At 40.3% G+C, this 144179-nt stretch overlaps 1 protein-coding gene and 1 long non-coding RNA gene across 5 annotated transcripts; one reads left to right on the top strand and one right to left on the bottom strand.

Annotated features, from left to right (window-relative positions):
- Positions 1 to 7076: 7076 nt before the first annotated feature.
- LOC135734287 (uncharacterized) lies at positions 7077 to 10459 on the top strand. 2 transcript variants are annotated; one of them, XR_010527246.2, is made up of 4 exons: positions 7077 to 7353; positions 8273 to 8350; positions 9211 to 9288; positions 9722 to 10459. It is a non-coding gene; the product is annotated as an uncharacterized lncRNA (long non-coding RNA). The 2 variants fall into 2 exon arrangements; XR_010527247.2 differs by lacking the exon at positions 7077 to 7353 and adding an exon at positions 7931 to 8014.
- An 18672-nt stretch (positions 10460 to 29131) lies between these two features.
- LOC135734288 (uncharacterized) lies at positions 29132 to 142204 on the bottom strand. 3 transcript variants are annotated; one of them, XM_065253216.1, is made up of 20 exons: positions 142023 to 142204; positions 141479 to 141823; positions 141043 to 141399; positions 138914 to 139015; positions 130750 to 131091; positions 130066 to 130401; positions 124855 to 125196; positions 123827 to 123913; positions 123619 to 123711; positions 122592 to 122666; positions 120146 to 120259; positions 109648 to 109782; positions 109279 to 109362; positions 107072 to 107170; positions 62595 to 62678; positions 61847 to 61942; positions 47975 to 48073; positions 47624 to 47652; positions 34763 to 34816; positions 29132 to 29850 (listed from the first exon to the last, which is right to left on the bottom strand). In XM_065253216.1, the coding sequence occupies exons 1-20, from the start codon at positions 142072 to 142074 to the stop codon at positions 29704 to 29706; spliced, it is 3072 nt and encodes a 1023-aa protein (XP_065109288.1). In that variant the 5' UTR covers positions 142075 to 142204; the 3' UTR covers positions 29132 to 29703. The 3 variants fall into 3 exon arrangements, with proteins under 3 accessions (XP_065109288.1, XP_065109289.1, XP_065109290.1); XM_065253217.1 differs by lacking the exon at positions 34763 to 34816; XM_065253218.2 differs by lacking the exons at positions 29132 to 29850; positions 34763 to 34816; positions 47624 to 47652; ... (1 more) ...; positions 61847 to 61942; positions 62595 to 62678 and adding an exon at positions 97721 to 98366.
- Positions 142205 to 144179: the final 1975 nt, after the last annotated feature.

Here is a 144179-nt window from a genome sequence, read left to right as displayed (position 1 = left end):
GCATAGCCCGGTGGCAGAAGTAAAAGTGTGTGGCAAATGGATTCAGTGCCTGGTAGACACGGGCTCACAGGTAACGATGTTTGCGGAAAGCCTCTCCAAGGAGATATTCGGACAGGAAGGAACGCAAGGAACGGAGGCCCCCTGGCTGACATTGAAGGGCGCTAACGGCCTAGAAATCCCCTACATTGGCTATCGCCTGACGGATCTTGAAGTGCATGGGGTAGTCGTCCCCCAAAAAGGTGTGATCATTGTTGAGGATAGGTGTTTGGGCGCCCACCGAGCCCTATTGGGCATGAATGTCCTCTCCGAATGCTGGGAGGAGATATTCCAGGCTAGGCCTGGTCCGAGGATTTCACCCACCGAGAGACCCAAGTGGGAGCGTGTAGTGGCCAACTGCCGTCGGGTCCAAATGAACCAGGTGCGTAGAGATCGGGAGGAAGTGGGAAGAGTAATGTGTAGTTTTGCTTTGTCTATTCCCCCTAGGAGTGAGGCTATCGTATGGGCAAGAGTGCCCCTTCGAGAAGCGAGCCCAGAGGAGTGGGTGTTGGTAGAGCCACATACAGACTGCCCACAAGTGGAGGTAGCACGGGGACTAGCGGCGGTCCACCGGGGGAGAATCCCGGTAAGGGTACGAAACGAGCACCCCTATGCAGTACAGCTATACCGGCATCAACGACTGGCCCGGCTGACGATGGTCACACCCCACCAGGTGAGGGAAGAGAGGGACGTCAGTTTTCGTCAGGTGTGCCCCACTGTGATCGAGGTGGCCCTGACCCAATTGGATGCCCCGGCGAGTAACCAGGAGAGAGGTGTGCCAAAACACCTAGCAGGTGAGTCACTGCAAGGGGACGACCTGGGACAGGTACAGACACAGAAACTGCAGGCACTCCTTCGGAAGTGGCAACATGTGTTTGCGAGGCACGATGAGGACTACGGGTGCACCAGGGTGGTGGAACACCACATCCCCACTGGGGATGCAGGGCCAAGTAGGGAGAGATATCGACCGATCCCACCTACCTTGTATGCGGAAGTACGTACACTCCTGCAGGGCATGTTGGGCCGGGGCATTGTCCGAGAGAGTAGCAGTCCCTGGGCGGCCCCCATCGTGCTCGTACAAAAGAAGACGGGAGCCTGGAGGTTCTGTGTGGACTATCGCAAGCTGAACCTGGTAACCAAGAAAGACGCCTTCCCCTTACCACGAATCGAAGACTCCCTTGCTAGCCTCACGCAGTCAGCCTGGTACTCCACCTTAGATCTGGCCAGTGGATATTGGCAGGTGCAAGTAGCCGAGGCCGACCGGGAGAAGACCGCCTTCACGACCCCGTTCGGACTATTTGAATGGGACCGGATGCCCTTCGGGCTCTGCAACGCTCCGGCCACCTTCCAACGCTTGATGCAACGCTGTCTTGGAGGTCAGTTGATGGAGTCAGTCTTGGTATATTTGGATGATGTGATTGTGTATTCCCCAGATTTCGATTCCCACCTCCGGCACCTAGAGGAAGTCTTCCGGGCCATGGAAAGGTACGGGCTGAAGCTGCAGCCGGACAAATGCCACCTGCTGCGGCGAGAAGTGAAGTTCCTGGGCCATGTGGTCAGCGCAGCGGGGGTGGCCGTGGACCCCGAGAAAGTCTTGGCAGTGAAGGATTGGGACGCGCCTAAGACTGTGAGGCAAGTACGATCCTTTCTGGGGTTCGTGGGATATTATAGGCGATTTATTAAGGATTTCTCGAAGATTGCCAAGCCCCTTAACCAGTTGCTGGTTGGCACGGGACGAAGCCGGGGCCGTGGGTCGCCCTCTATTGACTGGGACAATGATTGTGAGATGGCTTTTCGGAGGCTGAAGCAGGAGTTGTTACAGGCCCCCATCTTGGCGTATGCTGATTTTTCTGAACCTTTTGTCTTATATACAGACGCGAGCAACCTGGGATTGGGGGCAGTATTGGCCCAACGGCAAGAAGGAACAGAGCGGGTGATCGCTTATGCGAGCCGGAGTCTCCATCCGGCAGAGAGGAACGACGCAAATTACAGCTCCTTCAAGCTGGAACTGCTGGCCCTGAAGTGGGCCCTGAGCGAAAAGTTCAAGGACTACCTTTGGGGAGCTAAGGTAACAGTCATCACAGATAATAACCCTCTAGTACATTTACAGACGGCGAAGCTGGGGGCCGTGGAACAGCGATGGGTGGCTCAGCTGGCTAACTTCGATTACAAGCTGCAGTATCGGCCTGGACGAGAGCATACGAACGCGGACGTCCTCTCAAGACTGCCCGAGGGAAAGAGCCCCAGACGCCAGGGGTATCGAAGGGAGAATAGCCGTGAGGAGGGCTACATGATAGGGGCCGTGGAGGCGCCAGGAGGCCAGCGGGAAGCTGCACCAGGGAATTGGGGGTGGGACCCCCGCCGGTGGATAGAGAGGCAGGCCCAGGACCGGGACGTGTGTCAGGTGAAGACGTGGGTAGAGCAGGGCCGACGGCCCACGCCGGCGGAAAGGCTAGCCCAGACAGAGACTGGGAAGAAGTTACTGGGACAGTGGGAGAAGCTGGAGCTACAGGAGGGGGTGCTCTGTAGGAAGACCCGCGATCCGAAAGTGGGCGAGGAAGTGTGCCAGATCGTGGTACCTGCCAACCAGGTAAACGCATTGGTCTCAGCCTATCATGACCAGTTGGGACACCAAGGACAGGAGAGGACCGTATCCCTACTGCGTAGATTCTTCTACTGGCCGAGATTGGAGGCGTCTGTGCACAACTTAATTCAAGCTTGCCCCCGGTGCATGCTGTTTAAATCTAGACGAGAGGCCCGAGCACCGATGGTACCCATCCACGCGAAAGCCCCCCTCCACATAATGGCAATGGACTTCCTGACGCTGGGCCGCCCTCAGGACCGTTATCAAAATATTCTGGTAATCACTGACCTATTTACCAAATACGCCTGGGCAGTCCCGACGCTCGATCAGACAGCCAACACCACCGCCACAGCTCTATGGCGGAATGTGTTCCAGACATTTGGATGTCCCGAGTTTCTGCACTCCGACCAGGGGGCAAATTTTGAATCCAAGGTAATCCGTGAGTTATGCCAGTTGTATGGATGTACCAAAACCCACACCACGTCGTACCATCCCCAGGGGAACGGAAGCTGTGAGAGGTTCAATCAGACCCTATTGGGGCTACTGGGGACCTTAGATCAACGACAGCAGAGCGATTGGGTGAGTGCTTTACCAAACCTTTTGCAAGCATATAACAACAGTGTTCATAGCACGACGGGGTATGCCCCTACTTACCTGATGTTCGGCAGGCACGTACGGATGCCCACTGACCTGGTCCTGGGAGTAGCAGCAGACCGGGAAGAAGTGAGTGTGACGGAGTGGGTGGGGCGCCATCACCAGCGCTTACACTTTGCGTATGAACAAGTTTCTAGGAAGATACAGATGGCAGGAGAAAGGAACAAGCGATTGTATGATCGGACTGCTCGAGATGCCCCCCTGTTACCAGGTGAGAGGGTCCTGGCGAGGGATAACCGGCGGCAAGGAAAGGGAAAGCTGAGCGACCGCTGGGAGGCTATCCCGTATGTGGTTTGCAAGCAGCAGAGACCGGGACAGCCGGTGTACACCATCCGGCCCGAGGGAAAACCTGGCCCCGAACGTGTAGTACATCGGAACATGCTTCGCCCCTGTCCGAATTACCCCGAGGCTGTGATAGAGGGGCCCACAGAGCCAGTGCCAGCGGCCCCCTGGATGGAAGGATGGGCTGTGGTACCAGGTCGACCCGTGGCGGCGCTACCCCCGGCCGCCCAGATACAGCCAGAGATAGCACCCGAGCCAGCTGAACCCCCAGTAGCCCAGATACTGCCTGAGTTGGCACCTGAGCCGGTTGAACCTCCGGCGGCCCAGATGCAACCAGAGGTAGTACCCGAGCCAGTCGAATCCGATTCACCCGTGAGACGCTCCCAACGGGAGAGCCGAGGACGCCCCCCTGCCCGGTACGGTGAGTGGACAACGCCGAGGCATTCCAGGGACTAGAATGCATTGGCGGGGGAGGATGTCACAGGAGTGACGATCTTTTAGGCGGAACCAAAAATTGGGAAAGTTTGGTTCTGCCCGGATGTTTCCGCCCGGACCGGTAAGAGAAAACACCGGACATCCGGTAGCGTCGCGAACGCTGTAATCAGCCAAATTACATACAGCTGAGAGTCATTAAGAGGAGCGCCGGGTGATTGGACGATGGCAACACTCAGGAGAGTATTTTAGAGCAGTTTAAACCACAGTTGGGTGTGCTTATTGTTCCTGTTGGTGGTGTGTATCGTAGCGCTGAGTTGGGCTCACCGGGTACGCTATTTTGGATTGCTGTATTTGCTCTCTCTCTCGTTTGGATTATAGACTTACATTGATGAAGATACCGAAGACCTTATAGGTAGAAGAATTAAACGAATACTGACCTTGGATGAAAGAAACGAAGAAAGGAAAGACGCACCATTGTGAGTATACGTTTGTGGAAAAGTGGTGTTGGTGGCTGAAAACCACCCTGTCTATGCATCTGGAGTCCTAGCAGTGTGAGATCAATCTTGGGGAACGTGGGACGAAGAAAGTACAGCAGTTGTGAGTAACGGAGTCTCCTTATGGAAGTGTTGTGCATGTATTTGACCTGTATATCTCTTTGAGGGTTTCCGAAAGAGAGTGGGTGGCCCTACCCCTGAACCAGCGCGGTGGGTGAGCCAAAGGGTCTTTGTGCTGAAACAGCTCCAGTGACGAAAACGAACACTAGGCCGAGTTACCATCTCCATATTTTCGTCCAGAGCGAAGTAAAGGAAGACGGGCGTCTATTTGTGTGCACTGAGTGTGGAGGGTGAGTCGTGGATGTAGAAATTTTCACTTGAAGTGGTGCTGTGTAATGCTGTGTATTGCAGTGAGATTGCTGTTGTCTTGTCTGACGTACCCCCGCCTCCAGTCACTCGTTCTTGAGACGACGAAGAGGAAGAACGGTCCTAGAGTAAGACCTGTACATGAATATGCTGTGAGTGTGTTTCAGTCTTAAAATCACGGAGTGGCGTCTCGAAGTATTTTCCCAGCCAAACGCTCGGCGGACTCGAGTTTAGGAGTGGCGGTGAAGAACTGTGCTATTGACGGTGTGTGAGTATTACCTATAATATTGCTACCTTACCTGTGTCCTTTTATCATCACAGAGCTTGAGGCGAAGGAGATCCGCCGCCCCGAGGTCTCGACGAAAGGGCGCCCCGGTCCAGTTTTCGATTGACCAACGGGTCTCGAGGAAAGGGCAGCGCTCGACCCGGTGTGCCGGCGTGACGTTCTCGCCCCTCTGTAGACCAACGAGCTCGCCGAGAGGGTTTTGGCCCCCGGCGTCACATAGGAAACCACTGTCCAGCTGACGCATCGCGTAGCCAGCTATCGTAAGTCCGCCACCCTGTTAAGTAATATATGACCTGCTAAAACTGCCAAATCAACAGGGAAGAGGAGTGTGTTGTGAGAGCTGTGCAGAGAGCCATACCTACCTCGAAGCGGTAGTCAGCAGACATCTGTGGAGAGAGAGAGAGCCAGCGTGAACGCTGAGATACCGAACTGTGAAGAGAGCCATACCTACCCAAAGCTGTAGTCAGCGCAGAGGTGAGAGAACCATTGGAAACCGATTCATTGCGCCTTTGTGTCCCAGCAGTCATCTGTGGAGAGAGAGAGAGAGAGAGCCAGCGTGAACGCTGAGATACCGAACTGTGAAGAGAGCCATACCTACCCAAAGCTGTAGTCAGCGCAGAGGTGAGAGAACCATTGGAAACCGATTCATTGTGCCTTTGTGTCCCAGCAGTCCTCTGTGGAGAGAGAGAGAGAGAGTCAGCGTGACCGCTGAGATATCAAGCCGTTCAGGAAAGCCCAACGTACCAGAAGCTGTAGTCAGCGACGAGGTGAGAGAAACCATTGGAAACCGATTCACAGTGCCTTTGTGTCCCAGCAGTCATCGGTGGAGGAGTAGAGAGAACCCGTGTGAGTGTTAAAGGAACGGGCAAGGAAGGAAACCCATACTTACCAAAAGCCGCCGTCGGTGAAGAGGTGAGAGAACCCTTTGAGGTCGATCCACCGTGTCCGCGTGTCCCGGCTGTAGTCTGTGGAGAAAGAGAGAACAGGGAAGGAGAGTGAGTCGACAAGCAAGGAGCTGTGTGAGATAGCTACAGGTACACGGATAAGAAAAAGTCTATACCAACACTGATTTTGATCTATTCTGCCTCCAGGAAGGAAGAGGAGCGCGCCACGGGCAGAGGGAACCAGAGGCGGGAGCCCGTTCCCCGACGCAACTCCCACCCCCCTGTCACTCACTTGTTCGTGGCCCCTTGGAGGGCAGATCCGGACATTAGTTTTTTAATTCCCCTTTCCCCAATTCCCAGTACCTTTTAAATATTTAAGCAAATAAAGAATATTTTTTTATACTTACCTGTTCCTCGTTGTTGTTTGGTCATTGGGTTGGTTTTGGGGACCTCCTCGAGGTGGGAATTGAGAAGGGGCGTGGCTTAACCACTAGCAGCCAGCCCCTGGCTTGTGACATCAGTACAAGGCCTTAACCGTCGGCCTGTCTCTCTCTCCCCGTATCTTTACCAAAGTAGCAGAAGGGGCTCTCACCCCCCCCCCCCCTGAGAGAAAGCGGTGTTCGCATCCTTGCGTATCTAGATGACTGGCTTATAATAGCACAGTCTCATCAGATGCTTTGGGAACACAGCCCGTCTGGGTCTTCGGGTCAACTGGGAGAAGAGCAAGCTCTGCCCCATGAAAAACATCTCTGCAGTTACACGGCTGATGTGTTATCCTCAGACATGTTTGCGAATAATTTTTTTCAAACTTACAACGTGCTTCTCCCTCAGACTTTTAACGAAGCTCAGGCACAAAAAAAGCTGGGGCGCACCAGATAACACGTCAGACGCGTTGTACGTCAGCCGCTTCACTGCAGTCATGTGACTTTAGTCTTTTGCATGCAGTTCACAACACAACCGGACATTTTTTTGGACCAAAATGTATTTTTCATGCTTCAACACATTCTAACTGACCCACTGATGTCACACACTCTAAAAACTCCTGGGTTATTTCTTCAACCCATATTCTGGGTTATTTGTGTTGGGTTAAAATTATGGGTTATTTTTTCAGAGAGTAACCATTTTCTGGGTTATAGGGCTAATATTTTGACCCAATTCCTGGGTTGTTTGGGTTTCTGGGTTATTTTTCAAAGGTTAACCCATGTTCTGGGTTAACGCCCCGCCCCCCGCTGTTCTGGAATTTTCTCACAACAGTCGATTGAAATAACTGCCACCGGAGTTCGCGGCGAGCTCGATCCGTTTTGGCCTGGGCTTCTTCGTTGTGTATTCAAGGTAAGCAAGTATTTTAAGTGTCAATGTAACGTAAACTTTCTGTGTCCATGTCCCCGTTGCTTATCTCATTGTTATAATACCGGTAAAAATACGATAAGTACAGGGCAGCTATGACTTCGTGCGACGTTAAGGGGGTTAGGGGAACACCGGACGGGGAACACCGGACGAGAAGCGCCGCGCCGTATATAAGACCACTCGAGGTATCCCGCACTTTCTCAGATTATGGCCAGCAATATTGTTATGTTTAAGGACATTATGGAATTAAGATATATCAGCACTATGTTATGATTGTACTGTATAATTAAATACAATCGTTGCTGAGTCTGCAGTCTGAACACTTTACCTCAGAGCGTCCGTAAACTGAATGAATTTAGGATATCACATGAAAATCCAATATCAACCAATTTTCATGAAAGTAGCTCATTTCTGTAAATGAATGTAAAATTTAATGTACATTACAGCACATGGTGAAGTCTGTATATACATTAACGACGAATTTGAGACAAATAAGTGTAAATTTAAAACTATGTACTTGGCGCTCGGCGCCGCAGACAGACGCAAAATGGCGCCGCCGGTACACACACATACTGTACCCTGTCTCTTCGTTCCCTAGCTCCCGAGGTCGTGAATCAGTTTATCATGTACACAGGTTCGGGCACTGGTAAGGACTTTAGCTCAATTGACATTGGGACACTGTTCACTTATTATCCTGTGATGTGGCTGCTTAAGCGTGTTGTGATCACTCACAGCTGTTACTCATCAACAACCGGCAAAACCAACCGTTGCGTTGCTTTGAGTTATGTTTACCAGCTGCACCATGCTTATAATATTATACAGTGCTCTACTGGCTGAAGTAGTGAGATTTAAAGAAGCAGGTCAAGTCTTCAAATTGTTGCTAACCTCTATATGTTTTCTCCAGGTCTGTTTAAATGGACAGCTTTGTCACTGATAAGTTAACTGAGTGGTGGCTGTTTGAGCTGACAGAGACATTTTTGAGGTGAGCTTTTTACTCTTATTGCCCTCATATCATCTCTCTATACCTAAACATTTTAAACATTTTTCTTTAAAGGAAAACTACACCGTTTTTCAATATTTTACTATGTTTTTACATCAACTTAGACAAAATAATACATCCCTGTCTTTTTAATGCGTGCAGTACATCGTGTACAGCATGTCGTGAATGTGTTAGCATTTAGTCTAGCCCCATTCATTCCTTAGGATCCAAACAGGAATGAATTTAGAAGCAACAAAACACTTCCATGTTTTCCCTATTTAAAGACTGTTACATGAGTATTTACACGAGTATGGTGGCACAAAATAAGAGGTGACGATATTTTAAGCGGTTAAAAAAATGAGAACTATATTGTATGGCAGAAGAGCACTTAGTTTGCAGCACTTTGACCTCTGGTGCAGTAACATCACTCCTGTGAACTCTCTCATCTTTTTCAAAATCAGTGTGATGAGTGATGATGTTACTGCACCAGAGGTCAAAGTGCTGCAAACTAAGTGATCTTCCGCCATACAATATAGTTCTCATTTTTATCAGCTTAAAAAATTATTTAGTGCCACTAGATTTACTGGTGTAACTACTCATGTAACAGTCTTTAAATAGGGAACACATGGAAGTGCTTGGTGGCTTCTAAATTCACCCCTGTTTGGATCCTAAGGAATGAATGGGGCTAGACTAAATGCATTAATAACGCGCTGTACAAAGATGAACTGCATGCATAGAAAAAAAGGATGTATTATTTCGTCTAAGTTAAGGTAAGAACATAGTAAAATATTGAAATACTTTTTATTTAATAGGGCTTAAAGGGATAGTTCACCCAAAAATGAAAATTCTGTCATCATTTACAGGCCATCTACAGGGTTGAGAAGAAGACTATCCAGCATTCCACTGAAGAGTCCCTGACAGCGTTCATACACCAAATGTCTGTAAGTACAATGGACCAGTTTCTCAGCACTACTCTGAGAGAGAATATTCTTAATTCTATAACTATACTGTTCATGTGAAAGAAGGCTATACAAGGGACATGTTTCATGTGGAAGCTAAAGGGTGAATCCTGGTTTAAAAAACAACTTCAAGGTTCCTCGCAGTTGTATTTCAGTTTTGGGCGATGCCATCTAGGGTAGCAATCTGACTAAAAAGTTAAGTTAAAGATGTTAAGTTTTATTACTCAGTGGTTCTCAACCCACATTTTCTTGTACCCACTCAAAATGAAGACACCAATTAAGAACCACAGCTCATTTGGCTTCCTTGTACAGTTAGTATCAGCATTATAACACAAACTGGTAGTCTATTATCTTGCTTACAATTTACGTTCTACACAATATTCACTTTATATCTTTCTGTCTCTGTATGTTTTAGGTTGGAACAAATATGGTGGAATACAGTGGCGGCTCGTGACTGCTCATCAGAGGATGCGCTAATTCAAAATAAGTGTTCAGATTGTCACGTGTGTGGTTCCCTTTTCCAAAATATGTGTCCTGCGTGTCGAGAGATCCTGTGTGCATCACGTGTTTTGTCAAAATAAGTGCCTGCTGCACACGCGTCAAAACCGTTTATGATAAAAGAGACGCTCATGTTTCTAAAATACACGCCAGACACTTCCTTAACAGTAAACTCTTACTACGCATGAGATTATGCGAGTATCTGGCAAACGTGAGCATCCGTTTTATCATAAACCCTTTAAACGCGTCTGCAGCAGGAACTTATTTTGACATGACACGTGATGCACACAGGATCTCTCGATGGGCAGAACACATATTTTAAAATTACAAACCACACACATGACAAGCTACATACATGTTGTGACGAACTTTGCATCGAGCATCCTCGAATAAAGAAGTCACCGGCCAGCACTGGTGGAATACCTTCAGCAATCCCAGCCGTTCCCCTCTGGGAGATCTCAAGCTGCACACAACCAATGTTTGAAGACTTAAAGCCTCAAGTTCAATCCAATTATTGAATGTTGTCAAATGTTTGAGAGTTGTTTATTATTCTATTTTTCCTTTCTAATGTTATTACAGTGTGACCTAAAATAAATAGGTCCATGTGTGCATTTTTATATAGAATTTAATTGAATCCAATAAAAATTTAAAACTGCTTGAAGTGTGTAAGTGTCTGAATTTTTCTTTTCTGAAATAAGGCATAGTTACACAATTTAGGTTATCTTTGACCTTTGGTTAAAAAGGATCTACTAATTTCTGGGTTTTTCCACCCAGATATTCGGGTTGTTCTTTTGACCCAGAAGTTGGGTTATATTAACTACAATTTTGGGTTATTTTAACCCAGAAGTTGGGTCAGGTATTTAACCCAGAAGTTGGGTCAAAAAGAATAACCCATTTTTCTGGGTTGAAATAACCCAGAAATTAGTTGGTCCCTTTTTAACCCAGGAGTTGGGTCAAAAATAACCCATTATGGGTTGTTTTTGACCCAGGAGTTTTTAGTGTGCATGGACTACTTTTTGATGTTTTTTTATTACCTTTCTGGACATGGACAGTATACCATACATAGATTTTTAATGAACGGTCAACAAGCTCTTGGACTAAATCTAAAACATCTTAAACTGAAGAAGATGAAGGGAGGTCTTACGAGTTTGGAACGACATCTGGGTGAGTAATATATGAAATTATTTTCATTTTTGGGTGAACTATCGCTTCAAACCGTAAAGATTCACTTAAGTCAGGGTGCCCAACCCTGCTCCTGGAGGGCCACTGTCCTGCAGACCTCTGTTCCAACCAAAGCTCCAACACACCTGTCTGTAATTATCGAGCAACCCTGAACACCTTGCTGCTTCAGCTGTGTTTGATTGGGGTTGGAGCTAAAATCTGCAGGACGGTAGCCCTCAGGGTTGGGCACCCCTGACTTAAGTAATAAAACTGTATTTGAAGATCTCAGATGCAAAACCCGCTAAGTGCGTTTGGCATGATTTCTTGTTAACCCAGCATTTTTGATGCAGATGGTGTTTAGCAGATTTGGAATCTGAGCTCTTCATTTACATATTGATCACAAAGAACTAAAAGCGGTCAGCCCTTAGGATAGAAGAGAAAATTCAGGACATACTTACATTTATGTCCTTCGCAATCATAGCAGAGAGTTGACAGATAAAAAAAAACAGTGGGAAAAATACAACAACAGTAAAAAGCCCTAAAAAGAGAAGAACAACATTTAAGTAAACTATAAGATTTACATAGGACATTTATTGCTCCTGAATACAGTAAGTGTCAGTTCTGTTGAAGTAAATGGATACTGTGTCCAGAACATCAGCTGCTATAGGTATTACTGTTTTGCTTTAATTGTGATTATTTCAACTTGATTTATATTTACCATTAAAGAACAAAGCTAAAGAGTCACTAACCTCCTCTGCCAGCAGCTTCAAAAGCAAAGAACAGGAGGATGAATTGTAATGAAGGCATAGCATGAAGACTGTAAAAACCTACATCGTCAAATTTATTCAGTATCCATTTACTGAGCTCTCCATCGCTCATCTGTCCAGAAAAGGAACTTTCCAGTGCTTCTGTCAATTCAATTATAAGAGTTTTTAGGAAGTAAATCAAATGATTCAGTTTTACATTAGATGTGAGTTGTACAATTATAATGTAATGCTTGTGTTCATTAAAAGGGTGGGGGTAAATTGAGGAATCAAATGAGTTTTTGACATGTGTGACCCTCTCTGTGAACTCCAGACTTAATTCTCATGATCTAATGATAAGATGAGGAGCATCAAAGTTGGATTTTCCTCACTGATTTAAACCTTAGACAAGAATTTATGATATCAAGGTTACATTTTCACAGGTGTTCTTTACAATAATTAGGATGATTTTATGTAGAAAACCATCGTTACTTTAACGTCACATGAGAACTGCAGATATTTAAAATACATGTGACGAGCACATCCATGCACATTTGTAAGAAAACCATATCCAAAAATCATCCAACAGTCTATATTGTTATCCCGATTTCCATGATCCATGTAAAAGACTACTAGCATGAAAAATTAATATATTCCATGTATAGGTTTGACAGTGGTGACGTTGCTTAGTGCTATTAGTCTTTATCTGGTGATATGTTATATCAACCAGGAATCTACTTGTAGAGGGAAGAATTACAGGTCCGTGGATTCCAATTCAGTCGGTTGATTCGGAAGAATATCACTTCAGATTGGGCTTTCTAAACTTATTAGAGATGCAGAATGCCACACGACAACTTTTTGTGGGCATTCATAAACATGCTGACTGAGCCTAATTGAGAAGCTGATGGCTATGCATTGTGCACTGTGTTAATAAAACTGTAGATTTTCTTCAATAGGCAAGTTATAAATCAAAGAAGTGGGTGTTGTTTACACCACAGACAACCAAAAGTTCTTAAAGTGGAAACACACAAATCAGCCATAAATTACTCAGTATATATTTGAACAAAAAATTTAGTTATATTACAATTACACATCAGGGAACATAAAAAAAAAAAAAACGCCATAACCTTTTAAAAATTACAATATTAAACAAAATAAACATCATTATACACAGCACATACATTAAACACATTATCCAGCATATTTATACCATGTTTATTCATTCACTCATTGCAAAATCTTATTCTGTCATTCTGTTAGTCTTTAATTCTGAGCGTTATTCCTGTTTTGTTCATTGTCATGTTTTGATCATATCCTGTATCTCGTGTTACCTCTGTATGACCATGCCTGTCTTTGGATTGATGTTTATGTAAGTTCTTTCTAATAAACTGCATTATCCTAACTCTCTCAAACCTTAAAGCAGATCATTACAGAATTACTGACTCTATCATACATGCTGCTGCAGCAATCATGCTAAAATATCAAAACAAAGTACAACACTTTAAATAATCTATATTGAAACATCATTAAAAGCAATTGACATCCCTGCAAAAAAAATGAATGTCTTGGTATTTTTGTGAAAATTCTTAAATAGAGATACAGTTACTTGATAAGCAAAGTGGCTTAAGATATTAAGTCTTGTTTTTTCAAAATAAATGATGAAAATCAAGGGGTTTATACTCATAACAAGTAAAAATATCTGCCAGTGCAGTAAGAAATATAAACTTAATTCCAGTTTCAATTTAATTCAATACACTCAATTTAAGTTTATTTACACTCTTAAAATTGATGTGTTAAAATTTTACACAAAATATGTGCAAAAGGATTCCAACACATTTTTGTGTTAGAACTGACATATAATGTGTAAATATTATGCTTAACTGCTTACACAATGTATGTGTAAAACACGTTTACCAGTACACCATAAAATAAAATGCATAATTATTGTAATTTAATGACGATTTATATTTAAACGAAGTAACAAAATAAAATATATCTACTGTTAACCAAAATATATCTATTGTTAACCACTACTACCACATAACAGCCAGCGGGGATTTTCATAAGGACTTGCCAAGATCAAGCTGCGTTGGGTGGTGTACATGAGCGCTGAGTATCCGGTGGTTGTTTGGATCAGAACTCCGAAAGAGTCGGAGCAGATTTTTTAATAAACGCTATCTTTATTAACCGACCGCACAGTTGATCTTTTTATACATACATTCTCGCCTAAAAAGCTTTTGAACATACATTTTGTGACACAATAAGAATAATATTTCAAACATTATGCAGGCGTGCGTTCTCTTCCATTGGTGGCTGTCGTAAGTTCACACGCGAGTCAGCTGATGACGTTTCACATGGACAGATAACTACGCATTATTGTATATTTTATTTGTTTGCGTGTGTTATTATTATTTTATTATTATGAAATTCATGAACATTATTATTGAGCCTTGGCAGTCTATTTTGTATTTGTTTTATTGAGGAGAAAAAACAGACAAGAACGCATATTGTGTTGCGCCTGCGCTGTGACGTTCTTTATTCAACCGCATTTCCAGTCGAGAGGTCAAGAATGTTTCTGTCTGCATCAGGTAAGAATTTAAATTAAAAATTACAGTTATAATATAAGATCTATTTATCATAAAGTGTAAGAAACTTTCGCATTAATTGCGCAGGAGACTGTTCATTTAAACTTTATTGTGGTAACGTTAAATGCTAGCTCGTTTTGCAAAGTTACGTTTGGAGATTCATGTTAACAGTCATTGTTTAATGAAAGGCACATTGGACTACGGGTTAGTATGTGTGACACTTGCAGCACTTTAACGTAAATCTTAAACACAGTGTCGTAAATAGACGTGACACGCGGTAACGGGTTTCTTTTCAGTTTATGTCCTGACGTTAATAGGACGGGATATTATAAATTATGCCTTTCGATTATCGCGATGCCTCGTCGCGTTTGGTTAAGCACATTGTGGAACAGTATGCACGTCACTGTACCCAGAGCCATAGAAGGATAGAGTTACGTCAAGTCCGTTCACTCCAATGGAACGTTTTTTTTTACAGCAATGGCGGACCACGGAGTCTCTCAAGAGTTCCCGGAAGTCACAGTCAGCTCCATAGAGTTGCATTAGAAAGATTGAATGTGTTGAACTTAATACACGTTTTAAGACTTAATACGCTTGACAAATAAGATTGTATGTTAGCAATAAATGTGAATCGAACGACTTTATGCATCAGTGTGTTTGAAGTGCATTATTTCTCATTTAATAAGTACATTTAGGGGGTGTTAGTAGAAAACCGGTCAGGCTAGGACAAGCTGTGGATAACTTTACCAACACACAACAAACGACGAACAGCCTTTTATTGGTAAATTTCGTTTTCTTAATGCAGATTCATCCATTATTGTAAATATTGTGTAATTAGAGAGGCTAAATAAAGTGATGGTGGTATAAAGTGCATATTTATGCATCAACGTATGGGTGTAGTGTTTTTAACACTGTGGTTTCGCTGGTTAATAAATAAAATAAAATAAATGTATTTATTAATAACTTGTCAAATGTATACTTACATAGTTAAGAGATTAGTAATCATTTAAAGTGATGATTATGTTATTTCCCATCAGATGTTTATATTTACAACAGAAAGAAAACTACACTAAGCAAGAAATATTATTATAATTTATAATAAATTAAACAAAGTGCTTTGTAAGTCTTTTTTAATGTTGTGCTTTGTATATTTATAAATTAAACCAGTATGAGTTACATTCACAGCACATTCACTTTGTACATTATAAACAAGCATAACATTATAAACTTACATTAGTACAGTGTGATGCATTTTAAAGTGGCTAAAGTCAGCGTAAAACATGTTAACAAGCCACATACCAGCAGATGACCATACAAATGTTCCTATATTGGTGGATTTAATTTGTCAAAAAACATTGTTTATATAACTACATAACAATACTACATTCACATTTTGATGTGATATATAGATATTGTAAATAAAATGCGTTTCTTGACTATAAATTAAGAAAAATCACAGCTCTTTGCCTCTAACTCAATGTATTTCAATGGCTCACAATGGGCTTCTAGGAACTAACTGAAGTCTCCGTGAATCACGTGACGGCCGAGCTTCTGGACTTCCGTTGGCACAACTCTGTTTTTCTATGGCTCTGACTGTACCTAACGTACTGTACACCTGTGAGCAGGGCCGCATTAACACTGTAAGGGGCCCCTGGGCTTTACCTTTTTGTGTGGCCCTTCATTCACCAGAATTGCAGCCTACATTCACACAATCTTTATAACAACCCTGCTGAAAAAACAGCATCAAACCAGCATGGGAATTATGCTGGTCTATGCTGGTTTAACTGGTGGTCACCAGCATACCAGCACCAAAACACAACATATGCTGGTCTTGCTGGTATGACCAGCATGGGATGCTGGTGCTAATGCTGGTTTGGTGTTGGTATAGCTGGTGCTAATGCTGGTTTGGTGCTGGTTTAGCTGGTGCTAATGCTGGTGCTGATGCTGGTTTAGCTGGTATTCGCTAGCAAACCAACACCAAAACACAACATATGCTGGACTTGCTGGTATGCTGTTTTTTTAGCAGGGCACTAAGTGCAAGCTGTTAGACTTTTATTTTGCTGGAATAAATGCAATAACAAAATATTAAAACCATATCAGAAAGCCCACAATATACACAAATATCACTGCATAACATATGTGCATACTCTTAGCTAGGCGTGACCCGAATAGTCCAAGATTCGATGCTTTGAAAGGAGAAGCCTGATTCGACTACTGCACAGTCAATCGTCGCAGATGTGTTATAAAATGAGGATAATTTAATTTTGGCTGTATAAGAGTGCACATTATCTGATTTCACATTTAACAGCTTTCTCCCAATATAAAAAATATACAGCCTATTATGATAATACTAAGTAAATAATAGGTGAAAATGTAGCTTTAAATAAATATTTTTAAATCCCGTGACAGGGCTACACGTCCATATCCAGAAACCATTGCAAAGTCTCTTTGTTTCTGCAATTAAAAAGACAAAACAGGCAATTCTAAACTTTCGTTATTTTAAAATTAATTTTAATATTTCTTTTTTTTTATTTAATTTATAGATTATTTAGTGCTATCTGATTAAACTATTTGTGGCTTGTGTTTTATTCCCCTGCGCATTTAGGCATTTTGCACCCATGTTCTGCACCTTATTGATTCTGACTTAATTTTGTTTTAATTTTTTATTAATTATAAAGGTAAATTCTGATCTAATTTAAGTTCTGTAAGTTTTGGATTGCTTTCCGTTGTGTCGATGTTGCGCTGTTGCATGCTGTCACATTCAATTTAGCCGAACGTGCTAGGTGTTCTGCGTGATCATATTTAGGCGTTCATCAAACTAAACATAAAAAAACTGATTTTTTCGACAAGTATACGTTTTAAAATGTATTTAAAAAGGTTGCTACAAAACAGGTTAAGCCGTTTTTTTATTTATTTCGGTGATGACACAGAATATAAATATCTCTACCGAATCTGACACAATTGTCTCTCTTGTGATTTAACATATTATGGTCGGTGTTAACTTTCAAATGATAGAAAAGAGATTCCTGAAACAAATGTTATAAGAATCATCAGGTTTTTCAAGTGAATACAGAGATGATCAAAGTAAAAGTAAGCAATCAGATATTTCTGTGCAAAATAATAAAGCATATATAGTGTCTATAAAATCATTAATTTCAGTGTTTTCTGCTTATAAATGAACCCTTTAACTCTCAATCGGTCGGTATGGTGGCCCTGAAGTGCAAACCACAACAACAAATTACTAAACAACAACAACAAATTAAAAAACAACAACAAATAAAAAAAACACTACAAAAAATAAAAAAACACCACTACAAATTAAAAAACCACTACAGCAAATTAAAAACCACTACAGCAAATTAAAAAGCATTACAACAAAATAAAAAACAAGTACAAAATAAACAACACAACAGCAAGTTAAAAAAACACTACAGCAAATTAAAAAACACAACTACAAATTAAAAAAACACTACAACAAATTAAAAACACAACTGCAAATTAAAAAACACTACAACAAAATAAAAAACAACTACAAAATAAAAAACACTACAATAAATTAAAAAACACAACTACAAGTTAAAAAACACAACAACAAATTAAAAACACAACTACAAATTAAAAAACACAACTACATTAACCTACCGGAAGAGATAGGTACCAGTGGGCAAAATGAGACATTGCTGATTGGACAACACTGCAGTTCCGCTTTTGAACCGGAAGCTATTCTTCCTGTTGCGCAGTTTTTCAAACATGGGTGTTACAGATGACCCAAACGTAGCAGCTGCTGGGGCCGGCTAAGGGTATGGTCTGGAAACCGCTAACGATAGTAGTAAGCTAACGTTACATCCACAAGCAACGTAAGCATTACACTATTCTTATTAACTTACCCGAAGGTTGTTGGGTGTCTCCGATGGTAGATATTTCTTTAAGCCTTTTGCCACAGCCGCTGCAAAAGTTCGGGGATGGCTCAACCAGTTCTTTTCCGCAGTTTGGGCAAAACATTTTGCTGTCCTTCCTCCTCTCCAAACCACGCGCTACAGGAAGAATAACTTCTGGTTCAAAAGCCGAACTGCAGTGTCGTCCAATCAGCGATGTCTCATGTTGCCCACTGGTACCTACCTCTGTACGTTAATGTAGTTGTGTTTTTTATTTGTAGGTGTGTTTTTAATTTGTTGTTGTGTTTTTTAATTTGTTGTAGTGTTTTTTATTTTGTAGTTGTTTTTTATTTTGTTGTAGTGTTTTTGAATTTGTTGTAGTGTTTTTTTAACTTGCTGTTGTGTTTTTTATTTTGTTATGGTTTTTTATTTTGTTGTAGTGTTTTTTAATTTGTTGTAGTGTTTTTTAACTTGCTGTTGTGCTTTTTATTTTGTTATGGTTTTTTATTTTGTTGTAGTGTTTTTTTAATTTGTAGTTGTGTTTTTAATTTATTGTAGTGTTTTTAATTTTTAGATGTGTTTTTTTAATTTGCTCTAGTGTTTTTTTTAACTTGCTGTTGTGTTTTTTATTTTGTATTTGTTTTTTATTTTGTTGTATTGTTTTTTAATTTGCTGTAGCGGTTTTTAATTTGCTGTAGTGTTTTTTTAATTTGTTGTTGTTTTTTAATTTGTTGCAGTGCTTTTTGATTTGTTGTGCTGTTTTTTAATTTGATGTTGTTGTTTAGTAATTTGTTGTTGTGGTTTGCACTTCAGGGCCACCGTATTGAGGTCTATATGACCCCAAACGACATTTCATTGGTTAACAAAAAAAGGTTCCCTTCATCTCAGAGATGTAAAACTTTGTGACTTTTCCTAAATAATCTATCTTTACATATACAAAAAACTGGGCTTGATTCGGTTGTTCTAAAGGTATGTAAAAAGATTTTTTATCAATCTGTCCCTTGGGGTCAATATGACCCCAATTGAAAGTGAATGGGAAATGCAAAAAAATGTACTTTTTTTCCATTTGTCCAAAAATTAATATCAATAAATCCAGCATAAATCTGAAAATTTTGACACAGAAGTGAAGGCCTGGTACTTGTGCACAAATGCAATGCAAAAACCACATGCTCACACAAACACACACAAATACACACACACACACAAACACACACAGGTATGACTGCCACAGAGAGCATTTGTGTGGAATTTGGCAAATAAAATCAGTCACAAATGCAGAAAATAACACATAAAGGGGTGTGACCTAATGCACACACATGTACACTCACAAACACCCTCACACAAACACACGCACACAAACGCACACACGCATGACTACCACAGAGAGCATTTTTATAAAATTTGGCAAATAAAGTCAGTCACAAATGTAGAAAAAATATATAAAGGGGAGCATAACTCTGAAAATTTTGACACAGAAGTGAAGGCCTGGTACTTGTGCACAGATGCAATGCAAAAAACACATGCTCACACAAACACACACAAATACACACACACACAAACACACACAGGTATGACTGCCACAGAGAGCATTTGTGTGGAATTTGGCAAATAAAATCAGTCACAAATGCAGAAAATAACACAAAGGGGTGTGACCTAATGCACGCACATGTACACTCACAAACACCCACACACACACACATGCACGCACGCACGCACACACAAACACACACACACACACACACACACACACACACACACACACACACAAACACAGACACACACACACACATGCGCTATAGCATTAATTGTCAAATATTTGTTCTTTTACAAATAAATTGTTTGTGAACAATATTTAATACAGATGTGGCCTTTAAAAATGCGCGTTTTCTCCCGCGGCATTCGCCAATTCGTCTCGCAGAGTCTCGCAGCATTCTGCAAGTGCTTTCGGGGGGGCTACTTTCCATTTTCCCTTAATGTGTTTTGCTTCACAGAATATCCACCAGGTGGCGCATAAAAACATTGCATTGCGTTGTTTCCAGAAGTTAATAAGGGCATTGCTGAATATTTTACATTGCTACTGTATTAAAACAGCAAAGTGATATGTCAACCCATTCTTGCCAGCATAACAGCGCATACAACTATTAAGATACGTGCAATCCGAACTTATAGGAAGTGCAACAGAGAATTTAGTGTGAGCCTAATAAACGCGACTCTATTTACAATGAATATCTTAATTATTTGTGTTGTCGAATTTTGACACCGTTTCATTGTTTGTTCATAATATTTATAATTGTCAGTTTTTCTAAAAGTATCAATATTTTAAACAGATTAATGTGGTATAAAAAAAGACATGTTTTAAAGTTAAAAATGTTGTAAAAAATATAGTAGTATTCTTATATTTTAAGAATAACAATATGATACATTTATACTGCGCTAAAATGCTTCACATATGGAAAGAGGAATTCTTCTCAACCACCACCAATAAAGTTTACAAATTATTCTTTAGAAAAAAGGCGTTTAAACCCATGCGGGGTGTACAGTTGGCATATGATATCTTTTTTATTTCGTTTTTACATATTTATATTTATAAAATCTTTAATAATAGGCTACCTTTCTTGCGCATATGCAGTCAGTGTTTCTACGTAATTCATAATTGTAAAAAATATTATTGTAAAATAGAATATCACTAAAATAATTTATTAAAGTAACTTAATAAAATGTCTTAATGTCACTTATGTGTTTTTTTAGTTGGTCAAACCAAAATAATTGACGCGAACAGAGAAACTGTGCCTTTTGCGGACGAAAAACACCTCCGAAATGTTGAGTTTATGAATATTTACAATATGTACTTTGTGAAATATGTGTGTGTAAAATAATCAATTTTATATCATGTGGCTGTAGAGACAAACACGCCGCATCGCCTTCCAGATATCTTACACGTTCGCATTCAACACTTTTCAAAACTTATTTATATTAAATCTAATTAATAATTATAAATTATGACATGAGAAAATTAGAATTGTGCAAAGAGCCAATTCAGATATTGTTAATTAAAGCTGTTTTATACACCTTTCTGTTATAAATGTTTTAAAAAATATATTAGTATTCTTATATATTAAGAATATAACAATATGATACATTTATATTGCGCTAAAATGCGTTACATATGGAAAGAGGAATTAAAGAGGAAAGAGGAAAATAATATTATTTGAGTAAATGTAGGCAAAAAAATAAATTAATAATAAGTAGAACAAATGTTAATTTTAAAAAATCCCATATAGCCAACAGGTTTTAATCAGCAACAGAGAAACTGCGCCTTTTGCCGATGAAAAACACCTCAGAAACTCCTCGAATTTATGAATTATTACACTCACAATATGATTTAATTTACTTACTACAAAAATATAACTCATTATACAAATTTATTCAACACCATTGCACACTTTATATCGAGTTTCATACCATGTAAAGGAAAACATGATAATATAAAAAGTACAGTAATGCAGAAAAGCGCATTACAACCATGTCCAAGCTATTAAAAACGTTCAGATGCAAAAATGAACTAAATGTACAATTAGATAAACTAGTTAATGATATTGCGCAAATGCTCTCGGTCTCTTCAAGGTCTACGCGAATAGAGGTTTGTTATAAGACTCAGTTATACGTCACGTCTCTTCTAATTGCACAGAAAAAATGAATCAAGTGATCCGCATTTTAGTCGGATTTTTATGGAGAATAGGCTATGTGACCGTTTAACCCACGTGGACCGAACAAGAAAACGTATGCTTTCATGGAGTCCGTGTATGACATCTCTTTTAATTAGTTTTACATATTTTATTTTTATGCATTTAATAATACCGTAAGATCACAATGTATACACTGTAAAAAATGATTCAGTGGCTTTGTAAATGTAGGCTATCTAAAATAAATGATTAAAGTAACTTAATAAAATCTTTTAATGTCAGTTATGTGTTTTTTTTAGTTAGACAAACCAAAATTAATGACTAGAAATAGATATTTTGTTTAAAATGTACATATTTTATTTGATGTATACGCCTTAATAATATAAGTATTTAATTTACAGATTATTTTAATCAATATATTTGATAATTTCAGAATTATATATTTAAGTTTTTAAACCTGTAATAATTGCTTTCTTCAAATTAATATTATTTGTATTTAACAACAACTTAAAAAAAATGTACGTTTTACGCCTAACTTGAACTATGATTTACTTACTATTTTTACATTGATATTATTTGAGTAAATGTAGGCAAATAAATAAAAAAATAAGTAGAACAAATGTTAATTTTAAAAAATCCCATATAGCCAACGGGTTTTAATCAGCAACAGAGAAACTGCGCCTTTTGCCGATGACAAACACCTCAGAAACTCCTCGAATTGAATATTTACACTTACAACATGATTTTATTTACTTACTACAAAATATAACACATTATAGAAATGTATTCAACATCATTGCACACTTTATATCGAGTTTCATACCATGTAAAGGAAAACATGATAATATAAAAAGTACAATAATGCGGAAAAGCGCATTACAACCATGTTCCAGCTATTAAAAACGTTCAGATGCAAAGATAAACTAAATGTACAATTAGATAAACTAGTTAATGATATTGCGCAAATGCTCTCGGTTTCTTCAAAGGTCTTTGCGAATTATTTTGTTATAAGACTCCGTTATCATCACGTCTCTTCTACTGTAAGTGTACACAAAAAAATAAGACGAATGATCCGCGTTTAAGTCAGATTTTTATGAAGAATATTTGACTGTTTATGTAACTGGCAAAAGAAAACTTCGCCAACCAAATGTTTGTTAAAAAGCTTGCATGTGACATCAAAGTACTGCCAATGCACCAAGAATCCCTGTCATGTTACTTCGATATCATATAGTATGCTTAAAGCATAAAGTCGAGCACACATGTCGTCAGTATGCCCTACTGTACTTGAAACACGACTGCCCTCTACAGGTTTTTTATTTCCTGCGTCCCCCACCGAATCACCCCTCTGCGGGATCTCGCAGAATTTCGGAAGTGCTCGCGGCATTCTGCTTTCAGAGACGCGCATTTTTAAAGGCCACATCTGTAGTTGTCTGCTTGATTTCATTATTTAAAGTTTACAAATCGTATGTTTTTTTCTCTTTTATATTAAAACTAAACAATTACTGGGTAACACACAGTTGTGTTACAGTTTTTTTCGATTGCTAAACGCCAGTGGGCACAACTGGAGTCACATGTGCAAAACTCTAACTACAGTCTGCACAGCAGCAGTTCATGTGGACCAAACTCTAGTTCGTTTTTCATTGCTTGAACACAGTTTTCAAAACTTTACACACTTATTCCATGACTTTAATCACAACCTGCACAACACTGTGGATTTACAGCACTTTGTTCAAATGCTAACACACTGCTGTCAAAACTGTGAATCACACATTCAAAACACAATTGATTTCAGCATTGTGCCTTTCAAACACTGCTGATTGCAATTTCATATAAATATACAGTTTTTTTCGATTGCTAAACGCCAGTGGGCACAACTGGAGTCGCATGTGCAAAACTCTAACTACAGTCTGCACAGCAGCAGTTCATGTGGACCAAACTCTAGTTCGTTTTTCATTGCTTGAACACAGTTTTCAAAACTTTACACACTTATCCCATGACTTTAACCACAACCTGCACAACACTGTGGATTTACAGCACTTTGTTCAAATGCTAACACACTGCTGTCAAAACTGTCAACCACACATTCAAAACAGAATTGATTTCAGCATTGTGCCTTTTTGAAACACTGCTGATTGCAATTTCATATATATATTTTATATATATAAAATATTACCTTTCATGTACTTTTAGTTTCTACCTTTAATTTCTCATTACTGTAATTCCGTAAATTACTGCGGACTACTGAAGCAAACTGCTAATTTTCATTTACCTTAAAGAATTATGATGTTCTGAAAAAAAATTACAGTTTTTTTCGATTGCTAAACGACAGTGGGCACAACTGGAGTCACATGTGCAAAACTCTAACTACAGTCTGCACAGCAGCAGTTCATGTGGACCAAACTCTAGTTCGTTTTTCATTGGTTAAACACAGTTTTCAAAACTTTACACACTTATCCCATGACTTTAACCACAACCTGCACAACACTGTGGATTTACAGCACTTTGTTCAAATGCTAACACACTGCTGTCAAAACTGTGAACCACACATTCAAAACAGAATTGATTTCAGCCTTGTGCCTTTCAAACACTGCTGATTGCAATTTCATATAAATATAAATTCCAATTTCATTTATATATTTCATTTATATATAATATTACTTTTTATATAAATATGATAGGTAGAGCTTAGAAAGACAAATTTTGGAAATGGAACAAGGAAGACGGGTTCGTGGAGGGAGAAGGGTGGCAGGTAGTGGCCTGATGCTAGAGAAAGGCAGGATTAGCTCCTCAATTATTTGTTTGAATTACAGTATGTACTTTTAGTTTCTACCTTTTTTCCTCATTACTATAATTCCATAAACTACTACAGACTATTGAAGCAAACTGCAAATTTCATTTACCTTAAAGAATTGTTCTGGTCAAAAAATTTCAATAAATCATGTGATAAATCAATCAATAAATACATCATTATTTGAAGAAAATATTACTTTGTATGAAGTCACTGAAATTGTTGAAACTGTAAAGATAAAAATTAGTAATTTCTGTATTGGTGTTTGATGTTAGTGTTTTTCCTCTCAGTGTGTTGTGAGTGACAGTGTGTGTTATCTCAGTGAGGGTTGTGTTTATTGTTTGGCTGAACTGAGCTGTTTTGAGTCATGTGTTAAGAGTTGTGCTCAGGTGACTTTTGGTATTGCAGGTTGTAGTTAGAGTTTTGCACATGTAGCTCCAGTTGTGCCCACTGACGTTTAGCAATCGAAAAAAACTGTATAAATCATGTGATAAATCAATAAATAAATCATTATTTGAAGAAAACATTACTTTGTGTGACATCACTGAAATTGTTGAAACTGTAAAGATAAAAAGTTTGTATTTTGTGTATTGGTGTTTGCTGTTAGTGTTTTTCCTCTCAGTGTGTTGTGAGTGACAGTGTGTGTTATCTCAGTGAGGGTTATGTTTAGTGTTTGGCTGCAATGAGCTGTTTTGAGCCATGTGTTAAAAGTTGTGCTCAGGTGACTTTTGGTAGTGCAGACTGTAGTTAGAGTTTTGCACATGTCGCTGCAGTTGTGCTCACTGTTGTTTAGCAATTGAAAAAAACTGTAAATTCCAATTTCATATATATATTTCATTTATATATAATATTACCTTTCATGTACTTTAAGTTTCTACCTTTTTTCTCATTACTGTAATTCCGTAAATTACTACAGACAACTGAAGCAAACTGCTAATTTTCATTTACCCTAAAAAATTATGATGTTCTAAAAAAATATTGTGATAAATCAATAAATAAATCATTCTTTAAAGAAAACATTACTTGGTGTGACATCACTGAAATTGTTAAAACTGTAAAGATATAAAGTTAGTATTTTGTGTATTGGTGTTTGATGTTAGTGTTTTTCCTCTCAGTGTGTTGTGAGTGACAGTGTGTGTTATCTCAGTGAGGGTTGTGTTTAGTGTTTGGCTGCACGGAGCTGTTTTGAGCCATATGTTAAGAGTTGTGCTCAGGTGACTTTTGGTAGTGCAGACTGTAGTTAGAGTTTTGCACATGTAGCTCCAGTTGTGCCCACTGTCGTTTAGCAATCGAAAAAAAACTGTAAATTAATAGAAAGTTACACATTAATGTGTTTACTGAAGCAACACATTTTTTGTGTTGCATTTTATAACACATATTCTGTGTTAAATTTAACTCAACATGTGTTGTCCCTGCGCACACTCAGAACATGTGTAAAAAATAACTTTTTGTGTTGTTTTTAACACATTTGTTTTAAGAGTGTAGTTTGTAAAGCTTGTAATCACAGGGGAACCATTTTAGTGCCACCGAGCAACTACAGTATATATATAGCATCTCAGTATAACTATAAGCAGTGCTAAAGCATGATTGTAGCACGACAATATGGTTTTACACAGGATATATGGTGATGTTTACCACTAAAAATGGTTCCCCACTCTAAAAAATGATGTGTTAATTTTTTACACATAGTTTGTGTCATGCCATTTAACACATGTTAAAATAAATGAAAGGGACAACACAAGTTGTGTTAAAAATTACACAAAATGTGTTGTTCCAATAATAACACAAAGATGTGTGAGTTAGTGACAACACATTTAATGTGTTGTCCCTAAACTAACACAGAATGTGTTGTTTTTAACACACCTGTTTTAAGAGTGTATTAAGAGCCAGTACTTTAATCTTATAAGATAGTCACATGTGAATCTTGATTCTGGTTCTGCTGTGATCTTCTGGCTGAATTTAGTTTAGATCCTTTTGTCTTCTATTTAAAGAGCAAAACATGTTTATATATTTGTATTTTGTAATATGATGCAATGGGGCGGTTTCCCGGACAGGGATTAGCTTAATCCAGGACTAGGCCTTAGTTTAATTAGAAAATATAACTAGTTTTAACAAACATGCCTTACTAAAACCATTACCTGTGTGCATTTTGAGGCAAAGCAAAGGGCACTGATGTATTTTAAGATATGTCAGTTCAAGTTGTTTTCAGTTTGGACAGCTCTTAAAAGTGTTTTAGTGTAGGACTAGTCTAATCCATGTCTGGGAAACCGCCCCTAAATGTCTCAGATCAATGAAGCTTTATAAATTATACTAACCTGACAAGACTTGAGACACTTTTAATCTCTGTATGGACTATAAAAAGATATTGGGCCCTATTTTAACGATCTGAAACGCAAGTCCGAAGCACAAAGCGCAAGTGACTTTGTGGGCGGGTCTTGGGCGCTGTTGCTATTTTCCCGGCGGGAGAAATAACTCTTGCGCCAGGCGCAAATCAATAAGGGGTTGGTCTGAAGTAGGTTCATTATTCATAGGTGTGGTTTGGGCAACCTGGTCTCATGGGAAAACGGGCATAACGTCAAATAAACCAATCAGAACGCTATCCAACATTCCCTTTAAACGCAAGGGCGCAAGTTCCATGGCGGGTTGCTATTATTATGACGGATTTACCAGACGCACGCCAGGAGAGGTTCACAGCCGAGGAGACCGACGTTCTTGTAAGAGCAGTCAAAGACAGAGAAGTTGTTTTGTATGGGGAGGGGAGATACCCGCCCAAATCAGCGTCGGTTAAACAGGCGTGAGAGGAAATAGCCACAATTGTCTCATCAGCTGCGCCAAGCACTACAATGATGTCAGGAGACGGGGGGCTCCCAAGCTTGCCAGCATACATCGGGCACGCCGGGCACACAGGAGGACATCGCTGCGTCCACCCTCACCGCTGAAAGGGTTTGGAGGATTTGAAATCGGACACAAGAAACGCAAGCAAGGTCCAACCCCAAAGTACACTTACAAATCAAGTTCACATACATGAAGGTTTCTTATGAAAACATTTTAATTATTATTTAGATAAAATAAACGTAATACAGCCACACAACAAACTTATGAAAATATTTTAATCGTTATTTGCATGATAATTGTTTAACGCTGCCACACAAAATAAATAAAAATTATCACCACAATGCTCACCACAATGATTTCCCTTATCTCATGTGTTAATATTTTTTATTGTAACAATTTATGATTTGCAAAAATAACTTTTGCATCTGTGTAGATTAGATAAGCAATGCGCGTTGTGCACGCTATACATTATGGTCAAGCATGCGCCCTTAAAATAGCATAATGAACCACGCGCAACGCGCCACTGACTTTAGACTAGTTTTTTTTGGTTAGTAGCGCAATTGTTTTTTTGAAACTGCAAAATAGCATAAGAGATGGTTTGCGCCGGAGCACGCCTCCTTTTTTGTGCTGAACCGCCCAGGGAGCGCAAGTTCATTCCCTAGTTTGCCGACGTGCGTCTGTGGAGGGAAAAACCCGCTGTGCGCCAGTGCAAAATACGAACATGCGTCACTGACAAAGTCAGTTGCGCTGGGTGCAAGATAGGGCCCATAAAGTCAAATCTGGAGGGAAACTCATTAATATGTCAGGTATCTCTAACAGGTAGTGTGTGTAAGGTAATAATCATTGCCCTTTAATTAGTATTAGTATGATAATTACTATTGGATATTGGGAGGATTCAGATAATAACCCTGATATTTTACTGCAGACATCAACACAGATAAAAAAAATAGGCTAATCAACATGTTTTATGTGAAATGAGATCTGTTTAACTCACTGTCAATCAAACAAAAGCTTTACAACAAATTAACAAAAACAGATACACAACACAATTCATATGTGAGATACATACATTAGGTAACACTTTACAATAAGGTTTTATTTATTAACATTAATTAATGCATGATGAGCTTGTCATGTCCCAGTTTCTTTCCACTCTCTCTCTCCACCTGTTCCTCATCTTCTCTCATTAATCTAGGCTTTATCTATCGTGCCCTGTCTTTGTCTTTTGTCAGATTGTTATGCAATGCAGACGTGTTCATCTCTGTACTGGATTTATATCCGCTATCCCCTGTCCTGTCTCGTGTGTGAGGATTACATTGTTGCTGTTGGAATTACCCCCTGCGTTTATTTGTCGTACACAGAACTGTGGCTCGAGAGAGACTTGTACTATACCTGTGTGGTGCTGCTGGCTGGCATCGGCCTCCTCTCGCTCTCTCCGGATGCCTTGTGAATCCCGCTGCCCTTTTTGTTCTGCTCTGCCACAGAGGACTATTGAGTTGTCATTTACCAGCCATCTGGATATTTTTCTGTTCATCTGTGTTTTTGTTGGTGCCATTATTTTTGCCTGTGGTCAGCTTTATTAAACTGTGACATTTTTGCTATCCCTGCATTTGAGTCCTTCATTCCCATAACAGAGCTAATATGAACACTAACAATGAACAATGATTCAACAGCATTTATTAATCTTTATTACATTTACATTTAGTCATTTAGCAGACGCTTTTGTCCAAAGCACCTTACAAAAGAGGTAAACAATAGAAGCAATTACAGCAACACAAGAACGGATTTACACATTTTCGATTCGCAAAAAGAAAAAAATGAATCTTAAAGCGATACTCCAGCCAGATATATGAAAAATACCCCATGATTTACTCAACCTTAAGCAATGCACGATACATATCCATCTTCTTTCAGAAGAAATATGGTAATTACTTCCTCTTATAGGGTGGTCAATGTTTCTCGTGGGGACGAAAGGTATTTTCAACATTTATAGGGAGTAGTCAGTCTTATTGCCATCCGATCCAGAATGTCCTTGTTTTTCTCTTACCACCCATGTAAAAATTCCTGGCCGAATTACCTACTGTTTTTTGACAAACACCAACGTCGTTTGGTAATTAATTGGCATCCAAATCCACATCTCATACAAAAAAAAAGGATTAATCCAAAAGTCATTCGGTACATCCATTTAGCCCACTGACAAGCACCTTCATGGTGAATCTTAATGATCTTCTCTCATGTTTGTGATTTCACTGAATCAAGCTCAGTTTCTGCTGTACTTCCAGCTCCTCCAGCATCTTGACCTTCAGTCTTCAGTAGAGATTTCATTTCATTAGATTCTGCTGTGTTCTGGTTTGATCCACTAGCTTGAGCTGCTGCAGTCTGAGTTTGGAACAAGAAATGTTTTCATACATTCAAAATATATATCACAATATATTCAATATATTCACAATATATCCACACTGTATCTTAGTTATGGTCCTGGAGTCCCCAGCATTGCACATTTTTGATGTCCCCCTTTACCCAACACACCTTCAGCTCATCAACAGAGACATCATAAACAGGGATAATGGTTTGGTTTGAATGGTCCTATTTTTACCCTGTGCCTCTATACCATTATGAAGGCAAATTACCTAAATTATTTAGTGCTGTACTTATCATAGTCCACTGATGCTTCACTATATACTTATATTTCACATTACCGTACTTAACTTTATTTGATTCTGTGTACTTGTATATTACTGTGTATATTACTGTCTCCATTTTTTTTCATTGGCATGTTGTTTTTTAGCCCTCATGAAAGTCCACTTCCTGTGTACTGTAATCTCCTTAAGGAACAGTTGCATTAGTAGATTAGTAGTAATACAGATTACTATATCCATCATTGACAAGCACACATACTGTGCGAAAACACTTGCGCTTCTGAGTAGTAAAAATGCTATTTGCTGTTTTTAATAAGAGAAATCCCAAACCATTTGAAATGTTCGAAATAAAACTTACTGTGGATGAGTTACAGTAAGTAAAAGTCACTTGTCTTGCAACAGTCAGCACTTAATCATTTCAAATTTATTTACAAGACTGACTCTCTTGTTAGGTTTAATTTAAAGTTTTATTTGAATTGTGCATCGAAATCATTTCATCATTCTTCCAACACAATACATTAGTCATGAGAATTTATTAGCACAAGTCTTTCCATTTTGCTTTAATGTGTAATTGTCACAGGTCGGAGCAGACCACAGATGTCGTGAGTCTCGCCCCTCCTTAATTTCCACCACTTTAGGTTCCGCCATTCAAAAGTCACTCCGTGACATAATGCTGTAAACAGTATGTATTTTTATATAAATATAATTAGTTCTTGACATGTACATTATCCGTAGCTTGGTGTATTCATAAACCAACTGGATTTGTAATGTAAACCTTAAATAAAAGTAAATATTTTAATTTAATTTGAAAATATTTTCAGCTCCCGCCAGTAAAATGTCTCTGCAGTATTCTTCAGGCTTTGCTAGAAATTTCCATCAGAAATAGCAAAGAAATCCACAGATTCTATCAGGCCCTACTCATAGAGGCTGTTTACACTTGGCATTAACATGTGTTTTCGTCGATCGGATCACAAGTGGACGACGTTAATGCCAGGTGTAAACGGTGTTCAAAACGTTTTGAGCTCGTCCACTTTCGACCACTTTCAACCACATCCAGAGGTGGTCGAAACCACTTTCGATCGGATCGCTTTGGAGTTGCGGAACGCATATGTGGTTGAATGCGTTCGAACAGCCACACGCGACCGCCTTCTCTCCGCCCATTTATCTAATCTGAGGTATTAAACACAAGTTTTACGTCTTTTTTGACTTCTGGGGTGAACATTCGGTGAACAGCGCTATTTTTAGCCTTTCATTGATAAAACTAAGCGGCTGATCTCCGTAGTTTCGTTTTGAAAGCGTGAAAGTTGCGCGATCCTATTTCATCAATTGCGCTGAAGATTCAAAGAAAGCTCTTACATACTCATGTACAAAACACTGTGCAGCATGTTTACTTGCTAAACAAGCAGTGCACTCCGACATATTATTAGTTTGCGTCCATATAAACTCATAATTACTCCCGCTCGGGTTTGAATGACAGCAGAGAGACTCGCCCACCGTCTCACAGACCACCCCCTCACAGTATTCAGCACAGAAGCGGTCGAAAGTGGACAAAAGAGACAGATTTAAATACCAGGTGTAAACGTAATGTGTCTCTCTCGTCCACTTGTGATCCGATCGATGAAAACACATCTTAATACCAAGTGTAAACAGCCCCATAGGGTAGTATACTGGACCTCACACCAGGGGTCACCTGTACCCAACCCGAAATAACCCAAATCACTTTATTCTTTAAACAAAGACCCGACCCAAGACAAACCAGAGAAAAATTAGACCCGAGTCCGACCCGAACCAATGGCATTTTTTTTCCGACTGGACCCGAATGTAAACGCCAGCGACGTGTGTGCAGTCTGCAGCTCCGCACGCAGCAGTCAGACAGAAAGAAACCTCGCTGGTCTCGCAACCAATTTGTCGAGCTGCTCCATTTGTTTTATTTTGTTATCTGATGATGACACCAAGGTAACCGGTAAAATGTATATTTAACATTGACTGACATGTCTGTCTCAATGAAAATTAACCTACCACCATCATCACAATGTTGCAAGCGTTCTTGACAAACAGCGGAAAGGTTTGAAAAGGACATTGACGCACACACGAGAGAGTTCAGGTCTTTGGGTTCATTCGGTAAAAACACGTTCATTTTAAATTACCCGACATCCAATGCCTCTATTATTATATCCAACTCGTGTCCGAGGCAAACATGAAACTTTTAGAACTGAACCCAATTGGGTCTTGGGTCAGACCTCGGGTTTTCGGATCTAAGTGGACCCGTGAAGACCTCTACCTCACACAGTTTGAGAAGGAAATAAAGCATATCATTGCAATATTTTCAGCCATTTTCTCCTCTCATTGTTCTTGTCTTGTTCTCTTAAATGCAATAAAAAATGCAACAGACTATTTTTGTAAAAGTGTGCCCTGAGGATCTTTTGCACTCCTCACTGTTGCTGGTGGCAGAGTCTGTCTTACTGTAGTAAGCTTAAAATGATAGAGTTGTCCGAGATCAGCCTGGTTTAGGAAAGGCTGAACAGCCTCGCCATACGTTCCTTTGAAAGCCAGTTGGCTTTAAGACTCGATATTTAAGGATTTGTTTGAGGATTTAGCCAACAAAAACTTTGCCTATTAGCATTTATAATCACTTGCAGATTAAAGTTCCAGACAGATCCAAAATCGAAAATGACCTGAATTGCAATGTATCATGTAGCTTTCCATCAATGTAAACAATGTGCGAAGTAGTTAAACCAAAAAGTGCAGATTAATAAAGTTATTGGCTTCTAAGTAGGCAGTCAACTTTGAATCACTGAAACGAGTTGTCATATGTAATGAATTTCCTGCCTGTCTCTATCTACGTAGATACAAACACTTTGCATAATAATCTCCGCCTACAGTACTGCCCGGGAGAAACTAAAACTCTAACCTGCCCACAGAGACTTCAGCTAGTTAGAATGTAAACATCATGTTGAGAATACACTGTGTTTTCAGCTGTAAAGGTCTTATCATTAAACCGCGCTAGCAATGCATGTTGCAGTTAAACTACTGTTTACGGTTTTGATATGGCCCGGTTAGCTTACATGAATGTAAAAATTTAAGTGTCTGCCATCGTTGTTATTGCTTGGAGTAATGATGAATGATGTGTACTGATGTCGGTAGTGTCTTCTCAGTAAATCATGTTAGCACTAGGTCAAAACATGTTGCACTATTGTTGGACTGTGTGGAGACTGCGTCAGTTGACCAGTCAGAGCAGAGTAGGCCACCGAAAGGTGGGGTTTAGGCAGACTGAGTCGTTGAACGGCTTCACACAAATCGTTTGGGAATCTCTGAGAAATGGGGTAATATTAAATTTATATTTTGAGAAAATTACACTGTTTTTGGCCTTGCATGCATTTAAACCTGTTGTTGGGGACTCCTTAACAATATTAGGAAGCTTAGAAATTGCATCTGACTGGCACTTTAAACAAAAGACTATTTTCTAATTTAGGTTGAGGCTAATTGACTGTTATAAATCACTGTGGTAATGTATTGCATATTGCACTCTGTTTGTATATGTTTGTGTTTAATATACTGTATGTTTAAATACAGTATGGGGTGTGCTCTTGAGAGCCAATCTGGTCTGACTTGTGTGTAAAACAGCAATTAAAGGCAGGATGCATGATCTCTGAAAGCCAATGTTGACATTTGAAATCACCTAAACAAACACGCCCCTACACCAATAGAATCTGGAGCTTCTTTTGATAAACCCGCCCCACACATTCGCAACCCAGGCAACGATGTCAGTTAGTAGACATGCCCCTTACTGCTGATTGGCTACAAGTGTGTAGCCTCCCTTTTCCAAATTGTTTTGTAAAAATCATGCACTTCACTTTTAAATTGCAATGAAATTGTGCGAATGGTATTTGTTTGTTACAGTTTATCTGACTGCTATTTTGGTTTTATTTTATTCATAATTTTAAATTTGTTTCCCTCGATGTTCTACATCTCTTAAAAATAATATGTTTGGCAGTATACCTTCTTTTCTAAGTACTAATGTAATAGATTAGGGTTTTCAAAGGAAGTATTATGATGAGTGTCTCACAATGTAGACTACATGTGGCCCCCAGAAGGCCAGGATCGGCTCTGAATAAAACTATCACTTGCATCTAAAATTAAAAGCGCTCATAAACACAACAATATTCTGTGGGAAACACTGGTAAAACTAACTTTGACATTAAAATTAATTCCAGTTACTTTGAATGAATGGCTCTATGAAGTTATATTTTTCTATCTGCTATTTTTAACATCAAATCATGAAGTAATGGGATTGAGGACAGATGTGTTCTTGTTGTGCCATTAGACAATGTCATTTTCCTACAATTTATAGTAAATAGTCACGTGGCATTTATACATCTACAATTGAGCACCAATTAAGGCAGGTTACAGCCAAACAGCTGTTATTCAGATGAAGATTAATGCTAACAGGTAAAGATTTTTAATACCTGAAGACTGTATTACTGAACTGCTTGTGTCAAATAAGGGAGACATCCAAAATGTGGAATGCTGTGTTACAAGAACATGACTCAAAAACACTGATCTACATAACATCTTACATGTTTATGTTTTAGAGAGTAGTTATAATAGGTTTATGTTGAATGCTGGTAATTTATAAATCTCAGTATACTCACTGCAGAATGTTGGTCTGATCTGTCGTCTTGCTTTTGTTTACATATTGCTCCAATCTGAGTTAATGCAAACCATGAATTTTAAACAAATATATTATAATATTGTTCATATAACTTCATTGGATGATTCAGTTATTTAAAGGTGCACTAATCCATATTTTTACTTCTCTTGTTTTAAACTTCAATAAATGAAAGTGTATTTTGACAGTTATGTTTTAATCATTTACTCACTTTAGTCATATCGATGGCCCTAATAAAACATGATTTCTTTTACATATACCTGTAGTAAGACTGGCTCAGCTTCATGGTGAATGACACTTTAGGATCATATGACCAACTAAACTGGGCCGGGTTTCCCAAAATCATCGTAAGGCTACGTAGATCGTAAAAATTATTGTACGAATCATCTTAGATTTACGGGCAGTTTCCCAAAAGCTTCGTAACTTAAGTAGCACTTGAAAATCATCGTAGATCTACGAGTGCTTTGGAGTAATCTTTAATTTATAAGTGCATCGTAAGACAACAAAGTTACAAGGTCACCTGGAGGACAACCAGCAAATTGCACTCCTGCAATGCTGAAATTACGATAATGTAATGTTATAAATGTATATTTATTTATTGGGTTCTTCCTTGTTTATTTGTTTAAATTACTTTAATATAAATTCAAATCAGAAATCAAATTTACATGACGAAACAAAAATTAAATAAAGAAGGAAACATATTTGGTACAATTTTGGTAAAAGTTGGTACTAGCAAATGGCATCTGATTAAAGAAACCACACAATTTTTTAGGCTTTTATAATGTTCACACACTGCCTTTCATCTATTCCACTAAATTCAGAAGGCAATAGGCTACTTGTATGGAGGACCACAAGAGTCATGCAAAATGTAATAAAGAACTTCAATATTTAATAACTACCTGGACAATAAAAATAGCAATTAATACATTTGTTTAAAAATCCATGAATTAATCTATAAATAAATAAACAAAGTTACAAAAAAAATCATTATGTAACATTTTATTAGCCAATAAAAAGTGAGATTACAAAAAATAATGTAGAAATGAAATATTAATCCATTAATAAATAGTTCAAATTAATATAACAATTTACAAAAACAACATAAAACACTCAATAAGTTCATCATTTTAAATTGCATTTACAAATTCTTAATTAAATAATGGAATTTCAAAATGTATTTCAAAAAGCGATTTAAAAAAGAAATAAATAACTGGATTCATAAATTGGTCGATAATTCGTTTATTCGTTTCTTTCTTCAAAACGGAAAAACAAATAAACAGTTCATTTATTACATATTCCACTCTACTCGTGAACATAAAACACCAGTTTTGGGTTTGTTTTTGTCAGATTGTGATCTAATGCATCAAATAAATTTACAATAAAACCAAAACGAAAAATCAAGCATTTTATGATCAAAGTTAGTTTTTGTCCACCGGAAGTTCTCTTGTACTGAGCGCTTGTGAACAGGAGCATTATAAATATTAACATTAAATAGCAACTTAAGGGGAACACTATGTCGCAGTACATCACTTTAGGAAGCGACGGACACATAAAGCTGCCTGCTGTGCTGGAGCGTACACGCGTGTCCCAGCGAACAACATTATTATACTATAATAAAAATATACTATATAATAGGCATATATTATAATATCAATTTAATACCTTAGCAGACATATGCCAATGAAATCATTTTAATAAGGTTGTGCATATGACAGAGCAATCATGCTCTCCTGTAAGTCTTATTCGCTTATACAGTGCCACTTTTAAACTTTTTCTGCTATTATTATTTATTCGGATATGGCATGCACCGTGATAAAAAAAATGTGTAGGCTATTGCCTAAACAATAAATGGTGCACAAACCTCTTCCACATGAGAAAAGACGTGGCTGCGTTGCGATTTCACTGTTTGCAGCATACCGTGTCAAATGCCTATAAGGATTCTTGTGGTGTGGGATTAAATTTAAGAGTATAAATACGGCAGGGGTCGGAACTCTGGTCTCCCCTGACGGGGACGGGCGGTCTGGCCTGTGTTTCCCGATAAAATTGAACTTAGCACTTAAGAGCGCTTTCTACGAGCTTTAATGAACGTTAGTTATTCTTTCACGTGCATTTCCCAAAAAATGCACTTAAACTAAATCGCACAATGGCTGGCTATCCGTTTGTTAAGAGCTGAAATGTCGCCTATAGAATGACTCTTAATTGTAGCACAAGCTTGTTAAAAGTTTAGCCTAATGATCTTCACACAATGTGCATGTAATAATATTGTTAATAATATTGTTTAATATTGTTCAATTACTAATTGCACGTTTTAATATTTTATGTTATGTGAAATCCTCTTTTCCATATTCAGTTTGGACTCATACCATTGTGCATTGGCTTTTAAAGTTTATATTATTACTTATTATTGCTATCATTATATTAATATCTAATAAATAATTTTAAACAGAACAAGTACTGTAACAGATTACAGCCATAATAAGGGCGTGAATTGCACTGTGCTCCCATGTAAGATCTCATTCGCTTACAGTCCGAGTTTTGAATTTTATTTCTTTTTTTATTATTATTTATTCGAGACACACACATACACACCTGGTTTAAGAGGTCTGCGCGGCATTTTTTTTCGTCCCGCACCGTGCACCCACTTAAATTCACTCTGTGTTTCACCGCTTAGAATGTTTTTTTCCCAACTTTTTTTCCCTACGACGTTTGTCACTAATTATTAGCAAAATATGAATGAAGGGAAAACGTAGGTTTGTATCAGTGGTGTAGTCTACGTGATACGCAGGACTACGCCGTATACCCACTAGAAATTGTCTAGGATTTCCGTATACCCACTAAAAATAGCGTCAGGATGCGTAACAGCATGGTTTTGTGACATTTCAAACTTTTAGTCATAATTTAGATGTGAAGCACTAACCAGTAGCATGCTACACTTGCTACTTTAGCGGGTTTAATGGATATACATAAGCTATATATTTTATGACTTCCTGCCGAACTGCGCGATCCGATCGGCGTATGAAATCAAATTACTACTATAGCGGCGCTAGAGTGACTGGGGAGCAGACTGCTGTGGCGCCACAAGAACCCACAGGCGAGTGACAATAAAGTACCGCGAGAGCGATGCCAGTTATCACATGGAGAAATCTGCTTTGAATCGCTCTCGCGGTACTTTGACATCACCAAGAGGTCTGCTTAGCGCCAAATGAAGTCGAACCTGCAGTGTAGTTGCTCACGTGACACTGTAAACAAACAGTCCGTGGAGAAGTGAACGAGAGTTATCCGGAGAGTTAACAACGCACATGTGAGTAAACAACATTTAAATCATCAGTCCAGTTTAATACTTTATCTCGAGGTAAGGTTTCAAGTGCAATAAAATAAGCCCGATTATGTCCTGATGGTTTTAAGCCTCTTTCAGCATGTTTGCTTGTGCTTCACAGTGTTAAACTTCCCTTCTCTGTGTTCATTTATATATCTACGTTCAAGATATGATCTTAAACTTCTATGATATATGATCTTAAACTTCTGTGAGGAAATTAATGTCTGCGTTGATGTTCAGTTCAGACTTGCAAATTAAAGAGATAATTTTCTTCACTTGGTTTTGGTGTCTAGGCTACATGATGGTCTTGTAATAATAATTAAGTAAAAGCCTATTTTCATTTTTAGACAATGCTTGTATTATATGCAAAAAATAAGCTTTTTATATCAATGACTATGCAAATTTAATTATTAGAATTTGCTGTATTAGAGTTAATTCATGGTCATCTTAAATGTGTATTAATTAAAACATTTACACCATTAAATTACACATGGTAAGGTTATCAATAGTTATGCATGTGTTAGCCACGGATTGAAGATTGTAAACAGTTTATTTAATTTTAATTAACAGTTGAGTAAGTTTTGGCCCCGAGTTAGATGTTGATTAACACTAAACCCGTCTAAAAATCAGTCCAGTTTCCCCAGCTGTAAACCCATTGGCTGTTAAACTCTTTTTTTTTCTTATAATAAACTGACATGTTGATAACACATTCAGTTTATGTGTTTATGAGTAAACTTTCAGAATGCTCTGTTACATGAAGATCCATACTGTATGCATCTGTGAGTTTGGTGGTGCGTTGCGCTGGGACGAGTTAGCATAAGGGTGAGAGGGAAAATCAGAGTATACTCACTACAAAAATCTAGACTACACCACTGGTTTGTATCTAGCAAAAAATAACTTTTAACTGAACTATAGCTTAACTGACATTTAGCCTATAAAGAATGTTCCTAAGACTCTCTTTTAAGGTGCACTCGTGGCATCATCGAGATGCAAAGACAAATTGCCAGGTTTACAGGGCATATTTATAAAAAAACATCCACGGTCAACTCAAAATGTAACAGAGAAACAGACATTAAATAGGGCAAAGCATATCACTAAGCAACATATAAACATATCACTAAAAACCATAAAAACCTATTTTCTGCCAAACTATTTCAAACATTCGTGCAGGTGTACATGTGATCAGAATGAAGTGCGGATTCGCCAACGCTAAACGCTGTCAAAAGATGTCGGGAGTGCGCTATTGTCAGTCAGGGCTGCATTTCCAAAAAGCATCGTAACTTAAGTAGCACAGCTCTACCGTGATGATGTTTCGCCTTTCATCTATTCTTTTAAATGTAGAAGGCAATACAGATTTGCAGAGACATTGTATTATTAAGCTCTTATAATTCATTATTTGATTGTGAAGTTAATAATGACCAAAGGTTGTGCTTAATATAATGTGTACAGTATGCATAACAGTGTACATCCGTGCTGGTAAAATAAATGTAAAATAAACATTACATAGAAAGGCATAAGATATTAATATATCAATGATAGCCAAATAAGTATATTATAAACTTAAAAAGGCAATTCACAATGGAATGAGTCCTAACTAAATATAGAAAAGATGATTTCACATGGCATAAATTATCAAGACGTGCAATTAGTCATTGAACAATATTAAACAATATTATTAACAATATTATTACATGCACATTGTGTGAAGATCATTAGGCTAAACTTTTAACAAGCTTGTGCTACAATTAAGAGTCATTCTATAGGCGACATTTCAGCTCTTGACAATCGGATAGCCAGCCATTGTGCGATCTAGTTTAAGTGCATTTTTGGGAAATGCACGTGAAAGAATAACTAACGTTCATTAAAGCTCGTAGAAAGCGCTCTTAAGTGCTAAGTTCAATTTTATCGGGAAACACAGGCCAGACCGCCCGTCCCCGTCAGGGAAGACCAGGGCTGCGTTCAGCCCCGACAGAACGTTGCACAACGTTTATTAAACAGAAACGGTGATGCATTGAACACCCTGTTTTGATGACGCAAGAGTTGCAACTACGGTAGCTGAGAGGCCATGCTTTGTTTTCTTTTTTAAATGTTTCTGAAGCCTGATGAAATCGTTATAAATGTATGTTTAATACTGTAAAATACCCTCGATGTTACAGTCACTGACCTTGCCGTCCAGAATGAAAGACAACATTCCAACTTGAACCCATTGAGGGAGCTGTCTCTTTACTATCGCGTGGTTTTATACATCTTGCCGCTGATTGGGCTGACATTTCTGACACACCCACCAAACAAGAGAAAACGCTTCTAAAACCTGTTGGATTCCGTTGCACACCGTTTCAAGGAAACATGTCGTTCAACCCGGAAACCGTAGCAAAACGTTGCGCACCGGTGTGAGATTGAACGTGCCCCAGAGTTCCGACCCCTGACGCTATACTCTTAAATTTAATCCCACACCACAAGAATCCTTATAGGCATTTGACACGGTATGCTGCAAACAGTGAAATCGCAACGCAGTCACATCTTTTCTCATGTGGAAGAGGTTTGTGCAGCATTTATTTTTTAGGCAATAGCCTACACATTTTTTTATCACGGTGCATGCCATATCCGAATAAATAATAATAGCAGAAAAAAGTTTAAAAGTTGGACTGTATAAGCGAATAAGACTTACAGGAGAGCATGATTGCTCTGTCATATGCACAACCTTATTAAAATGATTTCATTGGCATATGTCTGCTAAGGTATTAAATTGATATTATAATATATGCCTATTATATAGTATATTTTTATTATAGTATAATGTTGCTCGCTGGGACACGCGTGTACGCTCCAACACAGCAGGCAGCTTTATGTGTCCGTCGCTTCCTAAAGTGATGTACTGCGACATAGTGTTCCCCTTAAGTTGCTATTTAATGTTAATATTTATAATGCTCCTGTTCACAAGCGCTCAGTACAAGAGAACTTGCGGTGGACAAAAACGAACTTTGATCATAAAATGCTTGATTTTTCGTTTTGATTTTATTGTAAATTTATTTGATGCATTAGATCACAATCTGACAAAAACAAACCCAAAACTGGTGTTTTATGTTCACGAGTAGAGTGGAATATGTAATAAATGAACTGTTTATTTGTTTTTCCGTTTTGAAGACAGAAACGAATAAACGAATTATCCGAAGGTACACGGACCATAAATTGAACTAAAAATACAAGTTTAAATTATGCATTTAAAAGGGCATTTTCCATCCGTGTATCTTTTGGTCATTTGATATCTAATCTGAAATCAAATAACGAGAAACAAAAAATGGCTCGTGTTTCGTTTTTCCGTTTCATTTAACAAACGAATAACTAGATTACGGCTCAATTTTTCATTTTTTATTTGTGGTATAAAAATCAGTTCATGGTTTCTATATTTCATTTACAGCAGTGGTCGGCGCTAAAACGCCCCTTTCATCTGATTGGCCCAACCACAGCCTGGATTTTTTCTGTCAGTCAGAATAAGAGTCCGCAGGGTGCTGTTAAAATTTCTGACGTGAAGCAGCATTTATTGTTTACCCCGCATGATAACTGATGCAAAAATATTTCTGAACACATAATTAGTGCTGCTGCAAAGCTACGCCTCTAATGTACAAAATTTAAAAGATCGCAAGCCAACAGTATGCTGACACATAGTTTGGTGCAGAGTCGTATAAAAAGAGAGTTACGACACTCACATAGACATCCGTTGTAAGAATGGAATGCGGAAGTAACAGCGTGTCATGGAGTGACGCATAGTTACAAACGCAGCACTGAAGCCCATTCACTTCAATGGCACCTGCTGGTAAATCGATGAAATTACCGTTTCTCTTTACATTTTCAGACATTTTATGAATATAGTCAACAATGATATTTTATGAACTCTGCTGTAGGTAATGATTATCATTAATAATAACTAGTAAAAATTGTATATTTTAATGAGTTGTGTATAATGTGTGAATAATATAGATTTAATGGTTTAATATTTTATTACTGGTGGCCATCTACTTTATACTTATCTTTTTTATATATTACGAGTAACACTAGGGGGCAACAGCGACAAGCTAAATGCCTTATAAGAAAGTCACACTGCTTCACAATGCTGCTATGTGTTTCATTGTGTTTGGTAAGTAATACGAGTGATGTATCCTCGAAAATCATGTATAATTATATTAACATTTAATGTCTACTATAAATACAATTAAATATGAATTTAGTGTGTTTCTGTTATGCTTCACTATTACAAATAACCGCGTTGGCGATCTTTTTTGTGATTTTAATATAGTAAAAGTGTAGGAATTATGTTTTTAGCAGATTGATAGCCATTTATATAGCCATATTTTTGCTACAAAAATAAAAGATAAACTGTGTTGCTGTAGTTGGTATAGATAACCACAGTTATCTTTGGGTCACCATTAACTGTTTATCTTTATTAACTGATTTACTGTATTTCCATCACTCCCTAGTAAAAAAACGTTATAAACATAGTAAGTATAGTGATCAATTTACATTACAAGCTAATATTTACCAAAAATAGCTGAAAACCTATGCAAACAGATTGACAGCCCTGCTTGGGTTGGAACTGTAGAACGTTACATGAATCACGTGACCGCGCGGCGGCGAGATCAAAGCGTTTCGTAACTCTATTATTATACGACTCTGGTTTGGTGTATCATTTATTGTATCCAGGAGCAGTGTAGTTTACGTAAAATGAAATGAAATATTGCAATATCTCGGAAATCGTATTTAATACACAACCTCGGTGTGCGTGTGTCACACCCGAATTAAAATAATAATAAAAGATAGAAATAAATTCAAAAGTCAGACTGTATGCCTGTTAGTTTAAACGAAAATAATAGTTCTGAACGTTTATAACATTCATGTGACAATTTTTGCTCTGTACTATTAGCAAGGTTCAATTAATCTTCTAGAAATCACAAAGGGCTCTGGTATAGTCATGTGTAGAAAAGTTTGTGTTTTGCAATTCCTGCAGTATTTTTGTATGAGCATCATAAACATCTTTGTGAGGTCAAATTAAGCTCAGTTATGTGCATGCATTTTTGTGAAATTGAAATAAATCACCAGATTATGTTTCTTTTTATGTTATGCCTATTTTTCCTTATATGTGATATTTGTTATTTAAAATGTGTTATTATTTATATATTTGTTCAACAGTGGTTATGTTAGAGCGATAAAATTATCAGGTAAATGGCCCAGAACAAAATCAGCTGAAAATCTAAATAAAACATTAAACAATTTATGTAATATTCTCAATGTATTCTCAATTATATGTTTTTTAAACAGTTTCCATTTGAAATCGTGAAAGTGTGGTAACAGATTACATCCATTTTAATAAGGGTGTAAAGATGACAAATAAATCATGTTCTAAGTCGCATTTGCTTACAGTCCAACTTTTGAAAATTATTATTTTATTCGGTTATGACACCCACACTTAAGGTATGAATAGAGCTCTGCGCTTGTCGACGTGTCAATATGAAAATTATTTTAACATTGTACTGTCAACAGAATTGGGAAAAATAAAGAAAATAAATATGACTTATTTCACTCATTATGCTACCCAGTCTCACATTATTAGCTAAATATGAAAAGAAACTGTAACTTTAGTGCTAAGTGAAATTAACTTTAAACTATTTAACCGACATCTATAGCCTATTTAACAAAATCATGTTCGAAAGACAGTTTATTTAGCGTCTCTCCTCCAAAAACCGACCACGATGGATGTGTTCTCTTTTAAGGTGCACTCGTGGCAACACTGGGATGCAAAGACATCTTGCCAGATTTACAGTGCAGAATTAAAAAAAAACATTTAGGGTCAACTCAAAATGTTACAGAGAAACATAAATTAAATAGGACATTGTCTATAATTTAAAATTCTAACCAACATAAACGAAAACCAAATGGCCCTACTGAGAAATTAAGTATTTTTGTCAAACATTTCGTGCAAAAGAAGGTTGTTGACTGACAACGGATTCAGTACCGCACAGCTCCTTGGAGCTGGCTATACAGGTCAGTGCGGAAACGCTGTTTAATATGACAGGAGTATAGGCTATTGTCAGTCAGACCGTCCGCTCCCGTCCAAAGACCGGAGTTACGACCGCTACCGTCTTTTTACTCAAAAATTTCAGAACATATTCAGATACTTTAAAGCTATCTAAAATACACGTGGGAGATGGACGTCATTGTAATAATGTTACAGTATCATTATACTTACACTTATCACTGGAACATGTATAACAAAAATTATGCTATACAGATATAATAAATGATACATCAAACTATGTGTCAGTATATGGCTTCTGATCTCTCAAATGTCGCAGAGGCGAAGCTTTGCAGCACTAATTATGTGTTCAGAAATATTTCTGCATCAGTTATCATGAGGGGTAAACATTAAATGCTGCTTCACGTCAGAAAATTTAAGAACTTGACAGCACCCTGCGGACTCTTATTCTGCCTGACAGAAAAAAAATCCAGGCTGTGGTTTGGCCAATCAGATGAAAGGGGCGTTTTAGCGCCGACCACTGCTGTAAATGAAATATAGAAACCATGAACTGATTTTTATACCACAAATAAAAAATGAAAAATTGAGCCGTAATCTAGTTTTTCGTTTGTTAAATGAAACGGAAAAACGAAACACGAGCCATTTTTCGTTTCTCGTTATTTGATTTCAGATTAGATATCAAATGACCAAAAGATACACGGACCATTTCCGTTTAACATTTCTGTTTTCATTTCCTGATGGTTCTCCTTAATCTTTTCGCTATTCGATTTGCTTTTCGTTTTAGCCTCTCTATTTAGCTTTTCTGTGACTCTTTGGGTCCTCATCCGAGATATATAAATCTGCGCATGACGTACAACCAGAGCCAATCAGCGAGCTTGTTACATCCACCTGGCCATTGCTAATTTGCATTTCTCATTTGACCATTTGGAGTCCTAACTAAATTTTGAAAAGAATATTTCATGATGCACAAATTATTAAAACGTTTAATAAGTTATTTAACAATAATTAATAATATTATTAAAAATATTGGTGCACATCGGCAGAAGATCATTAGCCTAAACAAGCTTCTGCTAAAACTATGAGTCGTTTTATTGATGACATTTCAGCACTTGACAAACGGATAGCGACTCGTAAGTAGCACTTAAAACACATCTGCGAGTGATCCTTTTACGTGCATCTTTACAGAAGAGATACAGATGCTCTAGCATCATAAATGTAGTGTTTTGTTACAGAAGTCCAGATGACAACATGCAAAATATAAACGGGACTCCTTACCTTTGTGTTGGTAAAACGATCGCGAATCGAATCCAGTCTGTTTCAGATGTGTGAATAACCCATAAAAACTCTCCAATAAAGTACATCCAATGACCATTTGTGTCCACAAATGTGTATAATCCGTGAAATATAGATATATTGTCCATTGTTTACATCGGATTTCACATGCACGTCTTGTAATAGATTATAATATACAATCTGAGGACTATTTACATTGTAACACTAGTATATGAGATTACACTCGCGAGTCGTGTTCAAAACCAGCGGTCAAAGGTCCTGTCCCAAATGGCACACTCCGGACTTGTGGTCCTCCTCAGAGTCCACACTTTGATGACATCACGTAGTCCAGACTTTAGGGACCCTTAATGCGAGTTCACGTGGGTGCAACGGAGTCGTATTTTGGGACAGACTCGAGCGTCACACCGGAAATAGGTAGAGAAGTTGCCCGTCAGTGTGAGCTCCTCCCTTCCGTCGTCTGATTGGTCTGATTGCTCTTTCGCAAGGACTTCTGGGTTGGTAAAGTGCGCGAAGCCTGCTGCAGTGCGGGCTTCGCTGAAGACCGCATCAAGGGGGCAAAGGAGGCGCTGATGAGCACACTTCAAAGCGTAAAAATGACAGATGGGACACCCTACGGACTCGTGGACTAAGCGAGCACGCGTAATTTAAGGCCACGAGACCGAAAGTCCACATGAAGTGCGCCATTTGGGACAGGGCCATACTTGTTTGTAAAAGTAGGCGGGAGTATAATACATAATATCCAAACAGCGCTATCACATTTCGTGACGTCATCTGATTCGCTTGTTTCTCCAATGAATTCATGGAAAATATTGATAGACAGAACGTGTAGCCAATTAGATAACAAATCCAACGATCTTTGTGTGACGTTTTATTTCCTGGTGTGGAACCGGCATTTTATACGCTTATATAAGGTTAAACAATAATATGAACGAACGTGTACTGTATGCATGTAAACAAAATACTTTTATTTTGGGGCTGACTGGCACTTAGAAAAGGCACTAGTCCTACAAAAACTCTTGCAAGAACCTCATTTTTGGGCCTATTGACTTAAAACGTGAAATATAACTTCTTTAGACTTGTGGCTTTGGCATCATTGCATTCTAGGTTTCACACAAATATTTATCATTAAGATTTTTAGTATTAAAAAATATGTTATACAAAATACAAAAAAAATGATGACAATGTACTTCAGCCTCTCTAACTTTTTTATTTTTATCTTAAAATAAAATGAAGCTCAAAGTGTCTTCTATCTAATGATACCACAGTTATGCTTATACTTACAAAAAAAATCATAATGTAACATTTTGTAACAATAAAAAGTGAGATTATAAAAATAAATGTAGAAATTAAATATTAATCCATTAATAAATAGTTCAAATTAATATAACAATTTACAAAAACAGCATAAAACACTCAATAATTATTTTCGCTATTCGATTTGCTTTTCGTTTTAGCTATAAATCTGCGCATGACGTACAATCAGAGCCAATCAGCGAGCTTGTTACATCCACCTGGCCATTGCTAATTTGCATTTTTAATTTGACCACTTGCAAGGACCCAAAGAGTCACGGAAAAGCTAAATAGAGAGGCTAAAATGAAAAGCAAATCGAATAGCGAATAGGAGAACCATCAGGAAATGAAAACAGAAATGTTAAATGGAAACGCCCTTTTAAATGCCTAATTTAAACCTGTATTTGTAGTTCAATTTATGAATCCAGTCATTTATTTCTCTTTTTAAATCCCTTTTTGAAATACATTTTGAAATTCTATTATTTAATTAAGAATTTATAAATGCAACTTAAAATGATGAACTTATTGAGTGTTTATGTTGTTTTTGTAAATTGTTATATTACTTTGAACTATTTATTAATGGATTAATATTTCATTTCTACATTATTTTTATAATCTCACTTTTTATTGCCTAATAAAATGTTACATAATGATTTATTTATTTATAGATTAATTAATGAATTTTTAAACAAATCTATTAATTGCAATTTTTATTGTCCAGGTAGGTATTAAATATTAAAGTTCTTTATTACATTTTGCATGACTCTTGTGGTCCTCCATAAACACTAACATATTGTCCAGTGCAACATATATAATAAAATCCTTAGTGCACTTTTAATATGAAGAGAAGTCTCTTGATATTTCAGGTCAACTGCACATCACAAATAAAGTAGATTTAATTGATATAGTTCACCCACCTGGCAATACTGCAGATCCTTTTTGATCCCTGTGTTTTCAGAGAAGTGGAGGAAAAGATTAACAGAGGATTATTAATAGACATTAATCTCAACAGACAAAACCAAATACCAAATCAGTCTGTATACAGCTCATTCCTGAATTTAATAAAAAAAAAACTATAAATGTGGAATCAATAAAATTTGAGAAACAATAAATATTATTAAAATTAAAATTCAATTTCAAAAGGCCACAATAAAAAATAGCAGATAAACACACACACGCACACACACAAACACGCACACACACACTTGTAACGCACAGGAATCACAACATCAGACTCATGTATTTATTAAAGTTCAGTCTATACTCACATGGTGCAAATACTATTAACATCAGCATAGACAGAGTAAAGAGGATTTCAGAGGAAAACACAACGATTCTCAGATCTCCCATTGAACTTTCACTATTAACTGAGAACAACAATGACAGTATTAGAGTGGAGGCAATTTTCTTTAAATATTAACACAGTTTTCTTCAATGAATGAACAGTTATTTGATAAAAACATACAGCATACACAGACATTTATGATATTGTTAGGAATTAATAAATTAGATATTGATTATGAATTCATATTTTTGTAGTATATGAAGAGTTTGGTTCCAAAACGCTATAAATGCCCAATTTTTGAAAAAAATGAGTTACTGCCAAAATCAGTATTATATCAGGTCAGTATTTAAAAGTAAATTCTTAATTTTACGCAAAATCCAATATCCGCAGTGTTATTCTGTCATCTTTTCTCCCTTTTTTCCCCAAAACGCGATATACGCCACTCCTCCTTTTCTACAGAACGCAATAAATCCACTCCAGATATTACAGCGCACCATTCACGCAATGTAAACAAACAATGGCGGTGCATTGAGTGCACGGAATCCTAGTTTTCCTCATCTACTTTGTACTTCGTGATCAACAAACAAACAAAAGCAAAATAATACTTTATTGGCATTAATAAACCTGTGGTTATTTTCTGTGACGGGAAAGATTGTAATGTAAGTCATCAACATCCAATAACTTAAGGCACTCGGGAGACGGGTGCTTGTTCTCCCGACAGCATCTGTGAAGTTTATGTGATTCTAACACATTGACCCCAGGGGATCTCATGAAAAACTTTCCATTATTTTACTCAAAGTCAACGAAAATCGAGCAGGACCAAAACATTTTACAGCGGATCGCTTTGAAAAATGTTAAGCGATAGCGTCAAGTATAACCGCAGCAATGACAGTGTTCTTAATATTGTAGGACTGGTGGACAAGAGTTTATTTTTCGGAGCTGGACCATAAAACAATAAAACCACATTCTATGTCTATTTTTGAGAGACCTGTTGTCTCTCTCCACAGGGGTCACGGATACCCAGGAAATGATCTGTATTTCACCCCCTCTGTCTTCTCCCTTAAGGTTTTGGTTACTGGAAATTTACTAAACACATGTAACATTGAGTATATCATATGTTGTGATGCTACAAAGGGTTCATCTTCAGGTTTAGTGTTGTTTTAAAGGTCATGGTGCAATGGTTAAAAAGGTCTAATTTCTATAATGTTAAGAGAAAGTATATCAAAGTTTAAAACTTAAGACACAGTCTGTACTACTGCGATGGGTGTCACCTCATGAGAAGATCTGTATTACAGATGGTTAACAGTCCCATTTGGTGCTCCTCTTCAGGTCACAAGAACCGACCAACCAAATCCTGATTTGAGATGTTATTATTCTTTGTCTCATTCTGTGTATATAAGGTGGCTTGGCAAGAGACTCTGGGAAGTATTCTTTAGCAAGAATCTTCCCCACACTTTGGGTGTGTGTATTCAAACAGAATGGAAGAATCTGCAATCAGAACTTCCCACACTACTGTGTGTCTATATTGCCAGGTATGACTTTGATTCTGTGACTTGTGTTTTATATTATGCTGATCATTTTGATTATTTGATTTAATGATGTGTTTGTTTTAATTCTACTTGATGATGTTGATTGGTTGATTTAAGTATAACCTACCTGGCAAAATAAATTCTTACGCTTGAAATAATTCTGAGTTGTCAGTAATTCTTAATACAAACATTATTTGTATCACTGAAAGTAAATGTGTATGCTTACACTTAAGTTGTCTCAGTTAAAGTTAGACTGGAGAATGCCTTGGTTTAAGTTAGACTGGATCTTCCTCAACTTAGACTTGAATGGAGAAACCTCAACTTATAACTAAATTGGAGAAACCGCTTCTTAAGGCTGAATAAGTATAAACTTAAATTAGACTGGATATCCTCAATTTAAGTTTATAGTAATGTATCCACATTCTATATTTATATTATTATAATAACAAAATAATTATTGTGTAATGGTTTTGTTATGTGTTCTGGTTGTATTCTGTGTAATTTTGTATTTTGGACTTTTATTTTGACATCCTGTTCTGTTCTGGCTTTTATTTTGATATACATCCTGCCATGTTTCACTTCACAACCCATGTTTGTTCTTGTATTTAAGTCACATCCTGTTCACCTGCTCCTGGCTGATTATTACATCGCCTATACCAAGTCTGTTTATCTGCCTGTATCTGTTTATCTGTTACCTGGATCTGCCTGTGTTTTTGACTTCTGCTTGTATTTTGGATTTAATGCCTGATTGCCGCCTGCCCTGATATTTTGCCTGTTTTTGGATTTTGATTTGGATTTACCTTTGGATTTGTTTGCTGGCCCTTATTGGGATTTTACAATAAACACCTTTTGCACATGGATTCACGTTTTCATCGCTTTCATTAAAGCACAACCTTACAGAATAATCAGCCATAACCCGGATCCAGCGAAGGTTAGTAACTTCCCACCAGCAACATGAAACCAGTTTTTGCACTACTTGCACTCCGTCAGAACCACCGGCCCATAGAGGATTTTGTAAGTGACTTTTTGGATTTGTCAAATCAAGTACATTATGATAAGGAAACTCTGAAACCCATTTTTTACAATGCGTTGGATGAATGGTTGCGTCTGTGTATGCCTCATAATATGTGTGCCTGGTCCCTGGAGAGTTATATTGACTTTGCATTGCTGTTGTGTGGTTCTCCGTTCACTGTGGGTGTGGTGGATAATGAACCAGGGAATATTCACCACACACCTAGCCATGTTCTGCCCGTTCTGCCCAAACCTGTTAAGGTCATGCCTGATCACAAAATGGCCGCCACATGCTTGCTCCCAAAATGGCCGCCATCCTGCCTGTCCCAAAAATGGCCGCCACCCTGCCTGTTCCCAAAATGGCTGCCATCCTGCCTGTCTCTGCACTCACACCTGTTTTCGAGAGAGCTACCATCATCCCTGCACCTGAACTTCAGAGAGCCATCATCACAACCACACCTGCACTAATGAGAGCTATTATACACCCTGCACCTGCCGTCAAGATGGCCGCCCTGCCTGAACCAACAGCCACAGAGGTATGCCTCATTGACTGTTTTATTTCTGAATTTGCCATGGCCCTGTGGTGCGTTTGGTCTGCCTTCTGTTTGTTTGTTCCCGAGGTTCCTCAAGACCCTGAATCTGATCTGCCCGTCTCATCTGATCTGTCCGTCTCATCTGATCTGCCCGTCTCATCTGATCTGCCCGTCTCATCTGATCTGCCCGTCTCATCTGATCTGCCCGTCTCATCTGATCGGCCCGTCTCATCTGATCGGCCCGACTCATCTGATCGGCCCGACTCATCTGATCGGCCCGACTCATCTGATCGGCCCGACTCATCTGATCGGCCCGACTCATCTGATCGGCCCGACTCATCTGATCGGCCCGACTCATCTGATCGGCCCGACTCATCTGATCGGCTCGACTCATCTGATCTGCTCGACTCATCTGATCTGCTCGACTCATCGGATCCGCCTGACTCATCGGATTCGTCTGTCCGGCCTGATTCACCATCTAGGACATCGCCACTGTGATGGGAATTTATTCTTTATGCATTTATTCTTTGTTTTTATGCTTCAAGTAAGGCCTTATGATTTATGTCTGACATTTCATTTTTATCTGGTGAAACAGGAACTTGAGCTTGCACAGGAAGTCTGCTCGAGTTTGGGACTGTGTTAAGGTGCAGGAGTTTTTATGTAATGATGTGCTTGGTAAAACATATGTATGTAACAACCTGCTTAGAGATAGCTGACGAGTAAGATAATTATAAGCACCTAGACGTGCCAACAACCCCTAATAGGGAGTTGTTTTGATAGAATAAGCATAGGGGGTTGTACTATCCAATGTCACTATATAATGTAAGGAGAATGTGAGACTGCCTCACTTTCTTCACATATCGTCTTTCTGTATCCGATAAATCCTTGCAAGGAAATAAATCATCTCTGATTGACAGTTTGTGGTATTCGTATTATTTTTCCACGACAATTTGGCGACGAGGATGGCATCCCAATAACCCGAGGATAGGTCAACGGTCTGATCAACTCACCATAGATAGGATAGGTGACCCAAACCCCCAACTGAAGGGACGTGGGCGTTGGCTCTGATCCAAAGGTGACGGGATCCAGACGAACCAGTGGCGATAATACGGTAAATAAATTTTATCTAGAAAGGGGTCTGGGTGATATTGTAATCACTGGAAAGTTGTGTTTTTCCTTAACTTACTGAGGAATTGTACCCGCCTGTAGAGGATACGTAACTCTAGAAAGGGGTCTGTGTGATAGTAATCACTGGAAAACACTTTCCTAAACTTACTGAGAGGAATTGTACCCGCCTGTAGATAATGGGAAATAAGGGAAGTAGCGCTCCCCGTCCCAAATGGGACACGGAAAGTGGACTGTCGGTCAGAGATGAAACCGAATTAATTAGAAATTATGGTAGAGAATGGATAAAAACCATGCCTCTGATACAAAAATATGGGGAAATAAGTTTTAGTGTGACAAAAAATAGAGAAGTAAGAGACAAAATCCTCCAGAAAGATCGTTCTAAGAATAAAGGTAGAATGTTAACAGCAATGGATATGTTCATTAGAGAATCTGAAGTAAGATTGAATAAGCAGTGTTCTAAAATAATGCCTTTTAGTGACTCTTCTTCTTCTTCTTCCTCCTATGATGTACGTGACATGAGTGGACCTAACAATGCAGGTCGCACTCCCAGTCTCCTTCACACCCAAACCCTCCTCGAAGATGACCAACCACCTCCTATGCCGGCACCACCCCCATACGATGAACAACAAATTGGAGCAGTCGGAGGAGCCCCAGTGCTGCCAGCCGCACCGAAATCGGAAGCCGACTCAGTACCCCCTGCCGTTCTCTACGACGACGCCGTGGCTGCGCTAGACTCCCATGTGCAGCAATATGGACAGAAACTCCCTCTGACACCTAACTCACTGGGGAGAGGCGCCCTCAGAGGCAGAGGCAGAGGTAGAGTTGAGAAAAGGGGTGATGAATATGAAGAAGTTGAAATGGAGGAGAATGATACCTATGCATCAAAGCTGCGCAGCGGGAAGGCAAAAGAAAACTCCCCCATCTTCACGGGGCCCTACGTGCAGGTCATGGGTACAAACGGACCCGTATTCGTACATCGCCCGTGGTCCCGACCAGAACTTCAGAAAGTATCTGAACATCTGCCCAGAGTGACAAGTGGAGGAGAAATGATGGCTGACGCATATTTGGACTTTTGCAAAGAATGTAGTCCGACTGCTGCAGAACTGCGAGCCATTTTTACCATACACAATGGAGCCAGTGCTGCTCGAAATTTGGATGGGAAGTGGATGACTGAAGTGGCACGGGAAAGTACCACATGGGCGGACGCCGGCGCTTACGAAACTGCTGTGGCGACTTTTTGCAACCACCTTCGCACAGTCTTTACCACCAGACCCGATCCGGGAAAACTGTATGCCTGCAAACAACAAGACGGAGAGACAGTGAGTAATTTCCTGGCGAGACTGGAAAAAGACTTTGAGAGACACTCGGGCATAACTGCAAAACTGCCCAATAATGACCCCAATCCGGCATACAGCATGCACTTAGCCATGTATTTTATGAGAAATTTGGACACGGAATTGTCTAAACCCATCAAAGCCACACTTATCGGGTGGAGTACGGCCACATTGGAGGAAGTGGTGAGACATGCAGAACACCACGAGGAGAGACTTAAACAAGAACGCCTCAAAAAGAACAAGAAGGCGCAAGATCTGAATCTTACCCTCATGCAATGCACGCTCAACGATCGTCAGCAACGCGATCGGGTCCCACAACCATCATCGTTCAGTGCACCGTATGAAGGCTTCGGCTACCGAGGACGGGGAAGGGGTCGTGGTAGAGGCAGAGGACGAGTACGAAGAGATCAAATCGGGTGCTGGCACTGCGGTTCGTTGGAACATAGGAAAGACCAATGCCCGGAGCTAAATGGGCAAAAACCTCATGCAGACTGAAATGGGTTGAACTCCGGGGAGGGGGCCGGTGGAGAGGAGACTGAAGTAGGTTCTTTTATGCTCTGTCGCAATGAAGAATGCTTGGCTGAGGTAAGAAGTATTTTTCCTACTTTACTCTGTGATACTGAAGAGTCTTTCGTAAGAAAACCAGGGTTAACAGCCCAATTTTTCCGGTAAAGAAAATCAGAGACAAAGGTGAGCCCACTGAGTGGAGATTTGTGCAGGATCTACAAGCAGTAAATGCAGCTGTAGAAGCCAGGGCTCCGAACGTGCCCAACCCATATACAATCCTGTCACAAATACCACAGAACACCGCATTTTATACGACCGTGGACATTTCCAATGCGTTTTATTCAGTGCCAGTACATCCGGACAGCCAGTTTTGGTTTGCATTTACATTCGCAGGCCGCAGATTTACTTTCACACGCCTTTGCATGGGCTATCGTGAGGCACCTACTATTTACAACGAAGCCCTGGCAAACAGCTTGTCCACGCTCACCCTGCCAGAGGGCGTGGTACTGTTGCAGTATGTAGACGACCTTTTACTCTGCGCGCCCAGCAGAGAAGCATGCGCAGCAGCAAGCGTGACTCTTTTGATACACTTAGCCAAAGACGGCCACAAGTTGAATCCTCAAAAAGTGAAGTTGGTAGTACCGCAAGTAACCTTTCTGGGCCATGTACTGACTGGCCCATCCAAAACCATTTCCCCAAAACGGGTGCAGGCCATCGCCTGCATCGCTAAACCACTCACAAAGAAACAGATTATGTCGTTTCTGGGAATGACGTCATACTGTCGTACTTTTATTCCTGATTACGCACACAGGGAAGCGCCATTGGCCTCTTTAATTCATGGGAAACCGTTAAAGGCCCATGACCACATAACGTGGACACCAGAGGCAGTAGCTGCCTTTGAGGATCTAAAACTGGTATTACAGCAGGCCCCTACATCCTTCACGACCTTTCACACAAGCAGTGGATGAAAAGCATGGGTTTATGAAATCTGTTCTGTTGCAGTTTCACGGGGACAAGTTGAGGCCGGTAGCTTATTTTTCTAGCAAACTGGATGCAGTGGCCCAAGGTCTTCCTGCATGCCTTAGGGCTAAAGCGGCAGCAGAGAAAGCTGTGCTGTCAAGTAGGGACTACGTAGGCTACGCAGACCTCACCCTTTTGGTACCACACAATGTCTCCATGATACTGCTGGAACAGAAAACTTCACACTTATCTGCAGCACGCTGGTTGAGGTATAGTACCACCCTTTTAGACCTACCAAACATACATGTACGTCGTTGCACAACACTTAACCCTGCGTCTTTGCTGCCTGTGGAGGAGGACGGAGAGCCTCATTGTTGCGTCACCACATTGGCAGAAACATGTACACCGCGTCCGGATTTATCTGAAGACCCTTTACCAAATGCCGATCTAAATTTCTATGTTGACGGTAGTGCTACCAAAGACGGCCGTAATAACACCGTTTCCGGCTATGCAGTGGTCAACGACCACGCCGTGGTCGAGTCCGGCCCCCTCGGTCCACACTCTGCACAGGCAGCGGAGCTGCATGCACTAACACGGGCTTGCGAGTTGGCAGAGGGTCAGAGCGTGAACATCTGGACAGACAGCCGCTATTCCTTCGGCGTCGTCCACGATTTTGGCGCGTTGTGGAAACATAGGAATTTTTTGAAGGCAGACGGTAAGCCTATTTTGCATCACCAAAAGGTAGCAGCCTTGTTGGCCGCTATATTGTTGCCTAAACGCATCTCAGTCATAAAATGTTCAGCTCATACTAAAGGTACTGATCTGATTTCGAGAGGGAATGCGAGAGCGGATGCTGCTGCAAAAGCTGCTTGCTCCCTCATACAACCACAGCCAGTGGTTTCCTGTTTACTTCACACCCCTGAGTTAAAAACTGCTTCTATTGCAGACATGCAGAAATCGGCAGATATTTCAGACCTTTCTAAATGGAAAAACGCTGGTTGTTTAAAAGACTCAAAGGGGGTATGGATGGGTAATGGTAAGCCGTGTTTGCCAAGACATTTTTTTCACATGTATTGTTCTATTACACATGGTTTAGACCATGCCTCAAAAGGAGCTATGTTATCAGCTATTAATGAGTCATTTTTCACAAAAGGTTTTTCGGTTGCAGCGGAGAAGTACTGTGCAAGATGCATGGTGTGTGCACGACACAACATAGGGAAGGGAACGCCCACCCCAAAAAGTAGCCACCCAACTCCGTCTCAGCCTTTTGAACATGTAATGATGGATTACATTGAGTTAACTCCACACAGAGGTAAGAAATATTGTCTGGTCCTGGTGGATATGCACTCCAAGTGGGTGGAGGGCATGGCAACCAGTAGGGCAGATGCAGCAGGGGTGACCAAAATGTTACTAAGGGAAATCTTACCCAGGTGGGGCATCCCTATGAAAATTTCTAGTGATCAGGGAAGACATTTTGTTAATACTGCTGTGACCCAATTGGGTAAACAGTTACAAATGGATCTGGCATTGCACTGTGCTTACCACCCGCAATCGGGGGGAGCAGTGGAGAGGGAAAATGGTACCCTTAAAAACAAATTGTGCAAAATTATGGCTGAGACTGAGTTGGGGTGGACAGACGCTCTGCCCATTGCCTTGATGTATATGAGAATGAGAACCAGGGCTGCATGTGGGATGACCCCATTCGAGATTTTGTGGGGAAGACCACCCTTCATGGGGTGGAGTGCCCCTACACTGGGGTCTGAGACTCTATATGGCCAAGAAGATATGCTTAATTACTGTATTAACCTGGGAAGGGTTTTGGGGAATGTTTCTGCACAGGTGACAGCAGCCAGAGGGGATCGGAGTGGAAACGACGGAGAGCAGCACAGTATCCGACCGGGTGATTGGGTAGTGATAAGGGACTATCGTCGGAAAACGTGGAAGTCAGAAAGGTGGAACGGGCCATTCCAGGTCCTTCTGGTAACTAAGACAGCGGTAAAGGTAGCCGAAAGAACGTCCTGGATCCACGCAACTCACTGCTAAAGGGTGCCAGGCCCCGACGAAGTCGCCACGGAATAGGCCGTAGTGCGACCAACTCCGACTTCTGCTTTTGGGAACCAGGAGGCTTCAAAGCAGGGTGGCCAACGCGAGGTGACCAATATAATCAAAACAGGGTGGAGTATTTGAAAGGCAGGGAATTGGTAAACATAGATCCAGCAATTTTAGCAACGGTGCATTCACGCACCACTGTGTTGAACCCAAATAGAGGTACTGTGGTCACCAATTTGTGTTATTTCTGTAAACACGGGTGGAGACCCGATATAAATTCACAAGGGGAATTAGTTATAAAATCCAGTTCTATTATTAGGCGAACATGGCACATCACATCTTTATTGTATATACAGCACTAATCCTAGGGGAAAGGTTGGCGCATGGAGAGCATGTGCACACTGAGACCGTAAGTGAAGGGGACACAGCAGTTATGGCATGTGCACCAATAGCTCCAATGTATCAGACTTGGGATCACCTACTATTAGACCCCCCAAACGTTTATGTAACCCGGTACCCCCATGGTTGGGGAGATGTAAAGGTGGATTCAGGGTATAATAATTTAAGATTTCGGATACAGGGGGCAGGTTTTTATGGAGGTCTCCAGCCAGCAAGCAAGGCGGTAGCGAAACAGACCCATAGTTACTCCAGAGGGAGGTATGGTTTACAAGAAATGCTTACCCCACAGGAGGGAATGGAGTTTGGGTTAAGATGGTGGAGATTTAGTATTAAAAATGTGACCCAAGCGGACGAGGGGGAATATAAGTGTTTTTGGTATGCATCGGGGAAAGACCCGTATGACACTATGTCATTGACCGTGATAAAAAAGTTACCAAACCCTATAGAACCGATAAAAAATGACCCGCTCACGAAAGAGATTCAAGAAATTGAACGAGAAACGTTTGAAGGGGAAATAGATGTAAGAGCTGCATTGGTGGCGTGCGAGGGGAATCATGCCTGTACTCTAGCGTTACTGCAACACAATAGCACCGCCCCTGGGAAAAGCTGTTGGTGGTGTCTGCATGTAGGCAATCAGTGGGAAGTAACTCCTCTCACACCTCAAATGAATCATAGTGTTCCGCCTGCGTTCCTAATGCTCAAACAGGAACCCCCAGTGGTCGTAAACGTCACTGGGCAGCAATTAAAAGATTGGGTAGGAGCGGCACCCCTCACCATTCAGCCAACCACTGGTCATATTTGCGTTTGTAAAACACAAGGCACTGTAAGGGTAGGCTGGTCGATGTGTAATAATGTGTTACATATCAAAACAAACAATTGTACTTATAAGTGGGAGAACGGTACAACGGTTGTGTTGGACCAGACAGTCTGTAAACAGACCTCTCAATTAATAAATGAAACCTCACCTGCGGTAATGTGGATCTGTGGTAACCATGCCAGACACGAATTAGGTCCAAATTGGGCAGGGTGTTGTTATCCGGGGTTAGTCAATACTATGAGTGCGGCGTATCTAGCGTACCCGGTCCGAGCAAACCATAGGACAAAGAGATCCACGGTCTTAAGCGATGCAGAGATGCCACAGTCATTTGAAGGTAATGTGTTGTGGGACCCTTGGACCTCCAAAGGGGGTCTGCTGGGGTACTCATTGATACCACCGGTAGGAATTGCTTCAGCACTAAGTAAAATTAATGGGCTGGCGTGGCAAGTGCAAATATTGGCAAATAGCACAGAGTTGGGTTTCTCTTTTATCAATGAGGAAATGAAGGGCCTCTATGACACCGTAGTACAAAATAGACTGGCGCTAGACATATTAACCGCAGAGAAGGGAGGGCTGTGTAAACTGCTCAGACAAAAAAGTCAGAAGTGTTGTTTTAAGGTGCCTGACAATTATAAGAACATCTCAAATCTGATAGAGCATATGAAGGACGCAATTAAGCCTCCTCCTGATCGAACGGAGGAGGATTGGTTAGGGGACTGGTCTGACTGGAGCTTAGGAAATTGGAAAGAGTGGCTTTTTGGCAGAATAGTGCCTCTTATGGTTCTTTTACTGTTTATTATTTTGCTTGTCCCATGTATAGTACGAATGGTGACTAAGTGTATGAACAATCTAATAACAACCAAGGTGGTCGCTTTTCATGGTAATTATGGCTATAAATTGGAGGAAGAGGATCAAATGGGGAAGGATGATTTCCAACTGGCTGAGCAGATGGGTTTTTAGAGTCCTACAATCAATGTTCAATGTTTAAATGAAGAATGAAGGGCTGTCTGAAAGCAGCGTAAAAGCCTGCAGGGCAGTCTGGATAAAAATGTCATTTAAGACATTGGGGTGGATTGTGATGGGAATTTATTCTTTATGCATTTATTCTTTGTTTTATGCTTCAAGTAAGGCCTTATGATTTATGTCTGACATTTCATTTTTATCTGGTGAAACAGGAACTTGAGCTTGCACAGGAAGTCTGCTCGAGTTTGGGACTGTGTTAAGGTGCAGGAGTTTTTATGTAATGATGTGCTTGGTAAAACATATGTATGTAACAACCTGCTTAGAGATAGCTGACGAGTAAGATAATTATAAGCACCTAGACGTGCCAACAACCCCTAATAGGGAGTTGTTTTGATAGAATAAGCATAGGGGGTTGTACTATCCAATGTCACTATATAATGTAAGGAGAATGTGAGACTGCCTCACTTTCTTCACATATCGTCTTTCTTTCTGTATCCGATAAATCCTTGCAAGGAAATAAATCATCTCTGATTGACAGTTTGTGGTATTCGTATTATTTTTCCACGACACCACCTTGGACTGGGGAAGCTTTCCCAAGTTTTTTTTGGGGGGGGGGGTAGTACCCGGACACAGGAAGGAGGCAGAGGACACCAAGGCGGAGGCCGAGGTGTGCTCGGACCCTTCCTTTCCTTGTGTTCAAGGTCTATTCCTGCCCTATGATAAAGCTCCATGTCTGCCCCATGACCCAGGTCCAAGCTTGCCCCATGACCCAGGTCCAAGCTTGCCCCATGACCCAGGTCCAAGCCTGCCCCATGACCCAGGTCCAAGCCTGCCCCATGACCCAGGTCCAAGCCTGCCCCATGACCCAGGTCCAAGCCTGCCCCATGACCCAGGTCCAAGCCTGCCCCATGACCCAGGTCCAAGCCTGCCCCATGACCCAGGTCCAAGCCTGCCCCATGACCCAGGTCCAAGCCTGCCCCATGACCCAGGTCCAAGCCTGCCCCATGACCCAGGTCCAAGCCTGCCCCATGACCCAGGTCCAAGCCTGCCCCATGACCCAGGTCCAAGCCTGCCCCATGACCCAGGCCCGCATCTGCCCCATGACCCAGGCCCGCATCTGCCCCATGACCCAGGCCCGCATCTGCCCCATGACCCAGGCCCGCATCTGCCCCATGACCCAGGCCCGCATCTGCCCCATGACCCAGGCCCGCATCTGCCCCATGATCCAGGACCATGCTGGCCCCACGACCCTGGACCATCCTGGCCTCATGACCCAGGACCTCTCCTGAACTGCCCTGCCATTGCCAAGAGGTCCTGGCCCGCCCGCCCACCCTCTATTGGACTTTATTATTTGTATGTTGGGCTCCGGGAGTCGCCCTTTAGAGGGGGGGTTCTGTAATGGTTTTGTTATGTGTTCTGGTTGTATTCTGTGTAATTTTGTATTTTGGACTTTTATTTTGACATCCTGTTCTGTTCTGGCTTTTATTTTGATATACATCCTGCCATGTTTCACTTCACACTTCCTGTTTGTTCTTGTATTTAAGTCACATCCTGTTCACCTGCTCCTGGCTGATTATTACATCGCCTATACCAAGTCTGTTTATCTGCCTGTATCTGTTTATCTGTTACCTGGATCTGCCTGTGTTTTTGACTTCTGCTTGTATTTTGGATTTAATGCCTGATTGCCGCCTGCCCTGATATTGTGCCTGTTTTTGGATTTTGATTTGGATTAACCTTTGGATTTGTTTGCTGGCCCTTATTGGGATTTTACAATAAACACCTTTTGCACATGGATTCACGTTTTCATCGCTTTCATTAAAGCACAACCTTACATATTGTTAAATTATGATCAGTAAATATTGATTAATTACAATTGGAGTCAGATTATAATTATTCACAGAGTCGAAGACTTAAACCCAAATTCTAGTAAATTAAACTAAATTCTAATAAATGAAGAGAATTTCTTTCAGAAGCACTGCGGAAAGCGAGAACACAAAATCCCTTCGCCAGATCATTGGATACCTTCGTTGGACCAGTGGGTGCTTCCTTACAATATGACAAAGTAAGTGTTTTGGTTAATGCCATTAATGTTTATTTTTTATCAGTGTATACTACTAGTCAACTAAATGAATATAAAATGGCAAAGATGAATGCACATTTATACATTGATTTAATAGATTTATAGCATTTTGGAAAAAAAACTTTTCATGGATTTATTGCATTTTGTGGAAAAAATAATTCGTTTTTATAATAAATCTTTGAAAATCAGGTTATGGATTTGAATTTTTTATGTTTTTATAACCTAAAGATGCTATGTGAAAGGTTGTAACAGAAAATAGAGGTTTTCATCTTGTCACTTCTTGACACGTTTTTACCGAAATTGGATTTCAAAATGGATTTATTGCATTTTGGAACCAAACTCTTCATATGTACAAACAACATAGATCAGAATAATCTGACCAGAAAAACTCAGGTGATTTCTATAACAGTTTTTTTGGACTCACTCACTCAATAAAGAGTAAATTAATTTTGCAGTACCTGTTTATAGTTATATTTACCAGTTGAATATTTTTACTTAATTTTAATAAATAAATCTAAATATTAGATATTATAGTGTTTTCTTACCTGTTTTCAGTATCAGTTCAGTCATCAATGCAACAGCGCTGATTAAAACAACACCAACTGATCCAAACACATACACAGCAGTGATACGGATGAAAACTGTAAATACATTTTAATATCATTATTTAGAGTAATCAAGACACATTAATAACTATAGACATATACATACAAAGTCAATATCAGTAGAAACATACACAATATCTCCACAATTCAAATACTTATGATTTGTTATTTCTTTTTCTCTGTAGAAATAATTTATGTTTAGCTAATTATGTGTTGTTGTTATTTGTCTAATGTTCATGTGTTTAATTGTAATTGTATTCTAGTAAAGAGGTATAGTTAAGACAACAATATTTTTTAGAAAGAAACGGTGAATACTTTCAAACTAAACATAATGAAGTTAAATAAGTAAAAATCTTTAAAACATCAACTTATTCATACAGAACACACACACGCACACACACACACGCACGGACACGCACACGCACGGACACGTACGCACACACACACGGACACGTACGCACACACACACACACACACACACACACACAAACACACGCACACACACACGCACACACATGCACAAATAAACACAACCCAGAAAAAAGAATTACAGAATTTAAGAAGTATAACAGGTCAGGATTTAAATATTCTTCAAAAGAAATAAACAAAAGTTTGGAAACAATAAACCTGAGCTGATAGTAAAAGAAACATCACACAGAGAAGATTATCAAAGCAGATGATTAATTACACCAATCTTTAAATGACTGTAAACAATTCCAAACTGTCCATAACACTTGAAGAAATCCAATCATACAGGCCCATCCAACACGATCTGAACATGGAGAAAAAAACAACATAACACCATCATGACGACTCAACTTAATGTATAACGTTGTATATATTTATTATTTGATAAATACATTATCAACTTAGCAAAAAAGAAACATCATCTAACTTTCAGCTGCTTTTATTTCCAGCAAACATTTGTATGTAAAATATTTAATAATTAAAGATATAAAATGGACAAGATTCATAACAGAATATTGAATTCCTGAGCAAGGGGGGTGGGGGTCAAAATCTACTAACTGTCAGTATCTCATGTTAAGTTTTGCAGTCCTCATGGACTGCATCAGGGGTGCGTTTCCCGAACGACGACGTAACTTGCTGCTGAACCAACATAGTACGATGCATAGTTGGAGAAACGAACTACCTTGTCATGACTGTTTCCCGAAAGCATAGTAAATTTGTCGCACATTCGTCGTTTGAACCATGTTGGTTAAACAACATAGTTGATGATGTCACGTGGGAGGTGGAGTACTAATTAATCTGTGCAAATCGATTTAATGTCAGATTATTCCTGTAAATAACATATATTGCATCGGAAGACTGCGTTTGTTATCGTGATTTAGTTATATGTTGTTTATTTTCAAGATATTTAATTCATGTAAGTTCACTCTTACGTCACTCCTCCCAAGGATTCCTCAGGGTCTTAAAGCTCGTAGGACTGTGCACATGCGCAGTTTTCAAATGCAGCACTTCAATTCTGTTTACAAACTTAAAGACGTAAAGGAAATTTTTATATATTTAGAATGATGGATATACATTGTACTAAATGTTTTTTGCTTATTTTGTTCAAAAGCATAATCAATGTAAGTCTACATATTATAATAACAAAGAACGATGCTTCTAACGACAGGTAAAGAACTGTCGTTCAAACCACACAAGTTTGCGATGCAGCTTGCGAATGTTCGTTTGAACTATGTTTTCGGGAAACACCAAAACGTTGAACTTTGTCAGTAACGATGAAGCTTACAACAGTAGTTGGCTAACAATGCTTTCGGGAAATGCACCCCAGATCTGCAGTTCTCAGACTACTGACATTCCAGTTTTTTGCTCTGGTCACATCTCCTGTCCTCATGTCTCCCTGCAGAAGGACTATGACAATGTTTGCACAGGTGAGAAGGAACCCTAAGCATGTTTTTAAAGTCAGGTCCCCACAATCTATAAGCTGGTTGTGTCTTAAAGAGTCATGAAACCCAACAACATGGGTGAGGGGATGTTAACAGATCAGGGCTGGAGTGGTAATCTGGCACGGTGGGCCGATGCACTTGGGGGCCGGTCGATATGATTTTTTTAATTGGCCAACAAACGGCCCATAAAGCAGGGACAGCTGCCCATTGGTTCGTTTTCCATACTGACACTAGGCTGGCCCAATTATCTCTTAACAAGCTCCACCCATCCCCCTCTGTTTCTGACTATTTCTGTGAGACGTATCATACATCTCACACTATTTTTGTCTGACCAGCCCATAACACTCGTACATCGCGCAACGCAGCCCGTTGCTTTATTTCTTTGTTTCAGTTTTTGCGTAATTCATTAATGGCGCTAAAAGGCGCAATGGCAATGTATTGCATTTTCCAAAAAAGTTAACGTAAGGTGTTTTTTTTTTTTGACAGACCAGCCCAGGAGACACCTAATCAGCAGCCCGTTGGTTCATTTTTAATTTGACATTTGGCTAGCCCAATCACAACTTTTCAGGCTTTTTTATGAAGCATGCAGCATCAGTGTTTGTCTGTCAAAATAAGAGACGACTGAGAACCGAGTTGACGTGCGGTAAGCAGAACTGCTTTTAAACACTGTTATTAGATATCCTCTTGATAAAACGCAGTCAAAAACACAAGTGATAGACCAATGGCTGTTTGCAACATAACAGTGATTACACTGCAATAAAATACAGTGTGGGCAGAGTCAGGGCCGCCTTAACCTAATGTGAGGCCCTGGGGCTGAGAGGTTTTGTAGGCCCCCCATACCCTCGATTTATAGTCTCATTTTTTTATTTTTAAGTGTAATGTCTAGGTAATCTACATCACAAAATGCATTAGTTTCTTTCGAGACATACAACAGTGAGTTTTCCCTCTTTGACCCAGAAAACACCATAATATCATTATTAACATATCACTGAGCCCACTTGAGCAGAAACACAAGACACTTTATTTAACACAGCAACTTGTGGTGATAATGAAACCAAAATGTGTGAAAGTATATATGTTTATAAGCTTTAAGTTTACATAGTTTTTGAAATATACAAATTTGCAGAAAATTCATTGCCACACTAACCAAATGCTCAGCACAGTTTTAAAAATATAAGACATTAAAGTTTATTTTAAAAGTGAAAATGCATTAATGATAACAAAAGATAAGCCTTTATAGACAAAATCTTATTTTTTAATCCGTTATTTATTTTGTAGGCTATGGAAGATTTAGTATGCATTGTATTTAGTATTTATGCATACATAAGCATAAAACGAACAAGCATGAATATGAACAAAACAGACAGGGCACATAGCTGTATATAAAATCTTAAGATAAGGAGATTATAAATATTGTAGCGGCGTGTATGATTTCCCAGAAGAACGAGCAGGAGACCGGATAGATTTCACACAAACCCAAATGGGTTGTTGGTTTATTGCCTATTTTTCCAGCCTAACACGGGTATTAGGAGGTGTCCTTAAATCCCTCTCGTGCAAAACTAGCAGGCATCAAAGAAAAACAACAACGACTACGTTATATCACAGTAGTCTAACTTACAACCAAAACACTTCTTCTCCCCCTATCTTTTTACCGCCTCCACCACCCTCTATTGCCCCCTCCCGGACACCTCCCCCCAAACAGTGTCAAAGTGCAGTTATTAACCCCACTAAACAGTACATCCACAAAACATTAACACATTATTATCAAGAGCAACCAGCATCCTCGCCACACTGCCCCCCCCTTAGTTTTCCTCGTCCCCGAGGAAGGGTGAAATCCAAGAAACGTTGTGGCACTCGAAGCACGTCCCTCGGTCTTAACCCGGGACCTCCTCTCACATCTCGGGGCTCCCGCGGAACATAGGTTGGCAGTACAGCTCCCAAGGGCGTAGTTGGTATGTCCTCTGCGTTCTGAAAGATTCGTCCTTTATGCCTCCTTCCACTCTCGTGACAATCCTTGGCCAAGGTTAGATCTTCGGATGTCCCTGACTCAGACTGTCCCTGAGAAACCCCAGACCCCCCCAGCGCTGCGTGTTCAGCTGCTCCGGAGGTGTCCAGAGTCTCCCCAGAACCCTGAATCAGGGAGTCACCCTCTTCACAGCCTGCTGAGGTTCCCCACCCGTTGCCCGGCGCTGCGTGTTCAGCTCCTCCGTGCGCAGGGTGAGTTGCCCCAACAGTCTGCCGTGGACTGTAGCTCCTGAAGGGTTGCTGTTCTCCTTGGTATGGGGCCAGCCGGTCCCGATGCAATACCACAGTCTTTCCTCCTGGCCTCTTCCTAACACGATACACTGTCTCTCCAAGCTTCCTTACAATGTAACAGGGACCAATCCAGGCACTGTCCAGTTTAGGTGAGCGTCCCTTCTTTCTCTTTGGTCCATAGACCCAGACTAACTCTCCGGCGCAGAAATCACGCCCCTTACAGTGATGGTCATACGCCCGCTTCTGACGAACACCAGCTTGCAGAGCCTGACGACGAGCGTATTCATGAGCCGACTGCAGCCGATCTTGCAACTGATGAGCATACTCCAACCCTGGCGGCGCGGCCGGCGCATCTGGTGGTTGACCCATTATTAGTGAGGAAGGAGTCCTTAGCTCTCTGCCCAGCATCAGGAGTGCGGGTGTGCAACCGGTCGTCTCCTGCACCGCACTTCGTGTAGCAAGCAGGACCAATGGCAGCTGAAGATCCCAATCCCTCTGATCTCTACTCACGCACAATGCCAGCTGTGTGGCAAGGGTTCGATTGTACCTCTCCACCAGCCCATCACTTTGGGGGTGTAGGGGAGTAGTCCTTGTCTTCCATATGCCGAGCTGTCTGCAAAATTCTGAAAACAGGCGTCTTTCGAAATTTCTGCCTTGATCTGTATGCACCTCAGCTGGAACCCCGAAGCGAGCAAACATGCCTTCCAAGAGAACGTCAGCCACAGTTCTTGCCTCCTGATTGGGTACGGCGTACGCTTCCGGCCACTTCGTAAAATAATCCATGGCAACCACCACAAACCGATTTCCTCTCTGGGTCTGCGGGAATGGTCCCAAAACATCTACTGCCACACGGTCCATAGGGCAGCCAACCTGACGTTGTTGCAAGGGAGCATGAGACTGGCCCGATGGCCCTTTCTTAGCTGTACAGGTATCACATCGCCTGCAAAATGACTCTACATCCCTACGACAGGTGGTCCAGTAAAACTCTTGCCTAACCCGTTTCAGTGTTTTATTGACTCCAAAGTGTCCTACCCCCGGCCGACCATGCATCGCTTCAAGGACCAAACGGTAGCAGGACTTTGGAACAACAATCTGCCATTTCACAAGGCCAGTTGCCAGCTCCACAAACTGTCTTTGTAGCATTCCTGCCTTCAGGGCCAAGCCATCTTTCATGGACCACAAGCTCCTTACCACTGGCCCATAAACCGCTACCTCTTCCCACGTGGGCCTCTGCCCTGCTTCCAACCACTGCATGGCTAACTGGAGCTCAGGGTCTAGACATTGTTCAGTGGACCATGCTATGCTAGAATCAGGCAACACTGCACAACAAGGCACTCCAATCTCCTCCTGAAGGGACTCGTCCGCCTGTCCTGACTCTTCATAACAGGTAACACTGTGGGCATGTTGATTCACACATGCGTCTTGACAACCCGTCTGCATTCTGGTGACTTTCTCCTTTTCGATGTTGAATGGTGAACTGAAACTCTTGCAGCCGTTCAATCCAACGGGCCACCTGCCCTTCTGGCTCCCGGAAAGACAGTAGCCAACGTAATGAAGCATGATCTGTTCTGATCACGAAAGGGAGCCCACATAGATGATGTCTGAAATGGGTTACTGCGTCAACCAAGGCCAAAAGCTCTCTTCGGGTTACACAGTAATTGCGCTCTGCCCGATTGAATGCTCGACTGTAGTATGCAATAACTCTCTCTCCCTTTTCCTCCTCCTGAGAGAGGACAGCCCCCAAGCCAACATTACTTGCGTCTGTATCCAAAATAAATGTCAATCTGAGGTCTGGAGCTGCCAGCACTGGCGCATTACACAAAGCCTCCTTCAGGCTATCAAAAGCCTGCTGTTGTTCCTGCCCCCAAGAAAAACGCTGTGCCTTCTTAGTCAACTGATGGAGGGGAGCGGATATAGTAGCAAATCCAGATACGAATTTCCGGTAATATGATGCAAGCCCGAGGAAAGCTCGTAACTGCCTGAGACTGCACGGAACCGGCCAGTTGCGAACAGCTGCAGTCTTCTGGTCATCCGTAGCTACTCCAGCGTAGCTAACATGGTGGTCCAAGAAAGTGACAGCTTTTTGCATTAGCTAGCACTTTTCTGGATGTAACTTAAGGCCCGCCTGAGCTATCCTGGTCATGACAAGATCAAGGGCACTTAGAGCAGAGTCAAAGTCTTTTCCATGTACCAAAATATCATCCAGATATACCAAGCACAACTCCTTTGGAATACCCTGGAGCACCTGCTCCATCAACCGCTCAAAAGTCGCTGGAGCATTGCACAACCCGAAGGGCAGGGTTTTAAACTGCCAGAGGCCAGTCCCTGTGGTGAAAGCTGTCTTCGGCCTTGAGTCGGCGCTGAGGGCCACCTGCCAATAGCCACTTCGCAGGTCTAAGGAAGAGAACCACTGAGATCCTGCAATGCGATCCAAAGACTCGTCAACCCGTGGGAGAGGATAGGAGTCCTTAATGGTCACTTCGTTGAGTCGCCTGAAATCAACACAGAAACGCCAACTACCACCTTTCTTCGGGACTAATACAACAGGTGAAGCCCATGGGCTCTCTGATGGCTCTATCACTCCTGCTGCTCTCATTTCTTCCAGGCAGTGTTCTGCAGCTGTCTGCCTAGAAACTGGCAACCGTCTTGCCCGTTGTCTAATGGGTGGTGCGTTCCCCGTGTTTATACAGTGCTGTACCAACTGAGTCTGACCAACATCACTGGGTGACGTAGAGAAAATGGCATGATGGCGCTCTAGCACTAGCCAAAGTTTTTGCTTTTGAGACTCATCCAGACCCTGACTACTTTTCTCCCAGACAACCTGCGCTGTACATATGGAGGTGGAGCTTTTCAAATCTTTAATGGAGACCCCAGGGCAAGCATTTAAACCAACAGAAGGTTGAACAGTTGACGGGCCTGGCTCGCCTTAGGGAAGCAAATTCGTTGAGGGGACTCTGAGCTGCTTAAATGACGGCGAACGGTAGGCTTGTCTTGGACGTTGCGCACCGCCCCCTAGATGATTTTTCCCCGCCCCCAAAACGCCTCAGGGGGGTAGTACCCCACCCCTGGCACGATGCGGAGGGGTTTTCGGGGCTCGAGACCCCAAGGGGGGGTCCTGGCGAATTTCCAAAAACGGCCTGCGGAACGTCGAGTCAGGGGCAGTTCGGGCCTCGGCCATGGGGTGGCGCCACCACTCCCGGCCACAGCTTAGTCGACGTCGTCGATTAGGTGGGGGGTGTCATCCCACCGAACGCCTATCGTCCCCCTTGGTGCGCTTTTGGCAAGGGGCGGCCGCAGTGGCCTGCGGTCGCCACAGGGGGGCGCCCCGCCTCCCGGCAGCGGCCTAGGCGACCGATCAGTTTAGGTGACGGCCGGGACGTCCGCCGAGCGCCTATCGTCCCCCTTGGTGCGCTTTCGCAAGGGCCCGCCCGCAACTTATCCGACGGCTTTGCGTCCCGTTCGCCACCTATCGTCGCCTTCCCTCCCGCGGAAGGCCTAAAACTCCCGCGGGTCGCTTACGGGCATCCCGCGGAAGGCCTAAACATCCCCCTGACCGACTACGACCCGGAAGCAGCTTAAACGACCCAGAGGTCATCCCCCTGTCCGCCTGGGGCCTCCCGCGGAAGGCCTATTCGTCCCCCTGACCGCCTACGCTCTCCTACGGACTTGGAGTTTTCGACCGATCTCGTCCGGTCGCAACTTATTCCGCCTCGTCAAAATAGGCTATGGCCGGGAGGTACAACAACAACCTTTGTCCGGTCGTAACTTATTCTAAGGGTCAAAATAGGTTGCGACCGGGATGTACAACGACAGCCTAGTTTAGTCGCGTCAAATAGGTTACGGTCGGGATCCATTTTTCAATTTCTATCCCAAACGTAACTTATTTCACACGGTCGATTAGGTTGCCAGCGGTCATCCCGACCGTAACTCATTTGACTGGCAGTTTAGGCCACGACCGGGATGCCGGTCGCAACTTATTTCACGGGTCAATTTAGGCCATGACCGGGATGCCGTTTTGGACTTGGTGTTTTTCATCCGATCTCGTCCGGTCGTAACTTATTTCAAGGGTCAAAATAGGTTGCGGCCGGGATGTACAGCGACCGCCTATTCGAAAACTTCGAATAAGTGACGGTCGGGATGATGTCTAACATGTATATTCCGAATGTAACTTATCTGACACGGCCGAATAGGTTGCCATCGGACATCCCGGCCACAACCTATTTGACGCAAAAACTCACAAGCTATTTAAGTTACGACCGGGATTTGTATCCCAAATGCAACTTATTTGACATGGTCGATTAGGTTGCCGTTGGACATCCCGACAGTAACTTATTTGACGCCACCACATTAGGTTGTCGGTGTACATCCCAGCTGTAACATATTCGAAAGGGCCCAAATAGGCTGTTGCTGGACAGCGTTAAATAGAGGGTTAACTCGTCAAAATTCCTAATTCCAACGGCGTTTTTTCGTTGGTACTCGTACAAGGGGGCGTGTCTGACGTCATAGGGTAATTTGCATATTTTAATTATGCATAATTAGGCCAAAAACGGCTTGTCCAGGAACAGCCTATTTGGGCCCTGTCAAATAAGTTACAGTCGGGATGTACAATGACAGCTTATGGAACTTAAGCTGAATAAGCTATGACCGGGATGCTGTTTTGGACTTAGAGTTTTTCACCCGAACTTGTCCGGTCGTAACTTATTTTACAGGTCAAAATAAGCTACATTCGGGATGTACAATAACAGCCTATTTCAGTCTCGTCAAATAAGTTACAGTCGGGATGATTTTTTGAATTTGTATCCCAAATGCAACTTATTTGACATGGTTGATTAAGTTGCCATTGGACATCCCGACCGTAACCTATTTGACGCGACCGAAATAGGCTGTTGTTGTACATCCCGACTGTAACTCATTTGACACCATATAAATAGGCTGTTGATGTACATCCCGACTGTAACTTATTCGAAAGGGCCCAAATAGGCTGTTCTTGGACAGTGTTAAATAGAGGGTTAACTCGTCATAATTCAAAATTCCAAAGGCGTTTTTTTCGTTACCACGCCTACAGGGGGGCGTGTCTAACGTCATAGGGTAATTTGCATATTTTAATTATGCATAATTAGGCTAAAAACGGCTTGTCCAGCAACAGCCTATTTGGGTCCTGTCAAATAAGTTACAGTCGGGATGTACAATGACAGCTTATGGAACATAAGCTGAATAAGCTATGACTGGGATGCTGTTTTGCCGGCACCCACGGTGCCGATCGGGACCGGCACCCACGGACGCCCCGCAGAGGGACCTTTCCGACGAGCCGTGCCTCGTGTCCGTAGCACCTTCCCCGGCCGAGATACGGCGTCCCTCCCTTGATTTTCCCACGGCCGTAGCTCCGGCCCCGTTCGACCCAAGTCTTCGGGACCGGCACCCACGGACGCCCCGCCGAGAGACCTTTCCGACGAGCCGTGCCCCGTGTCCGTAGCACCTTCCCCGGCCGAGATACGACCCCGTTAACGTTGTCCAGTAACAGCTTATTTTCCCCATGTAATAACTTATGAACGGGATGCTGTTTTGGACACCACCGTATCCGGCCATGGTGCTCCCTGGTCGGATGGGCTGGGTGGGTCGAGCGCCCTGGATCGTGGATGTGGCATTGGTCGAAGCCAGTGACAGATGTTAGAGAGGTTTCTTGGTCAGCTTGTCCAGTTGTAACTTATTTGATGGACTCAGCATAAGCTGTTGTTGGACACGGTCTATCCGACCATGGTGCTCCCCGGTCGGAAGGGCTGGGTGGGTCGAGCACCCTGGATCATGGATGTGGCGTTGGTCGATCCCGGTGACAGCTTATTTTGATCGTGTAAAAAGTTACGAACGGGATGCTGTTTTGGACTTTGAGTTTTTCACCCGATCTTGTCCGGTCGTAACTTTTTCCACGGGTCAAAATAAGCTACGTGCGGGATGCTGTTTTGGACACCACCGTATCCGGCCATGGTGCTCCCTGGTCGGATGGGCTGGGTGGGTCGAGCGCCCTGGATCATGGATGTGGCATTGGTCAAACCCAGTGACAGATGTTAGAGGTTTCTTGGTCAGCTTGTCCAGTTGTAACTTATTTGATGGACTCAGCATAAGCTGTTGTTGGACACGGTCTTATCCGACCATGGTGCTCCCCGGTCGGAAGGGCTGGGCGGGTAGAGCCCCCCTGGATCATGGATGTGGCGTTGGTCGATCCCGGTGACAGCTTATTTTGATCGTGTAAAAAGTTACGAACGGGATGCTGTTTTGGACTTAGAGTTTTTAAGCCGATCTTGTCCGGTCGTAACTTATTCGACGCGACCAGACTAGGCTGTCGTTGGACACCACCGTATCCGGCCATGGGGCTCCCTGGTCGGAAGGGCTGGATGGGTCGAGAGCGCCCTGGATCATGGATGTGGCATTGGTCAAACCCAGTGACAGATGTTAGAGGTTTCTGGGTCAGCTTGTCCAGTTGTAACTTATTTGATGGACTCAGCATAAGCTGTTGTTGGACACGGTCTTATCCGACCATGGTGCTCCCCGGTCGGAAGGGCTGGGTGGGTCGAGCACCCTGGATCATGGATGTGGCGTGGGTTGATCCCGGTGACAGCTTATTTTGATCGTGTAAAAAGTTACGAACGGGATGCTGTTTTGGACTTAGAGTTTTTAAGCCGATCTTGTCCGGTCGTAACTTATTCGACGCGACCAGACTAGGCTGTCGTTGGACACCACCGTATCCGGCCATGGGGCTCCCTGGTCGGAAGGGCTGGATGGGTCGAGAGCGCCCTGGATCATGGATGTGGCATTGGTCAAACCCAGTGACAGATGTTAGAGGTTTCTGGGTCAGCTTGTCCAGTTGTAACTTATTTGATGGACTCAGCATAAGCTGTTGTTGGACACGGTCTTATCCGACCATGGTGCTCCCCGGTCGGAAGGGCTGGGTGGGTCGAGCACCCTGGATCATGGATGTGGCGTGGGTTGATCCCGGTGACAGCTTATTTTGATCGTGTAAAAAGTTACGAACGGGATGCTGTTTTGGACTTAGAGTTTTTAAGCCGATCTTGTCCGGCTGTAACTTATTCGACGCGACCAGATTAGGCTGTCGGTGGACACGATCCTGGAGCTCCCTGGTCGGAAGGGCTGGGCGGGTAGAGCCCCCCTGGATCATGGATGTGCATAAGCTGCCCGTGTCCAACTGCAACTTATTTGACGCGACCAGAATAGGCTGTCGGTGGACACGATCCTGGAGCTCCCTGGTCGGAAGGGCTGGGCGGGTAGAGCCCCCCTGGATCATGGATGTGCATAAGCTGCCCGTGTCCAACTGCAACTTATTTGACGCGACCAGAATAGGCTGTCGGTGGACACTACAGTCCCCGACCATGGGGTCCCTCGGACCCCGAGTCGGACACCCTGGGGCTCCATAGAGGCCGTACCCGGCTCTCCGTTTGGGCCCTGGCATCCCACTCTTAAGCACCCCCCCTCCGGACAAAGCCCCATCCTCCCGGCCCTTACGGAAATTCCGACCGTTGGTCAACCCGAAAGATTTCCCACAGTTGGTCAACCCCCATCGACTTAGGTTTTGGAGCGTTGGTCGATCCCGGTATCAGCTTATTTTGACCATGTGAAAAAGCTACGAACGGGATGCTCTTTTGGACTTAGAGTTTTTTTGCTGATCTCGTCCGGTTGTAGCCGTGGGGCTCCCCGGTCGGAAGGGCTGGGTGGGTAGAGCACCCCTGGATCATGGATGTGCATGAGCTGCCCGTGTCCAACTGTAGGAGCCGTGGAACTCCGGGCCCCGACTCTGGGGCCCCAGGTGGTGCGACGTGCCAAGTTCCGGGCCCCTGCGAGCTTCCTGCCAAACAGGAAACTCCCACCGGCGACTTGTTTGACGCCAAACGGACACGGCTCCCGTACGGCACCCGAGGGCCCGAAGGGCCCCAAACTTTACAGAAAGTTGCGTCGCGTGGCCCTCGACGACGTACGGCAGAGTCGCGTCCCTGTGGTGCAAAAAAGTATTTTTTATTATTTTTCATACGTCTCTGTTCCTTACATAGGCCTCTATGAGACCATGTGCTCGTGAAGGCATTTTCTTCACGGTACAAAACAGGGTCGGGAGGGGCCTGGAGCCGCGGAACTCCGGGCCCCGACCCGTGGGCCCTCGCCGTTACACCGTGCCGAGTTTCGGGCCCCTGCGACCTTTGACCCCTGAGATATAGGCCTGTCCGTCTGCCGTCTAATAAGTTACAGGTGGGACTTCCCGTCGCGCCTGGGGCCGTGGAACTCGGGGCCCCGACTCTGGGGCCCCAGGCAGTGCGACGTGCCAAGTTCCGGGCCCCTGCGAGCTTCCTGCCAAACAGGAAACTCCCACCGGCCACTTGTTTGACGCCAAACGGACAAGGCTCCCGTACGGCACCCGAGGGCCCGAAGGGCCCCAAACTTTACAGAAAGTTGCGTCGCGTGGCCCTCGACGACGTACGGCGGAGTCGCGTCCCTGTGGTGCAAAAAAGTATTTTTTATTATTTTTCATAAGTCTCTCTGCCTTACATAGGCCTCTATGAGACCATGTGCTCGTGAAGGCATTTTCTTCACGGTACAAAACAGGGTCGGGAGGGGCCTGGAGCCGCGGAACTCCGGGCCCCGACCCGTGGGCCCCTGCCGTTACACCGTGCCGAGTTTCGGGCCCCTGCGACCTTTGACCCCTGAGATATAAGCCTGTCCGTCTGCCGTCTAATAAGTTACAGGTGGGACTTCCAGTCGCGCCTGGGGCCGTGGAACTCGGGGCCCCGACTCTGGGGCCCCAGGCGGTGCGACGTGCCGAGTTCCGGGCCCCTGCGACCTTCCTGCCAAACAGGAAACTCCCATCGGCCACTTGTTTGACGCCAAACGGACAAGGCTCCCGTACGGCACCTGAGGGCCCGAAGGGCCCCAAACTTCGCACGTGTTTACGTCGCGCGGCCCTCGACGGACGGCAGGCGCGAGAAAGTGTTTTTCGTTATCCGTTCTTACACCTCCGCACCACATGGTCTCACTAGCACCATGTGCTCGCGGAGCGTTTTTTTTTTTGCCACGAAACGCGCTTCGGAAGGGCCAGGAGACGCGGAACACAGGGCCCCGACCCGTGGTCCCGAGTCGATACGCCGAGTCGTGTTTCGGGCCCCCTGCGACCTTTGACCCCTGAGATATAGGCCTGTCCGTCTGCCGTCGAATAAGTTACAGGTGGGACTTCCTGGTTCGCAGGGAGGGCACCGGGAGCCGCGAAACTCGGGGCCCCGACAAAGGGGCCCCGGAAGACCCAACGTGTTGAATTCCTCCGACGGCCTACCGTATAATGGCGTAAGTTGGGGGCGTCAGGGGGTCCCGTACGGCCCCCGAGCGCCCGAGGGGCCCCAGACTTTGCGTCCTGGTTCGGCTGGGGCCCCCGCCCGTCATACCCGAGCGGCGGCTCCCTGGGTGCTGGGCGAAAAAATTTTGCCCCTTGCAAAGAAATCTCTCGTGTGCTCTCTCAGCCTAAGGCCTCTAGACCCTTTTGAATGGCATATTTTCTAAAATTTTAATTTTTGCCTAAGAGGCAAAAAGACATACTTAGGAACGACGCAGAGGGCCGAAACTTCAGGGGTCCGTCCGAGGGGCCCCAGGTGTCACCGACCCGAATTTCGAAGCCCCTCGACCTTTGACCTCCGAGAAACAGAGCGTCCAAAAGCAGCCTAGAATATAGGCTGTTGCTGGCTTTTGGGGCCTGACGAACGCTTAACGAACCCGAGGGGAATCGGAACTTCTGAGACGCCGTCGGTGGCTCGCGACGAGAAATACGAGCCGTGTTTCGGGCCCCTGTGACCGAGGGCCTCCCGAGCCCTAACCCTACATCCGACCGCCTGCCGTATAATGGCGTAAGTTGGGCGCGTCCTGGGGTCCCGGTTCGCAGGGAGGGCACCGGGAGCCGCGAAACTCGGGGGCCCTTCGTCAGGGCCCCAGCAGACGCGACGTGTTGAATTTCGGGGCCCGGGGCCCGAGGGCCTCCCCAACCCCTAACCTACCTCCGACCGCCTACCGTATAATGGCGTAAGTTGGGCGCGTCCGGGGGTCCCGTACGGCCCCCGAGCGCCCGACGGGCCCCAGACTTTGCGCCCTGGTTCGTCAGAGGTCCCCACCCGTCATACCCGAGCGGCTGCTCCCTGGGAGCTAGGCGAAAAAATTTTGACCCTTGCAAAGAAATCTCTCGTGTGCTCTATCAGGCTAAACCCTCCAGACCCTTTTGAATGGCAAAAAAATTCTAAAATTTAATTTTTGCACAAGAGGCCAAAAACCATACTTAGGAACGATGCAGAGGGCCGAAACTTCAGGGGCCAGTTCGGGGGCCCCTCAGGTGCCACCGACCCAAATCTGGAGGCTCCCGCGACCTTCGACCTTAGAGATGCGCGGCGTCCTGTAACAGCCTAAGAAAATAGGCTGTTGCTGGCTTTTGGGGCCGATCGAGCGCTTAACGGGGCCCGGGGCACGCGGAACTCTATATGCGGGGCCGGTGGGTCGCGACGAGAAAAACGAGCCCCGTCTCGAGGCCCCACGACCTACGGTCGCCTAGATACGCCGCCTTACGTTCGCCGCTTATTCGACAGTAGACGGGAGTGTGGGGGATGGGTAGGCGGTCAGGGGGATGAAATAGGACGTCTGCGGACCGAGGAAGACTCCGGTGAGGCTAGGGGGTCAGGGGGAGGAATAGGCACTGCCTGGACGAGATGAAGAAAAATAAGCGGTCAGGGGGACGAATAGGCTTTCCGCGGGATGAGGAAGACTCCGGTGAGGCTAGGGGGTCAGGGGGACGAATAGGCGCTCCCTGGACGAGATGAAGAAACTAAGCGGTCAGGGGGACGAATAGGCTTTCCGCGGGTGAGGAAGACTCCGGTGAGGCTAGGGGGTCAGGGGGAGGAATAGGCACTGCCTGGACGAGATGAAGAAAAATAAGCGGTCAGGGGGACAAATAGGCTTTCCGCGGGATGAGGAAGACTCCGGTGAGGCTAGGGGGTCAGGGGGAGGAATAGGCACTGCCTGGACGAGATGAAGAAAAATAAGTGGTCAGGGGGACACGTAGGCTGTCGAATAGGCTTTCCGCGGGAGCGAGGAAGACTACGGTGAAGGGTCGACGGTCAGGGGGAAGTGTAGGCGCTCGGTGGACGAGATGAAGAAAAAATGCGGTCAGGGGGACGAATAGGCTTCCCGCGGGCCCCATATAATGTATGGTAGGCGATCAGGTGGACGAGTAGGCTTGCCGCGGGACTACCCCGTGTGACGAGGGCTCCCCTAGAGGTGTCCGTACAGGGCCTATGCGGGAAAACGGCACCTAAACCACCGAAAGGGCCGAAAGACCCGGTCGTAGCTTATTTGAGCGGTCTATGGAGGTACACGAAAGGTCTACGAGCCCACCGAGTGACTAGTGGTACGATGGCAATCTATATGAATAGGCTCAACTCCCGCGAAAATGCTAGTTTCCCTTACGCAGAACAGAAACTTGGTGCCCCAAACGACTGTACTGTTGACGATTGGGTGGAAACTGCCTGAGTGACGGAGCTCCAATTCAGAGGGCCCATATAATGAGACTGGGGCCCTGGCCACATAGAGTGGAAGTAGATTGGTACCGAGCACTTTGCCGCAAATGTTAGCGTGGCTGCATCTAGATCCACAACCGCAGCAGCCCCATGCAGAAAATCAATCCCCAGAAGGCAGGATTCTGGAATATCAGCAGCCCATACCCACATTATGGTATTGTAGTCACCCACCTTGAGATTCGCCTTACAGCGGCCCATCATTGCTGCTCGTTCACCGGTGACAGTCATAAGGGGAAAACAGGTGGTTTGGAGAAGCCTTCCTGCTAAAAGTTTAGGATGGACTATAGTGACCGTAGAACCGGTATTCAACAAAGCCTGTATAGATTGCCCCTCCACTTCGACTTCTACACGACAACATTCAACTGGGGTTATTGACTCAAACGTTGTTCCACAGGGAGTTTCTGGAAAGATAAATGGGCCAAGAGTACCCCCGTCTACTCCGGCCCGGGCGCGTTTCCCGCCTGCTGAAGAGACACAGCAGACTCCAGGGTCGGGCATTCTCGGCGCATATGACCGGTCTTTCCGCAGCGCCAGCAAACCACAACCACATTTCCTGTAGCCGCTATCCGTACTTGTTGCCGCAAGCGATCTGGCGTCAGGCCCCTCACAAACGCATCCAGCACCAAGGCATCTCTCACATTCTCGTTGAACGTTGGGTAGCTGCGGTGGGCTAAGTGTCGCAGATCAGCCATAAATACCCCTAAGGGTTCCATATGTCGCCGGCGACGCTCCTGAAACTGTTGCCGTAAAGCCATTGGGGGTGTGGTATCCCCAAAACGTCGAGACAACGCTTTGTGTAGCACCTCAGCGTTATGAAGCTGACTTCCTTGAATGTCCAACAACACCTGCTGTGCATCACCTTCTAAAGCTGCTGCTAGCTGACCTAATTGTTCAGTTTCATCCCAACCATTTACCTTGCTCACTAGCTCAAACTTCTTCTGGAATGCCTCGTAAGATGAATGCCCATCATAGTACCCCAATTTTAGACAGCTCCGGGCCTTATTACACAATTTTTCAGGCTCAACTGGAGTAGTTTGATCCGAATAATTAGAAAAGGCACGGCCAGACGTCGGTTCTTTGATTGAAACGGGATGATCGTCCCGTCTTAGCTTCCAGCTTCGACTTTGTGACAAATCAGGATGTTTATTGGCACCATCAGTCTGTTTGGAACAACAAAAATCAGTCATCATTGAGGGTTGTAGGGAAGACGGTGTAACTGTTGGATGCATGCTATATGTGTGTGCGATGGGGAAAGGCTTATTAGCTCTTCTCAGCACATCTCTGGTGATGGTAGGGCTGAAAACTAAGCTGCAAGAATCAGTAACAGACCCCTCTGTAACATGCATATCACCTATTTGAGGGAGCTCATAACTGCAACTTAAATCTTTAGAATACACAGAGAACGTTTTATCAGCATTGTTCCCCATATAAGCGCCTTGTTTAATAGTGTTTTCATCCAAATTCACCATCATAACCCCGCGCCGGATGTTTTTACTCCCGACGACTTCCGGTTCCGGTTCAACAAACCGCATGCGCTCCGTGGTGCACGCTTCTGTAACGGGGGTGCTCGCCATGCAAATATCCTCGCCAAAAGGCACGTCAGTGCGCAATACGGGCTGTGTTCCGGTATTTTTGCAACTCCTCTGATTAATTTCAGCAAGCAAAAGCGGCAGAAAAGGATTAGTAGGCGATAGCATGTTAATCAACTTATTTTTCTCTGTCGGCGCTCGCTCTCCCTCGGGACTACGGTAATCCCGCCCATACCGGGGCTCTTCTCTGTCTCCCTCCAACATCTCATTGCACAACAGCGGCGATCTTACCGGATTTTTCTCCATTATCTTCTGGGATCGTGATCCCACTTCTGACACCAGTGTAGCGGCGTGTATGATTTCCCAGAAGAACGAGCAGGAGACCGGATAGATTTCACACAAACCCAAACGGGTTGTTGGTTTATTGCCTATTTTTCCAGCCTAACACGGGTATTAGGAGGTGTCCTTAAATCCCTCTCGTGCAAAACTAGCAGGCATCAAAGAAAAACAACAACGACTACGTTATATCACAGTAGTCTAACTTACAACCAAAACACTTCTTCTCCCCCTATCTTTTTACCGCCTCCACCACCCTCTATTGCCCCCTCCCGGACACCTCCCCCCAAACAGTGTCAAAGTGCAGTTATTAACCCCACTAAACAGTACATCCACAAAACATTAACACATTATTATCAAGAGCTACCAGCATCCTCGCCACAATATGAATGGTGCTAGGGGATGATCATTTGAGATGGTCTTGTCCAGGGGCATCACTAGGCCCTAAAATTCAGCCCAGCCCCCCTAAAAATTATTTGATTCATTAATTTGTGATCGCGTCAGTCACCTATAAAAACTCTTTAGAAAAGGCAGCTTGCTGCGTTAAGTTTCGGCTCCTCCCCTGATCTGAGTCAGCATGGATTTAGCGCGTTTTTCAATCCGCAGGGGGGCCGAGCAGAGCGAACACATCAGTAGTACAAGGTGTGTGCAAGGCGGACTGGCGGCTGTTCTGGCCCGCCGTGCAGTCAGCGCAGGTTGACGTGAAAATAATATGACATGAATGAATGACGGACCTCTTAAAATCTACGAATCAGGCAATCGCGGTGCGAAAATGCCAGCACATGAACTAACGGCGGCAACCCACTGCCTTTTTGGCTTTATCTAACAAATATGCAGCGCAAAGGAGAAGCAGAGAGAGAGACAGACGCAGCGAGATGCTGCAAAATCACAGAAATATTCGCCAAGAAGGGAGCAGGTCAGTCAAGTTACCAGTAAACGCACACATCTATATATTATTATTGCTGATTAACGTTACATGTTTTAAAGTCAGGTGCTGGCGTGATGCATTGCTTTATGTACAGTTGCTCTTAACGCATCAAGCAGATAATTTCATGCAGCAAAACAAACACCAGGTGATTGTGAAGTTTATCATTTTATAAAACTTGTTTTTTTGTGGAAAAACTGGATCAAAAGTGCAAATCAAGCTTTTTATGGCAATTTCACCTTATATTTGCAGTTCTTTAAAATAACTTTTTTAAATCTAATAATATAAGTTTAAATATATAAGTATAGGTTATTAAATATGCTTGTTTCATTTAAAATATTAATATTTCAACATTTGAACTCCTTCCTTTTAAAAAGTGTATGCCACATGTGTATTTGTCTGTGGTATGGTAGACTACATTGTGTATTCCTAGTAAGTTTTTGAGGGTTCATCTACTAGACATAGGGGCTGTTTCCCAGACAGGGCTTAAGTCTAGTTCAAGACTAAAATGCCTGTTTAAGTTTTAGTTCTTAACTAAAAGTAGCTTGCAATAACATATCTTAAAATACATCAGTCACATTGTTTTGTCTCAAGATGCACACCTGTAATATTTTTGTAAGATATGCTTGTAAAAACTACATAAACATCATAATATAACTAAGGCCTAGTCCTGGCTTAATCTAAACCCTGTCCTGAAAACCACATCATACTGCATCTTGACAACTCAGTATTAAGGTAGATCACTTGTTGGTCAGTCCCCTTTTCTATATTTTTGATCTGTATAAATTTGTTCCCAGATTAACACAGTGTCTATATCAACAATTAATATTAACCTTTAAGATAAATTACAATAAAACAGTAAAAACAGTAAAATGATGTGTTTGTACTGGAAAAGCGTGTTGTGTATTTGCACAGTGAATAATGAATCAGGAAGTCATTGTAAAAAAATCTCCATTCCCAACTGAAAATTTTCTTGTCCCATTTATGAAACAGGGAATACAATGGAATAGTGGATTGCAATAAGGTTAGTAGTATACAACCCTACCGTAATAGTAAAATAATATTTTTTTAAATCATACCCTTACTGGGGGCTGAGCCCCCCTAAAAGGAAAATCCTAGAATCGCCCCTGGTCTTGTCGCTCTTTACTTTCTAAGACTTGCACCTTTACCGTTGCGTCTCTTTCTCGTCTTTCTAATCTAAACCAACAGATGTGTGTACTGTGAGCTAACGTCACGTCAAACTACATCGCTCCAGCTGCGCACGCGTCACTGGTATAAACGCAAGTAAACTTAAACTTTATAACAACTAACAGCATTATTTGCGGGAACTCCTTTGTTTATTTGGCGGCACAGTTTCTTGCGCACGGTTGAGGGACTTCTGCATTGCCAGAGTCTCAGCTGCTCGGGCACAGAGAGAGAGAGACCTGCACCTCACTGGTGCTTATTATGAAATTTCAGAAATTACTCTTTCATTTGTTGGTGGGTTATTTCCCGTTTCTCTGCCACACTCAGTCTAACATGCAGGAATGCACGAGGAATGCCAAGTTGACAACGCGCACTTACATTATGCGGAATAGAAAAATCGGTTACGTCTGACATTTTATTTCAAGGTAAGTTACCACGGACCAATCAGCAGCCATGTAACGTGCAGTTAGAGTGATTGACAGAAAACCTGACAAGTTACAAAACAATATGACATTATTAGCTCATCATGAACGCGAACATGGGAGGCCCCTGGGCTTCAACCCAGGTAAGCCCGTGCATTAAGACGGCCTTGGGCAGAATTATTAGGTAGCTACGTCAAACTTTTGATCACAGTTTTTATCAAACATATTTTACTAATTCCAAACCAAATTCATCTTAATAACTACCATTAATTTAGTAAATAAAGCATTTATAAGTAATACATTATTGTTTATGATGGCTGGCTAGAGAAAAAAGCACCTTATATTCATGTGTGCAGAATTATTAGGCACATTTTCTTTTACATTTAAAATGGGCCAAAAAAGTTTATCACACACACTGAAAATTCATTATTTGATGTTTATAAGAAAGATGCCATGCATGGAAATTGCTAAATTGAGGTGTGACCATTAGACAAGAAATCCTGATTTGGGCAGCAAGGTCATAAAATAAGATGAAAGTAAAAGATATATACAAAATTAATGTTAGTTATTAAAATTACTGTGGTTTGGAATTGGTAAAAGGTGTTCAGAAAAAAAGTGATCAAAATATTCTGCACACACTGTAATGGGACTCGTGGCTCTGCCGTGAGACTGCGACTTCATTGTAACATTTATCAGGTCTCAGTGTTATCATAAGGTGTTCAGAATGGTTAGTCTACAATTAGCAAATTTTTAAAACCTGCAAAGCCTTTTACAGTGCTTGCATTTATTCTAATGTCACGTGTCAGCTCTTATACTTTTCTACTTAATCATTATATGGATTTGGTAGTCAAGATTGCACAAAGATTCATGATCCTATGTAGTGTGCCAATCTGGGCCAAAATGCCAGTGCCAATTTTTTGGCCCAGTCTGTCACGGTAGGAAATCCAATGTTTCCTCCGTGTCATGTTTTGTGTTTGTGTTTGTACTCACGTAGGCTGCGTACGAAACCGCATACTGTATAGTAGGTACTGAATTAGATGAAGTACCTACTTACTTGGCGTTAAAACAGTAGGTACTGTATAGTATGAATCCTGGTAGTATGAATGAGATTCGGACGTACTACATCCGCCATGTTGTTACATCACGTGACATACGTCATCATCACGTCGTGTCATTTCAGTGCGAAAACAGCCGCGTGCCTCTTCTTCTTCGTTGGATAACTCGTCGTCCGGGGCATCATGGGATAGTGCAGCGTCCATCGTATGCACACTGCAAAATCAAACCGGAAGTAGTAGGTCATCCGGGTATTTTTCGCATACTGTTTTTCGAATACTATGTATTCGGACGTACTACTCGCCTCGCCTACTGCTTTTCGCGTACAATATAGTATGTAGTAGGCGGTTTCGGACGCAGCAGTAGTCTCCATGTGCTCGTTTGATTAAGTGTTGTCACCTGTGCGCTGATTGCCTCGCTCCAGCTGATCCTCATCTTCACTCAGCTACAAATACTCACTCATCTCTCTCCCTGTTGTCAGATCCTCATTTATGTTCCAGCCACTACACTTGGATTATCGTCTCTCGTCTTCGTGTGTTTGGATTAGTGTTTCGTGTCGTCATCTCTGTGTGAGTGTTCTGGTCCGTTCCTGGTTTCATCCACTGGCCATCATCACCTTGCCTTTCAAGCAATGGTGACGAAGGTTTCCGAGCTCACCCTTCAGGCTCAACAACCACATCTACCGCCACCCACTGCGCCCCCCACGCCACCCACACCGCTGATCGCCACCGGGGGTATTCCCCAGTCCGAACCATGCCTCCCGATTCCGGAGAAGTATGCGGGTGAGCCGAAATTTTGTCGATCATTTCTCTCTCATTGTTCTTTGCATTTCGCCTTGCAGCCCCGCACGTTCACCACCGAGGAGATGAAGGTGGCGTTCGTACTCTCCTTGCTTACGGGGAAGGCTGCCCTCTGGGGGACGGCGGTGTGGGAGAACCAAGACAGCTGGTGTGCTTCGTTACACGCCCTTTCGGAGGAGATGAAACGGGTCTTCGACCGCTCCGTCGCCGGGAGGGAGGCGGCCAGACTGTTAGCGGACCTGCGTCAGGAGGAGAGGTCCGTGTCCGATTACTCCATCGAGTTCCGCACCTTGGCGGCGGAGTGTAAGTGGAACGAAGAGGCGCAGTGGGATCATTTCCTGCATGGGTTGGCTGACCGCATCCAACAGGAGATTCGCGCCGTTGAGCTCCCCACTTCACTTAATGGTTTGATCGACCTTACCATCCGTATAGACAACCGACTCGACCAAGCTGCCAGACGGAGGGGGAGAACCACTCGCACAACCGGTTCGGATGTTCAGCACCGGCGGTCAGAGGTTGCGGTCAGCCCACCTGGAGATCTTGAACCCATGCAGGTGGGGCGAGCTCAGCTCTCCCGTGAGGAGAGGATCAGGCGGAGATCCCTTGGACTGTGTTTATACTGTGGCAGCCCAGAACATCACATCCAGCGCTGTCCAGTAAAAGATCAAGCCCGATAGTAAATCTGAGGCTACTATCGGGTGGGATCTCTGCCAGGAAGACCTCATCAACATCGACACTCCTTCCGGTGAGACTACGGTGGTCCAACCACGCACTGGATCAGCACGCTTTGGTGGATTCTGGGGCCAAGGGTAGTTTTATGGACATCAACTTTGCAAGTAAGATCAACATTCCTCTCACACCCCTCAGACACCCCATTGCACCTTTTGCACTTGATGGACACAAATTACCAGTCATTACTCAGACCATCATTCCTGTTTCCCTCATCACATCTGGTAATCATACGGAGAAGATTTAATTTCTCATCACAGACTCACCTCAGACTCCCATTGTTCTCGGTCACACTTGGCTCCATAAACACAAACCCCAGGATTGATTGGCGTCTCGGATCTGTTGTTAGCTGGAGTGAGGAGTGTCATTTGTCTTGTCTGTTGTCTGCTGGTGTTAATGTTTCTGAGTCTGTGTTTCAGGGGGAAGCAGTGGATTTGACTAACGTGCCCGCGGAGTACCACAACCTGAAGGAGGTGTTCAGTAAGTCTCGGGCTGATTCTCTTCCTCCTCATCGTCCCTATGACTGTGCGATTGAGTTATTGCCAGGTACCTCTCCGCCTAAGGGCAAGTTATATTCCTTGTCTATTCCAGAGACGGCGGCCATGGAGAAATATATATCCAGTTCTCTAGCAACGGGGTTCATTCGCCCTTCCTCTTCTCCAGCGGGGGTGGGGTTCTTTTTTGTGGGGAAGAAGGACGGATCCTTGCGACCTTGTATTGACTACCGAGGGTTGAACAACATAACGGTAAAGAATACTTATCCTTTGCCGCTTATGTCTTCAGCTTTTGAGAGGTTGCAGGGAGCGTCCGTTTTCACTAAATTGGACTTACGTAACACTTATCATTTGGTCCGCATTAGGGAGGGGGACGAATGGAAGACTGCATTTAACACCCCTAGAGGCCATTTTGAGTACTGCGTGATGCCTTTCTGGCTATCTAACTCGCCGGCAGTCTTCCAAGCACTCGTTAATGACGTCTTGCGAGACATGGTCGATCAGTTCATATATGTTTACCTGGATGACATATTGATTTTTTCTTCGTCTCTCCAGGAACACGTGCAACACGTACGACGAGTGCTTCTGTGGTTGCTAGAGAATGGATTGTTTGTCAAGGCGGAGAAATGCGTTTTTCATGCACAGTCTGTTTCTTTTCTAGGACACATCATTTCGACTGAGGGTGTTCGCATGGATCCTGAGAAGGTTAAGGCTGTGGTAGATTGGCCATCCCCAGAGTCTCGCAAGGCCCTGCAGAGATTTCTGGGGTTCGCCAATTTTTATCAGCGCAATTTCAGCCAACTAGCCGCACCTTTGACCGCTTTGACCTCCCCTAGTTTGACGTTCAGGTGGTCAGACGCAGCTGAGGCTGCGTTTGCCACACTGAAAAGCTGCTTTGTTTCAGCTCCTATTCTTGTCACCCCTGATCGCTCACGTCAATTCATAGTGGAGGTCGACGCGTCAGAGGTGGGGGTAGGAGCAGTGTTATCCCAGCGCGCATCCTCAGACGGAAAGGTGCATCCTTGCGCGTATTATTCTCATCGTTTATCTCCTGCGGAAGTTAATTATGACATTGGCAATCGGGAGTTGTTGGCCGTCAAATTGGCACTGGAAGAATGGCGTCACTGGCTTGAAGGGTTGGTTGTACCTTTCATTGTATGGACGGACCATAAGAATCTCGAATACATTAGAACTGCCAAAAGACTTAACTCCAGGCAGGCTCGGTGGGCATTGTTTTTCGGTCGTTTCGCTCTGTAACAGATATATACGTGTTGCACAGTGCTTAAAACAGTACTACAAAGTGGAAACTGGTCATTTTTGCACTTTTTAACTCTTTTTAGCACTTTTTCATTCTTATTTAAAAAGTTAAGTTAAAGCCATGTCATAATACAGGTATGTGACATATATTTATTATAATAAATAATAATAATTATAATAAATTTTATTTGTATTGCACTTTATTTTTAACAATCTCAAAGTGCTACACAATAGCAGTCTTAAAAAAAATCTAAAACAGACTAAAGTAACCAGAAGCAAAAATTAAAATATATAAAAAGCAGTTTAAAGAAAAGCTTTTTTAAAAAGAAATGTTTTTAAGTTTTTTTTAGAAACATCTATAGTCTGTGGAGCCCTCAGGTGGTCAGGGAGAGCGTTCCACAACCTGGGGGCAGCCGATGAGAAGGCCCTGTCACCCATGCTGCAGAGCTTAGTTCTGGGGATTTGAAGAGTGTTCGAGGTTGCTGACCGGGTGCGTGAGGAGGTCAGTGGGCCGAGAAGTTCTTTTAAATAGAGGGGGGCATGTCCGTAGATACACTGGTGAGTGAGAAGGGAGACCTTATACTCAATTCTGAGTGGGACAGGAAGCCAGTGAAGGGATTTCAGAATAGGAGTGATGTGGTCATGCTTACGCACCCTCATCAGGATCCTGGCAGCACTATTCTGTATATATTGAAGCCTCTGAATGCTCTTGCCAGGGATCCCGATTAGGAGTGCATTGCAGTAGTCCAGGCTGGATGAGACAAAGGTATGGACGAGCTTTTCTGCATCTGCTAGGGTGAGGGTTGGACGGAGTTTGGCGATGTTCCTGAGGTGGTAGAAAGATGTCTTACAGAGATGTTTGATATGGTTGTCAAAGGTAAGTTGTGGGTCCATTTTAACACCCAAGTTGGTAACATATGTGGAGAGGGAGATGGTTTGTCCAGAAAATGTGATATTGGTGATGGTGGATGAGCAAAGCTGATGTGATGTGCCAACCAGGATGGCTTCTGTTTTGGAGCTGTTTAGCTAAAGGAAATTGAGCTTCATCCACGCCTCTATCTCCTCCAGGCAGGTGGTCAGTGTGGTTGTTGGCAGGGGAGCAGAAAAGGTGGGGGCTACCTTAAGGTAGAGCTGTGTGTCATCCGCATAGGAATGAAATGTTATGCCATGTCTGCTAATGATATCGCCGAGGGGGGCATGTAGATGGAAAAGAGGGTGGGGCCAAGCACAGAGCCCTGAGGAACACCGCAGGTGACACTGTGGGTGTCCGATTTGGCTTTGCCCATGGCGACATGCTCCGTTCTGTCGGTCAGGTAAGAAGTGAACCAGTTGTGAACGTTTTTTGAGGGTCCAGTGGTGTATTGCAGGCGGTGGAGAAGAATTTTGTGATCTACTGTATCAAAAGCAGCTGTGAGGTCCAGGAGGATGAGTAGTGATGGGGAACCAGTATCTGCTGCCATCATGAGGTCATTGGTGACTCTGACCAAAGCTGTTTCTGTGCTATGGCCAGAACGGAAACGAGACTGAAATTTTTCATACAGATAATTGTATTTGAGGTGATCATGAAGTTGTGCTGCAACAATTTTTTCCAGAACCTTTGATAGGAATGGAAGATTAGATATTGGTCTGTAATTGGAGAGAACTTCTGGATCCAGGGTGGGTTTTTTCAATAGAGGTCTGATGACAGCTGTTTTTAATGCAGATAGGATATGGCCGGTCTGTAGTGAGTGGTTTATGATTTTAGTGATAAACGGAGAGATAGCAGAGATGTTTGCCTTCAGCAGGGCACATGTGGACGGCTTAATTTTTTTTGATGATCTCCTCTACTTCCTCCTGTGTGACATCAGAGAAGGTACAGAATGACTGGGCAATCTCTAGTGCAGAGGTGTCAAACATACGGCAGCACAGTTTGTAGACAAAATATACAAAAACACAAATGCCTTCAGAAAATATAGACAGAGAACGGAAAGGGAGGCTGCTAAAGGCAGTTCAACATTACAAACATGGATTCAAAGCTCCATCAAGCCAGCAGGTAAATCATATTGAATGTTTAGCAGATTGTCGCACTTTAATTCATGTTATTTCCCATCATAATCACTTGTCTAAGTTGATGCTAGTAATATATAAGACATCATATTTATAATACTTTATTAAAACCATGATAATAGAACCACCCCCTTTGTGCCCTTTTTGGTTTGGGCCACTGCCCCATCTATCATTTTCATTTTTTAAATGATTATTCTCATTACAAATATATTCCAAAGAAAAGTAAATGGTTTATAAATTATTTTGGCATTAAGGTATAATTTTGTTAAGGTTTCATGCAAAGGAAGTAAAATTAAGGCTTTTCAACCTATGGCCAGTGGGTTTTGTACAGACGTAAATTTATGTTTCTAGTATGTACATTATGAGTGTGTCTTATGAAATGTAGTTTTTACAGAGCTGTGTGTTTCACTACTTTTCTTGCTAATTAATTAGTTTGTGTAGTTCATTTTAAGGTTTAAAAAAATTATCCGGCCCTCTCATTGTGCTGTTACATACCATCCGGCCATCAGCCTAAAATGAGTTTGACACCCCTGCTCTAGTGGGTCAGCTGTTGGGAGGGGCAGGACCACATTGGGGGAAAGGTGAGAGCGGATGGTGTTAACTTTTTGCTTGAAAAAAAGTGATATGCATATTACACCTCTCTGCGGTAGTCTCAGAGAGGGAGGGTGAGGGGGGTTGAGAAGGTTATTTATGGTTGAGAATAGTTGTTTGGAATCACCGGGGCTATTGTTGATGATGTTGGAATAGAACTTGGAACGTGCGTCCCTCAGAGCTTCTGCATATGCCCTCCTCCCTGTACGCCTGTTTGTGGACAGTCAATCCAGAGGCCTTCCCACATAGAAGGTGCCGTTCTCGTGACCTTTCGCAACGTTCCCTAAAAGTTCTCTAAAGGGGGTGAAAAGACCTGAACCTTTAGAGAACATTAGTTCTACCATAAAGACTCAGAAGGCAAGTGAACGTTTGAATGACATTTATTCCATGTTGAATTAAAAGACAGAAATTCAAATCAGACTCGATTAAATGGATGCTTGAGTCTCGTATAGATTATTTTGGCGTATGCCCCGCCTTTCGTCCGGGTCTAGCTGTAGTCCGGCAGATCCTGCCTGATGTTGAAGGCAGGGGCGGAGCCTACCCCCGGACAAAAGAACAGGGAACAACCTGGTGGTGGTGGGGAGGATGGAGGCGAACTTCAGCTACGACACCTACGGGCAGCAGGAGAGAGTGTTAGTTCAGCGTTTAAATAGTCGGCATTGAGCTGTGATTGGCAAGCCGATTTTATGAATGAATGACGTGGTATTAGAGTCTTCCTGGTAGAACTTACGCTGACGCTTTCATTTCTACCATAAAGACTCAGAAGGCAAGTGAACGTTTGAATGACATTCATTCCATGTTGAATTAAAAGACAGAAATTCAAATCAGACTCGATTAAATGGATGCTTGAGTCTCGTATAGATTATTTTGGCGTATGCCCCGCCTTTCGTCCGGGTCTAGCTGTAGTCCGGCAGATCCTGCCTGATGTTGAAGGCAGGGGCGGAGCCTACCCCCAAAAGTGAAATAGATCAACTGGCTTGATTGCTAGGAAATCGAAGCGATGTCAATCCTGAAACAAGAGAAAATGTTAAGAAGGAATCAGACTTCTTAAGCTATAAAAGCTATTTATTGGAACCCCCCCCAAAAATTAAGCCACGATAGGCATAGGCATTCACTTTAATGTCTGATTCACACAAAAGGAATAGGATAAGAATTACAAAATGCTTCGTCATAAAGTGCCACGGTAGGCTATACGTGGATAGGTAGCCCCGATAGGCAATATATGTAACGCCACGATAGGCCACGTCAATCAATAGCCCCGATAGGCGATGTGTAAAGCCACGATTGGCCACGTCGATCGATAGCCCCGATAGGCGATGTGTAAAGCCACGATTGGCCACGTCGATCGATAGCCCCGATAGGCGATGTGTAAAGCCACGATTGGCCACGTCGATCGATAGCCTCGATAGGCGATGTGTAAAGCCACGATTGGCCACGTCGATCGATAGCCCCGATAGGCGATGTGTAAAGCCACGATTGGCCACGTCGATCGATAGCCCCGATAGGCGATGTGTAAAGCCACGATTGGCCACGTCGATCGATAGCCCCGATAGGCGATGTGTAAAGCCACGATTGGCCACGTCGATCGATAGCCTCGATAGGCGATGTGTAAAGCCACGATTGGCCACGTCGATCGATAGCCTCAATAGGCGAGGTGTAAAGCCACCATTGGCCACGTCGATCGATAGGCGATATGTAAAGCCACGTCGATCGATAGCCCCGATAGGCGATGTGTAAAGCCACGATAGGCCACGCTGATCGATAGCCCCGATAGGCGATGTGTAAAGCCACGATAGGCCATGTTGATCGATAGCCCCGATAGGCGAGAAGGCCGTGGAGAACACTTACAGGGCAACGTTTTGCAATTTAGTGTGAAGACCGTGAAGGCACAGATACGGGGCAATGATATGCCAAATAGCGATAAAGGCAGCGGAGGGTAAATGCGGGGCAATGATATGCTGTATGCGACAAAGCCTGTTACAGGGCAACGACTTCCCATGTAGCGTGAAGACCGCGAAGGCAATGATGCGGGGCAACGATATGCCGACTCATTATAAAGGCTGTGGAGGATAGATGCGGGGCAACATATGCAATGTAATAAGTCGGTTGTGGTATCCATGACACAATGTAACCATATGCAAAGTAACGAGGAGGCCGTGATACAGATAAACCATAAGTTACATGGCGAAAAACGAGCGGGAGCCCATGATAAGGCAATGATATGCTGATTAGCGAGAAGGCCATGATACAAGTCAACAGTTTGCAGTATAGCAGACGACTGTGAATGCTGGATATAGGGCAATGATAGGCCACGCAGCAAGGAGGTCACGAGAGCCATGCAATGGGGCAACAATATACCCCATAGTGAGAAAGGCTGCGAATGCCATGTCGGAGGCTGTGAATGCCATGTCGGAGGCTGTGATGAAAAGCAACAATATTCCGATAAAGCACGCTATGCCACAGATTAATTTAGCGAGAAATGAGACATGGTTGAGTAACCTACACCACCACCAGTATATGCTTGATCATACCGTGATCATTATGCAGCTTAAAACTATAGAAAACTGATGAAACTTTGCATTTCAAGTGTATTAACTTTTCGAAGTATTTATGTAGTAAAAGATGGGATTTTGGCTATGGCTTTGAATTGCAAGCATAATAATGGCAGAAAAATTACCTAGGAAAACAGAATCATAACAATTAACATGAAACTGATTGAGAAAGAATTTATGGTTTTTGAATTTTAAGATTAATAATTATAGACTAGAAAGGTTAGTAAAATGGAAGTAAATGAATCTAAGCTGTATAAACTAAATCTGAACGGACAATACGCAATTGAATGCTTAGTGTCTTGACTGAAGTGTTATTAACATCTTGAAACTAGAAGGTGCGGGATCAGGTTATGTCAATAGACCATATTATCAATGATAGCCGACGCCATCAATTGCCCTTCTCACACAGAGATTAAGATACTACACAGAAAAAACTTCCAGGATTTGTCTGGAATCATTAAATTTTGGGCCATTTATTCTGCCAATGATTTTTCGGAGTCATGCTTACTGTGAAAAGCCGTAAGACGTGTGATGCATGTAAAGTCCTGCACGTGCTTGTCTTTTCGACGCTTCTGAAGTTTGGCAGTTATTCGGAACTCGTAGTTTTTGGGAGATCATGAGGAGTGCGTGATGCGCTGCTCTGTCATGCATGTGAATGATCTCAGCTTTAGCAGCACGTATAGCGAGGAGCTCCCTGGTCTCTGCTTTAGTCCAGATTGCAGACATCTCATTGTGAATGTTGAGCTGGGTTTAAATTCCAGCGTCGAAGAGCTAAACCATAACTTGTTGTGGTGACGCTTGCGCATCGTTTTGCCCTTGTTCACTCTGAATACTTTACGTGTATCTTACGGCAATTTTACTAGGTTTTCTCCATGTAAGCGTTCCCAGATCACTTCCGTGGCATGATTCTGTTGACACGGGACCTTCGAACATTTAAGAGAACATATTTTAGACGATGCTGTGAGTCAGACTTCACCAAAAGTCTTTGACAACATGCAATTGACTTGTTTATCCATTAAAGTTTAACTTATTATGCTGAACACTTTCACATACCATCCTTACATAACCTGCAGTTGCAACACCAATGTGCATAGCATGATTTGCCTTATGAGAAACTACCTTTTCAATACACGAGTAATGCTTTGACTTCGATGCACCTGAACTTGTAATGCATGTAGCGTGGACTTCTCGCACTAGGGTGGTTAAAATGCACACTGGGTTTAAAATCAATGAGAGCGAGTTCCATTCCCTGTTACAAGGTAATTTTCAAACCGCTAAGGCATCAGTGATGTGCAACAAAGTTTAAGAGGTTTGCAAACGAAGGTGTTGCCAGCTGCTTAAGCTGGTCGGTCTGGTGACTTGTATTTAAATATATTAAATAGATATGATGAAAATTTTCAAAAAACCCCAAAGCTCAAAATCTATCACATGACTAGACAGAGCAGACATTCCAATTTACAAAGATACCAGGATTGTAAAAGTCCGTTGAAGATTAAGAAAGTTATGGTATTTTTAATATTAGAAATCAGAGGAAAGTTATATGATGTGTGACCAAAATGCTGCTTATTCACATGTTTTTGCTTATAACTTTCTCATTTTGTCAGACATTTTCATGAAATTTTAACAGAAGGTAGAACTTTGTTAGTACTTTCAAATTAAATTATAAACATTTACTGTTTTAGTCAGAATGAGCATCAGACTTTAGTTGGAATGGGCATCGGACCCGTGGTAACCATTATTTTTAGAACGATGCCTGCAGTGGACATTCTGACATGACGTTCACTGTAGTCTATTACAAGAAACGTAATATGCAAATTTTCGCGATTTATTTAAATACAATCTCCTCCATATTACCATGTTTCAGCACCAAGATAAAAGATATATTGTGGTCCATCAACGTTTCATTAGTGTCCAGAGTTTAGTGGAAGCATACCGACCGGTTGAAAGTGACACTCATTTATAAACCGTTGCTGTGAACTAAAAACACCTCCGAGTTGAAAACTAAACATATCAAACGCTTCCGTTGGTCGGACTTGACGTATTTATTGTCGTATTTAGTGAAAACATACAACCTTGCGACGAGGACTGGATATTGCATGAGATGCATTGTAAAAGTGAGACGCATTCTGCCGCGCGGGCAGAAGCAGATTTTACGCGCGTGCCCGCGATGTCAGCATTGCTATATTAAATAAGAGGAAATAAATTGTCACATTCCCAGTACTATCGTGTCGGCAATCTCACGGGCTGCGTTATGATGAGATCTCTGGATAATATCGCCCAACACTAGATCAGAAAAATAATTTTAATGATGTAACTTACCTCACACCAAATTAAAATGACAGTGCATTTAATGCCACAATTCTTATGAAATGCAATAAATTGATTTCAACTGTATAAGTGACAACGGCGTTTCGAACGGCCGTCGGATGAAACAGTGATAATTGTACATTTGACCAACATAACCAGACAAACACTCGCGATTTGCGCAAGAAATGCAAGTTGAGCGTTACGACTGCGTGCTTATTCCTCTGTTAGTATGCCAATGTGGCCTATCGTCAGTGTTGAGCAGCCTGCATAGAGATGTTAACAGTGACATTAACAATGACATTCACAACTAAAATAAGACATCCCGTATATTTGGTCAAAGACTGCAATAACTGACAAATACAATAGGTAACATTTAAGTCCCTTAAATTGGTCGGAACAGGTAGGCAATCGGGAAGGTTGTATAAATTAGACATATTCAGGAAAATTATGTAAAGCAGTGACCTTACCTTGGTTTTTAGGCAGACACATGAAAAATTTACACCATTTTGTCGTTTACGCATTTTACACAATTTGTTTACAACAAACACATAATTCACTTAGACCGTTGCGTTCGGGTCTTTGACGTTAACTTACTCACGCGTTAATGCCGTGCTGTTAAAACGCGATCGCCTTTCAGGATGAATAATGCCATTAAAAAAAATTAATATATATATATATATATATATATATATATATATATACACATGTTTGCTTTACGGAGCCTTCGCGTGGGGAGTCTCGTTTAGTTGAGAAGACAGAGATATTTTAGTTAGGAAGACATCACCCTTCGGTGTTTACCATGAACCGTAACTCCTCAGGCATTCAATATGATCAGTGACACCTGTTGCGGCCGAAGCTCAGGCAATCATCAGTGACACCTGTGCAAGCGTCCAGTGAGTTGCTTTGGTCGATTACAGTTTACGTTAAAAAGGACTGCATTGTATTAATCTGTTCATTGAAATGAAACGGCCTCATTCATTGCGTTTTTGTGCCAAATTTGCGAGCTTCCCTAAATAAGGGACTTTGGCAAAGATGAGTTGCGTTCGAAGGGGCTGGTCAAACAACGCCTACCGTAACCTTGTGTTGCAGTCTGTGAGAACGAGTGGCAGATGAAACCGAGTAGCATTTCGTGAATGAAAGATCCTGGGAAAAGGTTAAATTGGCACGAAAACATTGCGGGCCGAGTAAACATACCGAATTCACAAATAAGCAGAGGAAGGGCGAGCGGTTTGACATCCGATTCTGCGTGGTACGTACGAGTAACAATCGCTTCGAAAACGTTTGGTTTGCACTAAGCATCGAGCAATCGAACTTCAGCTACGACACCTACGGGCAGCAGGAGAGAGTGTTAGTTCAGCGTTTAAATAGTCGGCATTGAGCTGTGATTGGCAAGCCGATTTTATGAATGAATGACGTGGTATTAGAGTCTTCCTGGTAGAACTTACGCTGACGCTTTCATGTACATTCCTAAAACGTCCTTTGTTGGTTATAAAAGTCTTGCAGTACAAGGTTCCTTATGTGACTTTAGGGGGACGCCTGAGACATTAACAGAACATTCCCATATAGTATTATTTTGGTCAGATAACAACGTTCCCGATATGACTGTAGGAAGACGTTCCTTATTGGTTATCCTGTGGTTACATAAGAACGTTACAGAGAGGACATTTGGAACATTAACAGAACATTCCCACATGGTATTACTTTGGTCATATCATAACGTTCCTGATATGACTGTAGCAGGACGTTACATATTGGTTATCCTGTGGTCACATTAGAACATTACAGATAGGACACCTGAGACATTAACAGAACATTCCCACATGGTACTATTTTGGTCATATCATAACGTTCCTGATATGACTGTAGCGGGACGTTCCATATTGGTTATGCTTTGGTCACATAAGAACGTTTGACTCAATTGTCTAAATACCCTGCTGTTCCCTTTGTCTATGTCAGTTCTTGTTTATAGTGATGTGTTGTGAGTTTTGCTGTTTACTAGTTGCCATGTGCCTTGTTTAATATTAATTAAAGATTAAGGATATTTATTTCCGGTGAGAGAGGACGCTGGCGCAGTTGGCTGCTGCTTCTCTACCGTGTGTTCATTTTATTATTTATTTTATTCATTTTAAATAGTATTAATTATTAATTTTAAATAGTATTTTATTACAATCATTTTATATAGGCTAGTTTCAGTTCTTAGAGTAGGTTGCTGGATGTTTGCAACTTTTCCGGCGTTCTCATTGTTTTACGGACTTCCCTATCGCAGTGCTGTGGCTTGCTGTACACCTGTTGTTCGCACTTGTCATTCACATCCTGCTAACGATTGAGGCTGAGTGAGTGCGCGGATCTTCTGCTGGCCTGGTGCTGCTATTTCTCTTTCGTGAACCGCTGCACCGTATCTGCTATAGGCTATGTGACGTGTTTAAGGATCTTACTGGACTGGACCGCGACATGCTGTTTCCATTCGCTGTGATTACCCTTATCTACACAGTCGGATTCGCTGAAGTAAAAGAATTCAAAAAGTGGGACGCCAATATGTACAGGTACTCACTCTCTGAACTTTTATTATTGGATCTTCAATTGCCTCTTAGTGATTGTATTTAAACACCCTGAGAGCACCTAAACTGTTGCGACGGCCAAAATATGCTCATCGCGGCTCCCGCATGCGCGATAACAAGCCGGTGCCAGCGTGTATCAATGTTTTATGCTCCTATTCCCGGAGAATTGGACATCGAAAGCATCGTGGCATTTGTATGTCCAATCTATCGTATCTATGTATGTCTACAGAGAACAAGCGCGGTGTTATGGATCAACTGGGGATCGTGTTATCTGGGGACATGCGCGTGCACGCACGTAAATTTACCTGATATACCAGCAGATGTTAGACGGCGACAGATTCGTCCCTTTGATTATCCAAAGGAGCCCTTATGAAAACCTTTATTAGAGCACCTATAAATGTTGTTATTATTATTTGAGACTGTCTTTTTCTCGTTGTCTGTTTTCATGTATTAAATGCTGTTCATAAGCGGGTTTTAAAAAGTTTTAATGTTAAGCCCCGCCCATGTTATTTTGAGACTAATCAATTTAAATTGGTTAGACGTGTGAGCGCATAAAGTCTGCAGTCTGTCACGCAATAATATACTAAGTTAGCATTGTGGAGCCTTAGCCTCGTGGACAGTGCTCATCGCTTCAATTCAAACCACCAGAGTTCGAACCTCACTTCTGGGCATGCTGAATTGCTAGTCCTTCTTCATTCGTTTATGTTTATTTTTATTTTCTCACAAGTGAAAACCCAGCGTTTATATATTTTTAAGTGATCATAACTGATTTAACAAATTAGTATTCAAAAGAAGTTCTTATATGAAACAACACCTATGAAACATATTCTTATAATTAGTAAAAGCACAAACCATTTGTCCTTGTGATAACTTGTAAATAAATGGGAATATACAAAATACTAATTTCATAATCAGAAACAACTGCAAAAGAAGAACAATCAATTCGATAAATATAAAAATATTTTTCATATTGTTTTTTTTTTTTGCTAAATTACCAGTTCCCTATGCACTCAGTTACAACCTGTAACATTTTAAATTCATTTTCAAATACAATACTACCACATTATGTGTATGAGAGAGGATTGTAGAGCCTGCCAATCAACCTCAGGCTGATTTGCCTAAGGACACTGAACATCTGGCAAAAGTGTTCTTTATATGTTGAGTTATCTGAATGTAAACCATATAATTTTATAACCCCAACAACAAAAAAAAAATAGCACCAGCCGCCAGTGTTAAAGACAACTTTGTTTGCAAATAGTAAGTTACAGTAATGAATAATGATGTGTTCTGTATTTAAGAATGTTTTAAAGCATACATGTAAGAAAAATTATTAAAATTGTTATTAAATCAGAATTTATGATGAATTATTGATATGTTCTGCTTATGAGGTTACATTGAGCACTTGTCATAAAGCTTCCATAAACAGAAGGGCAGTAGGCCTGTTGAAGCTGAGAAAATATTTTTTGAAACTTAGGATGGTAACAAAGAAATAAAATCATCATCACTGTATCATCTTTAGTAGCATTGATGGAGAAAACTGCAAGTCCCATTGTCACCTCAATATCCTACAGCATGATGAGTTTTGAATTGTAAAGACTATAAAGACTAAGTATGTCACAGAAAAATAGAAACCAGTTATTTATTGAGAAAGTTTACAGAAAACAATGTATTCTCCACATATCCAATCACAGAAACAAGATACAATTTTAAAGAGTTTACTTTCAGTTTTACACTGAGTTACAAAACAATATCATTTTGTAAGCATATGTAACGTGTATGGATGTAATTTCAAAGATCAGTCATTTACCTTAGATAATTCCACATTTGTCACAAATTCTGATCTGCTTGAAAAATAAAAACAGATTGATGTTTGACTGTCATTTGCCTCTCTTAACTTCAGCCAAGTCCTACAATTAAAACATTAGTCCATTTAAGTCAGGCTAATATACTTTTCAAGCAAGTAATTTCAAATAATAAAACACTAAAACAAAACAAGTGCATCTATGCTGCCTTCAACTCAAATTTATATTAAATGAACTTTATACAATTAGACGTGTTGAATGCATTTAATTACTTGTTTATCAAAAGAAGAATGAACCATAGAAAATGCTTAGAAAAGCAATTACATTGCACTTAAAAAGTAAATGATGTTTCAATACATGTTTGCTTTAACTACTGGTTTATTTAATAAATATCCAAAATGTTTTCATTAGGACGGTACACTACAGATGCATATTTTCCTACGATACATTTGTGTTTCAAAGAAAATACTTACAAATGTACTTAAATCCGCTGGCAAGTTTAATGATAACATCGCATCGAAAAGGTAACAGCTGTCCCATTTTAACGTGGGCGTGGTGCAATTGGTTCAAGGAAAATATGATAAAACTTAATTTAAACTGCGTCAAATAAACGGAAACACAAGCAGAGGAAACAAAGTGGTCGAACATTGATAACAACAATTATTAATAATTTGATATACGTTTTTAATAAGGGCTTTTGAAAATCGAATTTGACGAAACTGACGCGGTCGCTGGTATGTCAGGTAAATTTAAGTGCATGCACGCGCATGTCCCCAGATAACACGATCCCCAGTTGATCCATAACAGCGGCAAGAATGCTATCTCTAAAATCAGACTGGCGCAATTAAATGTGCGTTCTATAAATAAGAAAACAGCATCACTTTATGATATAATACTGGATGGAAAACTCGACTTTCTCTGTCTCAGTGAGACATGGCATCATCCAAATGACTGTTATAACTTGAACTTGGCCTTGCCACCTGGATACACATACATTGATAAACCTAGACTTAATGGTAAAGGTGGTGGTCTTGCTATTTTATACAAATCAGAACTGTCTGTTGCTCTAGTCACCACACCTGAAATGTCCTCGTTTGAGTGCTTGGTGGTGAAAGTTAATGCTAATTCCCTGGTGTTTATCACACTTATTTATCGTCCTCCTAAAGTAAACTCAGTCTTTTTTTCTGAACTTGCTGAATTACTGACGCTGTTGAGTTCGAATTGTTCAGATATTTTGCTATTAGGGGATATAAACATCCATGTTGATAACCCAGACTGTTCTCATACTGTTCTCAGCAAATTTCATGCATATATTGGACTGTTTTAACTTTAATCAGCATGTGGATTTTCCCACTCATAAATCTGGACACACATTGGACCTGGTCTGCACAGTTGGTATAGATATAGACCAACTTAGAAACGACGAGCTACACTTCAGTGATCATAATTTGTTAACTTGTGAATTTACCTCCTCCACTTCTTTAAAAGCTGCCAAAGAACGTGCCATAACATTTGGGAATATCAAGAACATTGATCCTCAGTTGCTTTTTAGCTCTATTGCTGAGCTTCCTGTGACTGACTCTGTGGATAATTACAACTCCGCGCTATTGTCTGTTTTTGACACTGTAGCACCATTGAAACAACGAGTTGTACCTTTCACTGGATCGTCTCCCTGGTTTTCTGATGAACTGCGGTCACTTAAAACCCAACAAAGAAAGATTGAGCGCTTGTATAGAAAAACTGGTCTTACTGTCCACAAACTAATGTTTGAAGAACAGCAAATTAAATATCATCTTGCCCTCAAATCCACCAGAGAGGAATATTATTCACACATGATCAACGAAGGTGCAGGAAATCCAAGATTGTTGTTTAAAACAATTAACAAACTTCTTAAACCTCATAACCAAACCATTTGCTCCTCTGTTGGGATGTGTAACAAATTTCATAGATACTTTACTGAAAAAGTGGAAGATATCTACAGCTCCATGGCTACTGTTCACTCTCGCTCACGTAACGATTCTCATTGTATGTATTTATCTTCAACTTTCACTAATTTTGTCACTATTACCACAGATGATATTTCAAAGCTGGTTATGTCTATGAGCTCATCTACATGTTCTCTCGATCCCATTCCCACAGAGATGTTAAAAAAGTGTCTACCACTATTGTGCCCCTCTATCACTGGTATTTTTAACCATTCTTTATTAACTGGTCAGGTTCCTTCTCCCCTTAAGTTAGCTGCCATCACACCAGTCCTTAAAAAGACTGGTTGTGATATGAAGGATTTGGCTAATTATAGGCCTATTGCCCATCTACCTTTTTTAGCTAAGGTCTTGGAACGAGTTGTAGCTGGCCAGCTACAGCAATATCTGACCAACAACAATCTTCTAGAACCATTTCAGTCTGGATTCAGATCAGGTCATAGTACTGAAACTGCCCTGGTCCGGGTCACAAATGATCTTCTCATTTCCGCTGATATGGGTGTATGTAGCATTTTAGTACTGTTAGACATCACTGCCGCATTTTACACAATATCTCATGCTGTCCTTCTTGAAAGACTGTCTATCTGGTTAGGAATCTCTGGTGTTGTGCTTGACTGGTTTACATCTTATCTCACAAATCGATTTCAGTTTGTGTCGTTGGGGGAAAACAAATCTTCACCAACATTAGTCCAGCAGGGTGTCCCACAAGGGTCGGTGGTTGGTCCCATTTTATTCAATATCTACATGCTACCTCTGGGTGACATCATCCGTAAGTTTGGGTTAGGGTTTTATTGTTATGCTGACGATACGCAGATTTATATCAGCATGCATCCTAATCCAAACCTTGCAGCCCTTAGCTTGGATGAGATAAAAGCCTGGATGCATGGCAATTTTCTCAAGCTTAACCAGGCAAAAACTGAACTTCTTTTTGTCGGCACACCAACATCCTTACTCAAGCTTAACATTTCTGAATTGATAACTACTAATGATTTTCTTAACCCGTCTTCTCAGGTGCGCAATCTTGGTGTTATTTTCGATCCTGAACTTATGTTTGATGCCCATATTAAGAATGTCTCAAAAACGGCATTCTTCCATCTTAGAAATATCGGCAGATTGCGACAATCTCTATCGCTGCCAGATGCAGAGAGGCTTATTCATGCCTTTATTACGTCGAGGCTCGATTATTGTAATGCGCTCTACCTTGGTCTCCCTAATCGGTCCATCAAAAAATTACAATATATACAAAACTCAGCTGCTCGGTTATTGACACATACAACTACTCGCCAACATATTACTCTAGTACTCTTTTATTTACATTGGCTGCCTATACAAGCACGTATAGAATTCAAATCATTGGTTTTAACATATAAAGCCATTCATGAAACGGCCCCTGCGTATCTTTGCAGTCTGGTCACTGCTCATATCCCAGCACGCTCTCTGTGCTTTACCAAGTCATGCATCCTACAGCAGCCTCAATATAAATTAAAATCTATGGGTGGTCGAGCATTCTCAGTCGCTGCACCACGTTTATGGAATGCTCTACCACCGGAAATCAAAGACTCTTCAACATTGGATTGTTTTAAGAAGTGTTTAAAGACACACCTTTTTAGAACTGTTACCTGTACTTGAATGTATTTAATTTACTATATTTTTAGAACTGTTTTGCATTGTTGGTTATTATTTTAGTGTGTTCTATTATATGTTCTTTTTATATGCTGTAGCGCTTTGAGTTTAAGAAAAGCGCGTTAGAAATAAAATGTATTATTATTATTATTATTATTATCATTTTGGATTCATCATCTCTATCTCCACCTTTATGCTCCACCTCACCAACCGTATCAATTTCACAGTATAATTATATATTGGTTGAGTTACGGCTATTTTTGGGGCTTCTGGATAAGTTGTGGGTGAGTCTCAAAACGTTCTGGGAACTTTACTAGGCAATGTCCTTAATACCAGCAGGGTCGTTTCTGAGAGCGTTTTGTGAACGTAAAGTCTACATGAAATATGGTCCCCTTTACATTTCCAGAATGTCCTGAATGCTCCGTGAAGGTCTGCCAAATAACATCCTCCAACCCATTAGGGAACTCCACAAAACGTCCGTCTCAGAACGTTTTGGGAACTTTACTAGGCAACTTCCTTAACACTAGCAGGGTCGTTCTGAGATTGTTCTGGGAAAGTAAAGTCTACATAAAATATGGTCCCCTTAACATTCCCGGGACGTCCTGAATGTTCTGTGGAGGTCTGCCAAATAACGTCCTTTAGCCCTTTAAATAACTCCACAACACGTCCGTCTCATAACGTTCAGGAAATGTTACTAGACAACGTCCTTAACACCAGCGGGGTCGTTTAGAGAACGTTATGGGAAGGTGAAATTTCTACCTAAAATATGGTTCTCTTAACATTCCCAGGACATCTTGAATGTTCTGTGAGGTCTGCCAAATAACGTCCTCCAACCCTTTAGGGAACTCCACAACACGTCCGTCTCATAACGTTCTGGGAACTTTACTGGGCAACGTCCTTAACACCAGCAGGGTCGTTCTGAGAACGTTATGGGAACGTAAAATTTCTAGGGGGGTTGAGCCGCCGCTCAAGGACACGCCCAGCCGCCTTCATTTTTCGCAGTTCGCAGGTGTACCAGGGTGCGGTGCAAGAGAATGAGACTGACCTGGATGTTGAGGGGGCGTGGAGGTCCAGGAGATTGCTCAGGGACTGATTGTAGAAGTCCACGAAGTCAGTAATGGTGAGAAAGTCAGTAGAGCCAGAAGAGAGACGTTGAAGGTCTAGGGCCAGGGTATCTGCATTAAAGGAATAGTCTACTCATTTTCAATATTAAAATATGTTATTACCTTAACTAAGAATTGTTGATACATCCCTCTATCATCTGTGTGCGTGCACGTAAGCGCTGGAGCGCGCTGCCATGCTTCGATAGCATTTAGCTTAGCCCCATTCATTCAATGGTACCATTTAGAGATAAAGTTAGAATTGACCAAACACATCAACGTTTTTCCTATTTAAGACGAGTAGTTATACGAGCAAGTTTGGTGGTACAAAATAAAACATAGCGCTTTTCTAAGCGGATTTAAAAGAGGAGCTACATTTTATGGCGTAATAGCACTTTTGGGAGTACTTTGACTCGGCACAGTAACACCCTCCCTCTCCCATTATGAGAGTGAGAAGGGGAACAGACTTTTCAGGCGAGTCAAAGTACTCCCAAAAGTGCTATTACGCCATAAAATATAGTTCCTCTTTTAAATCCGCTTAAAAAAGCGCTACGTTTTATTTTGTACCACCAAACTTGCTCGTATAACTACTCGTCTTAAATAGGAAAAACGTTCATGTGTTTGGTCACTTCTAACTTTATATCTAAATGGTACCATTGAATGAATGGGGCTAAGCTAAATGCTATCGAAGTGTCGCAGTGCGCTCCAGCGCTTACGTGCACGCACTAAGATGATAGAGGGATGATTCAACACTTCTTAGTTAAGGTAATAACATATTTTAATATTGAAAATGAGTAGACTATTCCTTTAATGATTTTCAATTTTCTGAAATGGATCTGCCGCTTTGGTTTGGTGTGGGTGGGGGGAAAGGCAGCTCCATTTACACGACCTTGTGATCTGAAACACCAAGATTGTAAACCTGTATATTGCTGATGGGGGCGGAGTTTGAGATAACCAGATCAAGTATGTGTCCCCTGCAATGTGTGGGGACATCAACATGTTGTTGTAGGTTGATGGAGTCTAGTAGCTGAAGAAAATCAGCAGCTCGACGACATGAGGGGGTGTCGACATAAATGTTTATATCTCCCAGGATTATGGTATTTGCAGATGTAGTGCAGAGTGTTGTGAGAAGATCAGACATTTCTGGTATGAAAGCAGAATTTAGTTTTGTAGGTCGATAGATAAGGAGAACAGTCATGGGAAAGGGGGGCTTACATTTAAAAGCAAGAAATTCGCAAGAAGATGTAGGAGGCAACGAGATAGGGGACAACTCCAGGTCCTGTAAGTGAATGACAGCCAAGCCACCACCACGGCCAGTGCTGCGAGCTGCCTCCAGGTAACTGTAGCCGGGAGGACAGGCTTCATTTAAAGCAGAGTAAACCTCTGGTTAGTGCCAGGTTTCTGTCAGACACATGAAGTCAAGTCCTTTTCCCTGATATGTTCTTCAATCAGTATGGATTTATTGTTAATAGATTGTGTTAAAAAGTTCAAATTTGACCAGTGACTGTGGAGTGATTCGAGTGTTCATTCGGCTGCAGCACGCTTGTGCAGCATTGTTTTTTTAAGAATTATTCATGAAAAAAGTACTCCTCTCACCTAGGCCTGTCACAATAGCTACTTGGTCAGTTAATTGCCCCAGAAATTATGTCGATAGTCGATGGTATTGTCTTTTTAAGACCATTTTATGTCACTGATTAAATATGACAATAAAATAGCATAATAATCCAATAATCTTTTCTAAGAACACAATTTAGATTTTTAAGAATATTAAGATAAAAATATTAAATATTAATATAAAATTAGAATGTAAGAAAAATTATATTTTAATATTTAAAACAAAAATAAATTAGATAAAATATGCATTTAAATTTGAAACAGCTAATAGTGATTGTTCAGTATCAATCCCAGCTTCACATGTTTAATTGCTTTAGAAAGTGTGGTCCGCCAAACCCCCCAGTGGTCCGCCAAAAGATGACCTAAACTAGGCAAGTGTTTATACAATTGTCACTTATTTAAGTAGATTTTTAATTCACTTGCAAAACTGTGATATCAGTTCTTGCCCTTCTGTTTTAATAACGTAAAAATGGATCGGTGGCTGAACCAAAGAGGGTCAAAATAAAAGATCAAGCATCAACTGAAAGCAGCTAAAATCCACAGATCTATTCGTTTTGTAATGTACTAGTTTTTGTTTCATGTGTAAAATCCCTGTAATTTCAGTGATTTTGGACATTAAGGGGAACATTTTTTCAGCATTTTATTGTTACCATAGTTACAACCATAGACTTCATATACCCACCACCTCAGTTTTAAACTAATGGCTCTTTGAAATGACATTAAGTGGGACCTAAGCTGTTATACTATGTTTAATTGCAGTCTTTTTTATCATATGTGCAGTTTGTTGTTCATATTAAGCTGTAACTCATTTCACATTTACTTTTTCAAATGAAATAAAATTCATATAATACTTTCTGAACATAGCATTGCATTTGTGTTTAAAAAATTAGTTTTTAATTTGAAACAGTTGCATATTAAACTTAAATGTAGCTTATCCTTCCTATTTTGTTGTTTTTTGGGGGGCGTGTTAGAGTGGGATTCTGTTAGGTGGTCCTCAGAAAAAAAATTGAAGATAAAGTGGTCCTTGGGCTGGAAAAGTTTGAGAAACACTGCTTTAGACGAGTGTTTACTCTGATTGCATCTGTGAGTATGCGCCATTACACGCAGTCAAGTTTATAATAGCTACATCTCAGATCTAAACACTAGATGTTATGGTTATGTTTCAAATTACTTTTTTAGCTCTTTATAGCTCTTTTCATTGCCTCTTTTAGAGATGCTGGCTTGTTTATGTTAATTTCCTCTCCTCACATCGGAGATGCAGGTTGTAACTTAGCTTAAAATCCAATTCCTGTCGGATGTGTAAACTGTATGTATTCACCATAAAAACACGAAATTTCAGATTGAGTAGCTTTCTCTTGGCCTGTCACTGTCCACTCTCTCTCTCTCTCTCTCTCTCTCTCTCTCTCTCCCTCTGTGTGTGTGTGTGAATGTGTGTACGCGCACATGTGGACCCTGAGCTGCGTGTGCCACTCTTCCGAGACAGACAGAAATAACAGAGGCAATTGCGATTGGCTAAAATGCTAATGATATTCATTTTTTTGTGCCAACAAACACACATGTAAACACTATGGTAATATGTCGCCTCTAAAAAAACTATCGATGTCATGTTCACCTATTGCTCGATAGGTCGCTATAGTCATTATCACGACCGGCCTACTCTCACTGCACCGTGATTTGCATGAGCTATCACAGCATTTATGCATGCGAAGTATCACTCCCCAGATAGCACAGGTACGTCTGCAAGATGTCTGGTAAAGATCTGGAGATCTGGAATACATCTGGTGTGTAAAAACATCTTATAAAGGTCTTAGAATGAGCTGCTTTACATACATTTTAAATCAAAAATGTCTTGCAGACGTCTTCAATATGTCTATATGACATCTTTTATAACGTCTCAGAGACGTATTGCAGATGAGCAAACAATCTAAATAATACGTCTTGCAGATGTAAACGCAGACATCAAATAGACGTCTTCGAGATGTATGTGTGCTATCAGGGTCGCGTCTTCACTCGTTGTTGTTTAGAGTCATGGCTTGTGTGTGTGTGCATTGTTCAGTGCAACAACACAAAGTTTTCGCTTCCCTACGACGTGACCAGAGCTGAAGTCTGGGTGCATGTTGCTGGTTTGAGGTGGCCTACAAACACACATGAGAAATATGCTTGTAAGGAACATTTTTACCGGTTTTGTGAATTAGGGATGAGTGCAATCCAGTTCCGCAGATCGTCATCTTTTGAAGATGCGGAGTGCAGCCGGTTTAGTTTTATCTTTGAAAGCCGAAAGATAGCACTGTACACTGTTGCTGGATCCCAAACCGCCTACTTCCATACTATATAGTACGTAAAGTAGCGCTTTTTACGAACTATATAGTATGGAAGTAGGCGGTTTGGGATCCAGCATGTGTGTTTGTGCTAGAAGTGACATTTCTTTTTGCTGAGTTTACATACTTATATTTAGTGTTTGTTTTAAAAATTTCCAAAATATTTTTTATACCTTTTTCCCTTTCCAGTGCCATGATGTAGAAATACATCATTACTGCAGTCAGCAATAACATCATTGTAGACCATACTGATCTCCTGACCAAAGGTGAACCTGAAGAAAAAAAGTTTGTCTTTCAAAGGCAAACTCTCTAAAATCAAACTCTCTTTAAAATCAAGATCAACATTCACCAAAGAAACATGGCAAACAATTTACAATAGTGGTCCATTTGATAACATAAGTTAACTACATTAACTAGCAATGAAGTATACACCACCTATTAGTCTTAATTTAAACACTTACTAATACATTTTCATCAAAAGTTGTAACTAACATTAGTTAATGCACAATGAACTAACATAAACAATTGTATTAGCATTAACTTATATTAACAAAGATTAATAAATGCTGTAAAAATATGTTTATATTATTTATATTCATTTATTTCTCGTTTTAAGTTTGTTAGCTAATGCATTAACTAATGTTAACAAACTTATTATAAGAAAATTAACGTAAATGTAACAGAGACCAGCTAGCATGTAAAAGCTGTATAGTAAACCTAAAGCACCTGAGTCCCATGCCAGACAGATTGTCTGTCTCTTTCAAAGCAGGATCATGTAAGACCAGGGGCCCGTTTCAGAAAGGTGGTTAAGTGCAAACTCTGAGTTTGTTAACCCTGAAATAAGGGAAACTCTGAGTTTTCCGTTTCAAAAAGGGAGGTAGGTTAAACCTGAGACAGCGGGGTAAGTCAAGCCTGTTTCAGAAGGAGAGGTAACTTATACTCAGAGTCTGTTTCCGGAGTAACTTACTCTCTTAACGTAACCTGGTCGGGAGCAGGTTTTATCCTGTAAACTCTGAATTTCTTGTGGTCTCCTCCCCTTTTTAGTAGCGGTGTTTAGTCTTGTTAGTTGCTTTAGTACATTCATTCATTGTGCACATTTTTATCATGTACACTGTAAAATATTTTTAGTTTTTAAGTTATAAATAAATAGCCAGTGCAAACCATTTTAACTTACTACTTTATATATTTATATATTACACTAAACTTTCAACTAAAAAATTAAAACAGTAAATTGAAATGACTTGTAAAGCTAATATGATATACTTAGGTGCATAGATCGTCTTAGTGACTAAAATGTCATGTAACTTACTTTTATAGAGAATCCTGTAGATGATGATGTTGCATTCATTTGTAGGAAGTTAGATTTATGTCGCGAGAGGATTTTGAGACCCCGAGTGGTTTTTTGTCATATCCACTTACATTTATGTGAGCGAAATTATTATTTTTTTCAGTCATTTTAGATATATAAATATTCTTATATGACTAATATCAGTCTTTGTGGTGCTCTTACATCTATACAGTTGCATTGACACTTCTTATGTATCCACTCGTCATTACCGCTGGTCTAGTGGGTAGTGCTGTATGCACTAGTTAGGGCAGGCGTACTGTCGGCGATCGGAGTTCGAATCCCGCCTAGGCCAATTTTTGTTTTATTCATGACAAACATTTGTAAAGTTCGTAGCCTTGTATGACAAAGTATTATGTTTAATTTCATTTTTAGCTGAGCTGCTGTCATCTTTTTGTCCATGGGATTGCATCTGCATGTAAATGAATATAATAACGTACAGTCCTCAGTTTATTTACTTCGGATATTTTAACTGTGAAAAATTAAATGTACGCATTTACTAGAGTAGCAATTTACAAAAACAACTCTTTTCTTTAAAATATATGCTCGTAGTTGCATTACACTTGCAGTAACACCTTCAATTTTAGTAGTAAAAATGATTAAGACCTCTTTGTCACGTGCTGTTGCCATGATAAATCGTAATATCTGAGCTCCATTGATGATGGCTTTTCATTGTGGCTGTGCACGCGCTTAACTCAGAGTCAACCTCTGAGTCGATTGAACTAACTCAGATCCGCTGTTCTGTAACCGAAAACTCAGAGTTTCCTATCTCAGAGTAAGAAACAGGCCCCAGGTACATAAAGTGTAAGTGCAACATGTCATAAATATCCACAACAACTGAACACAAATGATCATACTGAAATTACTGAAGAACTGGAAATATTTCAACTCTAATTCAACAGAACATTAAAAACCACTAAGATAAGAAAGTGATGATGACTGATAATGAACAAAGCATAAATATTAAAGGTTACATTATGTCGTGATTTATTCCAGCATTTGTAACAGAGATCAGATGGCAATTCAAACACTTACATCCCATCTTTTGCCCACATGTAACATTCCAATTGTAATTGGTTGTTGTTGTTATCACAGGTAAAACAGCAACAATGAAGAAACCTAAGAACAGATGAGTTTACTAAGAAAAATAGATGAACTGAGAGTCACAGATAAGACAATACATCAGTCTCAATGCACAATGTGTCATTATTGCTGCATAAACATTATATTTATGTCAAGTTATACCTGAGGAGTTTCACCAAAGCCAATTAACATAAATTGTATACTGCTGTATCCATATTACAATATTTCTGTTTTTATTTGATTTGGTTTTAAACATAAATGCTGCAATCATTTCATTACACAAAATTAATGAATCCATATAGTTTATAAAATTGAACTCACCTCCTCCGGCTGATCCAAACAAGTAGAACAGGAGGATAAATTGTAATGAAGGCAGAACATCACGGATTATAGCAGACAGAAGATTAAATATTTTACTTATCCTTTGACTTAATTTCCCAGAGATTCTAGCCAACACTATTTGAAAACAAAACAATCAATAAAAGCATTGAGAGTTTAAATCAGTTTTCAAGTAATGTCATTGAAGTTATTCATGGAAGACTTAAAGATTTAAAGAAAGGAATAACATCATCATCATAAAATTCTTAAAAACAGGATTCAACTAATTCCCCAAATTGATGTTTTTGCAGTATTACAGACATGAATATTATTAAATCATCTGTTAGAGGAATCAAACTGTTAAAATAAATTGTCTGATTAGACCCTAAAATTTTATTATTTCCTAATAAATGTAATACAAAACGACTTAATAAAATATGAATTTGATTAATGACTTTTCCCTATCAGGTAAGCATCAGGAAATCAGGGAAACAACAATCACTTTATAAATAGAGGTTGGTGGTTTTTAAAACAATGTCTGAACAATGTTGGCACTTTAAATCTTCCGAATAAAATGAGTGATTATTCTCTGAATAATGAATACATGAATAAATTAAACTGATTTTGTGGATAAAGAAAATGAATAAAGGGAATCGAATGAATTTAAATGAATAATGTATACAGCTATGATTTGATTAATACTGTTTTTTGGATACTCACTATCACTAAACTAACTCAAAGATAACTATCATGATTGTTGGCAAACATCAGCGATGCTTTAAACACTGTTGATCACAATATACATGTACCAGTGGCGTGCCCCCCCTTTTGTCTCAAAATGCAATGTGTTCCTCTCCAGTAATAGTAAATAATAATTATAATATATTATAAATATTATAATAAATACCAATATGCGTTTATATACAACTGCCACTAACAATAATAATACAACAAAAATATATATAAATATTTTTTTCCTTTGGCAGAGGTGGAGCGGTAGGCAGAGTTTCCTTAGCAGCACGTATACGCAGCAGTAAGCCGCAAGTGTTCAGAAATACTGTAGCTACACGAGCAGCAGGTAAGCTAATACGGAAAATATACATTTATCCTGGTGCTACTGTAAAGGTTGCGACAGCATTCGAGTTATGCTTAACTAATTGGTAAAACTCGACTTCCGCTGCTTTCTGAAAATTACGTTTAATTTGTTTTCATCCAATGTACATCCTCGTGTTATTAGTTTGGAGAAATTCATCAAGTGAAATGAAATCTAAGACCATGTCTATCTCTAAATTGTATCTTTGATTTCATGGTAATGCTTTACATGAAGGTTCGAAATTAATATTAATAAATGCTGTATAAGTTCATTATTAGGTTCATGTTAACATGTAGTTAAAACCTCTTACTGATCAAATATCATGGGCGGCATAGCGACTGCTATGGAGGACTACAAGAGTCATGCAAAATGTAATAAAGAACTTCAATATTTAATAACTACCTGGGCAATAAAAATAGCAAATTAATAGATTTGTTTAAAAAGTCATGAATTAATCTATAAAAAATAGACAAAGTTACAAAAAAGTCATTATGTAACATTTTATTAGGCAATAAAAGTGAGATTATAAAAATAATGTAGAAATGAAATATTAATCCATTAATAAATAGTTATAATAAAATTAATTAATATAACAAATTAATATAACAATTTACAAAAACAACATAAAACACTCAATAAGTTAATCATTTTAAATTGCAAATGGTCAAATGAGAAATGCAAATTAGCTAAGGCCAGGTGGATGTAACAAGCTCGCTGATAGGCTCTAATTGGGGAGACCGGGTATGATTGTAACACTTTTTTCTCCAGCACCTAAAACTACCTTTTTATTTTAGCTACATGTCTGAAACTTTTAGACAATGTACCCACATTTGTCTACTACAAATAGAAACAGTTTAAATTTCTACAACTATGTCACAGACTTTTTGAGATGACGACAAATACAAGATGGTCCTTTGTTACAACCTACCCCACTACTGGGGTAGATTGTAACACATACTGGGGTAAGTTGTAACAGGTAGACAAAATGCCCAAAAACTGAGGGTACTTCAAGTGTTATGCCACAACAACAGTTTTATTTTAAATGAATAGCTGCAACAATAAAATATGTGTGAATATGGGGAGTGTATGTCTATATTGTATGTGTTTGTGCATGAATTGTCTTGAATTTCTAAATAGTTCCATGCAGACGACCCAGAAATCTTCCTCATCTGAAGAGGAGTTATCAGCCTTCACTCTTTTCCCGGCAGTTTATTTTTACCTTCTTGTTTTGGCTTTTCACATGGTGTGAAAATCACAAAAATTTTCTTATTTGTATGTAAGGGTATGGTTTCCAAACACGTGTTACAACCTACCCCATCACTGTCACCCATTGTTTAGCTAGCTGTATTAGCATGGTGCTTTGAAATTAGCAGAAGGTTGATACACCATTCTTTACTAGAGAAACTGAAGTTTGACTTGATACAACGCATACAACATTATGTACAACAGTGGAAGTGCTAAAAAAATATTATCTTGTTAGTTTTTTTTACTTTCTTAACTCAAAATTAGATTTTCTGCTGTAGCTTTAGGAGAGATGGCAATACAGAACACCTCCATGTAGGATCATAAAGGAAGTCTGAGAAAACTGAAACTGTCACATGACTCCTATCTTATCCCTGATTACTGGAATTGGTAGTGTTACAACTCTCCCCGTGTTACAACTATACCCGGTCTCCCCCTACGTCATGCACAGATTTATAGATCTCGGATGAGGACCCAAAGAGTCACGGAAAAGCTAAATAGAGAGGCTAAAACGAAAAAGCAAATCGAATAGCGAAAAGAATAAGGAGAACCATCGGGAAAATGAAAACAGAAATGTTAAACGGAAATGCCCTTTTAAATGCCTAATTTAAACCAGGGCCGGGTCTACAGGGGGGCTGGGGGGGCATTGCCCCCCCAGATTTTCCTTCTGCCCCCCCAAAAATGTCCAGCCAACCTTAAAATAACGGAGTCTCTTTAAACAAAAAACGTCTTCTTTAGGTAAGCGCTAGCGTTTACAGCTCCCACCCACTATAGTCTGATTTGCTGATTCAAGCTTTGGTGTCTTTTCAGCAGTATTTAAGTCACAGGAAAAGTACTACTGTTCTCTATGACGGTAACTAAAAAAAAACGCATCTTTAAAATATATATCAAAAACAATGCAATTTAGTATTACATAAACGTAATAACCCAACACATATTAAATTAAAACTTTTTTTTTATAGTAAAACATGCCCAAAATAGCCCCTTATCCTTTCTTAGACTCACCTCATTATTTATTCATGCAAATACAACAGCCAATGGCAAGTCTCCAGCAGCATTTAATGTGTTTGTTTTAGACGTAGTTCTGTTTATTAAAATTAGAATATGCAGTTTGGTTGTGGCATACTATATAGTAGATATAAATGATATAAGATGGTTATACAATAAATATACAGTATTGTAACAGCTGAGCATCGCGTGCAGTTTTAAAATCAAATTTTAGCGGTTTTGTCTTCGTCATTCATCATCAGCTCATTCAGCTCGCGTTTGAGAAAAACTTCACACGCAAAAATCTACAGACTTTTAAGTTCAGGAGGAGCTTTCACTCCGCAAGGTCATCGTAAGGTAAAACGTTGTATTTTATAATGTTGCAATGCGTTGTATTATAATATCTAATTTGCTGTGATATGAACAAAGCAGTGTGATTTATCTTTGGTCTCGTCGCAAATCACACTTACAGTATTTTAGGGCTTGTGCTTTTGTCTGGTGCTGTTATAGGCAAACAGGATAACCTTTGACACATTTGTCATGCATGTCAAATTGCTTACATGATGTTTCAAAATATATTATTTAAAGCGTTGTGCTTTGTTGTGATATTTGAGGTTGCTGCAGCAGCATGTATGATAGGGTCAGGAATTAATGACAATACAGCTTATCACATTGAAAATACATTATTTTAAATGAAGAAAATGTTTGAGAAGTGGAAATAAAGTTCCTAACAAGTGTTTATTTAGAAGGCATATGTTGGGTAGGGTAGGTATAAGAATGGCTTTAATTTATCTATAATTAAAATATTAGATTAAATGCAGTGTAAACATTAATAAAATATAGCTATATGTACAGCTTTATATTTATATCACCTGCTTGCCTGATTTCATTAATTGTGACTAAATGTGTCAAACTAGTGTAATCATTATAACATTATAAATCATTAATCTAATTGCATCTACTTTTAAAATTTGAACGTGCAAAATGACATATAAATTGCCTTTTATTATAAGACATGCAAAGTAATATTGGATTGAAACATCCATAATTTTAGTGTATGAATCATTTTAGTCGAGAAATGGCTGCCCACCCAAAAATCCTGACTGCCCCCCCAGTCCAGCAAGCCTAGTACCGGGCCTGATTTAAACCTGTATTTGTAGTTCAATTTATAAATCCAGTAATTTTTTTCTCTTTTTAAATCGCTTTTTGAAATACATTTTGAAATTCCATTATTTAATTAAGAATTTGTAAATGCAATTTAAAATGATTAACTTATTGAGTGTTTTATGTTGTTTTTGTAAATTGTTATATTAATTTGAACTATTTATTAATGGATTAATATTTCATTTCTACATTATTTTATAATCTCACTTCTTATTGCCTAATAAAATGTTACATAACGATTTTTTTTTGTAACTTTGTCTATTTATTTATAGATTAATTAATGAATTTTTAAAAATATATATTAATTGGTATTTTTATATAGTTATTAAATATTGAAGTTCTTTATTACATTTTGCATGACTCTTGTAGTGCTCCATAGACTGCAGCCTAATTCTTGTTGTTTACTTTTTAATTTACACAACAAACAATACATCATCCCAGATAGCAGACGGACTCTGTGGCCTCATGATGGCACTGCTGGCATGCTGCCGGCAACGGCATGCAACATGTCAGCCAAGTATGGGCCAGGTGTGGCAATGATGGCACTGGATCCATGATGGCAGATAACATTTGGGCCAGTTGTGGGTGGGAGGTATGTGGCCCAGATCAGTGTAATGATTGTGGCCTAGATCAGTCTAGTGATTGTAAGCCACATTTGAAATACTGTGTTTTATAATAAATAATTATACGAATTGAAGGATTTTCAGGCTATCTTAATCTTAATGTTAATTTAACCTTTATTAAATAAAATGTTAGTTTTCTATTAAAAGAAGTTAATATTGGAAAAAAATTATGTTTGTCTACATTTTAATCACATAAACATGCCTTCAGATCATGTGTCAAGATTATTTTGTTCAAATGACCCTGAACTTCCAGAAGATTTTTTTCTGAATTTAAAAGTTTCTATAACGTTGCTTTGAGAAGCACAGTGGATTGATTCGATTTAAACTTGCTTTTGCGCGATTTTCATTGTAGCAGGAGTTTATTCCTGCTGAAGATTTCTGACTTCAATGACTAAGTAAAACTATCATTGTGTACAATCAGAAGTTAGATACTGTAGAAATACACGATATGTTTCACTGTGCTTTTGCCTGCCGAAGTGTTAAAAAAGATAAAATCTTTGTGCCAGTTAACCTTCGCGTTACGTTTAGGATGCGCAGTTTATTTATGCAGTGCAACAAGAACCTACACGCGGATGACATCAAAGTACTGCGAGAACGACTGGAATGATCATGGGCAGGATTCTGATTTCAAATCGCTCTCGTGGTATTTTAACGTCATCCGTTTGTCAGTTCCTGCAACGCAGCATTTCTTCGAACACCTTGTCAGAAATGATTGAGATGGCCAATCAAATAAAAAAATGCGAGTGCCACTGGCCAATCACATAACAGCAGACAAGCTTTCCTGTTAACGCAAGCCGAGCGGCGGCCAATCAAATTAACCAATAGGCGGGGTTACCGTCAGGACAGGAGTAACAGTTACGCCACGTCAATCAATCATACCGGACACAGATTTCAAAGGCAGAAGGATGAAAGATAACTAGTAAGTACCTGAACTTAAATATTTAAACTTTTTCAATCATAAAAATGTTTTGTTTATGGGGCGGTTTCCCGGACAGTGATTAGACTAGTCCTAGACTTAAACACTTTTAAGAGCTCTCCAAACTGAAAACAACTTCTTGCACTGACATATCTTAAAATACATCAGTGCCCTTTGTTTTACCTCAAAATGCACACAGGTAATGTTTTAAGTAAGGCATGTTTGTTAAAATTAGTTATGTTTCCTAATTAAACTAAGGCCTAGTCCTGGATTAAGCTAATCCTGGTCCGGGAAACCGCCCCTAAATGTCTAACAAACGTATAAAGGGATGCAAACGTTCACGTGATTCATGTGTAATGTAATCCGTTATATTGTCCGTGTGACATAAATTGATATTAAAGCAACACTATGTAGTTTTTTTACCTTTAAATAATGTCTCTAAAATTATTTCAGTGATAGAACAACTTTTAACTGGACAAATTGTACTGTTGCTGCAACCTGAGCAGTCTCCTAGCTGCTACAAGCACACTCTGAAAGTGGAGGTGGAGGGTAGAGCACCCAGCCCCGCCCCTCCCCCTGCCTGCAGAAGAGTGTCTGATAGCAGGCACTGTTGCGCTTTTCAACCACATGGGGGAGCTGTAAGTCATTTTTACATGGAAACTGCATAGTGTTGCTTTAAATTAGCTGTTTTCTATGAGGTTAAGAATTACTGTGATCATATTATAATGAAGTAATCGAACTTGGTTATCTGGTCTTCCTGATGTTAGAACATCTATTTAAAAAATTATATTTATTTGAAAATGTATTTCTGTAATGTTTAATTTTATTTTTTTGTGAAAGTGTATCAGGTCTGTGTTCAAGACCTGAAGACTCTGGAGTGGGACATAAGAAGGATGATGGGGTGTATATTCCAATAGACACATTAAGGTAAATTAAATATTGAGGCTCATGTTTGCATCTTTGTGTTTATATATCAAAAGATTGCTCTATAAGGCTAAATAGTCACATTGTGATTTCAGTGAAAGCTGATAAATACAGAGGGCTGGACAGTGGTTTCATTCATTAGGTGAGTAAGAACTGACCATAGCTTAACATTACTTTAGTTACCCGAATTGCATTGTTGAATACAAAGGAAAATGGTAAAAATACAAATATTTTGAATATATGGAATACTGTGAAATAATTTTCTGTTAATCATCTGCTGTGTTTGCTTCAGGTAAAGAGGTGAGACAATGATGCTGACAGGACAGGAGGAGGTGACATTCAGGTTAGTGACAGTACATCAGGGCCACCATTTAATTTAATGTTAATTTGTTTGCTTCCAAAATCAATACTTGACAAATCTTTAGAATTATATCTGCAAAGCTGAATTTCTCATAGGTGGATAAAGTATGACAGCAATTGTGAAGACCTTAGAAGTCGTGCAGTATATGGTTCTTCTCATAAATTGTTGTTTACTCACTCCTCTTTCATTTATATTGATTTGACTTAATTTTCTTGGTAAATAATAATGGGGATATTCCTAATATAATATATTTTAAGTACATGCTTAGAACATATCTCATTTGCTCATTTGCTTTGTATATAAATGTTAAGTATGTCTTTAAGGTCTAAGCTATGTTTCATTTTATTTAGACATTCAGCGCAGACATTTTCATCCAAAGCAACTTGAGGAAGAAAACAGAAGCAGTTCATCCTAAAAGGTTCATCTTCTAATTCTCTATCTAACTGTCTGTTTTGAAGTATATTTTTATGCTTTTAATTACTTTATTTTATGGCTTTTGCTTCATAACAATTATTGATTTGCTTGGTTGGTTTTCTTTTATATAACAGTGGGCTGCTGTAATGTTTACATATGGAAAGAGGAGCTGAGAAGAAAAGAGAGGCTGGAAAGCGGTACTTCTTGTTGAGGACAATCCTGAATAGGAACACTTTCTCATACACATAGATTATTATTAGTGCTTGATTGTTTGTTTCATTTTTATTAATTGTATTATTTTATTTTTTCATTTTATTTGAAATTACCTAAGTTAGATTCATGCTAATACTTTAACTGAAACTTGTATCTTTGCTGGCTGGCTGTTGAGTTGGTTTCAAATACACATGAAGTTTCTAATTAACTAACTTTTAAGTTCAGTTTTGTTTAAACTTGTATGTACATGGTAATTCATTTAAATTTCAATTCATGCTAACATATTAATTTCAATGAAAACTTCTGTATTTGTGTATAGCTGGTAATTTGGGCAAACTACATTTCACACATTAATGTAACTGTCACAAAGGTTATTTTAATCATCAGTTTGTTCTAAACTTTTGTTTGTTTACTAAGGATGAAATTGCTTTGTAATTTAAGTTGTTGGTGTTAGATTCATTCCAATAATGTATTTGAACAAACTAGTATTTTTGTTTATTGCTGGCAGTTTATACTAGAAGAGTTTTAACACATACAATGTTGTAGTGTTATTGACTTGTGTGTTTTTGATTAATAAAAAGGCAAACAATTTGAAAGTAATTTTTCATGTGATTTATTTATTAATATAATTTGGGCAAGATTAGGCTGAGTTATGGCTCAGTTATGGAAGTTCTGGTTAAATGCTGGTTTTAATATGGTTGACCTATGGCTGAGAACTGGTACTGATGTTAGAACCTGTTCTGGCCCAGGTTTGGGCCGATTATGGGCTATTATCTGGCAGAGACATGGGCCAGTTATGGCCCATGTGTGGGCCTTGTCTGTAATTCCGAACTGGGCCACTGTAGGGCCGTCATTCTTCGTTGTATGTGGGCCAAGGAAAAACTGGTTGTGTGGGGCGGAGCTGGGCCGGAACAAAATTGCTATGTGGGATTAGAAAGGTCTAAGGCTCAAGGGTTTGGATTTGACCTTTATTTTATTTTTAAAAAGTTATAGTAACAGTAAGGCATGTAACCAATCGCTCGCTCGTTCCTCCATCAGCCAATGACTTCATGGAAAATATTGATTGACAAAACATGTAGGCAATTATATAAAGAATTCAACGATCTCTGTGTGACTTTGTGTGTTTGACTTCATGCTGCGCTGCAAGAACTGAGAGACAGATGACGTCAAAGTACCACGAGAGCAAGTCAAAATTAAACTACTCCGTAAGATTTCTTGAAGAGCTCTCGCGGTACTTTGATGTCATTCAACTGCGGCGCCGCATAAAGTCGAGCAAACTGTTATCTGTTGCGCCCCAGCTTTTTTTTGTGCGCCCGAGCTTGGTTTACAGTCTGAAGAAAAGCACGCTGTCAGTTTGAAAAAAAAACTTAAAAACATGTCTGAGGAACAGCCGCGTCACTACAGTCACGTGACTTCACGCTCCAGCCCGAAGAGAAACAATGCTGAATAAAGTCGTAATTCTTGCTATTTTTGGACCAAAATGTATTTTCGATGCTTCAACACATTCTAACTGACCCACTGATGTCACATGGACTACTTTGATGATGTTTTTATTACCTTTCTGGACATGGAAACCGTACATAGATTTTCAATGAAGGGGACAAAAGCTCTCGGACTAAAATCTAACGTTAAAACATCTTAAACTGTGTTCCGAAAAGTTAGTTACATACCATAGACTTTATACCCACCACCTCAGTTTTAAACTAATGGCTTTTTATAACTAAAAAGCAGTTTGTTGTTCATATTAAGCTGCAACTCATTTCACATTTACTTTTTCAAATGAAATAAAATTCATATAATAATTTCTGAACATAGCATTGCATTTTTGTTTAAAAAATTCATTTTTGACTTGAAACAGTTGCAAATTAAACTTAAATTTAGCTTATCCTTCCTATTTTGTTGTTTATGGGGGCGTGTTAGGGTGGGATTCTGTTAGGTGGTCCTCAGAAAAATATTGGAAGATAAAGTGGTCCTTGGGCTGAAAAAGTTTGAGAAACACTGCCCTAGGGGCTCCCTACTGATTCATTATCATGCGTATGTAAAATATTTTTAAAAGTGCCTAACACAATAAACTTTGTGCATGCAGGGCCTTACATTAACATTTGCGCTCGCATCGTCTTTTCAAGTTAATTTATGGGCATCAACTTATGTTTGAAGTTGAAAATGTTTAGGTTAATGTTAATTAACATGTACTAAGATAAATGAATCATGTATATGTATTATTTATTGTCAGTTCTAGTTAGCAAATGTAGCCAACAAATGCTAAAACATGCTACAATATTGTATAGTGTTACTTAAATATGTTTGGTTAGTGCAGATGTAGTTTGAAAAACAGTTTCATGGCCAGTATAAAATATTTATGGCCAGTAAAATTTGGCAGGTTTGGCAAAAAGCTATTTTTAGGTCCTGTGTGCATGTTTTTTATAATAAGCTTAATGGAAAGTTAAATTAATTTTAATTTATTGCATTTTTGTACATTATTAGTCTGAAACAAAATCTGATTAAAACACTACTTTACAGCATGTTCATGTAGAGACTAAAGAGATTTAAAGACAAACACTCACCGTAAATAATATAGAAGAGGCAAAACAGAAGAACTATTCCACAGAGGACTATTATCATAATGCCTTCAAATCCAGCAAAACTCAAACCTTTTTCCCAGGCTGAATGAAAAAGAACTGAAAGACAGGAAGAGATGAAATAACATTAACTACCAAACATAAAGTACAGACAAAAAATAAATACGTATCTTATGAATTCAACCCATTCTCACCAAAAAGCATAAAAAGGACACACAGTGTGATTATCGTGCAATAGATACGGCAAATTCCGCTTTTGCGTGCATATACGCCAGTCCTTCCCATTCACTTATGGCGAATCGTTTCGTGTCGTTTTATTTATTGTTTTCTCATTTGTTTTCTGTTTTTTTTTTACCATTTTCGCTTGGGTTTAGGGTTAGAACAACTTTTTGTTATATAAAAATGACATCCTAACCCAAACCCCAACTCTAACCCCAACTCCAAGCGACCATGGCTTAAATATAAACAAAAACATAGAGAAACCTGTATATTAAATAACCTGCCTAAACAAATCTGAAATCTAACCCTAAACCCAAGCGACAATAAATAAAACGACACAAAACGATTCGCCATATAAGTGAATGGGAAGGTCTGGCGTATCATATGCACGCAAAATTGGAATTTGGCGTATCTATTGCATGATAATCACACTGCGTGTCATTTGTACGCATCTTGGTGAGAACGGGTAGTATGAGTTACAGCACCTTTTGTCAGTATAAGATACAGTATGTTTTATTTACAGCTTTATAGTCCAGTAATTACACAGTGTCAGGACTGTTCTGACTATGCTGTAACATTTGTGTTGTTTATCTGACATCTTTTATGACCACAGAACATATGAGGAAGTCATCTAGAGGTTGATTTAATTTTTGACTACAACAGTTTTTAAAAATGTTCATTCAACATTAACTTTTACTTCCTAATGTGCCAAAATCATAGTGAATTTTATAAGAATTATTGTAAAATGTGATCAGTCCTTAAATGTATATTCTGACAAATGAACATAAATCATAAAATTTGAGGACAGATAAAGCAGTACATAACACATTAACGTATTTATTCATAATGCTGTTTTACATGCCAAAAAACATTCAAAATATCATCAGAGTATTATTTACATTCTGATAGTTTTACTTAAAGCAGACATATCATGCTTTTAAATCTGTCCTTTTTACATATAAATCATCTATTTGTGGTCTATGTAAAGCGAAACTGCAATGCTTGGGTCTGAATTCCTCATTATTATAGCCCCACAGGCCCCCTTTCTACCCCTTTTCTGATGTGCATCTGAGAGCAACTCGTTTTGGTGCTGTCTTTTTAAATGCCCGTCATACCCTGCCCCCTCTCCAGGTTGCAGAGGTGACACTCGGTTAAACTCCACCCCGTTCGGCCATTTTTGTAGTTTTATAGCAGAGATACTATTATCTAGCTGCACAGAAACTTTTTATTTACTCGTTATTCACAAAATGTCAACAACGGAAGACTTGTCCATCCAGCCTTATATGTTCGCGCCAGAGTCGGAAACGGACTGAGAGGAAAATGAAGACGACGAACCTGCAGAACAACGTCTTCATATGGAGGTATCGCAATGGTGTGAGGCTGCAGCCTCCGGAGGTCGCATATCTAGGCTGCATACGTCATCAAGACGGTCTTATTTCAGAATATTAACAATTATAAAGTTTACTATTACTCTTAGTTAATCGTAAGTTGTTGTAATATGATCATGACTTGCAAATGTGATGCTCAGTTAACTTAAACCAGGCTTGATGCCCAAAAACGATCTCTGCAGGCTGCAGCCTTCGGAGTGAGAAACAGCACTGCTAAACCATGACCACCGTGTACTTTACTTTTTTACTTTAAGTTATAAACTGCTTACCGAAGTGCTCTGCTCGTCGTCTCCAAAGAAAGAAGTAATTTACCCCTCAATCAGACGAAGTCTATCGGCAAATCCTTCTTTATACTGGCGGAGATTGGTGAAGTAGTTATCCTTAAAGTGCCTCGGGCACACAAAAATGACTTTGCCCACAGATGTGAGTACATTTCTTACGCTCTCATAACTTCTGCATCCTTGAGCTTGGACTACAATATCGCAGCGAGAAATATAAAATGGCGGATTGCTCGTAGTGTTGGGCTGGAAGTCGATGTCCTTATTTAGCAGTTCCGCTGCAAATACTGTGACGTAATTGTTCAAAAAACGTAATAGATAATAGAAAAATCAGAACCGGTTGGAAAATATGACCAAAACAGAATATAAAGATATCAACAAAGCACCTGAAGAGACTAATTTCAACTTTTATGTACTTATAAACACTACAAATATACAACAAAATGCATTTAAGAGCCAAGAAAGTGGATTTAGCATGATATGTCTCCTTTAACAATCAATGTTTTACAGTTCATAATAAAAGTCTGTCGAGTGACATTTATTTACCTGAAAAAAGAAAAGTCGAGAAAAAAATATATTCTGTTTCATAACTGGTATCCAGGATCCATATTTTAATGTTGTCTGTAAAAAAGAAGAGATCATGACATCATACAGTTACAGTAAAACACAGAAACACAAGTGCACTAAATCATCAACACTAGTTGCGTTTACATTTACATTTTAATCAGTTTAAATGTTTAATCCAAATGAAAATGCTCCATGTAAGCACCTCAATCTGAATAAAAATAACTATTCTAATTGGTTTGAGAGGAGTGGTTTATACCTTTATGTAATCCACTCAAAAGGACATGTACACACTTAATCAGATTTGATAACTGAAACTGGGACGCTCTGCGCATGTGCAATGACTTAGAATTGGCGTAATGACGTATGACGCAAAGAACGCAAGCTTGTGTTATTGAAGGCACATGAAGTGACTGGCTTGTCATTCTTAAATTTTCCTAATCTCGTTCAAATCCTCTGTGCATTGTCCAGCCAGTCCCCGATGTATACTGTGGTCAAATGCACTTTTTGGGCACACGTGAATGGGTGTTTTTTCTGCTTGATAAAGCTCCTTGTGCTTGTCGTTTATTAATTATGACCTGAAATAGACGCACAGTGATTTTAGGAGAATGGTTTGTATGCGTATCATGTAACAAAGCAAAACTAAATGTATATTTGTGCAATGTGCGCATGTCAAATGATCAAAGCAGATTTAAAGCTTGTGCCATTACTGTATTACTTTCAATGAAAAGTAACTAAGTAACGCAATTAGGGAGTAACTTAATATTGTAATGCATTACTTTTAAAAGTTACTTTCCCCAACACTGAACGCTATAATATGATTTATCAATCAGAATGATTTCATTCCAAATGAGGCAAAAGGTGTCCATGTAAACGTAGTTACTGTTTGATGGAAAATCATGCAATAATAACTAACACAGATATGTGATGTCAGCACATCTAAGGTAGAAGTTAAGATTAATAGCCTATAGCTTCTGATAAACTGACAATCATCAGAAGTGGATCAAACCTTTAAACTGTGTACAATATGGTGCAGCAAAGAGCAACAAAATAGGTCTAAGACAATAAAGAGCACAGCAGAAGATTGTCTCATTCGCAGATCCTGAAACACAAACAGATTTATAGCGTTTTTAAAAAATAATAAAAATAATTAAATCTAAAAACTGATATACTGATATACACACATATTGAGTTATATGTTGATTATAAACACTGACCTTCAGAAACACCCCAGAAGATAAAAGCAAAGAACATGATGAGGTTTGGACAGAAGACCAGAAGCAACTGAAGACGAAAAACTGGGTCTAACAAGAAATACAAATTAAATTATTATTAAAATGTTTAAATTTTTCAGATTTAATATAAATAAATAAAAATTTAAATTAATTCAGTTTTAGACTAGCTAGCACAAAAACAGAACAGCAAATTCGCATGCATTCTTGGTAGGAAGACTAATGTTATTTAGCTTCTATATTTCAGTGATGTGCTAGCAAAGACAATCACACGTGTTATTTACTGTACACAAACTGTATCCCTTGTACTAATTTCTTGACTTTTCTAACACAAGATTCTCCCAAATACACACAGATGTTGATACTGTAATCATTTTGAGGAGTTACGTAGATGTGAGTACTGTAGTATTGTTCAACTCAATAAAAAAAAAATCCTTAGAGGTTTATTTCTGCCTCAGAGCAGTAAATATCACAAGTTTGCATGGTACTGTGTATATTACTAAGCAAATTATTATTTTAATACCCTAAACCAGAGGTCTCCAACCACTGGGTCGTGCACCTAGTACCGTGCTGTAGACACCGGGTCGCAAGAACGTCTTCGAAAAAATGCATTTAATAGCTATGTACAGTAAAAGCTTTATTAAGTGTTTTGCCCTTTAAGAGCCGACTTCAGATAACCCTGATGGTACTTCTCAATGCCACAGAAGAATATCATTTGATTCTTTAAAAAACTACTACAGTAAGTCAAAGGTTCTTTAAAGAATCATTTCTTTCTTACATAATTTTTTTTATAATCTGAAGATAACTTTTTTTAACTACAATGAGCCTTTTGTGGAACAGAATGGATGGTTCATTTTGGAACCCTTCAGCCAAAAAATGGTTTCATGAAGCACCTTTATTTTTAAGAGTGTACTGTATTGACTTATACCATTTTAATGTGTTTGTATAATTGTTTTAATTGTTTTTCTATTCCATGACCCTACCTATAAACAATGCATCATGTTAATACTTACGTAGTAGTCTGAGTGTCAAACTTGTGTCGCCAGAAAACACAGAATTCTGCCCTCTGTAAACTTCGCATTTGTATTTTCCCTCATCTTCAGGTCTTATATGGTCCAGTCGGAGGGAGAAGTTTCCATGTTCAATTTTCTCAGTGAGGAAATGAGCTCTTTTATGATAATCCTGATGCTGAGCCTCTGGTCTGATATCTTCATCTTGGTAAAGATGAATGAGAGTCTCTGAGTCTGATCTTCTCCATTCTGCCTTAATATTATTAGTTATGAAATGTAGATTAGTGGAACAGGGCAGAAGCACTGAACCTCCCAGAGAAACAATAGTAGAGTCCATAACAAATCCTAAAAATAAAAAGACATCATTACTTAAAGCTTGACTAACCAGTAACATACAAGCTTCATATCTAGCACATCCCTTTTTATAGTAGATGTGTGTGTGTGTGTGTGTGTGTGTGTGTGTGTGTACCTGGTAATTACCACGCTGTGGGGACCAATTGTCCCCACAAAGATAGGAATACCAGTGTTTTTGTGACCTTGCGGGGACATTTTGATGTCCCCATGGGGAAACATGCTTATAAATCAAACAGAATGATGTTTCTTGAGAATGTGAAGTATCAGAAAGTTTTTTGTGATGGTTGGGGTTAGGGATTGGGGTAGGTAAGGGGAATAGAATATACAGTTTGGATGGTATAAAATTCTATGGAATGTCCCCACAAAACATGGAAACCAGAATGTGTGTGTGTGTGTGTGTGTGTGTGTGTCCGTGCGTGTGTGTGTGTGTGTGTGTGTGTGTGTGTGTGTGTGTGTGTGTGTGTGTGTGTGTGTGTGTGTGTGTGTGTGTGTGTGTGTGTGTGTGTGTAAACCAATAACCGCACATGTATATTAGAAAATTATTTATAATTTAATTCTTATCAATTTTCTTTTGTCTATGTTTTCCATTTTAATTAAATGTAAACTAAGATTAAGATTTCTGTGTTTTTGTTGTTTTTTCAGATGATTTTCAATTATCGACAAACTCAATAGACTGTGGTGTTTTGTCCATTCAATGCTGTTAATCTCATATATTTCCAAATCCACACAAACCCAGGACAGTGGTACCTGCATCCGTAAAGCTGTACGTGTTTATCAGGAAAGGGCGATAATTAATGCCGTTTACTTTTTACATAACTTTCAGATGATTTCAAATGATGCTTATGGCATACAATTGAATTAATGTAATAAATGAAATAAAATAATGAGATAAATGAAATAAAACACAAATATATGTCCCTACTTATATATATCAATGGGGATAGGTAAAAAGAAAACTGATCTGCTCTGGGCCACTGATGTAAAGGGTTTGTATGTTAAACTAGAGATGTGGAGGCAATTTAATGGTACAGCACGCGGTAGCACTGACTGATGTTTGAAAAAGCAGCAAAAGTATCCCCATGAAATAATTTGATTTTTACTTTCTTACTCTGCCAGTGGGACCTCTGCAAAGCGGTTTGTCAGGGCAAATGAAGTGTCTGTTACATAACATAATGAGAGACATAGCTACCAGACTTGCCCTTATGAACAATAATTCTGAAATTAAACTTAACAGCGAGGAAGCTAAAGCAGTTTGATGCAACCAGGAGGAGGAGAGTAAACTTTAAATAAGTAATCAAGGTTTACCTTTTGATAATAATTTAGTGTAATTTCTTGAGTATATGTGGCTTTGTGGGGGTTTGACAGTGTCTGTGTGACTTCTGATAATTAAACTGCAAATAATTTTCTTTAGTAAAAATTTTATATTGATTTCAATTGACTTCTTGTCTTCATTCATTATAAACAGTCTACTGTAATTCCCACTACAGAACTTTAATGCAGGAGTTTATAATTGCATCCCATATGTGACCCGTGCTGGCAAAACTGTGCACCATCTTATTTTGAGCTAGAGGCAAAATAAGAACAGTATAAATGTCGAATTAGGTCGAAATTGAGGTTTCATAAAAATAAGTACATTAAGCCCCATGGGCGCAGGGGGGCTGCAGCACCCCCTTGTGGCAAAGATTTAAAACTGCGATGACAATAAAATTATAAATATCTCTGATTGTTTGTTTCTGTTCCAAGACATTTTGTATGTCATGCTTGGGGGGTGTGATGAATAGAGGGATAATTTTAGTAATTTTAAAATGATTTAATTTAATTCAGTGTTTATTAGCCAATCAGATTTGTTTTGACGACGTGATTGCGATTCAGCCCTGCAAATACGTATAAGCATAACAGACAAGCATGCACACTCACAGCCACAATGATGAATGCATTTACTAGGCTATGTGTATCTATCAGCTTCGCTATGTCTCAGAAGAGAATTTTGGATTTTTTTTCAATCAAACAGCCCAAAAGTCCCGAGGACTAGCGTTATTTCTCCAACTCACTCCTCATCCTGCATATCAGAAAAAGGTCATCTTTTCAAAAACTATTTAAAAATATAGCCAAATTGTTTCGCGGTGTTTAACGCACATGTAAATGTTACAGAACATTTAAAGTAAACATTTAAAGTAAAAAAGATTGAATTAAATTATTAAAACGACATGAAAGGAACTAAATTGTAAAGCCTCTATGTACAATAAGGAACATGCGCATTTAAGAGTGGTTAATTTCAAAAATTAATATAAATTATTCCCATGCATCAATTTTAATGTTAAACATCTATAAATCGAAATGAATCTATTTGGAATATATTCCGACAATTTAGGATATGATGTTTGAATTTTAAAGTCAAAAAATATCTTATTTTTACACCGCTGTGCAGGAGGCATGGCAAACTGAAACAAAACTTGAGACACAAATAGGCTACTGGCATGAGTGAGAATGTATACATAAACTGTTTCCATACCTTCGACTCTCCTGCAAACTTGCTCAAAGTTAATTCTCCTGTTTTTCTTTTTTTCTTTATATCTTCAAACTCCATGTTGCACTTAAGCTACACCATACAGAATAGCAGACCCGGTGCGTGATGCGTGCCAGAGGAGACTCGGCACATATGATGCGTTTTTACAGCAATCCATACTTCCACTATTATACACTAGGTGGCGCTCTTACCGAACTTATAAAACACTGAAGCATCCACTGATCCAAAAACAGTAAAAACTCTGTGTATGTTTTGATCATCGCTCTGAATCTGATATCTAACAAAAGTCCTTTACAAAATGCAATTATCTCAGCTTTTTGCTCAAAATTTTGTATTTTTGAAGAAACTTATCCATATTTTTTTAAAGGCAGTTCTTTCATTTGATATATTGTATGTTTATACATTTAAATACATTTTCTGGAAGGCATTTTCTGGAAGGCATTAAACTTTTGTGAAAATCATAAAAAATGCTGGCGCTGGCTGGCAACTTTTTTTAAAAACATTGGCGGGGAAAGAGTTAAAGAGGATGAAGGTTAGGTTAAGTTTATTGCAGTAGCTTTGTGAAAATCATGAAAAAACCCTGGGGGGAGTTAAGAGCGATAAGACGTAATGCTGACTGAAAGATCCAAAGCATGCACAGCTATGTGAGCATGCAACAGAATTACGGTTTTAAAAGATCTGTTATGTCTTAAATGAATGTTTGGTTAACTGTTGGGGGAAAATATCTGATGTGTAACATTATATTAGATCATTGCATTACAGTAGATCTTAAAGCTTTCTCAGTGTCAATCAAACAATTAAAGAAAGAAAAAAATGAACATATATTTTTCCTATATTATATTTTTTTGACTTTGAGTGTGCTAAATCTATTAGTTTTACCAGTGATTTTAACATATGAATGCAGTGATTTTGCTTTTGAACCCTTAAAAATCTTTAACTCGATTTTTCTCAAAACTGACATTGCTGATTCTGTCAACTTCAAACACATGTAGCTCTGTCATTTTTCCTCAGATTCCAACAAATCATACATCGTTTTAAATTTTATTAATAGATAATATCCAAATATAAATAACTCATTTGTGAAAATTTGCATTCCAACTCATTTTGCCAGCACGGGTCACATATGTTGTACTATGTACTCTAGCATGTAGTGATTGAATTTTGGAATCATCTGATATGAAACACAGATGAGGACAAAAAATGCATACAGTATAACACAAACGGTTAAAAAATAACACAATATAAGCCATTGAAAATGAATGTGTACATTGTACTTTTAATGTTTGTGTTATCTGTTTGGCCCAGTATGGCCTCAGTCAACATCAAACTGAAGTGTAATCGTATGAGCAGATGCACAGCTTAACTTACACAACTTTACTCAGCCTGCTTCCCTTTCACCACTGTAATAAAAACTACATCCATTGAGGTGTAGCAATAACTGTGCATTCAGACCGCCACCGGCGAGAGCGTCAATAAAAGCTCTGGCTGCCCTGACAACGACGCTAAAGAAAAATTGTAGTGGACGCTCTGACGCTCGAATGCATTCTCTGAACTCCTCTCAGGCGGAGATTTCCGCCTTCCGAATGGTTGCCGGTGAACATTTCCGCCTTCCGATTGGTTGCCGCCGAACCGCGTCATAGCTCATTACCATAAAGTTGAGCTGATTTCAACTCTCCTCAACGCTCAAACCGTCCAAAGCTCGCCGCGCCGCTGCTCGCCGGAGCTCGCCGCCGGCTCTCATTGAAAATGAATGACTTCCGGCCACTTTGACGCTCTCGCCGGTGGCGGTCTGAATGCACAGTAAGTGTCCTGCATTACACACATTTCATTTATTGAATGAGTGCATTCATTGATCTGGGTACTTAAATTGCATTAATTATTTTTTTTTTTGTCTGCGAACACACTATTTACACTATTTATACTACAAAACGATGTAGAGAAACATACCAATGTATCTTATTCATTTTCATAGATGCTCACGGCCTACACTGTCAGTGCCTCTGAGTACTAAACATTCTTGTCAATCAAGACAAGTATCCATTTTACTTTAGGTATCAGAGCAATTTCATGAAGATGAGTACAGTAACTCTAAAGCCACATGCTGTGCAGGCTCTGAGACTGCCGAAGCAAACTGAATGTCAGGGCCTTTGGCACAACATTATGGGTCAGACAACATGGGACCCTGGCCTTTAGCTTTAATCATGCGCATGACAATATCTGACAGTTTATTATTTATTATTCTATTCAAACTTACTTCAAATCTGATAACTAAAATTAGGTATTGACAGCTACAATACTAGATTTAGTTGTATTTTATTTTATTATTCACTTACCCAGTTCTAAATTGCTGTTGAATGGAAGTGGTGAATTGTCCTCACTGTAAACTTTACATGTGTATTCTCCTTTATCTTCAGCTCTCACTTTCTTCAATTGGAGGGAGAAATCTCCATTTTTAATCTTCTCCTTGGAGAAATGAGCTCTTTTATGATAATCCTGATGCTGAGCCTTTGGTTGAATATTTCCATTTTCATACAGATGAACAACAGTATCTGAGTCTGATCTTCTCCATTCCACCTTCAACTTTTTCTTTGTTAACTCTTTATCAATGGAACAGGGCAGAACCACTGAATCTCCCAGAGGATCAAATGAACGCTGATTCACTAAAAGCCCTGAAAATAAAGAGATGTATTATGTATTTTAGATTTGAAGTAACACCCTTCAGTGAGTGAATAAGCATCTACTATTCTCAGCCAAGACAGGCTCCAGCCCCTCACAACCTTATAAAGCCAAGCAGATTCATAACATAGAAAATTTGGTATTTCAGACAGGAATAATGGTTCAGATTGTAGAGTTTGGTAGAGTTACTGTTTGTCTGACTGCAGAAAACAATTTACAATCTGCCAACTGGTTAATTTCATTACAATATCTCACAGTTCATTTATGGCCGGGGTCAAGCCATTTGATTTATTTTTTTACAATAGGTTCAGTTTAATTTTCTTGTTAATCTGCATTCTTACCAAGTACTAGTTTTGTGCTGATGGTAAACACAGATTCTTGTCCACTGTAAACTGTACATGTGTAAAGCCCTTTATCTTCTTCTCTCAGATTCTTCAACTTGAGGGAGAAGTTTCCATGTTTAATGTCTTCAGTGAAGAAATGAGCTCTATCATGATAATCCTGATGCCTGACATCTGATTTAATATTTCCATCTTCATACAGATGAACAAGAGTCTGTGAGTCTGATCTTCTCCATTCCACCTTAAGACTGTCAGTCAGTAATTGTGGATCAATGTAACAGGGCAGATCCACTGAATCTCCCAGATCATAGAATGTCTTGCTAGAATGATTCACAACAAACTCTGAAAATAGTTAAACAATTAATTACAAGATTGAATAAAAGTAAAAATTAACTAAAATATCTATTAAGAAAATTGCAAAGTCATTTTAATACATTAATTTCCTTTGTTTAGTCATAGAGAAAATGTTTTAAAAAATAAATACAATTGCTGTAATTGTGGTCCATGACTATGTAAATTATTTGAAACAGAGAAAAATCCCTATGCAAGTTCAGATTTGTCACACTTTTATTTGTCACACTTTTGTCCTTTTTTTATTTATAAACTTGAAAAAATATAATAAATTATTTACCCTCTCATGCATTGTCTGCAAACTGAATAGGTGATGCATATTTTAAGGCAGAACGTGAACTTTAGAAAACATGCTGTTGTTTAAATTCTTAATGAAATGGTCTGAATGTGTAATAGTATATATGATTTAACGAATTTGTAATTTAAAGAAATGGTGGATGACAATCCCTTGTAGTTATTTCTGTTAAATGCATCATTTTAATATATTTTGAAGAACCGTTCTAGTTAAAACATATATTTATTGTCTTCTATTGCATAGACAACAACAATTAGGACTTAATAACTATAATGTGGATGAAGTCTTTTATAATTTTAACAAATAACTAAATTAATGTCAGAGCTGTAGTGCAGTGGTTAGCATGCTGAAATCACATTGCAGTGTTTCTCAACTCCATCTAAATGATGGACATCTAAAACAGATGGTGAGGGGCAAGGACTAGAGAAACACTGTCTGTGTCCGAAACCCCATACTTTCCTACTAGTAGGTGGAAAAACAGTATGTGACAAAAGAAGTATGTCTGAATTCACAGTCATAAAAGAGTGGTCGAAAAGTACCCAGATGACTTATTACTTCCAACTGGATTCTTAAGTGTGCATTCGATGGTGTAACGACTGACCAGTCGTCTCCAGTAGTCTGGATCGTTAACTTACTTCATGCTGTGAATTTAGACCCCAAGAATTTGGCCCCAACATAATGCTTTGATCAGAAGCTCTGCTCTTCTTCTGAGTCCTCTCTGTCTGCCTTTTTGGTGACAATCTAATTAAAATGCAATCTTTACAAATGCAAACTTCAAACAAAAGCCCAGAGAAAACGTGAGACCTAAAGACTTTAAGTGACCATTTGTTTGAGACAAACAGCTGGATAACACGCAGACTATGTGTCTATGCATGACACAGAAGAGACCAAAGATCACAGCTAAAGATCACAATAATTGGTTTAAACTGTATATATTATATATCCTTGTATTGTGTGATAAAGCGAACACCACCAGTTCGCTTTGAGATGTGGGTATGTCCCAAAATACCACAATAACGATGGCCCAAACCGTAAGAGTACTTTCGTACAAGTTGAAGTTTATTTACAGTATATGAGAAGATAACCAAATGTGATATATTTATATTTACAAGTGCAGACAAAAAAAAACCCAAAATACCAAATAAATAAACAAAAAGGCAAAATAATGATAAAAACGTATACACAATGTAACGACTGAGCCAGATTAGACACACAATAACTTCTTGTATTTCATAAATATAACTGCAGACCCTCACCCAACAAGCAGGTCTGTAACACTACCCCAAAACTGCTTTTAACACTTCAAAGCAGAACAGACCTCTTGTGGCAACACATCAAGATTACGAGTTTTACGACCACAAAAGAATGTGGGAGATTTTGGGACAGACAAAGAAACTTTCTATGTAGTCATGCATGTATTCACTTATAAATGTATTGGGAATTGTCTTAATCAACTATTTCTAATCTCATCATGGATTATGTTCTTGGTGTTTATGTTATATTAGTATATTAACCCAAACTAGTTTAAATGAATGTTTAGTATTACTTACTTAATCCAAATCATATCTAGTCCTTGTATGGTATCTATGTAATCCATTTTTGATTTCCTGAATGATAATATTCTTTATGTTTAGGAAACTCTTCTTCATAATAATATTATGAAACTCTTTAACATTTCCACCTTAACATCGAATCCAATTCCATATGCAAAACAGCATGTTGGAAGACAAAGACAGTTAACTTTCCCTCTGAAAGTGTGACCTCTGATTGGGTCAGACACATCTTAAAGGTGTGACCTCTTAACAGCTTAAAAACCCCTACCTAAGAACACACAAAGATGTTCTGAGTTTTCTTAAGAGTTCTGAGTTCTGTGTTCTGAGTTCTGAGTCCTGGGTTGAGTTGCGAGATGTAGTTGAGTTGGGAGTTGTTATCTGCGTTCTTATCCGAGTTGTGTGTGTGGTTTTTCTTTCTGGATACATTTGAGTCCTTTCAGGACTCTCATCAGGATGAGGATGCGAAACTAGACGTTTCCAGCGTACCTCTAAGTTTATGCCAGGCCGACGCCTTGTCTTTTAATTTACTAAGGATCATCTGTATCAAGTTGTTTTTTCTCTCATCAATCCATTCAGCCAAGATCAACTGAAGCCTCACCAAACTACATCAGGACACTTTCTATTAATGGGCAAGACATGCAAGTATCATACTTAGTCTTATTCACTGATGCATCACGCATCATTATCCCCTTATAAATAAGGTGCATTCCCATTAAGTAACTGATGGTTCGTTTTAGGCTTTGATCTGCTGAATTACAAATACTGCCATAACTTCATGCTTTATTCTTTTCTTTACTTAAACCTTTACCTTCTTCCAATGCTGAACTGTATGTATGTGTGTGTGTTGTATGTTTAGATTAGTATGTGTTTAGTTAGTCAATAAAGTCTGATTTGTATCACACATGATGTTGTTTGTAGTTCATGCTCATAATCTGGAGTCACTAATCATTAAAGGTATCGCTACCTGCTCTTAAAGCTGTTGGATCAATTTTAGGATATTCATCTCCTTAGCCAAGAGAGCTATATCCTAATTTAGTCTTTAGTGTCTTACTAAACATTCGCTGGACGAGTGTTGGCCAGACACCCAAGACCTTTATTTGATCCAGATACTTATAATAGATTACAACCCATTGTAAGTACTTTACATTTGAGCTTATGTTTGTTTCCCTTAATTGGGATGGTGGAGAATGTTTTTAAAATATTAATAATTAATATTATTAATTATTATTTATCATTAAGCCCCTCCTTTAAAATCGCTACAACAAGCAAATATCAACAATATATCAGACAACTTCCTCCACTACCACTCACTTTGGTCGACTTGGTAAACAAGTACTTTCAGTGAGTCTGGCCTCTCTCCTTCTTTATAGGCCAGACTCCTCCCCTAAATCGGGAGCTTAACTCTCAGGTAAGTATAAATTAATTAAAAACCTCCTTCATCTCCAAGGAATTTAAATACACAAACACATAAATAACATTATCTTTTAAAAGATAAATACACCTATTAACACATAAATCAAACGCAATAAACACGTAACATTAACATACACAAAATAACAATACCCCTTTAACAAAAATAAATGGACTCGCCAACCTTCGGGTGTACTGCGCCGGCGCAGCGCACTTTGGTGACGTAATAAGCGCGCGCCGCTCGGTCGTTCGGGTATGCTGGCACAGCGTGTCAGTCCGAAGGCAGCTAACCAAAACAAACAAACAAACAAAACAGCGGATGTGCAAAGACAATGTGTGTGTATGGAGGGTCTGGGTTATGGATGCTAACAGAGGGAAAGAGTGGTGTGAAAACATGTCCATGTGCCATCAGAGTGTGCGTGCACTCACAGCTTCGACAGCCAGGGGAAACGGGATGGATTATGAGAGGTGAGTGAATGCGATATGTGTGTGTGTGGTTGCCAGTAATCATTACCCAGCGGGGAGGGCTAGTTCTTCTCCGTCACATATTGCATGTTTGTATCTGTAATGTATCACTTTCTTGTAACACTATAGGAATGCTTTGTTTATCTTAGCATGTCTCATATTTCACATTTATGAGATTACTATTTGATGTGTGTTTCAAACCATACCTTGTTTACACTCTTAATAATCCCCTTTTCCTTTCCTGATCAATTATGTGCATCATCTTACCATAACTGATATCAAATTTGTTCAATATTAATCCAAATTATTATTGTAACAAAATCTCTGGCATAGCACATCTATTAGGGCTGTGTTGAAAAAAACGATTCACCGATTCTGAATCGATTTTCATATTAATTTCTAAAGATCGATCCGTAACTCAGAGGATCGATTTAATAATTAATAACTTAAACTTGCCGCGTCATTGAATTCACGCATGCGTGGAAGGACATTAAAACAATGAACATGGCGGTCAGTAACGTTAAGCAAGCGCAGGGGCGTCGCCAGCCGATTTTGCTGGGGCTTCAGCCCCGAATGTTTTGAGTCAAGCCCCGTGACTCCATCATGACCTGGGCTAATTTCAGTCAGTTCACACGCCACACCTTGTACTTCTCACGCTGAGAGGTAAGAGATAAATTGTCCTGCTATATACAATTAATGGACGAGGCGCAGGCATATGCAGGACAGTTATATGGAGTTCAGCTGCTTTGAGTTTTTTAAGTGTACTCAACTTTACGCAGCGTCGCAAGAACTTACAAGCAGATGAAATCAGAGTGCCGCAAGAAATTTTGCGGAGGATGCTGATTTCAAATCGCTCTCGCGTTACTCTGATGTCATCCACTTGACGTTTCTTGCAGCGCCTCATGAAGTCGTACACACATATTAATGCATCCTATCAGATAATCAGAAAGAAATGAGAATTGTTTCTGGTTAAATGATATTATGCCGCTGCAAGCATGTTCGTTACTAACATGGATTTAACGGAGTGGAAGTTGGATGAGCAAGATCCAATGAATGCGGTAGATATAACCTATTTTTAAGCATTTAGATTTACGATTCCTGGACAAAATCATTGCCTTTGATCAAAGACACTGAGAGCTAAAAATGGGGAATAAAGCCAAATTCGTGCAAAATTATTATTGATTCAGTCAAAAACTCCAACAGATTTGCAACCAGAAGCTTTAGTTACCTAGAACTAGATGCTTCCTGAAATATATAATAATTGAATAGAGATGCATTTCATTATTATTGCCCTTTCATCATTAAATGTTCTGCAATACTGTATGTGTACAGTAAGCTCAAGTGCACTTTAAAGGGATAGTTCGCCCCTAAAAATAAAAATCATTTAATTACAATTCTAAAAAAAATGAATAAGAAAACATGCACAGCCATTATAATTGGTTCTAGGCTAGCTAGAACGGGTGATCTAGGCTAGTGATCCCTGTATTTACATAAAATGGCCGGGGTTAAGCCCCGGATGTCCTTCAATGCTGAAAACGCCCCTGAGCAAGCGGTTGTTTTGAAAACTGTAATTCAGATAACAGCTGGAAAAATGCTTTTTTCAAAAACACTTAATCTCGAAGATCAGGTCAGATCGGATCGAATTGAATCGAATAATGATAATCGATTCAAGATCTTGAGAATCGGAATTGAATCGATTCTTGAAATTTGAATCGAAACCCAGCACTACCATCTATGCAGATGAGTCTGGTGAAACAAAAACAAAGTTTCCCCGCTCGATCAACACCCTTTCGCATTGGCCATCTGAAATTCAAGGGGTTGGTCTTAGCTCAGGTTAAGAGGCCTGAACCCCAATTCATCTTGGCTCGCTCACAGTTGGCCTACAGTTCTCAAAGACACGCCGTTCATGGCGTGCAGATGAGCTCGCAGCTCAGCTTCCTGCTGTGGGGCCCCTGTCCCTCTCTTGGTATAGTTTCAGGCATCCGCCACTTGAACAAACTTTGACAAACTGAACAAGTTAATCGCCACAGATTAACCAGACCGACGGATTAACCCAAAAAGGAACAACTCCTACGGACACCTCCAAGGACTCTGTCACGTGACCACAAACTCAGCGGAACTCTCTTCCTCGCATACGCGCCCACACAGCTGGACGTGCACACACGCCTCACAAAAGCCAACGCAAGTATCGCTTGTTCATTCGCTGTAAAAAGTTATTGCCCCTTATCAATTATGGTGATTCTGATGGTTTGTGCAGAAGTTAAGTCTATAGTGATATTGCCCTTCTTTTGTTATTGTGATATTGCCCTTCTTTTAGTGATATTGTTCAATGCTCAGCTAATAAAGTCAATTAATCTGCCTTAAGATCTAAAGCTACATGCTAAACAAAACTGTATAGCAGTAAGAATGTTATTTTCTAAAGGCCACGGAATTAACTTCTTAACGTACAATTATGAGTATATTCGCTGGACGAATACATTAATTAATTGTTATTATTATTCTGCTAAATCAGTGTAAATCTTATTAATTTGTATAATTAATTACAGTTAATTGTACTTATTAATATTCCCTTTTGAGCTAAAATCCAAGATTCCCTTGGGAATTCCCATAGTGTTTCGGTCAGAGGTTCATAGTGTTTTAAATAACGCTGTTCTCCTCCTCCCGCTGCTTCGCTACAATGGACACTTTTCTGTCCCATGAGGTCATGGGAGAGGATTTGTGAAAGAAGATGAAGCAACACAACTGACACTGGGTAGGTCACATGACAATGACAACATGGCGAATGAAGTTTTATGGATTTCATTCATATTACACACATTCATAATATGTAGAACATACTTATGAGCAGGGTGCGATTTGCCGGGGGGGATGCGTGGGATTTCCCCCTTTCTGGTCAATGTATCCCTGCCTCTGCTTAATTATTTTTATCCCCGGTGGGGATAAATTTATCCCCCCCTCAAAGTGATCAGTGCTACTACACTAGTGGCGAGACGGATCACAAAACTTATCACGTATCCGTGGTTTGATTAAAGTTAATTTTATTTTAAAATGCGCTACTTTGGCTGGCTCTAATATAGCTGCCGCGCAGCCTCTCTGTATTCACCGCTCTGCAGACCTGCTCAATGTCCCGCCCACGGCGTTATCTGATTGGTTACACACAACCGGTTACACCTCACGAGTAATAGCCTATCAACACTTGCGAGATGGTTGTGGAGCTGTGGGTCGAAACCATGGAAGATAACATATTCAGCAGCATATTATTCAGCATATAAATAAAGCGGGAATAAACATCACAATCTGATTATCTGTTTATGATGACAAGCAGAGTTATGGGCTGATCACACCAAAAGCGTTTATGGCAGTTGCAGGCGCCTTTTTTGAATGATATTCTATGGGCAGGGAGTGTTTGCGCACTGTTTATGCGCGCTGAACGGCTTGCGGTTTTTGCCGCCAGCCGCAGCACGCGCTTTGAAGGAGCGCTGAGAGCGGAGAAGCGTCCGACGTCATTCGCGTCTTTCCCTTGTCCAATCGAAAGAGGGGAGAGCCGGTCCTTACGTTGTGGTGAGGGAAGTTTACAGTTGCTTTGAAGAACCAGACTCCACTCGCTCACTCTCTCCTGCGTGTTTGTGCACTTCTTATCCTCAAACAAGGTCAGAGCAAGCGCCCTCTTTTTAAAACTTTGCAATCAATCCGTTGTTCAGCAGAGGCTAGGCTAGAGAAGTAGTTATTATGGACGGAAGTTAAAAGTGGTGGGTACAAAATGACTCATGATGAAATATGGTGGGTATGCGTACCCACTGTCACTGGAATTGACGCCTATGAAAACATCCCCCCCTCTTTTTTTTTTTCGCAAATCGCACCCTGCTTATGAGCTTGTTAAGTCTTTACAGATTACAGTAAAATAGTATGCGATTTAGGATGCAGCAATTGGCTTACGAGGACAAAAGCATGAATCCTGCATTAAATCCTAACCCATTTCCCCCCCTCCACTGTCCTTTCCAAAGCCCATAAATAAAATTATAATATAGACGTTTTAAATCTCCAAATGAACATTGATTACAGGAGAAATATATATACAGAAAAAACATACCTTTATTTACTGGTCTGCAGTAGATAAGAGAGTAGATTATAACTGCAGATCCACATGCAGTAATACAGAGAATCAACACCATTATGTGTAAACCAGAGAAACCTGTAACACACAAACAATATTACAGTTTATGTGCAGAATTATCTATACATGTAAAATATCACAAATTCTGAAACCAATGAACTTATGTTTTTTTAGTGCTATTACACCCATTAATTTTACTGAGTAATCTACAACCAAATACTGAATAAACTCAGAAAATCAGTTGTTCTGCTCACTATATGGACAAAAGTTTTGGGGCGCCCACTACAAATGAACAGGTTTGACTACTTTAAGCACAAATCTTAATGCTATAGCATATAATGATATTCCAGAGAATCGTGTGCTTCTAATTTAATTGCAACAGTTTTGGCAGAGCACCTTTATTATTCCAACATGACAATGCCCCTATATGTACAAAGCAAGGTTGAAAAAGAAATGATTGATTCAGTCTGGTGTGAAAGAACTTGCGCTCTAAGCGAATTCACACGTTTTAGGCCATAAAACATTTTTTGTTTCATACAGTAAACATCTCCTCACTATCTGCTAGCTGCCTGTCCCCTGAAGACACTGTAAAAAAACGCGGTCTCTGTAGACAGCCCAGGCTCCACAAACTACAACAAAAACAAAGGTGTCAAATACCACCACGAAACATAACAAAGTGTTCCAGCCAATAAATGACAAGAAGGATTTGGGAGTGGGGGTTGGGCGCATTCATGACTCTTTCAGAAAGCACGGAAGGGAGGCAGAGGAGTTAGCTACGCTCCGTTTTGTTTGACAACACTTCGAAGGTCAACAGGAAGTGACGTCACACAGATTCGCTTAGTGCGCCTTTAACACCATTTCAGCATCTACGGCTTTATTCATGGTGAGACCTGGTTAATGGGCAGGTAAAAATGCAGGTTAGGTAAATTGGAAACGTCACATTGCCCTTTTCCTTCCTTTTTGGACTGTGGAAGGAAACCATATACTGTAGTACCCAGAGAAAAACCCATGCTGACACAGGGAGAACATGTAAACTTTACACAGAAAGACCTCCTTACACAAGCAGGCCTTGAACCAGGGAATTTCTTGCTGTGAGACAACAGTGCTCTGTTTGGGGTGGCCACTATTCCGCCCCAAAAACGTTTATTAAAAGGGCCGTCCCAATACTTTTGTCAAATGTATATAAGTGTTGGCAAGGACAACATATTCTTGTCTTAGGGTGTTTTCACACTTGCCTCATTTAGTTCAGTTGAATCATACCAGAGTTCGATTGCTCAATTGGTGCGGTTCGTTTGGGCAGGTGAGAATGCAGCAATCGAACTCTGGTGCGCACCAAAAGCGGACCAAACAAGCGGACCGAGATGAGGAAGTGTTTGTTGACAGTTTCTATTACCAATATTAGCACAATGACAGATAGCGGACATACCTGGATTTGCGAGGAGGTGCGGGCGGAGCCTCAGAAATTTGGTGTCTTCGCCGTTTGTAGTGCATTAAAACGTGTTTTCAAGTCGCATCCGCAATTCATTCTGAAAATGAATAGTTTGTCTACAGCTATACAAACTATGTATAACAACCACGGACATAATTACAGTGCGAGGCCGTCTGTCCGTGGTGTCTGCTGTATTCTCCTTCTTTTTGTTTACTTCCGGGGTTCCATTGGAATTTCGTGCACTTTGATTCTGACCAATCGAGAACGAGTTTAGGAATATATGTTCAAATACATATGGCCAATGAGTAAAGTGGATCTTATCACATGACTGAATTTGGGTTCGTTTCAACTGGTGCAGATCAGTGTTGTGTGAAAAGGAACCAAAACTGCTGAAAACAGCTACAATGTATAATTTTTTGCTTTTGGTCTGGACCAAATGAACCGAACAGATGTGAAAACACCCTAAATCACATATGTTGCAAATACATGCACAAACACACACAATAAATGACTGCAGTGGTGCTTTGTGATATCTGACAATGATATGAATAAAAATAAACATTACTGTAAAACTAGAAATACTGATTTTGTGTAAAACTGAATATAACTAAATAACTACTTTAAGCTTGTATTAGTTTAGGCCAATGATTGTGTAGTTTTTTTTGTATTGACTCACCAAGTCTCTCCAGTATTACAGTTGTGTTTGCTGATAGTCGTCCATTAATCACTTGACAGATGTAAACTCCTTTATCTTCAGTTGTGAGTCTCTTCAGTCTGAGAGAGAAGTTTCCTCTGTGGATTTCATCAGTGAAGAACTCAACTCTGTCTCTATATCGCTCATCTGATGCGTCTGATACGGTTTCGTTGTTTTGATAGAGAAGAACTGAAATGTCTTCATCTTTATTTGTTTTCTTCCATAAAACCTTTTCAATCTCTTCGGATTTTATGTGAGACTTCACAGAGCAGCTCAGAGTGACATCTTCACCCACAGATGCAGAAATAGAGCGGCTTGAACCTGATACTATTAAACGCTCTGTAGGAACAGATTAAAATATACTGAGATAAAATTGTTGTTGTGAAATATTGGACATTAATCTGCACCTTTTACTCACCAACATGTTTAATTTCCACCACAGTTTCTCCAGACTCTTGTCCAGTGTGAACTTGACATGTGTATTGTCCCTCATCTTCAGCTGTCAGATTGTTCAACAGTAGGGAGAAGTTTCCATGTTTAATGTCTTCAGTGAAGAAATGAGCTCTGTCATGATAATCCTGATGTTGAGCCTCTGGTCTGATATCTCCATCTTGATACAGATGAACGAGAGTCTGTGTGTCCAGTCTTTTCCAATCCACCTCCAGATCCTCCAGTGGTAAGGGTGTCTCAACAGAACAGGGAAGAACCACTGAACCTCCCAGAGGAACAACCAGAGGACCTGAAGAACCCTTTACTGTGAACCCTAAACAATAAATAAACATTAGTCATTAAATAGTTAAACACTAGACTGTTTAACATTACATGTACAAAAGAGTTTATATATATATATATATAAACAAAGAGCTGAAGCTATCCCAATAAAGCCTCGAAATAAGCCCTTAGAATTTATGATGTAGTTGCTGTAGCCTGCTGTAGTTTTCTCTTACATGATTAACACTCACCTTCAGTGATCATCAGCAGTATTGACATCAAAACACAGTTGAGCAAATACATTTTTAAATAGTTACAGAATTAGACAAAACAATCAGGTCTGCTATAAATTACTGCAAAAATAGTTTTCTTTCTTCAGATGGACGCTCATGATTGTAAAATGTCGGCAGACCTACGTTTCTTTTCACCTTGATGTTTTTACTTTCATTTTGTTCTCAAGGGTTGGGTCGAGTCAGGTGATCAGGAGTGATTTAAAAAAGGAAATTTATAGGGTAAAATAAATGAATACTGTACTAACTGAAGATAATCAATCTGAGGAAGAATTAAATATTACAGGTATGACTTCATAAGCATTATAAACTTGTTCTGTGGAGGAGTAGTTCTTAAAATATGCAAGGAACACAAAACTAACTTGTCTCCTGACAATTGTTAAGGGGAAAAAAATACTTTGTAATGACAAAACCCATATTCATTTGATTTTTATGTGCTGGCCCAATAATAAAAGTTAATTTCCAGCATAACATCTTATAACAGTGCTAAACAGATTTTGTTGTTGAATGGGTTAAACCTGAGACTTGAACAGACAGGCAGTGTGGGTTTCCTCCCATTTTACAAATCTCTACATGTTTTTATTATCTTCCGATCACACCCACATGTTACCACATCAGTTGATAAAACTTCTGCCTAGCTGGATTTAAGCTGTTTTTTAAGCTTTAGTGGACAGATTGTGCCACAAGTAAATGTTACTTTTGAATGTGAGATACAGTTTAGACACCCCCTCTAGCTGTATATTATACAAAAAAGATTAATTCCTATGAAAACATTATTAAGTCTTTAAAATATGTTATGTTAATGAAAGTTATTGAAACATTTCACTCTCTCTTTCTGTCAGTAGTTAGTAGGCTACAACACAAAGTACACTATAAAAAATAAGGTGATCATATTACTTTTAAAAAGTCTGCCAGATTATGAGTCCCCTCAATCTAAAAAAGTAAGTGCATATTACACTTTAATCAACTTACAAGTTAGAACCATATGGTGCTAGAACCATAAGTGGTGCTATATCATCACTTATGTGACTCTTCATAGGTGCTATATAGCACTAAAAATGCTTCCCCTATGATTACAAGCTTCTCACTGGCTATTAAAGACAGTATAATGGTGTGTAACATATTTTCACAAATCACGTGTAGAAAAAAAATGAAAGAATTATCTGATTTCCTTAAACCTGACAGAGAGAATAAAAGAGAGACTATGAGCCTTTCCAGATATAAGAGCTGTATGATTTGGGAACACAGTAATTTGTTTATCCTTTAGTTTTAAGTCTATGGTTAGAGACTAAATAAAAAATGTAAAAACAAAATGTTGGGGGAGAGGGTTTAATAATGTAACAATGTATAAAATTATGTTCTTGGATGTTTATTACAACTCTGTTCTGTAAGGGTTAAAGCTGAGTTTCTGTATTGTTTTCCATGTCTTGCCTGAAATGTTGTTGGATGGTGTAACGGGGGAGGGGTTTTTGTTTTTGTGTTTCGGTTGTGCACTCTCTGGCGGGGTCCCGCGGCTGAGTGCGTAAGGCGTGAGCATTGGCTTACGGGTGCTCAGTTGATTAAAGCCTTCAGCAAGAGTTTTGTTTAAACGAGTGTCTGTGCATTTTTCTTGGATGCTACAATAATATAAACATATTACTATGTTTCAATAAACAACATTAGTTTGGACAAATTTTTTCTATAAATTATCATAGAAGTAGCAAACTGTTTACAATATGGGTATGGACTTAGTCAGTTAAATCAATGAAAATCTGCAGGCCTTTATGAATTTACACACAGAAATGTTATATTTTATTGAATTTAAGAGTTATTGTTAAAATCATTGTAGTATACACAGCAATTGAAGCATGAAGTAATAGTAATAACTGCATTAAACCAGTGTAGCCACTTCATACTAAAACATTTACATACTGAAAAAATATAAATATTGCATCCTCATGTTATAGGGGAGAGTGGGGACAGCTGCAACGTGTGGCAGTTGCAACATTGCTGATTTCTCCAATCAGGAATGAGCTAGAGTGATGGTTTTTATACTGCACCAGAGCCATATAGATAGAGAGTTATGTCAACTCCGTTGACTCCAATGGAACGTTTTTTTACAGCAATGGCGGACCACGG

The sequence above is a fragment of the Paramisgurnus dabryanus genome, chromosome 3 (assembly GCF_030506205.2).
Source record: "Paramisgurnus dabryanus chromosome 3, PD_genome_1.1, whole genome shotgun sequence".
NCBI lineage: Eukaryota > Metazoa > Chordata > Actinopteri > Cypriniformes > Cobitidae > Paramisgurnus > Paramisgurnus dabryanus.
Note: the sequence above shows the minus strand (reverse complement) of the source record. Positions and strands in the feature narration are given on the sequence as shown.

Excerpts from the sequence above, each read along its gene's own strand:
- LOC135734288 (XM_065253216.1), bottom strand. The coding sequence starts at position 142,074 with ATGTATTTGCTCAACTGTGTTTTGATGTCAATACTGCTGATGATCACT. Across the intron at positions 123,712-123,826 it reads CTTCTGGGGTGTTTCTGAAG|GATCTGCGAATGAGACAATC; the intron begins GTCAGTGTTTAT and ends TTTGTGTTTCAG. Across the intron at positions 122,667-123,618 it reads ATATTGTACACAGTTTAAAG|ACAACATTAAAATATGGATC; the intron begins GTTTGATCCACT and ends TCTTTTTTACAG.